The sequence below is a fragment of the Eschrichtius robustus genome, chromosome 7 (genome assembly GCF_028021215.1).
Source record: "Eschrichtius robustus isolate mEscRob2 chromosome 7, mEscRob2.pri, whole genome shotgun sequence".
NCBI classification, from domain to species: Eukaryota; Metazoa; Chordata; class Mammalia; order Artiodactyla; family Eschrichtiidae; genus Eschrichtius; species Eschrichtius robustus.
In genome coordinates, this window is record NC_090830.1 from 138,482,055 (window position 1) to 138,601,835 (window position 119,781).

Genomic DNA, 119,781 nt, shown 5'->3' on the forward strand with positions numbered 1-119,781 from the left:
CAGGCTCCCGTACTTCTTTCAACTTTCCTGTGTGTTTGGAAACTTTTGTAATACAACATCGGGGTGGAGGAAGAGTGAGGGCAAGTGCAGAATTCCTTTGAGTATTGAACTTGGCTCTAAAGGGAAAGAACAGAAGGTGCTGTGAGCATGTACAGCCGATCTGAGCTTTCTGGGGACAGAGGAACGGGGTGGGTGTGAGGGCTGCCTGGAGGGGCCAGGGGCAGCCCGCACTAAGGAGGCGCCCTGGGGCCGGCGACCGCCGTAAAGAGCCCTTTCCCGGGAAGACTCGCCTTTTCCTGGAGACGTGGGCTTGCTTAGCCACTGGCCTGACACACCTTCCTCTGCTTCAGCCACTGACTCAGGACACCTTTTGGAGGACCCACTATTTATTAGGCACCCAGCCTAGCTGAGGTCTGGCTTTGCAAAGGGCAGGATTCAAAAGTGGCTAAAACCTAGACTCTGGAGCAACTGCGGTCGTGGGGGGAGGTGGGACGGGGGACATCGCAGCACCGTGGAGGGTTGGCCGGTGTTTACATGTAGCATGTGGCATGCAGACACCGTGTGCACAGTGGGGCCTGCAGAGCCCCGGGAGGCGGCACGGAGGCTCCGTCCAGGCGTGGCCCAGCTGTGAGTGGACGCGGGTAGGGAGGCACAGGGTCGGGTGTGTCCTCGGCACACGTACGTGCACACAGGGTGGCGTGACACACGCCAGGTGCTTCGTACACGTTTCAGTGAAGGGAGCAGAGGGCATGTGTCTGTGCAGAGGCAGTGCTCGTCTGCTCGAGACATCTGCTCGGCGGCTGTACCCAATTGTCACAGGCAGGCGGCTTACACAGCAAACTTGACTTCTCACCATCTGGAGGCTGGAGGTCCAGCTGGGCTCTGGCGGGGGCCGTCTCCCAGGCTGCAGACGGCCGGGCTTCTCACTGTGTCCTCACGCGGAGGAAGGAGAGACAGGAAGCCAGCTCTCTCGTGACTCTACCGCCTAACACTGTCACCCCCAGGAGGGCTTCAACATGTGAATCTGGGGGACACAGTCAGCCCATAACCAGAGGCTAGAAGGGGAGGTTGGGACCAGTTTACTCATGTCCTCGTTTTTATGCCAATATTTTGGTGTTGCCCAGGTAACCACAAGAAGCACCAGAAGCTGTGTGGTATATCTGAGTCTTTCCATGTAGACGTTTGGTCCTCGTGACCCCATTTTACAGATGAGGAATCCAACACACAGTGGGGGTGTCTTGGTCACCAGGAGGAGGTGGCAGAGCTGGGAGTAGAGGCGGCTGGCCTGGCTCCTGAGTCTCTCAGCACTGTGGTGACCACTGCTGGGTTTAGGAGCCGGGGAGTGTGGAGCTGCTGGTCCCTGGGGCCATCAGAGAGGTGCTGGCAGGGGCAGGTCTGCACTGCTTAGCCGGCAAGGTGGCGGCTGGGAGCTCATTGACCTCTGTGGACTCTTCTGGTTACCGGACTTCCAGAGTGTGTATATATCTCCAAGAGCCTGATCCAGAGGCAGTGCCTGCATTTCTAAGAAACTGAGTGCAATTAAATGCAGCTTCATTCATTTATTCACCTGCCCATCATCCATCCCTCCATCCATCCATCCCTCCATCCTTCCTTCCCTCCGTCCATCCCTCCATCCATCCATCCATCCCTTCATCCATCCATCCATCCTTCCTTTCCTCCATCCCTCCTTCCATCCATCTATCCATCCATCTATCCAAAGTTCCCCTAGGAAGTGACATTAAGTGGAGTCATAAACATGGGAGGAAAAGTGTTCCTCTTTGAGTGAAGAACAAATTTAAAGGTCCTGAGGCTTCAAAAACTAGGAGGATTTAAGGAAAAGAGACCTGTTCACCATGGGGCAGAACGAGCAAGCAGGCTGCTGAAGAGGAGCCTGGAGCGGTAGGAAGGGGTGAGACTGTGCAGAGCCTCCAAGGCCACGTGAGGCATTTTGGACTTAACTTGAGGAAAATGCGATGCTTACGATGCTTCCTAAAGGCTACCCTAAGGTATGGGTGTGATCCGATCTACCCTAAGGTATGGGTGTGATCCGATTTGCATTTTTGGAAGATGCATATCTTCCACTAAGACGGGCCACCGAGGAAATGGAGGAACAGGATGGCAGGTGTTTGTCTCATCCTTGCATGCATTTGTCCTGCTAGAGACGGGCACTGCTCTAGGCCCTGGGGACACTGCACCAGCAGGACCAAAACAGCCTGTGCCCTCGTGAAATTTACAGTCTTGTGGGGAGAAACACGTAAAGACACATGCTCAAATGAACACATCACATCTCAGAGGCTAGACTGTGTAACAGAGAAAGACACAGTGCAGTAAGGACACAGGTGGGGATGGGGAGGGTGGCCATTTCACCCGGGCTGTGTAGGGAAGGCTGTGTGAAGGGGTGACATCTTCACAGAGATTTGAAGGAAGCAAAGGAGGGAGTCAGACAGCTGCCTTGGGGGAAAGGAGCAGCCAGTGCAGAGGTCCTGAGGGAGCCAGCGGGTGTGCTGGGTGGCCAGGCACGCTCCAGTGCGGCTGGGCAGTAGGAGTGGGGAGACTGGCCAAGCGGGAGCAGGAAGCCAGACCAGGGGGACTTTGGAGGCCAGAGGGATGCCACTGGACAGAGGCGTGGCATGAAATGCCCACATTTTAGGGGCAAGACTGGGAGTGGGCCACTTCTTAGGGGACGGCAAGCATCCAGGACAGTGGCCTGGTCCCAGGCTGGGTAGAAAGGTGGAAACCGTCAGATCTGAAGATACAGTGGTTTTAGACAGAGCCACCAGGATTCGTTGATGGATTAGGCACAGGGGTGAGAAAAGAAAGGAAGTCAGCAACACCGCAAGCTTGTAGTCTGCACAGTGGGGAGAGTTTACTGCCGTGGGAGAGACGGGAGAAGAGACAGGCTGGAGGAGCAGTGAGTCGGCCTGGGTGGGGGGTGAGGGGCAGTGGGGGTGTTGGGGTCCACACAGCTCAGGCCCTGGGTGTCCAGGCCAGGATGCAGGGACTGATGGGCTAGGAAGGGTGGAGGCGATGTGGTGACAGACCGAGCTGGGTAGAGACAGAGGAGTGATCGGGCGCACGGGCGGCCGGAGGGAAACCTCAGCGCCTTGTGGAAAACGAGAACGCGCGGACGGCCGCGCAGACAGCGCTGGTGCTGGGCTGGGAGGAGCGAAAGGCACCACATCCACTTGCAGGAGAGGAAACAGAAGCTTGGAATGGACAGAACCTGCTCTGAGACCACACGACGCGAAGCAGGAGAGCGGGGACCCATCCGGGTGTGGCTTACAGCTCTTACCCACCGTGTTCCGGCCCTGGTGGTGGTCCTGGGGTGTTTAGTCTTTGACCCCGACCGCTAAGCCTCTCCAGTGTGTGCCTTGGCTGTGCTTGCGTGTGTCAGCTTTCCTGGGCCACTGGGACTCTGTCACAACACGCAGCCGCTCTCACTCAGGTCTCTGCACTCGGTGCCCCCTGCTTGGAATGCTCTCTCTCCAGATCTCTGCATGGCTCCCTCTTCCTTCCTGCTCGCTCAGAGGTGACCTTGCCAGGTCAGCTGACCTCCTCATACGAAACAGAGAGCCCCTCTCCCTGCTGCCTTTACTGGGATTTCCTAACCTGCTTTCCCTGCATTCATTTCTCTGCAGAGCACTTATCAGCTGACGACTTAAGAACGTCTGGCCACCCAGCACACCCGGCTGGCTCCCTCAGGACCTCTGCACTGGCTGCTCTGTCCCTCCCGCTGGAGTGTAAGCCCCATGAGGACAGAGGTTGGAACCGCGCCTGACCCCTCGTCCCTCCCACACACACTTGCCGTATGTTGCAATGACCGGACAGGCAAGTGTTTTCATCCAGAAAGTGGGTCTCATGTGTGATGCGACGGTGGGGCTACCAGGACCCCCAGAGGGGCTGATCCATTTCGCACTCACCTGTGTTAATGGTAGTGAATTGCACAGGGAAATAGATCATCCAGAGCCACTGAAATTTGGTTTTGGAACAGACGGAACATGTGTGCGACTTGCCACGTCAGCCCCGGTGGGCACCTGTCGTCCTGAGCTCCCCACCGTTCTTGCCCCTCCTTTTGGTGGCCTCCTCCCGGATTTCTTCTGGAAACGCTCTCTGCTCTCGGTCTGAGCGGTTCAGCCACGTTCACAGGCGTTGTCCCAGGACCCGTGGAGAGAGGAGGAGCCTTTGTGCTGGTGTCCTGGAGTGGCGGGCGTCCAGGGGCTACAACGGCCATCGTCCTGCCACCTGGAAGAGCCCACTCGGCCAGAAGCCGGAGAGAGAGCAGAGCCGAGGGGGCGGGGGAGGGACAGCGTCCAGCGCACTTGGATTCAGCCACGGCCCGTCCTGCCGGTTCGCACACTGCCAGGCACGTTGGCTTTTTAATCGTGACGCAACTGAAAGATTCCCACAGACCCACCACGTGGCTTCTTGGTCCAGCTGTTGTATCCCAGGACCAGGAGCCCAGGGCCCTGTGGGGCCGGAGAGCCCGGGTGACCGCAGATCAGAGAGCCCTCCCCTCCCAGGCTGCATCAGCCCCGGCACCGGATCCCCAGCCCAGCGGCCCTGCAGGAGGCGCTTTTCCTGTCCCAGGCGCTGCTCCGTAGGGCGTGGTCCTCCTTGTCAAGACTGGCACTTAAGCTAATGGGTTTCAGCAAGCAAATTCTTCATAACCACAAACCAGTACTTCCTGTGTTGAAAAGACTCTGGGCTGGACGCAGAAGCGCCATGCGGGCGTGGCTGGAGGCAGGTCACCCCTCTCTGGGCCTCGGCTGGACATCTGGAAGGTGAGGGGGTGGGGCTCTTTCTACGCTTCCCTCCATTCTGGGGAGTCTTTGCTCATGTGGAAGATTCCTGGTTTTCCACTGGCATTTAAAAAAATTGGGATATTGAATGTGATACGGAAAAGTCTGTAGATCATATATGTACAGCTTAAAGAAGAATTATAAAATAAATACCCATGGGACCACCACCCAAGTCTAGAAGAGAACATGGAAGCCCTCTGTAGTCGCCCCCCTCCACCCCACAGCCCTTCCCCCAAAGGCAGCCACTATCCTGACTCCGATAGTAAACATTTCCTCACTTTCCTTTACGTTTTTATCACCTTATATACTTCACCAATGTTTAATTTGGCTTAGTTTTGAATTTTGTACCATGTGCTGTAAAAGGTGAAGGATTTATATGATCTGAAGAGAAACCAGAGTATACACAAGGTATTATATAAAAGAAATAGTTTTTTCTTTCTTTTTAAATTGGCATACATTATTACTATTATCCAGTACTATGATGTCTAGGACCCAAATACAGGTGTAGAATAGAAATTATGATTGTGGGCATGCTTGTCTTATTTCTCGTCTCACAGAAACTTTATCATTTTATTGTGATGGTCATTCCACTATGAAGATGTTTGATGTAGCTTTGTTTTTCTTTCTTCTCTTTTCTTTTCCTTCCTTCCTTCTTTCCTTCCTTCCTTCCTTCCTTTCTCTTTCTCTCTCTTTCTTTCTTTCTTTTCCGTAGATACTCCTCACCAGCTTCAAAAATTCTTTTCTATTCCAAATTTGCTTAGATTTGAAAAATTATGAATCAATGTTGAATTTCATCCAATTACTTTTCCTGCATTTATTTTCCCACTCACAGTTCCTAAGCTACTAATGTGAGTAAGATTGACCTATGACTTTCCTTCTCTCACTGTTCTTAGTAGGTTTTCCTACTGTCATGAAGTGAGTTGGAGTTGTTACCCCTTATTCTGTTATCTGGAAGAGTTTGTATAAGATTTTATCTTTTGTTCCTTACACATTTGGTGGAAACTGCCAATAAAGCCATCTGTGCTTAGAGTTTTATTTGGGGGAAGATTTTTTTCACTACTGATTCAGCGTTTTCAAGAATCCATTTTTTTCTGAGTTAATTTTGCTACCTTCCCAGGAATGTATACATTTCATTTCAAATTTTCAAACTTATTGGCATAAAATTTACATAGTTTTCTCTTTTTTTTTTTAATAGCTGAAGCATCTAAATAAATTTGTCAGGGGCTAATTAAATATCTGGGTATTTCAAAGACCCGCTTTTGGCTTAGCTTACCCTCTCTGTTGGATATTTCCCCCCTATTTCATTAAGTTTTGCTTTGTATTTATTAGGGCCTCCTTTTATTTCCTTGTGGTTTGGTTTGTTATTTTTCTAAGTTCCTGAGAAAAATGCTTAGTTCCTTACTTTTCAGCTGTTTTCCTCTGTTATATACATTCAGGCATAAAAAAAGCTAAGTATAGCTTTCACTGCATCCCACATGTTTGATATTTAGTATTTTCATCATTGCTTATTTAAAAGCAATTTCTAATTTTTATCATGATTTATCCTTTGACCACAATAAGTTATTTAGAAATGTGTTTATTAATTTCCAAACGTATGGCTATTCTCTGGTTATCTTTTTATTATCGATTGCTAGCTTAATTGCATTACGATCAGAGAATATACTCTGTATGATTTTAATTCTTTAAACGTTTTTGACACTTGCCTAGAACATGGTTGATATTTGTAAAAGTTCTGTTTGGCTTGAAAATATTGCGTGTTGTAGAATACAGTCTTCTATATAGGTCTATTAGATCGAGTTTGTTAACGAAGTTGTTCAAATCTTTATATGCTTATGCTTTAATGTTCTATTTATTCTGATAATCATTGAGGCAGGAGTGCTAATTTCTTCTGCTCTGATAACGGATTTTTTTTTTTTTTTTTTTTTTTGGCCACACCACAGGGTATGCGGGATCTTAGTCCCCCGACCAGGGATCGAACCTGCTCCCCATGCAGTGGAAGCATGGAGTCCTAACCACTGGACCGCCAGGGAAGTCCCTGGATTTTTCTATTTTACCTTATATGTCTGCCAAGTTTTGTTTTATATACATTAGAGCTATGCTATTATATGCACACACATTTAAAATTCGTATATCTTCCTGATGAATCTAACACTTTATTATAAGTGACTATCTTTATTTCTAGTAGTTCATTTTGCCATAAAGTCTATTTTATCATCTATTAATAAAGCTACACTGGCTTTGGGGGTTGGGGTGGTATTTGTGTGGTGTGCTTTTTCCTTATCTATTCACTTTCAAGCTCTCTCCATTCTTAAGTTTTAGGATGTGTCTTTGCTCCTAAATAGTTTTCCATATTCTAGGTTCAGTTATTGCTCCCCTGTGATGTCCTCCCCTGCTCTACAGCAAGTCTGCTGTCAACAGATTCTGATTTTTTTCTTCATTTGGGAGTATTTTATTTCACTTTCTGTCTTAGTCTGTTCAGGACGGTAACAGAATACCATAGGCTGGGTGGCTTATGAACAACAGAAATTTATTTCTCACAGCTCTGGAGCCTGGAAGTCCGAGATCAAGGTGCCAGCAGACTTAGGGTGTGGTAAGAGCCCCCTTCCTGGTTCACAGACTGCTGTCTTCTCCCTGTGTCCTCACGGGAGAGGGGGCAAGAGAGCTCTCTGGGGTCTCTGTTATAAGGGCACTGATCCCATTCACGGGGCCGCACCTCAGGACCTCATGACCTCACGAAGGTTCCCGCTCCAAATACCCTCACCCTGAGCATTAGGTTTCAGCATATGAATCTGGGATTCACAAACATTCAGCCTGTAGCACTTCCATTCTCTGCACATAGAATCCTGACAGTTTTCTTTCAGCATTTAAGGATCATTGTTCCGCTGCCTTCTGTCCTCCATGTTTTCTGCATTAATTCAGATTATTTCCCTACATGTAATGAGTCATTTTCCCCTGGCTGCTTTCAGGATTTTTTCCGTCTTAGTTACCAAATTTGGCAAGTTTTCTGCCATTATTTCTTCAGATATTTTTTCTTAACCACACTTTCCTCTTTTTCCAGAACTTCAATAACACAAATGTTAGATCTTCTGGTATCGTCCCACTGCTTCCTGAGTCTCTGTTCATTTGTTTTTCAATCTTTTTCCCTCTCTGTTGTATCAGCTGGATCATTTCTCTTCAGGTTCACTGCCTCTTTCCTCTGTCACCTTTATTTTACTACTGAGTCCATCTAGTGAGGTTTTAATTTTGGTTATTATATTTTTTAGTTCTAAAATTGCCATTTGAGGGAGTTCCCTGGTGGCCTACTGGTTAGGATTTCAGGCTTTCACTGCTGGGTCCCGGGTTCAGTCCCTGGTCAGGGAACTGAGATCCTGCCAGCCGTGTGGCAAGGCCAAAAAATAATAATAATAAAATAAAATTTCCATTTGATTCTTCTTTGTATTTTCTATTTCTCTGCTGAGATTTTCTATCTTTCCATTTCTTCAAGAGTGTTTACTCTTGGGGCTTCCATGGTGGCGCAGTGGTTGAGAATCTGCCTGCCAATGCAGGGGACACGGGTTCGAGCCCTGGTCTGGGAGGATCCCACATGCCGCGGAGCAACTGGGCCCGTGCGCCACAACTGCTGAGCCTGCGCGTCTGGAGCCCGTGAGCCACAACTGCTGAGCCTGCGCGTCTGGAGCCTGTGCTCCGCAACAAGAGAGGCCGCGATAGTGAGAGGCCCGCGCACCGCGATGAAGAGTGGCCCCCGCTCGCCGCAACTGGAGAAAGCCCTCGCACAGAAACGAAGACCCAACACAGCCAAAAATAAATAAATAAATAAATAAATTTATTTAAAAAAAAAAAAAAAAAAAAGAGTGTTTACTCTTATTCGCTGGAGCGTTTCTGTGACCCTTGCCTTGTCACATAGCAGTTTTGTCAGGTAACCCAACACCTCTGTCATCTTGGCATTGTTATCGTGGACTGCTCTCTCTCCACATTCCAGCTGAGATCTGATCCCTTGTTTGCTGGGTAATTTGGGATTGCGCCCTGGACATACTGAATATTATGTTATGAGACTCTAGTACTGTTTAGGTTCTATGGGGATTGTTGATATATTTCATTTTATCAGGCATTTGACGCAGGTGAGTTCAGACTGAAAGCTCCATCCAACCGTTGCAGGGCTGTTTGGCTCTGTCCCTTGTGTGCACCACCCAGTGGGATCCGGTCTAGCCCATCACGCACTCTCTAACTCTGTGGTGTGCTGTTTGGGGCCAGCGATCCCAGGCATTCACAACAACTCTCTTACGTCAATCTTCTTAGCGCCTCCCTTTCTACAGTCTCCCCAGTGCTTCCCAGCTTCCTGGAGCATCTCGTTTTGGTTATTTTGCCAGAAAGCTAGAACGTGTTTACCCTGCTTTGTGTGCACACTTCTGATTTCTGCACCTGCATCTTGGGCCACGTGGGAGGATGAGGAGGAGGACGAAAAGCAACAGCAATTGGCTCAACCCTCTTGGGAGCAGAGCCCCCCCCCCCCACCCCGGTTAGAGAGGGAGCCACTCCTCCTTAGAATCTTAGGCTCCTGGATCCCCTGGTGCGCCTGCCACCACCGTTGGATTACGAGGGGCAGGGGCAAAAGAGAATGAAGAAAAGGAAAAATTGGAGCGGGGAACGTACCCCACTCCCTCTAAGCGCCGGGAGAGCCCTTTCTTCGTCCTGGAGCCAGAACTCAGGCTTCTCCTGGAATGAGCTCCATCCGTGCTGTGCCCGCTTGCAGGTTTGGGGGTGAATTTACGCCATATGGGGAAATTTGAGAAGAAAAACAAGGTAAACTTGCACACAGTATTATAGGCACAGGACTTGTGCAAGCATTGTGAATTGGCACGATGGCACTCGGGAGCATTTGGATAACTCTAAGGGCCCTGAGCCCCCAGGCCCTACTGCATCTCCCACAACCTTATGGTTTTGTGTTTGTTTGTTTGTTTTTGTTTTTGTTTTTGGCCACATGGCATGTGGGATCCTTGTTCCCAACCAGGGATCGAACCCACACCCCCTGCATTGGAAGCGTAGAGTCTCAACCACTGGACCGCCAGGGAAGTCCCTCCCATAACCTTATGGTCTGAAGAGATTGGTCCCACTTGGTGTGAAGGCTCACTGTGACCTCACAGGAGGCAGGCACAGGTAGGTGACGGCAATGCATCCCTGATACCTTCTCCTGATTCTAGGCTGTAAGTACAGTAAGATACCTGCCTGCCAGGGACCAATGACAAAGTCTAACCTGATGGGAACGTAAGTTGGTGCAGCCACTGTGGAAAACAGTATGGAGGTTCCTCGAAAAACTAAAATTGAGTTGCCATATGATTCAGCAATCCCACTCCTGGGCATATATTCGGACAAAACTATAATTCAAAAAGATACCTGCACCCCTATGTTCATAGCTGCACTATTCACAATAGCCAAGACATGGAAACAACCTAAATACCATTGACATATGAATGGATAAAGAAGATGTGAGATATATATATATGTATCTCGACAATGGAATACTACTCAGCCATAAAAAAGAATGAAATAATACCATTTGCAGCAGCATGGATGGACCTAGAGATTATCATACTAAGTGAAGTAAGTCAGACAGAGAAAGACAAATATCATACGGTATCACTTATACGTGGAGTCTAAAATATTACACAAATGAATTTATTTATGAAACAGAAAGACTCGCAGACGTAGAGAACAGACTTGTGGTTGAGGGGAGGTGTGGGGGAGGGGTGGCATGGGAGTTTGGGGTCAGCAGATGCAAGCTATTTTATATGCAAATATATAACTGAATCACTTTGCTGTACACCAGAAACTAACACAACATTGTAAATCAGCTATACTTCAATAAAATAAATTTTAAAACCAAAAACAAAGTCAAACCTGAGAAGAGTAGATTTGCACATCAAAGGAATTGCAGAATTTGCTAATTTATTTTGGCAAAATAGTGGGGAATATGTGTGGAAGTGTGTTCTAAGGGGACTAGATCATGGCAGGAGCAATACAACTTTTAAAAAACTTTATTTATTTTTAAGATTTTGAAAGGTGTATCCTCTTAATCATTTTTTAAAATATTTATTTATTTATTTATTTATTTGGCTGCGTCGGGTCTTCGTTGCGGCACGCAGAATCTTTCGTTGGGGCACGTGGGCTCTGTAGTTGTGGCGTGCGGGCTCCAGAGCGCAGGCTCAGTAGTTGCGCCGTGCCGGCTTAGTTGCCCCGCAGCATGTGGGATCTTGGTTCTCCAGTCAGGGATCGAACCCGTGTCCCCTGCATTGGAAGGAAGATTCTTAACCATTGGACTACCAGGGAAGTCCTATTTTTTAAAATTTTTATTGGAGTATAGTTGACTTACAATATTGTGTTAGTTTCAGGTGTACATCAAAGTGCATCAGTTATACATATATATATAAACTTTTAAATTTGACAGTTTTAGACTTACTGAGAATTGCAAGAATACAAAGAACTACAAAGAACTACTTTGCAAGAATACAAAGAACTACTTTGATATTTACAAAGAATTACTGTATACCCTTCACCTAGATATCCCAAATATTAATATTTTATCACATTTGCTTTATCTCTTTCTCCATGTACGCGTATGTGTGTGCATATATATATATACATTTTTTTTTCCGAACCATTTGAGAGTAAGCTGTAAGCATGAAACCTGCCCCCACCACCCCAAATACTTTAGTGTGTATTTCCTAAAAGCAAAGACCGACTCTTACATAACCTCAGTGTAACTATCAAAGTCAGGAAATTAACGTGGAAATGTTACTTACTCATCAAATTTCCCCTCTGTCCTCACAATGCTTCTTCTAGGGAACGAAAGCCCTGGGTCCTGAGATCTTTAGTCTCCCTTATTTGGAATAGTTCCTCAGCCTTTGTTTTCCATGATAGTTTTATTGTAGGATAACAGTTATTTTTGTAGAAGGGTCCCTCAGTCTGGGTTTCTCAGATGTTTGCTCACGATTAGATTCAGGTGTGAATCTGGGCAAGCATACTGCAGAAATGAAATTGTGTTTTTCTCAGTTCTCATCGTTTGAGGCACTTGATTTTGATTTGTTCCATTGCAGACGTTAACTTTCATTTTTAGGTTCCATTGGAGTCAGCCTGGTTTCTCCACTGCAGACACACTATTTCCCCTTTGTGATTACTAAGTATCTTGGGAAGAGATACGTCGAGACTACTTATCTATCCCACAAATGCTGTTTGTCATCAGACTTTCAGCTACCAGTCCTTTTTAAAATGTGTGTTAAATTGGTCTTAATTTTTCAACATGGGTTTGCTTATCCATGAGTAAATAGAGAGTCTGGATCCACGGGGCTAGCTGGAGCAATCTGAATGGGTCTAAGTGTCCTGTCCTTTGCTTAAGCGAAACCCAAACTCAGTGTGGAATGAAATTGAGGTGCAAGCAATTCCTTTATGTGCTGGAAAGAATCTAAAGCCTTAGGGAGCCGGGCATGTTGGATGAATTTATCACGTGCATTAAGACAGACATTGGTGGGGCAAGGGCCTGATTCCTGGGGAAGCAGTGCAGTTAGTGGCTGTTCTCCGCAGGTCAGGGATAAAGGGGCTGCCGTGAACGGGCTTCCTGATTCCAGGGGAGAGTTTGTATCCTGTAGTGCAAAGGTACAGCAGCAGCTCCACTGCCAAGGGCAGAGTGGGTGCGGTTACCTCATCCGGCAGAAGAGTTGGGCGGTCATCAGAATGGCTTGACCCACAGGAATTTTGGGTGGCAGCGAACTATCACGTGGTTCCCGGGACTGAAATTGATAGGAAACCCACGAAGGGCTGACTTGATACATTTGACTGAAGCAACAAACTGGAATTTTAATGAACACAGCCAGCTGGTGAGTCACTCACTGCGCTAGAAGTCACAGCCACTTGCTCAGTGGTCAGACCTGAATCAGTTCCCAGTCCCAGAGAGTCCTTTTAATTAAGGAAAAGATGGGTGTTCATGGGGACGGATCCTGTGCTGGCACCATAGGTATTAAAACAACAATAGCAACAATTTTTCTCCTAGCCTTTCTGAGAAGGACCTGCAGCCACATTCCCCGCATGGTGCCCTGGGGAGAGAAAAATATTCAGACCTTCAGGGGATCACCGGACATTTACTCTGAGCCAACAATGATCCTCAGGAGAGAGACCCCACCAGAAACCAGCCCTGCTAGCATCTTGATCTTGGACTTGCAGCCTCCAGAACTGTGAGAAAATAGATTTCTGTTGTCTAATCCACCCACCCCCCGTCTGTGGGATTTTGCTCTGGCAGCCCCAGCAGACTAACATGAGTTTGTTCTCAAGCTCACCCTAGACACCCAGGGAAGCTGCAGGAGCAGGTAGCTTCTTCTGGAGGCGCCCTTTCCAGGTCCCTCCGCTTGCATCTCTGATTTTATGGGGAGTTCCCTAAAACGAGTTGACTGACCAATAAAAAACAGAGCCTGCTGCAGTCACGCTAAGTTGGCACTGGCTGGAAAAGGACTGATGGCATCCCAGCCCTACTGGACTGGCCCAAGTGGCCAGTGGGCCATTTTTGAGCCATAGATCTGGCTATGTTACCCGCTTTACCTGGAAGGAGAGTTGACAGAGATATTTGTCTACACTGATGATCAGGGACTGAGAAGGAATGGGTTTGGAGGGTTAGGGTTAAGGAGATCTGGGGAGGAATTGGGGGGATGGACAGACCTTTTGGAGTGGGGCCAGATGTGAGAATATTTGCGTTCCACATGCATCTCACCAGATGTTGCTGTTGTGTAGGACGCGCTGGACAGTCAGGTGGAGATGATGGCCCACTCTGCAGATGTTGGCCGGCTGCCTTGTCCAGCCATCCCAGTCTTTGCACAAAAAGCCCACGAAAGAAGTGCCAGTGGCGGCATGGCTGCAGACAACCTGTGGATTAACAACACAGGTCTCTCCCCACCGAGGCCCATCTGGCCGCCGTCCAGCGCTCAGCCTCTCAGCAGCTGAGACCGACATGGAGTGGTGATGTGGCACCACGTCCTGGGCTCCCAGCAGCCACCCGGCAGTCAGTCCATCCCATCCGACCTCGCTGAGTACGTGCTTATCCTGGGCGTGGTTTTCCTTCCCATCTGGATCCTTCCTGAGTGCCCGCTTCACTTTCACACTAACCTACCCACGATCGCCTCTGACCAAGGAACCAAGGGAGAGCCTCAAGGCCTGACACCCATGCGACCTCTGAGTCTCTCATCCAGAAGGGCCGAGAGGAGGAATGGCCCACGTAAGGTGCCCAGGGTGCCCGCTGGGAGAACAAACCTTGAAGGCTGAGTTTCTGCGCTCTCAGATGTGTTCTCAGCCAGCAATCAATAAACAGCACTGGTTTTCCTGTGGCCAGAAAGCATGGGTCCAGGGCAAAGTGGGCGAGGCCCCTGTCACTGTCACACTTAAGGGTCCCCACTTGCTGTCTGTGCTCAGAACTCTGGGATCTGCTGGTTTATTAAGTCTTGGTATCTGGCAAGGAATGTATTCCACGGGGGAAGCTTTTGCCCTGTACACAGGTTTTCCTAAACGGTATTTGCCCTTCCTTCCTGCCACATTTATAACTGTACCTCCTCCACCAGCTCTAAGAAGTGGGAGTGGGCAATCCTTCCCACTTTACAGATGAGCACGCAGACCCCCGGAGGATGCAGCAGCGGTGGCGCTGGGATCCTGGCGCCAGCAGGCCCCAGAGGCGCGTCTTAACCATGGATCTGTGGATCTGAATCCAGAGCAAGGACTAATTTGCTCCACGCAAGGCTCCCAAAAGCGCTTCTCTCTCATCAGGGCGGAGAAAGGCAGCATTTGGAGATGGGAAGCCAAGAGTTAATGGTTAAAACACACACGTGCAACAATCCCGTGCTTCCTCACGGCTGCTAATCTCCGACATGAAGTGTGGGTGAGTAATTCTCACCGGGATCGTCCCTGGTAACCGGTGGTCCCGGCGCTCGGCCGTGCGCGCTGCACGGAGGCCGGCCTCTCCCCCCGCCCCGCCCCGCGCCCTCCCGCCGCAGCCGGGTTATTTTTGGCAACACGGTTTTCTGATGTTAATAGACCGCAAACCTGCTCCTTAAAAGAATCGGATGGGCAGAAAAGGAGACGAGGAGGTGGGGTGGGGTGTCTCGGAGCCGCGCGCGGGGGCGGGGAGGGCGGGCGGGGAGGGCCGGGGTTGGGGGCGCCCCCGCCCGCGGTGACGCGCGCCCCCCGCCCTCCGCAGCGCCACTGCAATGGCTGAGCCGGGCCGTCGGACGCCGCTGCCCGGAGCCCCTGAGCCGCCCGCTCGCGGGGAGCCTCGGTGAGCAGCCGCGGCCGGGCCGGGCCTCCGCGCTGCGCCCGCGCCTGGCACCGTGCGTCCCGGGCCGGGGCGCCCTGCGCGGCAGGGTTGGCCGGAGATGGCCCGGGAGTGGCCCGGGGGTGGCCTGGAGAGGCCCGGGAGTGGCCCGTAGGTGGCTGTAAGGTGGCTCGGGGTTGGTCGGGGATGGCCCGGAGGTGGCCTTGAGCTGACCCGGAGATGGTCGGGGGTGGCCCGAAGGTGGCGGGGTGACATCCCGCAGGCCGGGGTCCCGCGCCCCCAAGGCGCCCTTGCTGGGGGCGGGAGTCCTCTCTGCCTCTCCAGGCGCCCCCGAGGGCCATGGGCCACCCCTCTGGATCGCGCTGGTTTCCCGGGACCCCGCGGGGCGCGGCGGCAGGCGCACAGGCCCTGGCTGGGCGCGCAGGTATTCGCCGGGGCGCGACTCCGGCATTTACGCGTCGCCGCCCAAGCCGCCCTCCGGAAGGCGCGGCCCTTGCGATTTTTTTTTTTTTTTTTTTTTGGTGTCCAGTTTTTAATCTCACGTGTTTGCGTTTCCGGGGGGTGGTGGCGTAGCTGTCGGATGCTGACAGAATCGGAAGCCCCAGAATAAAGGGTTTAATTGGGTGTCAGGAGTCAAAGAGGAGGCACCGGCCTCCAGTTTTCCTGGAAAAACCTGCCCCTCCCTTTGACCTTGCATCTTGGGAGAGGCGGATCCGATTCTCAGCAGTTCCCTCCCGCTCGGCGTCTTAGGTTTTGATTCATTACCCTCTCTCTGCAGCGACAGAATGCGGTAAAGCTTCTCTGTTGCATCTTGTCTGCAAATGCAAGGAACGGACCTGCGGGTCGAGGCGCTGGCTTGCAGGAGAACAGCGGGAAACCGGAACTGCCTGTCGGCCTCGGCTGCCACGCCGGGAGCCGGGCGCTGTCAGGGGCTGGGAGGACTTGCTGCCCACCTGGCCGGAGGCTCCCCTGCCCTGGGGAGGGTGGAGGGAAAAGGTACTGGGCAGGCCGTCTGCCCGGGCTCAGGGCCCTCCTAGCCCTTCGCACCTTTCTGAGAGCTGATTTGTGCCCGTGAACTAAGACTCGATCTGGCAACTACCTGCAATAGTTTCTCCCCATATTCACGGCAGATAGATCCCTCCCTACCTTCTCATAAACTTCAGTATTAAGGAGCGAAGTTCCTCCTTTAACGTGTTTCCAGGACACGTGACCAGAACGCTGCCGTGCCTTCAGAAGGGCAGCTGATGGCACCACTGTGAGCAAGTCCCGGGGTCTGGGGCTTTGGCACCACAAGTTTGCATTCACGATGCCCGCGAGATCTAGGCGACTGTGAACATGGCATAACGATAAATAAACTGTTATAGGACAGAAAAAGATGAGAAAAAGGAGAGTCATAATCAAAATGTCACCCATTCCATAGCACCTGCTATATGCCAGGCACTGTTCTGGTTTCTCTACCTGTGCTCGGGTATGTAGGTATCACCCTGCAGGAAGCCCAGGAGAGGCCCGAGGACAGAGGTGGGACTTCAGGGAACCAGGCTCGGAGCACATCCTCCAGGAGCCTGAAAGGGAGGAAGTGATGGTCTCACAGTGAATCACCCGGAAGTGAGGAGCCTGAGACCTGGGGAGGGGAAGGTCCTTGTCCCAAGTCACAGACGAGCGTTATGACCCGTGTCTCTTAGGCATAGTCAGGGGACTTAAGGGCCCTCCACTGGGGCCTGGATCCCACACCAGGCCTGCGTCCTCAGCTCTGCCCTGCCCGACCCTGGGGTCTGACAGTCCCATCTCCCAGCAGAGCTGCCTTGCCTCCACACTCACCCTGCTCCCGGGCAGGGCCCAATGCCTAGACCCTTCCTATCAGGGGTCGGTGGGCTGTGAGCCGTACCCCCGGCGACCGTGCTGTGCCATAGTCCAGTGCAAAGTTGTGAGGCCTTGTCCTTCGCACCCAGCCAGGATCTCCTGCTGAGGGTGACCTGCCTGCAGCCGACCTCAGTGAAAGGGTCAAGCCTCCCAGCCGATTTGCCCCTGGAATAGACCTCTTAAGTCAGCGTCACATCTGTGCACTCCAGGTAAGCAGCTTTGGGACCCCCGCTCCCTCCCTGGCGCTGGGCTGTCAGGCTGGCTAGGTCCCCTGCAGCAGCATCCAGCAAAGATCCTGCAGACGGGGGGCCCTTCCTTGCTGGCCTCTTCTGTGACTCTACCTCTAGCCTGTGACTCAGATGAGCACTGGGTCAGCTCAGCTCTGGCAGATCTCTGGGGTGCCTCTGCCACCACTCCAAAGGGCTGGGACCCTCTGTGCGAGTCTCACCGTGTGTGAGGGACTCACCCTCCCAAGTCTTCACCAGTACACTAGGTAAGCACATGGGCCCCTTTACCTCTGACTTTTGCCTGTTTTTCTTTTCCCCGATTATAAAGGAAATTCTAAAATTGTAGAGAAGTGCAATCAAGACAATCAATACTACCCCTAATTAACACCTGCATAGGTAACTCCTGCACATGGATAGGTGCTGCTGTGGACTGAATTATGTCCCCCAAATTCATTTGTGAAGCCTTGACCCCCAATGTGATGGCACTTGGAGGTGGGGTCTTTAGAGGTAATTAGGGTTGGATGAGGTCATGAGGGTGGGGCCCCCAGGATGGCATTAGTGCCCTTACAAGAGACATCAGAGAGCTTGCTCTGTCTCCGTCTCTGTCTCTGTCTCCCTCTGCCATGTAGGGATTCTGAGATGCATCCACATTGAGGAGTTCACCCCTTCTCTGAGGAGCCTTCCGTGATGTATGTGTTACAGATTTTTTAAATTTTTATTTATTTATTTTGGCCGTGCCATGTGGCATGTAGGATCTTAGTTCCCCAACCAGGGATCAAACCTGCTCCCCCTGCATTGGAAGCGTGGAGTCTTAACCACTGGACCACCGGGGAAGTCCCCAAACACTTTTTTAAAGTTTTACAAGCGACTAATTTTAGACTTACAGAAAAGTTGCAAAAATAGCACCAAGTTCTGTAGGTTCCCCTGGCGTTAACGTCTTCTGTGACATCTTCCTGTAGATCATGGTCAGAACCAGGACATTAATTAGCACCTCTACACTATTCACCGGATGACCGGCCTTCCTCTCACCAGTTCCCCACTGATGCCCTTTTTCTGTCCCACCAGGATCCCAGCTGTTCTGCTTCCTTGGTCTCTTCCAGTAGGTGACCCTTCCTTAGTCTTTCCTTGTCTTTTATGACATTGATACTTTTAGAAACTATGTACTGATGAGTTGTTTTGTAAAATGCCCCTCAATTTGAGTTTATCTGCTCTTTTCTCATGCTGGGAATGAGGTGATGCATTTTTGGCCAGACCCCCCCACCCCCTCTGCACCCCCCCACCCTCCCCACCACCAGCACCCATGTGCCTGTCTTCACGAACTGCGTCAGGAAGTCGCCGTGTCCACAGGGCTCATTGACAGTGATGTAGGGTTGCCTCGATGCTTTCTCCATGTGAAGTGGCCATCTTTCCTTTCCTTGAATCCTCACTCACCGGTGCCGGTGTTTCGCACATCTTGCATCTGAGTTATTACTGTGGTGTTTGCTGTCAGGCCTCCCGTGTCCTTTCCTTTCTCATTGCTGGTTGGAATTCTCCTGGAAGGGAAAGCCGTGTCCTCTCCTCATCCATTTACTTGATTATTTGTTCCTATCTGTAGGGACACATGATTGATGGCTTTGCTCCATGGGTTAGAATCCAGTGGTAACTATATTTTGTCCAGCAGATGGTTCCAGCGCTGGCTTCAGGGATAACCTGAGGCTGCTGCTGGACTCTCTCAACAAGCCCATCTTTTCTTTCTCTTAAGTTAAAATATTTTTTTTCTCATTGTCTTACTTTCTGGAACTACAAGATGTTCCAGGCTTGGCTGGTTCCAAAAATCCTTGGTTTGTGGTTTCTTTCACTGACTTTTTGTTTGTTTGTTTGTTTGTTAATGTTTTCCATCGTTTCCTTGCTTCTGTGTTGGTTTTAAACATCTGATGCTAGTCTCATTCTTTTGACTCTGTTCTTTTTGCTTGGAGGCCTTGAGGATTTTATCTTTATCTTTGGAATCTTATAGTTTTACTAGGAATGTTTCAGAGTTGATTGGCCTGGGTTTGTTTTTCTAGGTACCCAGTGGGCCTTTTGAGATGTGCAGATTCAGGTCTTTTTCTGTATATGGAAAGTTTCCATGGATTATAGCTTTAAATATTAGCTTTGTTTGTGCCATTGCTTTGTTTTTCTTCTTTAGAGATCCTGAAGATATGAATACTATCCCTCCTCTGCTTATCTTCCCTTCTTTCTCTCTGACTCTTTACTGTTTCTTTATGTCACTCCTTTCTCTTGGTCTCTCCTGGCCTGGTCTTCAATCTTCGATGCTCCTTATTAGATTTTCATTTAAGTTTATTCTTCCTTGGGCACCTTATACCCTATTTCTCATTTATGAGATGATTTTGGCTTTCTCCTTCTCCTTCTCCTTCTCCATCTCCTTCTCTTTCTCCTTCTCCTTCTCCTTCTCCTTCTTCTTCTTCTCCTTCTCCTTCTTCTTTGAATTTGATCAACTGTCTTTTCACTTTTCCCCATTTTTGGTTCTCTTTAGTGTTCAAATTTCTAATTCAGGGTGGTTTTACACACCCTCAGATGGCTGTTTGAAGATGCTTAATTCTGTATGGGTTTAGTTTTCTTCTGCTTCAGGTTGCTTTTAAACTGGGGGAAATTGTATCAATTCTTTTGTGTGAAATTTTGTTTCCTGATTTTCTCCAATTGTCTCCTGTGGACTTTCTTTTCTTTTGTTTGTATTTATGATTTGGGGGTGTTTTACAAGAGTCCTAGCTTAATGGCCCCCTTTTATGTCATCCTGGGGACGTCCAGATGTTTTAGTGAGTTGTGTGTGTGCTGTGGTGATGGGGGTCTTTGTCTTGAAGACTGCATTTCTTTTTTCTTCTTTTCTCTTTCTTTACCTGGTTACTAATAGGAGTTTCTCTCTTCCTTTTTTCCCTTTTTCTCCTCAGAAGCTCTGTGTTTGGAAAGCTGACCTTTCAAATCATGCTGTCCTTTCACATCACTCTGGCCTCTTAACTTGAACCTGTTAACTTTGAATAGCTCACTTGGCCCTTTATCTGTCTTTACATCGTATGCCTGCCCTCCCCAGCCCACCCTGACCTCCACCTTCTTTATCAAGATTAATCAGCACATAGAATTGTGTCCATGTATGATGTACAGCCTGTTGATTTGATGCATTTATAAATTGAACATGATTCCCACCATAGTATTAGCTACTATCCCCATCCTGTTATAGTTACCATTTGTTTTCTGTGGTGAGAACATGTAAGATCTGCCCTCTTAGCAATGCCGTGCCCTCTGATGGGGTCTGGGCCTTGTAGTTCTGTGAGCTCCCTTCCTGTAGTCAGGAAGGGGTTCTCGTGTTGAAAGTGGCTTTCATCTTTCCAGTGCCATCCACTAATCCACGCCAGCCCCGTCTGTCCTCTTGGCGCTGGGTGGGGTCTGGGTGGGGCTGGATGGGGGCGTGAAGGATGGTGGTCCCGGGATTTGTTGATTTTTCTCCTTTTACTCACGGTTACTTGGAGGTTCTGCTACTCTGTCTTCAAGTAATGCCAAGGGTGTAGTTTGGCAAAGAATCTTTGATGTTGTGAAATTCTTTTGTGGAATTTAGCGAGGAGATTTTTGGGGGACTTGATTCTTGTACAGCCTACGTTATCTTCCTGAGGAACATTCTTGTCCAAGTCTTTTGTGGGTGTTTGTCTTCATTTCTTATGGAAATTCCTGGGGTGAAGCTGCTAGGTCACAGAGTAGGTGTGTGTCTTGTTTTATAAGAAACTGTCAGAACTTCCCCCCAATGGCTGCACCATTTGATATGAAAATTCCAGTTGCTCCAAGTGCTTGCCAACATTTGGCGTTTGATCTTTTTAACTCTAGTCTCACTGGGGAGTGTGTGGTCGCATCTCTTTGTGGTTTTCACTTCCGTTTCCCTCGGTACTAATACATTGAGCACGTCTTTGTTGGGCGTTTGTACGTTTCCTTTTGTGAGGCGCGTGTTCAAATCTTTTGCCTATTTTTATTGGGTTGTTTGTCCTATTATGATTGAGTTGTAGGTGTTCTTTATATATCCTAGATGCCAGTTCTTTGTCAAATAGGTCTTGTGACTATTTTCTCCCCATCTGTGTCTCACTTATTCATTTACTAAAGTGGACCTTTGGATGAGCAGAAGTTTTACATTTTGAGAAAGTCTAATTGATCAGGTTTTATGTGTGTGTGTGTGTGTGTGTGTGTGTGTGTGTGTATGTGTGTGGTTATTTCTTTTTGTGTGTGTCTCGTCAGAGAAACTTTCCCTCCTCCACGTCCCAACCGTCTTCTCCTGCATATTCTCCCTGTGCCCTTCTGACAGGACCCCAGTAGTGTTGGACAGTCTCCTCGTGTTCTGGTCTGAGAGGCTCACCTGGCCCATGTCCTGCAGAGGCTGGAATCGCCACTTGCCCCGGGAGCTCCAGGTCTTTTTGGGGAAATGTTATCTGAAGACCCACACGGCTGGGTGCTAGCGGAACTCATGGCTTCTGCATTGGTCTCGACTTTGTGTATTTTCAGAGGACAACACTAGAAACAATTTTAAGAGAAAATGCGTGATGATTTTATACTGAAAATTTTAATTCAAATTTAAGACTATAGATAATTATTTCTTTATATTTCCATCTTCTTTCTCTTAGGCTGAGATTCTTGGCTCCTAGTGACATTCATAAGACTACTTCTTTGCTTTATTCTATTAGTTTCAAAATAATATCAGTGTGTTAAAAGAGTGTGGTTAGGAAAAAAAAAGTTTGCTTTCTTTGCATTTCTTTTTGTCTTTCATTCACTAAGTTCATTTGTTTCACTTTACTTTCACTTTTTAGGAATGGCTTTGCTTTTCCTTCATGTTGATTTAATTTTGTTATAGTTCTATGCTAACACATATATAGAGCTATAAACCAAAGTACTTTGAAAGCAGACCAGCTTCATCATTGTCTTTTTAACCCTCTTCTCTCTCCTCTGTTGGTAATATTTTTAAAGTAGTTTTTGATTTATGTTTCTACTTAACAGTAATATAGGCAAATGCACGTGTATTTCCACTTCCCCTGTCCCGTCTTAGGGGAAGGGTAACCTACTATGAGCCTGTTGTAGTATTCGTTGTGTTCACTTAGTACCAGGTCTCAGCATTGCTGTGCAGAGACCGCCCTCATTCTTGTCCTCAGCTGCCTAGTATTCCCTGAGGGGCTGGATCTTAACCTAGTCAACGAGCTCTCTGTCCACGAACATTTGGATTGTTTCCAGTTGAATATCCTTGTGCACGCATGGTTTTTATATATTTTCAAGTATATCTCTGACTAGGTTCTTAGAAGTGGGATTTCTAGGCCAAAAGGAAAATGACTGTGTACTTTGCTGTATATTGCCAAAATCCCCTCCCCAGGAGTTACACTATCGTATGGCATTCTACCAGCAACGCATGAGAGCCTGGTTCTCACAGCCTTGCCAACAGACAGTGTTGTCAAACTTTTGGGGGTTTGCCAGGTAGGGGAGAAACGGTAAATTCAGTGTATTTTTATTTGCATTTCTCTTACCAGGAGTGAAGTTGAGCATCTTTTCATGTATTTAAAGGCTTTTTGCATTTTGTTTTGTGTGAACTGTTTATTCATAAGTCTTGCCCATTTTTTTCTTTCTTCTCTGGGGTTGTTTGGCTTTTTTCTTCTCAATTTTCGGAAGTTAGTCATATATTAGCCTTTGACCTATGATATAAGTTACATATATTTTCTCTATTTTGTCATCTCTCATTGAACTTTGCTTATGGTAGGGTTTTCTTTTGTTGTTATTGTTTTTCCCGTGCAAAACCACGTAAGCGTTTATCCCACCAAGCCTCTGTCTCAGGGGGAACCACTCTGTTTTGAGGTGCACACTTGCTAGTGGTTTCTGAGTTCCCGGTTCTCAGAACCATCACACATCCCTTTTCCCACGCTCACCAGCTCCTGCACGGTTTCTTAGGGGGTTGGTGGTGGTGGTTTGGAAGTTGTGGCTGGCAGAGTGAAGCTGGCTGCAAAGCCCCTCCTCTGGAGTCTGGGCTCCTTTGTGGGGTTTAGTGGTCACGCTGTGAGGCCCTGGGCTGGGTGTCAGGAAGCAGTTAGCCTCTGCAGAGACCTCCTGGCAGGCTCGCTTTGGGGGTGCCCACTGTGACGGCACAGCCCCCGTAGGTAAGAGGCTGAGGGGTCCTGAGCTCCCAGCCCCCACCCGAAGCAGAACCCCCAGCACCCAGGGAGTGAGAGCAGGAGCCCAGCTTGGGTGCAGCCACTCCAGACACCACCTGGGGCAGGAACGAGCCTCCCGCTAAGCTTTGCCCACCTTTCTGACCACGCAACCCCAGTGAAGCAAGACGGTTGTTCTAAGCTGGCGAGTAGAAGTGATCGGAAGAGAGGCAGTGCTTTGTCATCTTTTTGTGGAAGGTGTTTTTAATTTGTGTTTTGTTTTACTTTTCTGGTGGCTCCATTTAGTATTGAGAGGAAATCTGGGGAGGTTCAAAAATGATGACAGCCGTTTTGCCTCCAGCTCAGAAGTGTATTTCTTAATTTCCACTTAATGGCTCCATTGGTGTATTTGGGTTGAAATCTCTTTTACTTTCTGCTTCCTATTTGTTGCACCCTTTTCTTCTTTCTTGCCTTCGTTTGCATTGACTGAGATTTTTCTCCTCTCTTCTATTTAAACACCGTATATTCTATTTTCTATCATCTTCATGACCGTCACTAAAAAACAGCAGGCAAAATTAACTTTTCAAGGCTGCAGTGAACCAAAACCCTCCTCCCAGGTAATACAAGGACTTGGGATACTCTACATCAGTTTCTCCCTCTCCTAACTTTTATGTTTTGTTGTTTGGCATTTTGTTTCTAACTTGTTTACTTTGTAACACCACTAGAAATCATTGTTAGTTCTTTATGCATTTATTTTTTATAGTTCCTCATATATTTAGCACTTTGCTGCCTTTCCGTGTTCTTCCGGCCTCTCAGAGGTCCCTTTAGAACCATTCTCCTCTGCCTGAGGCAAATCCTTTAGTTTCCTTTGTTCAGTCCTGGCATCCACTCTCTCAGTTCCTTTTTTCTTTTTTTTTTTTTTTTGGTCTGAAAATTTCTTTCTTTCAAGAATGAGGGTGAAATATATTTTTACTAGGGATTGAATTCCTCTTCGGCAGGTATTTTTTAAAGTGCATTTAATCCTTTATTCCATTGTTTTATGGCTTCTGTTGTTCTGATGAGAAGTTAGTCGTTAGTCTAACTGCCCTCCCTTTGAACATAAGCTTTTATTCCTCTGGCAGATTTTATTATTTTCTCTTTGTCTTTGTTTCTTTTTTCCTCAAGTTTCATTATGATGTGTCTAGATTTTGACTTACTTTGAATCTTTGGATGGTTGTCTTTCATCAATTTCAGAGAATTCTCAGTCACAACTGCAAATTTTGCATCCAAGTTTTTGCCCTCATTTTTCCTTCTAAGCGACCTTCTCATCCTCTCTCTCTGCCTCTCTCACCTCTCTTTTGTGTGTGCTGCCTTTTCTGTGCTCACTTCTGGGTCGTTTTTTCGATGTCATCTTCCAGTCACTAGTTCAGTCTTATGCTACCACAATGTCCATTGTGTCTTAACTCCAGTTATTATATTTGTTTTTTTAAAGTGCTCTCTGTTTTATTCAGGTTTGAGATATTATGTCTTGTTGTTTTCTACTCCTCGAAGTTGTTTTCAAGCTTCAAACTTATTTCTTTAAAAAAAAATAGAACCAGACCGTGGGGAGGGGGGAGGAGGGGTCTCTGGGGACTCTGCTCAGATGTGCTGTGAACCCAAAGCTGCCCCCAAAAGTAAAGCCTATTTAAAACATAGCAAGGCTTGCTGTTTTGTAATCGGTAGTTGTTAATTCTGTGCTGAAGTTTGTGTGGGCCTCCTTCTATTTTTTAAACTCGGTTCTTGCTCAGTTGCCGTGTCCCCTGCCTTCCCTGGTGTCATTAGCTGTCCTTGAACAACTGTCTGTGGGTTTCCCTGAGACCTCGGGTGAATATGCTTCTCTAGGAGAGGGTCACACTCACTCCTGCCGGGCAGCTGGGGCAGCTGGCTGGGAGCCACTCCAGGCCGCTTCTCTGCCCGGAGGCCCTTGTTCCCCTCTGGTCTCCGCTGTGCGAGGACCGACTGCCGTGTGCGCTTCTCAGGGCGGGGCTTCCTGCGCTGCTCCCTTCACGGCAGCTCTCTCTGCAGTCCTGTGGAATGGGGTGGCAGATGCGGTGGGGGTGAGCACAGCTGAATAGCCCCCAAGGGTTAGCCCTTTGGTCCTAGCTTAGCCCCAGGCGGGTAACTGGTGGAACTCCCCACTGGAGCAAGTACGCGCTCCCGTCTTGTCCACAGGAGGTGTTGGCTTTCGGCAAAGGCTGCCTTGGTTTTTCCATAATGTGCTATCTCTCCGTCCAGGCGGTCCCAGGACTTTGGCGTCTCAGCATCTTTCTTGCCTTTAGGTGGGAGGTGAGTGAGTGAGTTCTGACCTAACCAGCCCACCATTACCTGCAAAAGAGTTCTGAAACTCTTCTTTGCTCCCATGGAGTACTGCAGATGGTTTGGAGATGTTGCTTTCCATCCAGGGTGGGGCAGTGAGAGCAAGAAGCTGCCTTAAAGTGGGGCTGCAACCTCGAGGCCACATTGTCATGGTTTCAAGGCCACAGTTGGAATGACCACAGGTGGACCGGGGGACCTTACCCTGTGAACTTGAAAGAGGATGTGGAACGAGGTGTCCACACCCTAAAACAACTTCTCATCCAGTGCCAGCGCCAGTGCCAACCACAGCTTGGAGAAACTAGCAGGGTTTCTGGGGAGGGTTCAGTTCATGTGAGGGGCATGCCTGGGAAAGGCTGGACACCTCTCTCTCTCCTGGTCACGCTGTCCACCAAGAATCTTAGAAGTGGGGGCATGCGGGGCAAGTCACCAAGGAGCTTCCTCTGTGGACGGGCTCAGGGAATAGCTTCTGGGTTAATGTTTCTGGTGCCTCTCATCCCAGGGGCTCAGGCCAGCGCGGGAGGCCCCGCCAGCGGTTAGGGCGCTGGTGGACACAGGGCGGATGAGTTGTCGAGCTGACTGGGCCGGCGGGGCGTGGATGAGTCCAGACAGAGCCACCAGCGGGCAGCCCGATGAGTGGAGAAGCGCTGCAGAGCTGACGCCCAAAGCCGGCTGTGAGTCAGGTAGAGGCAGGGCTGGCTGCCGCATCCGCTCAGGTGGGATCAGCTCATCACTAGGCGTGGTCAGGGAGCTGCAGTCGGGGAGAGAGTTGAGAAAGGGCAGCACCCTAGACGGCACCGCGGGAAGCAGGCCGCGCCCTCTCACTCTCCGCTCCCGGGCCAGGTCCTCCGAGGGTCCTGCACCCCACGTTCCCCGGAGGAAGGCAGGCGGACCCTCGGGGTGTGTTGCAGGGCGTTGGCTGCTTTGAGGCTCGCTGGGGCAGATTTCTTGGGACTGCTGGTGTCTATTTAGTTCGTTCTGTTTCTCCTGCAGCCAGAGCGGCAGTTGTGAAGATTGGACTCTTAACTGGGAGGTTGACGCAGGTTCTTTCTTCCGCGGGAGTGGTGCACTGGTGAGCACGTCCCCAGGGTGTCATGCAGAGGTCACACAGCTGTTCCCACAGGCCACAGCGCATGGGGGTGACTCGTCTTGAGAAGCACCACTCAGAGCAGTTGGCTTGCGAAATGGCATGAATCAATTAAAATCCAACATCTTTTCTTTTTGGCAACATTTGGGAGGGAATTAAAGCAAAGCAGGCTTTGCCAAGAAGCCCATAGGCCATGATGAAGTCAAGTTTGGAAGCAGATGGAAGGAAGGGTCAGTGCACCTGCAGTCAGCAAGCTGGGGCGCCGCCGGCAGGTCCGAGCCGTGTGAACTGCCCACCTTGGTTTTAATTAATGCCTGCTCTGGCTTCACTTTTTTTTTTTTTTTTTTTTAATACCGTCTGAACTTGGGACCCCGGTCTGCAGGAGGGGAGCGAGCTGCTCCCTTGTTCTCTCCCACCAGGGTCTGAAGCCCACGTGGTCCCTCGTGCCGCCCGACACTGGGGCACTGAGGGACCCAGCAACTGGCCTTCTCCCCTTGGGGTCCCGGCCCTCAGACCCCGCCCCCTTGTCTTGTTCAAACATCCCCTGGTGGGATTGCACCTGCCTCTCTCCCTAACCCTCCATAGCACATGCTCATAATTCAACCTGAGTTTTCCGCCGGGCACCGTCAGCTGCAGCACTAGGTCGGCGGCGCCCTGGCTGATGGTCCTCGGTCAGTGTCGCCTGCTTGTTTGTGGGCAGTCAGCGCCTGTCTTTTCAAAGCCTGGCTCGAGCGCAAGCATCTGAGTCCGGTCCAGCCTCGTTCCTGGTGGCCAGGGTGGCTCCGGGCCTCTCTTCTCACCTCTGGAGCCCAGGTGTGTGCTCTGAAGAGCGGGTGCCGCTGGCCGGGCTCTCGGGGGTGACGGGGGCGACGTCCTGCTGCTCGCTGGGTCCACACTTAGTTCATTCAATCGCAGCCATGGGCAGCCCCTCCCCTGCTCCTCGTGTAGAGAACCCTCTAGAACTTAAGTGTCTGTACCCCTGCCATCCTCACGAGAGCCCTCAGAGAGCAGACTCGCAACCCGGAAGGGGGCCCGTCCCAGTGACTCTGGTTCCTGGGGAGAAGCGGGAGGGATGGGGTCTTCCTAAACTGGTGCCACCAACTGGGTTCACGCGACTCCCAGCACATGGCCGGGCTCTGCCCACGCGCATGTGCGAAGACCAGCCAGACCGTGTGCTGCCCGCACCCGTCCTTCCCTGTGATAAGGGAGAGGAGCTCGTATGAAAAAACCTTGAAAGAACAAAGGGACACTTCTTTGAAAAGCAGCCGAAAAAGGGACTTTCCTGGCCATCCAGTGGTTAGGACTCCACGCTTCCACTGCAGGGGTCACGGGTTCGATCCCTGGTTGGGGAACTAAGATCCTACAGGCCACGCAGCATGGCCAAAAAGCAAAGCAAAGAAAAAAAAGCAGCAGATAAAGTAAAAAATTAAATTCTGCTGATGGTTCTTCCCCAGGAGCCGTTCCGGACTTGCCCTGCTTCCTCTGCCACGTGCGGCTCTTGGAGGACCGAGCTCGTGGTCGGTGCCCAGCTGGGCCAGAGCCCGTTCACAGACCCCCAGGCTGGTCCCCGCCGCTCGCGACGCGAGAGCAGATGCTCCAGGTTGCTGCCCTGAAACGGGCTGACTCTCCAGGCTTGGCCGCACGGCAGCTCCTGTAGCTGAAAGCTCTCTGAGTTGGGGAGAATCCCTCCGTGCAGCGTATGTCCGACCTGGGCCTCATCCCCTGGAGCCGGGGTCCCCAGCCTGCGTGCGGTCAGGGGCTGGAAGGGGGGCAGACCCCCGAGGGCACGGGGGCTTCACAGAGCAGGTGGTGCGGGCTGGAGGCTCCCGTCTGGGAGGAGAGACTCTGGTTGAGCCTGGCAGCGTGTGGAGGGAGGCGGGCTGCTGGAGGGGGGTCCACGGGGGCGGTCACTGTCCAATGACCTATTTCCACGCCTCCTTCCGGGACACTTCCTCCAGCTTTCCACCCGACTTTGCATGAAGCTCTCAGGCTTCAGCAGGGCAGCCTGCAGACAGAAGGTTTTCCGAGCCCGGGGGGTGGGCAGGGGGGCTGATAAGACGAATGAGACTCTGGGTGGCTGCCGTGGCCCCTGGCAGGACGGGACAGAGGCCCTTCCATGCCCGAGGGCCCCAGCCTCTCCGAGGGTGTGTGACCAGGTCGCTCAGCTGCATAAACGCGAGTCAGCATTGGGCTGGTCGGTACAGTTTTCTGCGGAGTTCTTTGGCATCTGTGGAGAGGGTTTTTCACGCATTAGTCAGTCCTGTATTTTCTCGGCACTAAGTTTTGATCTATTGACGGTCTTCTCAGGGTCTCTTGATGTCGGGTTAAGGTACATGGGTGCCCCCCTTCTGCAGCAGGTTCTGTCGGATTTGGGATATCACGTTGTGTAGCAAGAAGGTGACGCCTTTAAGTGCAAACGGGATTCAGGGACGTGCAGTGAAACAGCCGTTCGCCGGCACCGGAGTAGCGGTGGGGATCCCACCCCCCTGCCCCCCGCACGCGTGTAGGATGCTGGGGCCTTCGCGGCATGTGCCGGGTCCACCAGCATGCTGCCGGCAAGACAGTGGACGTGAGCTGGTCTGAGGGCCGTCAGGAGAGGAGGTCCCAAAGTCTCCACCATGGGGAGAGCAGGAGGGCAGCCCCGCCTTGGGCGAGGCCCCGAAGGACCGCTGCTGCCCCTCCTGCAGGAGCAAACGGCATGGAGCCCCCCACGCGGTGGGGTTTAGGAAGAAGGCTCGGGCCGGGTCAGCAGCCAGGTGCCAGCTCCCGGGCCTGGCCGACTGGCAGCGAGCAGACTGCATCCAGCTCACTGCAGACCCCGCCTGGCCACGTCTGAGGTGCTCACGACCCTCAGTGTGACCGAGGGGCCGTCAAGGCGAGTCACGTGGGACAATGGGCCCATCTCTGACGCTGACTCCTCCTCTGGGTGACCATTCCGGCGGGGCTGGGGAGCGTCCCAGGCTTCTGTTTGCCCTTCCCAAATGGCGGGCTTACTCCTCCATCCAGGAACCTGACACAGAGGCTTTGTGGCTGCTGAGGGTGCCCCTCGCGGCTCTGCACTGGGGACCCAGGATGGCGTTCAGGGTCCTTTGGTGTCAGCGTCCCCTCAGACCCCATATCCGCAGCCTCCCCCAGGGGGTCACTGCGGTCGACAGCTGCAGGCCCCTGGGGAGGGACTGGGGGACATTTATTCCTGATCCTGGTGGCGATACCCCCTCATCACGTGGGCTGGGGGTCTGGGACGTGTCTTAGAGCTGGTGACCGGTGACGAGGCGAATTTCTCCCCCATGGTTTCTGGCTTCTGAGCACCAGCTCCCAGTTGTTTCAGTCGTACCCATCTTCTTGTGGCTAAGCAGTATTCCGTCACATGTGTATATATAAACCACATCTTCTTTATCTACTTGTCCCCGTCACTTCCTGTGTGCAAGGCCACCGAGCTGGCTAACTGCACAGTCCCCGCAGGGACCCTGCTGCTCCCACCTCCCACCTGCCCCTTGTCGCCATCCACCACCAATGAGGCTGCTGCATCCGAGGGCCCATGCCCACCAGCAGTGGGGCACTTACCCCGCTTGAAGTTGAACAGTCCACTTCTAGAATCCCACCCTGGGCTCCAGAAATCCATCCTGGGCATCAGAATCCCACCCTCGGTGCCAGAATCCCGCCATAGGCTCCAGAATCCCACCCCGAGCTCCAGAATCCCGCCCTGGGCTCCGGAAACCCACCCCGGGCTCCGGAATCCCCCCTGAGGCTCCAGAATCCCACCCCGAGCTCCAGAATCCCACCCCGAGCTCCAGAATCCCCCCTGAGGCTCCAGAATCCCACCCCGAGCTCCAGAATCCCACCTCGGCCTCCAGAATCCCACCCCGGGCTCCAGAATCCCACCCCGAGCTCCAGAATCCCACCCTGGGCTCCAGAATCCCACCCCGGGCCCCAGAATCCCCCTTGAGGCTCCAGAATCCCACCCTGGGCTCCAGAATCCCACCCTGAGCTTCAGAATCCCACCCTGGGTGCCAGAATCCCCCTGAGGCTGCCCTCCACGGCCACGGCTGGCACCAGCTCTCTGAGATGAGACCCTCCCAGAGTCCTCCCTCCCCAAGGCAGCCCCGGGACAAGGCCCGTGTGTGGGGCGTGTATTTTAGGAAGGGACCCCAGGGAACAGGAACGGGGCCGGGAAGGACAGCCAGGGAAGGGGTGTGCGGGAGGCACCACATGGGGGCTGTTGGCAGCTGGTCACTGCTGTGCACACTTCTGGGTGGACCCCACAGAGCTGAGCTGCAGGAGGATGGACAGAGGGACGTGCGGCAGGACGCCCGCGGCGCCCGGTCGCTGCCTCGCTGGCTTGTCTCTGGACAGAGGGGACAAAGCACAGCGCTCGCACCCCCGCTGGCACGGTGAGCTGGCAGTCACCCTCCCAGCCGTTGCGTGTGTCCCTCCTGGCCTGTCTGTGGCCTCACACGAGGCCATCTCTCCCTCTTCCTCACGCGGCCGGCTGTGGGCCCTGGGGCTGGGCACCCGTGGCGGGAACAAGGGCAGCTGTGTCCTGTGTTTTTAACCCCCATGAAAGGGGCGTTCTGTGCAGTTCCAGCCTGGGACAACCGCCCACCTCACTGACCCGGCGTGAACGCGCCCATTCTTTCCTGTGGCTTCGGACAAACGCGCCCATTAGCGCCGAGCACAGTGGTGCTGTGTTTGCAGCGCACGGGTTGGTGGGGGGCCTGCAGCACAGGGAGGGGGTCGAGTGACACCCCAGCAGGAGGACCGCGCTGCGGGCCGCTCTGGGCCAGGGAGGGGCTCTGCCAGCTCCATCCTAGCGCCTGCGTGTAAGCCCCGCCTCCACCCTTCCCACGGTTATTGATTGAGGGCCCAACGCAGGTGCCTTGGGGCTGCGTGATGGTGAGTGTGCGTCATCGTCCGCGGACGATGGGATTCGGACTCTCGTGAGAGCAGCAGGCAGGTGGGCGTGGTCAGGGCCTGGGCTGCAGATTGGGAATGATTTCAGGTGCAAGGCTGCTTCCACCTGGTGAAGGATCTGCTTAGCATCTGTGGGTGGAAATGCAAACTGGGGGCCGAGGAGTTAATGTCTGATGTTGTGCCTGACAGGGGCTCTGGAACTAGTTAACGCCCGGGGTTGTGTTACCTACAGAGAGGGCACAGGTGTGCCGGGGCCCCAGGTGCGCGGCGTGCGTGGCCTCGTGAGGGCGGGGGGCGGGGAGGCTCAGGTCAGCCCCGGGGAGGGGGGCGCCCCACACGTGCTCAGAGACGCTGGATCCACCAGGTGAAGCCGCAGAGGTGCTCCCTGCCATCCTCCTCACGTGTTCCACGTGTCACACGGGCTTTTATGTGGATGCGTGTGTGGAGAGGCTCATAAAACCAGCCACGCGAAGCAGTGGGGCGGGGACACACAGGCTGCTGGAAAGACACGTTTGGTCCCGATGGGAGGAGCGCTTGGAAACCGAACTTCGGCCCTGAATTCCACCGATGAGCCGCCGGTCCAGCTCCAGACGACCCAGCTTCTGTCTCGTGTTGTGGTTCAGCTGCGGTGCCCGTGCTAGAACATTCTTTGGTTTTGCTGGACTTCCCCGCAGGAGGGGGCAGAGCCCTTCTTTCCCAGCCAGCTTTCCTCCGGAGGCGTCTGGTGCTGCCGGGCCCGGCAAGCAGAGAGGTCGGTATCCCAGGAGCGGGTCGGGCGGTGGCCTGGGTGAAGCGTCCGCTGGCTCACCCTGGGCCCGCGGAGGGTGTGTCTCGCCTCTGATGTGAGCTGAGATTGGCCAAGTCTTCCTCCTTCCTGGAGGGAGGTTTACTGAGGATGAAGGTGTGAATGATCACTTGTCCAAGTCAGGAGGGACCTTGAAAACACCAATGTTCAAGTACTTTGAAGGAAAGCCTGTGTTGTACGTGGTAACTACAGCCACACGCGGGTGATCAAGCTGTCCTGGGGAGGAAGCCAGGGCCTCTGGCGTCCGCGTCTGTCCCTCCCAGTGGCTCTGCGCTGTCCCCTCCCCGGGCCTGGAGGGCAGCCCCTCGGGGGGTCTGACCTCAAGGATGGCACCGGAGCTGCCCGGTCTCCAGGAAGCTGCAAGAGGGGCCTCAGGACGGGCGTGGCGGCCGCAAGTTTGCCGCAGGGCAGAGGCAGGTGGGCAGTCGGAGCTGCGGCTCGGAGCAGGGGCCCGGCCGGGGCTGCCCGTCCATCCGCTCTTCCTGCCGGGCTCACCCACGGGGCTCAGATTCCAGGAGAAAGCTGAATTTACCTGCAGAACCAGAGGGTATTGGGAAGTGGACATTTTTTTAAAGCTTTTTGTGTCAGGGTAGAGCTGCTGCTTAAGAAGTAAATGGAGTTGCTGGCGAGACAGCCAACAAAGATAGAGACTCTCTCCTTCCCACATGCCCTAGAACGCAGGATGGAAGTAACCGGAATTCTCCCCGGCTCATTTTACAGGGGAGGGTGGGAGGGAGGGAGAGGGAGAGAAAGAAAGGAGGGAGGGAGAATGGATCTGGGAGTCAGAAGGGAAAGCTGCCCCCTGCCCCCTCCCGCTCCCCCCGTCGAGCTGGGAGCCAGGGGCTGTGGCTACTGGTGGGATGGGGGCTGCTGTCCCAGGGCCAGGGGACCGCACCTTCATGCCCACGTGGGAGAGGAAAGAAGAGGCAAGACTTTGCTGGAGGAACTGGGACTCGGCCCTCGCGCAGTGCTCAGACCCCGCCTGAGCGTGGACTGCCGTACCCACCGGCACCAAGAGGGGACCGGGGACCTTGTCTCGCTCTGCTCCCTCCGGCTGGGGAAGCATTTTAGGGAGAGTTTGAAGAGCCAGGTCTGTGCCTCTCCCTCGTTTGAGGCTTGAAATGATGTGATCCCAACTCCCAGTCAGGAGGAATGGAAAGAAGGGTCCAGGCAGGTGATCCTGGGGTGGGGTGGGACGGAAGCAGACACAGGCCAGCTCCGGAAGGACAGGGAGAAAACAGTGCGATTATTCGAACAGATGCAGGAAAAGCGTTTGATAAATTGCAATACCCATTCACAATTTTTAAAAAAACTGTGCACTTAGCAAATTTGGAATACAGATACATTCTTTAACCTGATAAAAGGAACCTACCAAAATCCTGCAGCGAATGTGGTACGTAATGGGGGACCAAGCATTTCTCTTCAAGAAAGAACACAAGAGAAAGATGCAAATATCATTACTTCTCCTTAACAGTGTATGGAAGTCTTACGCAGCACAAGAACATGGGAGAAACAATGTGAAAGTATGAAGATTGGAAAGGAAGAGACGAAACTGCCCTTCTCAAGAGAATGTAGAAGTGAACAACTGTTGGAACAAATGAAATTTCAGCATGTTGCTGGCACAAGGTCAATATAAAAGAATCAGTAGTGTTCCTATCAGCCCTCTTCCTGCTGGTTAAGTGAGGACAGTGGCAATAACACACACAAATGCCTGTCATGACAGGAGCGCCGAAGGGATAAGTATGTCAAAAGTTGTGCAAAACCTTTTGGAGAAAATGATACAACTTCTTTGAAAGACACTTTAAAAAGTCCTAAGTAAGTAGAGGACTGTACTATGTCCACAAACAAAAAGACTGCACCATTTTACATTCCTGCCATGAGGGCCCAAGGGTTCTAGTTTCTCCACATCCTCACCAACACTTGTTGTTTTCTGCTTTATGTTTTTTAGTAGGCATCCTAATGGACGTGAGGGTGATATCTGATTGCAGTTTTGATGTGCATTTCCCTGATGATTAGTGATGTTGAGCATCTTTTCACGTGCTTATTGGCTTTTTGTCTGTCTTCTTTGAAGAAATGTCTATGCAAGTCCTTTGCCCATTTTTTAATCTAGTTGTGTTTTTGTTGTTGAGTTTTAGGAGTTCTCTCTATATTCTAGATACTAATCCCTTATCAGATATATGATTTGCAAATATGTTCTCCCATTCTGTGAGTTGCCTTTCTACTCTGTGGATAGTGTCTTTTGATGCACAAAATTTTTTAAATTTTCATGAAGTTCTATTTGTCTATTTTTTTCTTTTGTTACCTGTGCCTTTGGTGTCATATCCAAGAAATCATGTTAAAGTCCAATGTCGTGAAGCTTTTGTCCTATATTTTCTTCTAAAAGTTTTATTGTTTTAGGTCTTAGATTTAGGTCCTTGATCCGTTTTGAGTTAATTTTTGTATATAGTGCGAAGTAAGGTCCAACTTCATCCTTTTGCAAGTGGATACCCAGTTTTCCCAGCACTCTTTGTTGAAAAGACTATCCTTTCTCTAATGAATGGTCTTGGCACCCTTGTCAAAAATGATTTGACCGCGTATGCGAGCTCTCTATTCTATTTCTGGGCTCTCTATTCTAGTCCATTGGTCTATGTGTCTGTCTTTAATTCACACGCTTACTTTTAAAAATAGAAATGAAGTCAAACCATACACATTTTACAGCTGGCTTTTAAAAACCTTAACAATATGTTGTTTACATGTCTCCGTGTCAGTACATACACTCATGCCACGTTAAAGAGTGCCGTTGTGTTGGGGTACACGTGCGTCCCTTGTTTATGTAAATTACCTGTTGGACATTTAGGAGGCTTCCAGTTGTTCACTGGTGTGTTATGGGCAACGTTGTCATAATTATCCTTCATTGAGTTTTATTTAAGGTGCTCAGAGCAGTGCCTGGCACAGGCTAAGTGCTATAAAAGTATCTGCTAAATAAAACCTGTACAAACGCCATTACGATATCACTTCCTCAGGATACATTCTTAGAAGTCACGTTTCCGGGTTAAAGCACACGCACTTTCAAAGGGTCACCACCTGCTGTCTCCCTCTCACCTGCATGGAGCCGCCCTGAGATGGGGCCAGGCGCAGGGCGTGAGCAGATCACACAGGGTGGGGGCGCTCTTGCGTCAGGGCCCAGGCGTGCCCCTCGCAGGGTTTGGATCTTGGTCTCCAGAGCCACGCCCCTCTCCCCATCCCCAGTTTGGATCCTGGCTCCAGCCCCTGCCAGTGGGGTGATCGTGGGCAAATGTCCCGATCTCGTGTGCCCTCCCTGCACTCCCGTGCGGCCGCAGCGTCTGTCCTGCAGGGCAGTGTGTGCAAGGCCCCCGCACCCCAGTCCTGTCTCCTTGACCAGTCAGAGCAGCTGGGCTCTGAGTGCCCTGCAGCCTGGAAGCCACGGAGAACCTGCCTTTTCGAGAGCACCGGCGAGGTTGCACTTTGCTTCTCCCGAGCAGGGTCATTACGGAATATGGCTGGAATGACGGAGGGCGAGCTCGTGTGCCCATCCATCACGCTTGTGCTGGCCGTATTGGATTCATTTCTGTTTTCATTCTTCAGAGTTTAATGGATACTGATGGCTTCTATCACCTCACCATTAAAACAAAAATACCCTTGAAGTGGAAGTTCATATTGCTGACTTTATGGCTACATGGAATCCAGAGGGGATTCTCTAAGGGAAAGGGACCGGAGTGCTGTCCCGCAGTGCCGGACACGGAGGGGAGCACGGTGGCAGGAGCCGTCAGCATCACCTGTCCGTCCTTCACTTGCCTTTTCCTGGAGGATGTGGCCAGACCAGCCGAGTCCAGGTTCCCCTCCTGTGTGAGCACAGAGAAAAGCCGCTTTCAGAGTCCCATCTACATGGCATCACTTCCCCCCGGCCCGCCCGCGCCATCCCCGCAGCCTCTGAATGGAGCTCGCCCTATGTGCGTGTAGCATGTCCAGCTCCGGAGGGCTTAGCGGTCCTGCTTAGAAACGGCCGGGAGCTAGTCCCTCCCCCTGGATGTAGTCACCATGTGGTAAATTCCATCTGAAAAGAGGAGCTGAGCGCTTTGCTGAGTCACAGAACCCTCCGAGCTGATTGCACAAGCCGGGCTGAGCACAGACAGCTGAGAGCTCTTCCCAGGGTCAGATGAACGCGGAGGAGAGGCGCAGGGACTGAGGAGCTCCGGGTGTAAGTGCTTCGCTTTTGGACGCTGCAGGGGCTCTGCTGTGTTCAGCTGGGGCTGAGGTCTTTTTTGCAGGGGTTTATCCCATTTGAATTGGCTTCTGCATTTAGCGTGCACACGGATGTAGCCGGAAAGTTCACGGGGGCGGGGGAGGGGATACGTTATCTTACCTGTGCAGAGGGCATCACGGAAGAAAGTGTTCGATCTGCCTTTTGTACGTTTGTGCTCCCGAGTGCTTCTGGGGGAGGGCTGGGCCTGCTCCCTCCGGGCACTAGGCTTCTCTTCTTAAACACGGGGTTTATTTGATCCGCGCTCAGAGCTGGAGCCTGTCCTCACGGCAGCTGTGGGGTGGAGGGATGCTGGCTGTGCCCGCCCTTCCTGCTGGGTGTGGTGAGCACCCCGGGCACAGCCGGGAGGCCCCGCCGGCTCCCTCATCCTGGCTGGGGTGGGGTGAAGGGGGCTCCTGGGCCCTGTTTTCTTTTTTAATAACAGGTGTGTTCATGGCTCCCCCCTGCCCTTTGGAGGGATGCTGTCTTCTCTTTAAAACTTAATCAAGAAACACAATCTGTCCGTTGACATTGCTTCTCATGCCAGGAACTCAGGTGTTACAGCTTATTACCTGATTTCCAACATTTTTCCTTGAAAGAAGCGGGTGTTATTACATTGTGCCTCAGTCTCTCCAGTTCAGAGAAAGTCAGAGGTTGATTGGGGCTGGCAGGGTTTGGTGGAAAGAACATCACAGGTAATTTGGTCAAACATAAACTGTTTTGATATGTACTGAGTTGTGAATGAGGCTCACTGTGAAGCTGTGTAAGTGGGCTACAGCTGTAAATACTGTTGCCTTTGATTCTGCTATTTGTTCAAAACCTGGATCCAAGTTGTAGATTTGAGGATATTCTCAGCAGATCTAAGCCTTTGAGCAGATCAGTTGTAAATTCTACCCTAGTTCCCGAGGAGAGCAGCACAACAGAAAAGGAAAGCTGGCCGTGGCGTGACTTCGGTTTATCTCTACAGCATTGCCAGCAGAAGGCCAGCCTTCATCTGAGCTGCTCTGGGGATTTCAGAAAGTAGATAAATGCATATCTTGTAGAGGATGGTGCATTCATTCCTAAGGCCGAGGGCCATGCGCATCTGTATCTAAGCCTTCTTTCCTTGGTTCTGGGATGCTTTGAGGGCTCCCCTATTAAATCCAAGCACCACATGCACCTGACTCGGTCCTGTTACCCGGCAGACGACCCTGGGAAGACCCACCACCTTGAGATCCTACCTGACAATATGGGGCCAACCGGGTGGCAGTCCCGTAGCCAGGGAGCTGGGGAAGAAGGAAGAGTTCCTCGTCAGCCCCCAGATCGTGGAGCTCACTGCCGCGAGAGAAGCGTGGGCACCCTGCTGGCGTTCTTGGAGGCTGACCTGGACCGTGGGCTCCTGTGAACTGGGGATCCCATTCAGAGCAGATGCCACATCTTTTTGGTTTTCCCTGCTCCTTAGTTTCCAGACAGTCAAACCAGATGTGAAGTGGGTGGCTATGTTAAGTTTGCACTCGGACCCCGAAACAGCCCTCTTCAGTACAGGGACTGGGAAAGTCCAGGACTCGGCCACAGCGACAGTACCTCTTTTTGAGGCTGTCATCCCCAGTCTTCCTCCTTCGAGCAGGTGCATTTTCCGCCTCAGAAGCACTGGCTGTGGGTCCCGCACCCCGTGGCCAGCTGTGCTTCAGAGCCCCAGGCCCACGTGCTGCCCGCCCTGCTCCCACCCTCCATAGGACTGCCCTGTCGGGTGCTCGCGAGGCCCTCGGGCGCTGGGCTGGCGCTTGCCACCCCTTAGACACTTCAGGAGGCCACCTCAGAACAGACCCGTGGTCGTCGCTTTCCAAGCGGCACAGCTGACAGGTGGTGGACGGGGGGAGTCGTGGGAAACCACATCAGAGACGCAGAGGATGGGGTCGAGGGCAGCCTGGCCTCAAAGCGAAGCCCAATCCTGGCGGAGGGAAGGCGTTCTGCACTGGGGATTCTGTCCCACTCAGGATGGAGGCTGGGACTCGACAGGGAGGTCCGGAAGGTTCAAGGCCGAGAGACCTTGTGGATTCAGGTAACCTTCATGCAGTGTGGGCTGGTGATTTTGAGGTTGGAGCCGCACCCGTCAGCAGCTCCCCTGCTAGGTGAGCGTTATCCCATCCCGAGTGGCGTTTTCCGTGCCCCGTGAGCTGACATACAGTCTCTCTGAGCCGCTGCCTTTCCTAGAACTCTGCCTCCCTGGTGGTTGGTTGACCCAGTATGACTTTGGCTTTGAAGAACCACCCGGGCCTTCCTGCCTGGGAGAACTCTGTGTGTGCGTCTGCCGGTGGTGGGCAGTGGGCATTGGGGCAGGGGCACAAGGCCAGGAAGGAGGCTGGTGGTCTGGAGGGGCATGTGTCTGCGTCATGCTGCTGGATGTCACCTGAGCTCCGGCACTCCCTCTGGATGATGGGGGTGGGTCGGAACAGGATGGGCGTTGGAACCCGTCACATTCATGCCGAGGTCCCCCCAGACAGACCTTTCTGTAGGTCGTTTGTCTTCTGGAGATGGACTCCGTTCAGGAAGAGTTGGACTATTCCTAAAGCACAGAGGGGCGTTGCCACAGTTTTGCACGTTTAGTCTGAGGTTCATCTGAGGGCAGGCCCCCTGGTATTGTAGCTGATGCATGCATTTCAGAGTTTTATTAAAAAGCAGAATTGGCTTGTACTGTGCTCTGATCTCAGGACAGAAAAGGCAAAACCCAAGGCCAGAAGGACCTTCTGGCGGCATTTACCAGACAGAGAGGCAGGGACTCTGGGTGGTTCACCAAGCCCGTTGCTGCCGCTTCTCCACGTGGGCCTCTGTGGGATCAGGCCCCACGGGACACGGGGGTGGGGGGACAGTCTCAGGCAGTTGGAGTCTGACCCAACTGGAGAGTCCACAGCCTGCCCAGCGCCCCAGAGAGGGACCTGGCAAGCCGCCGACGGCCCACTGATGTGGTGCCATGGCAGTGTGTTCCCCCGCCCCCCGTGGGCGTATCCACCCAGCATCGCCGGTCTAAACAGGGCTGTGGTCCTCTGAAAGTGCGTCTTACGGCCCTACTGCTTTTCAGACTCTTTCGACCATTGATTCCCGTGCATCGCCTCTGCTCTGTGAAGCAGAGCTGCCTAGCCTGGAAGACCTTCCATTGACTTTCATTCCTTCATTCATTTATTGTTATTTTCCTGTTCGTCCAAAGGAGGGGGAACCCAGCTCTGAAACTGGCCTTAGCACCTACCCTTTCACATTTTCAGGGATGTTAGTTTAATTTAAGAAGAGCCCCAGAGCCCCACGTGGGCATCCTCGTCGTGGTGGTGTCATGGCACCAGGTTGGGGCAGTTGTAATATTTGCTGGAGAAAACCTGGAGAAGACAGAGGAGGCGGCTTCTTCGGTGACAGGCAAGGCTCAGAAACACAGGCACCAGGTCCACACCTTCCACTGACGAGGGAGGAGTGGTTTCCTCCCCATCCGGGGAACCCCCAGGCCACCCAGCATCTGCCCCGTTACAAGCCCGAGCCACCCGCTCAGGGCCCTGGTGGGACAGTGATGGCTTCTGAGCTCCAAAAGGCCGTCAGCTGTGTTTTCTTTATGAAATAGGCTTTGTGGTTTTGTTTTTTAATATTTATTTATTTATTTGGTTGTACCGGGTCTTAGTTGCAGCAGGCAGGCTCCTTAGTTATGGCTCTCCTGCTCCTTAGTTGCAGCACGTGGGCTCCTTAGTTGTGGCATGCATGTGGGATCTAGTACCCCGACCAGGATCGAGCCCAGGCCCCCTGCATGGGGAACTTGGAGTCATATCCACTGTGCCACCAATGGATAAGTCCCTATGAAACAGTTTTGTTTTGTTTTGTTTTAATTTCATAAAACAAATACATTCTCATTATGGGAACTTTAAAAATATCTAGAAAAGAAAAAAGATAGAAAATAATCACATTCTTCCAAGGTAAATTATTACCCACAAGACAAATTATTAAAATTTTGGAATATCTTCCTTTTCCTTTTTTCTGTTTTTTTTACATTGTTATGATCATCCTATCAATTACAGTTTTGTCTTCTGTCTCTTCCCCTTACATGAGATACTCATTTTCCCTTTTAGAACAATTCTTATTAAGCATAATATTTCCTTGTGCAGCAACTTAATTCATAAGTATTGAGGTTGTTTTCACTATTATAAATAACATAGCGTTGAACATTTCTGAGCATAAAGTTTTCTCTGTATTTAGAATGACCTCTTTGGGATAGAATCCGAGATATGAAATTCCTAGGTTAAAAGTTAGCAGCACTTTTAAGATTTAAAATTTCATATCATCATATTGCTTTCCAAAAGAACCATACCAGTTAACCTGTCTCATCAGTAATACCAAAACCACCAATTAGCCTATTATGTATGGCTTTGAAACTTCTTTTTTTAATGGTTAAATAGGATAAGTTTTGACATGTATACGCCTGCCAAGCCGTCTCCACAGTCAAGATGGTGAACCTGACCATCACAGCTGAAGTTTTCTTTCGTCTTTGCATCCCTTCCTCCCTATTCCCCCTGACAACGCACCATGTCGCCAGGCAACCACTGATCTGCTTCTGTCATTATAGACCAGTTTATATTTTCTAGAATTGCATTTAAATGCAGTCATATAGTATGTTTCTGTTTAGATCTAACCTTTTCTGCTCCGCATAATTGTTTTGAGATCTATTGTTGCATGTATCAATATTTTATTATTATTATTATTTTTGCTGAGCAGTATTCCATTGTATGGATGTACCCTAGTTGGGCGCCTGGATTTTGGGTTGCTTCCACGTTTTTCTATTACAAAGGAAGCTACTAGGAGCATTCCTGTGCAAATCTCTGTACAGACACATGCTTCCACTCCCCTTGGGCAGACACCCAGGCTGGATGATATTGTAGGTGTGTGTTTAACTTTTTAAGAAACTACCAAAGTGTTTTCCAAAGGGGTTGAACCATTTGCATTCCCGCCAGCACGTCTGAGAGGTCCCGGTCTCCCTCACCCTCGCTAGCACTTGGTGTGGGCAGGCTCCTTGTTTTAGCCATTCCAATAGGTGAGCAGTGGTCTTCTCTCTGTCTCTCTTTTTCTCCTGATCAGTCTTCGCAGAGATTGGTCAGTATTATTATTTTCAAAAAACCTTTCATTAATTTCTTCTCTTGTGTATCTGTCTTCAAATTATTGATTTCTACTAACATCCTTATTATTTCTATTCTGCTTACTTTGCATTTACTTTATTGTAATTTTTCTATGTTTTTAAAATGGAAGTTTATACTAGGATTAGATTATGATTGGAGATAGTTATTATTTTCTAATACAAGCATTTATTGTCATAATTTTTCTCTCTTACCACTTTAGTTGTGTCCAAAATGTTTTGATATATCATGTTTTTATTTTCATTCAGTTCAAAATATTTTTCTAATTTCTTCTTTCACCTATGGGTTATTTAGAAATGTGTTTTTAAAATTTCCAAGTATTTAAATTTTTCCTTGATATCTTTGTATTATATATTTCTAGTTCAATTTCTTTGGGGCTGGAGAACCTACTTTGAATCATTTCAATTATTTTAGCTTTGTTGAGATTTGTTTTATTGCCCCGTATATAGTTTGTCTGGATGAATACTTTATGTACACTTGAAAGCACTACATGTTCTGCTGTTGGTGGGTAGTGTATCCTACTGTGTGAGGAACTGCCAGACTCTTTGCCAAAGCAGCTGAACTATTTTACATTCCCACCAGCAGTACACAAGGGCTCCGATTTATCCACATCTTCACCAGCACTTATTATTTTCTGTTTTGTGTTGTTTGCTTTTGGGTTTTTTTGGGTTTTTTAAAAATTTATTTATTTTATTTTTGACTGCACTGGGTCTTCGTTGCTGCGTGCAGGCTTTCTCTAGTTGCGGCGAGCGGGGGCTACTCTTCGTTGCGGTGTGCGGGCTTCTCATTGCTGTGGCTTCTCTTGCTGTGAAGCATTGGCTCTAGGTGCGCAGGCTCAGTAGTTGTGGCTCGTGGGCTCAGTATTTGTGGCTTGTGGGCTCTAGAGTGCAGGCTCAGTAGTTGTGACGCACGGGCTTAGTTGCTCCGTGGCACGTGGGATCTTCCCGGACCAGGGCTCGAACCTGTATCCCCTGCATTGGCAGACAGATTCTTAACCAACGCGCCACCAGGAAAGTCCCATGTTTTATTAATTTTGAACAATCCTCTGTCATTTTGTTTCTTTATACATTTTTTTCACCTGTTCTCTGTCCCTGTTTACTCTGTGACCCCACCTGTACGTATGTTAGGCTGCTTGATATTGCCTGACGGTTTTAGAGACTGTTTTGTTTTATTTTTTCTTTTTGTGTTTCATACTGGATACTTTCCATTGGCCTATCTTCGTGTTCACTGAGTCTTTTCCTCAGTGCTGTCAATTCCACTGATGGGCCAGTCAAAGAATTCTTCACCTCCGAAAGCATGTTTGTTATTACTCATGTTTCCATTGGAGCCTTTCTTATAGTTTCCGTTTCTCTGCCGTAATTCTCCATCTTTTCATCCACGTTGTCCACCTTTTCCACTAGATGCTTCAACATAAGAATTGGAGTTACTTAAATTTTCTGTCTGGTCGTTGCAACAACTTAGCATCTCTGAATCTAGTTCTATTGAGTGCTTTATTTGTTGACAGTGGGTGGTTTTCCTTGCTTTTTTCTGAGTCTCATAATTTTTGATTGAATGTCAGACATTGTCTGTGGAAGAACAGTGGGGGCTGAGGGAAAAAATATCATGCCCAGAAACGGGCACGTCTCTTCTTGGGTTAGGGTGTGGGTTTGAGGCAAGCCAGGCAGGAGCAGTGTGGGTCGGGGTGTGTTGTTTCTGTTGTTACCGTCCAGCAGTGGCGGCCTCGTGCTGTGTGCGGTGTGGTGCCCGGGGGTTGGAGGGGTTATTCTATGTTCCCACTCCACGCTTAGCTTTTGACGCTCTGCACACCTGCACCACGGAAGGGTCTCTTTCTGCACCCTGGCCCCTCCCCCAGCACTGGCCTGCTGTTGCTTGTACCCAGTGCAAGCTTGTTTGGGGGAAGGGGGTCTTCATTCTTCTGGTCCAGCCTTAGAGGAATCAAGGCCCATGTGCCTGAACTTGAGGGGGGTCTTCTCAGCCTTCCCACCCCTTCCCCCAGCCGCCGAGCTCTGCTTTGTGTCACTGCAGGATCCTGAACCCCAGGGCCTCCCTCTCCCTCCCCAGGAGCAGGTGTTTTTGGCTTCCACTCTTACCCTAGAGGCAGGGGTCTTCTCCTAGTTCCCGGGCAGAAGGGAAAGAGGGGCTTTCCTTTCACCCTCTCCCCGTGACCCTGAGGACAAGCGGGTTTGCTGCTCTCCTCCTAGTGGCTTAAGGCTTCTGCTCTGCGTGGAAGAGGGGCCTGGAATTGGGGAGTGTCTGGTTCCCTCCCAGCGGCAGCTGCCTGCTCCTGCATCCTGCACCACGGGGTCAGGGTACGGGGGGAGCGGAACCCCTCCAGCCTCTGTCCTGCCCTCAGCCTTCCTCAAATTTGGGCTCCAGCAATTCCAGACTGATGTGCCAACCCACATTCAGCCCTTGGAAACGTGTTGAAATTGGAGCTGATTTCTTCTTCCCCCTGATCTCTGCCAGAGGTGAACCAGCTCAGGTGCCTCTGTTCCCTTGGAAGGGCTTGTCACCGTCTGGTTCTCTTGGGACCTAAATTTTTCTGGGCCCAAAGAAAGATATGATTTGGTAGATTATGTGGTGGCTCTTTCTCATTTTCAGGATGGGAGGAACATTCTCTTGTGATTTTCTACATCTTAAGCAGAGGAAGTTTTCTCATATGTTTTAAAAATCACTTTTCTTTCCTTTTTTGCAAATTATGTCTTTTGATAGTTACCTATTTATCTTGTGACTTAATGTTACTATTGAGTTTCACAATCTTCTAATATAGTAAAGACACTAACTTTTTTGTTGTATTCACTGCAAATAGTGTTTCAACTTCTTTTTAGCTTCTTGACTGCATCACACTGGTAAGAAAGAGATGTGAAATTTTAATGCAGTGGAGTCTATTGATCTTTCCTTGTGTGAATTCCTTTCATCTTCTTTAAGCCTAGAAAATCCTCTCTCCAGAGATTTGAGAAATGCTCATTTCTACTCTCCTCACTAGTTTTAATGATTTGATTTTTCACCCTTAATTCTCTTAATCCATTTAGAATTTCATGTTAGAAAGTCAGTATTCCGTAGATTTATTTCCCTTTCAGCTAATCATCTCGGTACTTATGAATGATATTCTTGCCCTTGCCGTTGAATATAATGTATTAGATTCTTGCATGTAACATAGGGCCTATTTCTGAACCATGAAGTCTTTTTCGGTCACCTGGCTATTCATGAGATCGGGTTTTTTTCTTCTTAGTAAAATTACATGTTTAGACTAAAGAAATTATTTTTCTGTTAGAAAAACATTTGCCGTGTTTCTCCCAGGCCCATTTCAAACTGCTCTCAGGGCAGCTCGGTGAGAAGCCTCGGAGTGTGGTGGAGGGGACTCGGTCCCCTCCCTGCTGGGACTGTGCAGCCCGCTGCCGGGCCTCAGTGGAGACTGACACGTAACATGGCCATCGAGTTGCCGTGGGGCCGGAGCTGCCCATCGTGAGCTGGGGGTCATCCAGCCCTCCAGGCCGTCAGGTTAGGCGTGCACAGCCGTGCTCAGTCCTCACGGGGACATTGGCCCGAGGGGCCCGGGATGCAGGGGAATTGCAGGAGGACGTGGCCCGAATGCCCGCGGCCTCACCCGGCCACACCGCCTGCTCCCGCCCTGCTCACATGGTGGCCTCGGGGGACTTCCTTGTGACCAGGGGACAGAGGAAGAGAGGGCGTGGGCCTGGTGCACCGTTGGTTCTGCCCACACGCGGGCACCGCTGCAGCCCTTCGGCCCCTTGGGGACTAGTATGTGTTGATTTTCTGTTGCCCCCCAAACAGATGCCACAAACCAGGCGAGGGAAGCAGCACAAACTTGCTGCGTTATCTGGGTCAGAGTCCTCGGCGCGGGGAGGGGCGGCAGGGCGTTAAGCCGGAGTGCGGCCGGTGGCTCCCCTGGGTCCTGGGCCGCTTCCCTGCTCACTCGGTTTGTTGGCAGAATTCACTTCCTTGTCGTCCTGCGACCCACATCCCTGTCCTCTTGTGCTGTGTGGCCTGAGGCCATTCTGAGCTCCTGGAGGCCGTGTCCATCCTGGTTGGGGCTGCTTTCTCCACCTCAGGGCCAGCAGCGTGGTCTAGTCTTCCTCAGGTCGGTCTCCTGACCTCGGCTGGGAAAGGCTCTCTGCTTTTAGGACTCATGTGCTTACATGCGGCCACAGGGATGATCAGGGTAATCTCCTCATCTCAGAGTCCTTAACCTTCACCACGCTGGCGAGACCCCTTTGGCCGTGGAAGGTGATGTGTTCACGGGGTCCGGGATTAGGACGTGGACAGCGTCGGGACGTTGTCTGCCTCTCACACTGGGTGCCCACAGCTTAACCACGGACCCTCTTCCCCAAATGAATGCAGTCTGTTTTGCTGGGACGAATAGTCATGTTTCTAAGAAATCTTATATTTAAGAAACAAAAGTAAGCAAATAAATAGTTTTCATGGATAAAATGTCAGGGAGCTGAAACTTTCAGGTTTACAATAACAATGTCAGTTTTCTACAAAAATCTCACTAATGACTGCACTTTGTAACTGTAAGTGTATTTTTTTACTGATACACAGTATATACTGGTTAATCAAGAGAGACGAAACCAAACCTGAATTTCTGGAGCAGATGCTAAGCAAGGCAGTTTGTGTCCGTAGCACGGGGTTCCGGGACCTTCTGGGTAAATTGCAGTTGGCTCGACAGCTGCCGGAGTGAACGAAGCAGCAGCGCCTCCTGAGGGCTGGGCGGGCCGTGGGACGCCAGGGCTGCGTGCAATGCTGGTTCCCAGGCAGCCTGCCCGCCGCACACCCCTCAGCTTCCTATTTTCAAACTCCTGCTGTCGGAGAGAGCACATCATTAATTGGGTGTTTTAGACGCTATTCTGAGCAAGTTTCCTTTTTTTCCCCTAAAGAGCTATTTTAGGAGTAAAACGCCTCTGGTTCGGGGCAGAACTGTCCTCTCTCTGCACTGACACGGCGGGTCCCCCTGGGCTGCCGTCAGGACCGCCCCGGCCCATTGCTCAGTGTCACACCCACCCCCCATGCATCTACGGACACACGTACATCTTTCTCGTACCTCTGACAGAGAACACTCCTTACCAACCACCGTAGCTTTTCCCCTAAATTATATTGCAGAACACTAGTTCTGAGCCGTGTTCCATGAACAAAGGGTTTCCTGAACTCCTCTTCTGGCAGCTATAGAGTAACCGGTAGTCAACTTGTTCTACTACCAGAAAATAGCTCTAAACCGCACGGGAGAGTGAGCCAGGCGTTAACCTGTGGCCAGAGCAGAACTTGGGGGCCCAAAGAGGGGAAGACACGGGGCGCTCCGGGTGACGCCCCGTCCTCTGACTGGCGCTTTCCCACGGAGGGAACGGGAGTCTGGGTGAGGGAGAGGACTCACCATGTCCCCGTCTCACTGTGACCACGAGGCCAAGCCCGTCGTCCTGTCCACGGCCTCTGGGCGTCCTCGGTGTGAGGTGCTCGTTCACATCTCTGCCCGCTTCCCACCGGGTGGTCCGTCTTTGTCTAGTTGGTTTGTCAGAATTCTTCCCGCGCTCTGGACAGTCCTCGGTGAGCGGGTGTTGAGACGTCTTCTCTGAGCCTGTGGTTTGCCTTTTCACTCTCCTTTGTCCTTGATACAGTCCCATCTACCCAGTTTTCCTTTATGGGCAGTGCTGTTTGTGTCCCGATAAGAAATCTGTGCACTTCCAAGGTCATGAAGCCCCACTAGGTTTTCCTCTAGAGGATGATTGTTTCACCTCTCATGTTTGTTTCTGCAGCCCGTGGGAAAGTGCTATTTTGTCTGCAGTGTGAGGTAGGGGCTGCGTAGACCCCCTGTGGGCGCCCAGGCAGCAGAAAGGCCATCCTCCCCCAGCCATCGTGGTGTCCCTTCATCACACGGGTGACGGTACCCGTGTTGGTCCGCCCAGCCTGCCCCTTTGACCACAGTCTGTTCTTGTCCCAGTGCCACCCCCCCGTCTTTATTCAGACCCTCAGAAGGTCCAGTCCTGGTAATGTGTGTCCTCCAGGTCTGCCTCCATCTCCAGCTGCCTCGGTGGCCCTTGACCCTGCCGTTCCACACAGCATAGGACCAGCTGGGGCAGGGCACGTGGGTCAGCAAGGCCTTCTGTGCGACTCACAACCCTGGGAGCTGGCCGCTAGCTTGTGGAGGCATCTCAGTGGTGACGAGACCCTTCCCCTCCAGGCAGGGGGACCACGTGTCTCTCAGGCAGATACATGGCAGGCCGTACCCCGGTTGTGCGCGAAACGGCATGCCTGATGTTGATTTGTCAGTAAAAAGACACTTCTTTTAGAACAGATAGTCCCTCAGCCAGACCTTGGTTGAACTTCAGGAGAAATAGGAAGAGCGTCTTCAGGAAGGAGGACAAAGGAGGCTGCTTTGGTCCATCATTCTGTCTGTCTGTCTGCTCACTCACTCTATGTATCTATCTACCTATCTATCTATCTATCCATCTATCATCTATCTATCCTTCCTATCATCTATCTGTGTATCTATCATCTATCTATCTATCCTTCCTATCTATCATCTATCTATCTATCCTTCCTATCTATCATCTATCTATCTATCCTTCCTATCTATCATCTATCTATCCATCTATCATCTATCTATCTATCACTTATTTAGATTAGCTGTTTTCCATTCATCTCGGCCACGTATGTGAGCAGAAATGACCCTGTATGTCACCAGTCTCCAGGGCTGTGTCTATGATTGAGGCTCTGCCCTGTCTGGGTCCTTCCAGTCCTGGTCTCAAGCCGGGACGCAGGCTCAGAGGCTGGGTCCCATCCTCAGCCAAGGCTTCCTGAGGGGTCCCGAGCTGAGCGGCAACCCCAGACCCAGCCACTCTTCTCAGTTGGTCCCAGGCATTAACACGCTTGCGGAAACACACCCCAGATACCACATTTTGAGCCCTGCGTCTCGGTTCAGTGGCTGGCAGGTTTCAGAGCCAAAGAAGCTGTACATGAGTACAAAGATGGAAAAAATTAAAGTGTTTCATTTAAACCCTTTCTGTATTTGAGGCAATGAATGCAGTGAGCCAGTGTGGTGAGAACCAGATGGCACTGTGCCAGTGGGAGGTGACGTCCCCCGGCCCAGGTTTCCGGGTGAGCCGGACTGGGGGGGAAATGCGAGGTTCAGGCCGCGAGGTGCAGCGAGAGGCTCCGGGGTGCCTTCTGTCTTGCCGGCTGCCTCCCAGGCCCACCAGGCCCTCCAGGAGTGGACATCATTCACCAACGAGCCCCTGCCCTCTCCAAGGCCAGTTCTGCCATCCGTCGTGTGCACTCCCAGTGCCAGGAGGGATTCTGCAGAAGCTTCCCGAGAACCTCCTTTGCTTCCTTGCAGCCCTGACGCCCCTTGCGGGGACCTGGCCTTCCCCTCGTGCGCAGCCCATCCTGGGCTTTCAGAAGCTCCTGGGACCCTTTCTGGGACTGTCCAGGATCAGCCCCCGGGGCGGTGTGAGAACGTGAGGCACCAGGCAGGCCCCGAGCACCTGCATCCTGGGCCTTTTATGCAGCACCTTGGATGCACAAAGGCCCGTTGGTTTGGTTGTGCAGTGGTGGGGACAGTGGTCTTCAAGCAGCAAGACGCGCACCCACTGTGCGCGCTTAGAGGGCTTTCGAGGGGGAGTGGGCTGCCTGCAGCTTCCTCTTCATCTCCCCCCGCCCCCCACCGGCTCTACAAAGCCAGGCAGACGCTCCCCTCCCCAGGTGGACAGCTGTTGGGCACCAAACGCGGGGAGAAAGGAAAGCTTTAACTGAAGTTCTCAGACCACCAGCCCCCTCCAGCTTATTCAGAGATGCGTTTCTAACACAATTTTACTTCTTGCATTTAATAATTTATCAGAATTTGTAATATATTTGTGCTATTTGAACCAGTTATACAGCCATAATGATTGCAATGATAACTCAACCTGAAAGACGTTTTTATAACCTCAGTGCTGAAGGTCACAGTAAAAAATCTAAATTTCCATTTATATGCATTTTCTTGTGCTGTAAAGATGTGATAGGGTGAAAGTCCTTCAATCAAAAAAAAGTATGCCATTGGGGGCAATATATAACCTTACTCTGTGAGGTTGGTAGAATTTCAAAAAAGAAGAGGAATAATGTAAAGATTCTACTAAAGAAGAGGTTGTTGACATATTTTTTAAATCGATGACAGTAGGTTTCCAATCACTGTTCTAGTTTAGACAACTTTCATTGCTCTCTTTCAAGTTCACGAACCTTTTCTTTTGCGATATATAATTCTAATGTTAATACCATCCAGTGTATTTCTTGTCTCAGACATGGTATTTTGATCTCCGTATTATTGATTTGGATCTTTAAAATTTATTCCATGTCTCTTCTTAACCTGCTGCTGTTTCCTCTGCCTTCTGAAGCTTGTGGTTTTATCAATACTGGCTGTTTTAACATCCTGGTCTACTAATTCTCACATCTGCCTCATGTCTGCATTTCTTTCTGTTAGTTTTTTTTCCCCCCCCCCTCTCATTAGGTCCTATTCCCCTACTTCTTTGCATGCCTGGTAATTTTTGATTGAATGCCGGACATTGTGATTTTATATTGTTGGTGCTGAATTCTTTGTATTCCTTTAAATATCTGAGCATTGTTCTGGGGCGCAGGGTGAGCCACTTGGGAAGAGTTTGTTGCTTTTGAGGCTTTCCTTTCAGCTTTCTGAGTCAGAAACGGATCAGCTTTCAGTCTCGGCTAATTTGGCTCACTCTTGAGATCACCCTTCTGGGGTCTCTCCCTGCTGTCTCAGGATCACAAGGCCTTGAGGGGAACCCACCAGGCCACGCTGTGCCATGTGTTGTGGGGAGAGCAGGCCTGGACCAGGTGCTCCTTGGGAGACATGCTCCCTCTGAACCCCAGTTTCCTCATCTGAAGAACCAGGTTTTGGCTGGTGATCCTGAGAGTCTTTCCTGGAAATCTGGTGGTTACACGTCTCCATTTTTATTTTATTTTTTTAAATTTTATTTTAATTTTAAAATTTATTTATTTTATTTATTTATTATTTTTGGCTGTGTTGGGTCTTTGTTGCTGCGCGTGGGCTTTCTCTAGTTGTGGCGAGCGGGGGCTACTCTTCGTTGCGTTGCGTGGGCTTCTCATTGCGGTGGCTTCTCTTGTTGCGGAGCACAGCTGTAGGCGCGCAGGCTTCAGTAGTTGTGGCACGCGGGCTCTAGAGCACAGGCTCAGTAGTTGTGGCGCACGGGCTTAGTTGCTCCGTGGCATGTGGGATCTTCCCGGACCAGGGCTCGGACCTGTGCCCCCTGCGTTGGCAGGTGGATTCCTAACCACTGCGCCACCAGGGAAGCCCACACATCTCCATTTTTAAACGTGATTGGGCAGGTGATGGGTTTGGTAGAAGCAAAGCTGTGTATAAACCCGGTTCTGTTATTTTCAAAACTCTTGTGCTGCCACCTGGAAGACATTTACAGCGCTCAGTGGTTCACTTTATAAAGTCATAGCTGCTGCTAGTTCTTGTGTCTCAGGAGGGACATCCAGGGGTTAATGTCAGGTAAGCCTTCCTCCCTGGACCGAATTTAAGCGCCTTATACAACACGTGTCTTCCCCCAAGAGCCGTTCACTCAAGTGCGGGGGTGATGACCCTTTCCTCAAACAGGTGGGTGGTTTCTACAATCATTTAATATCATGTCTGTCTTCGATCCTGAGACCTGAGGTGGAAAATTTCAAATAGTGCTTGTGATTTAAATTAGAACTGAAATAGTCGTAAATACAAGTCCAAGATTTCCTTCTCTGCTCACAAAGTTGCGGCAGGCCTTCTGCCTCCAGGAAGACAGAGCAGACATGCCTCTCCTGCTCCTCCTGTCAAGACAATAAAAACTCTTTAGACATTGGGTCTAAAACAAACATAAGGAGACTCTGAAAGGGGGCGTGAAGGAGGCATCGGGCTAGGGACCTCAAGATCCAAGAAGATACAGCGCGGTGAGCTCCCTGGGTTTCCCTGGCCTCGTACATTGCGGGGTTGGAGTTGAAGAAGCCAGCAAGTCAGACATACCAACAGGCACAGACAGAAACAGCCCCAAGAAAAGCCTGCTCTGTCTGGCCAAAGGGCCAGCAGCAGAACAGCCGAGAACAGCCTAGCAACAGACGTCTTACTGAAGAGGATGTACAGATGGCAGATGAGAACGTGAAAAGACGTTACCAATAGCGGTTAGGGAGATGCCAATTAAAACCACCGTAAGACATAAATCGTACCAATGTTTTCTTAGGTCAATCTCCCAAGGCCGTAGAAATAAAAACAAAAATAAGCAAATGGGACCTCATCAAACTTACAAACTTTTGCACAGGAAAGGAAACCATAAGCAAAAGGAAAAGACAACCTATGGAACGGGAGAAAATGTTTGCAAATGACATGACCGACAAGGGCTTAATTTCCAAAATATACAAACAGCACATACAACTCAATAGCAAACAAACAAACAACCCAATCGAAAAATGGGCAAAACGCATCTCCTGATACCTGGCAAACAAATGCAGTATTGCCTCACTAATTGGTTGCTTCTCTGAGGTACCTACAGTGTATTTGGGGAGAAGCTTCGAGAACAAGTTCAGGAGTGGCTGTCCTTCTATGAGACTGGAGAGATTCCACGAAAGAATCTGGACATCATGAAGGAGGCAATGGTTCAGGCAGAGGAAGCGGCTGCTGAGATTACTAGAAAGCTGGAGAAACAGGAGAAGAAACGCTTGAAGAAGGAAAATGAAAGGCTGGCTGCGATTGCCCTGGCGTCTTCAGAAAGCATCAGTAGTACCCCAGAGGAATGTGAGGAGACAAGTGAAAGACCCAAAAAGAAGAAAAAGCAAAAGCCCCAGGAGCCTCCTCAGGAGAATGGAATGGAAGACCCATCTGTCTCCTCCAAACCCAAAAAGAAGAAATCTGTTTCCAAGGAGGATCTGGTTAGTAGTGATCCTGAAGAGACAGCTGGCAGTGGAAGTCTCACCAAAAGGAGGAAATCTTTCCCCAAAGAGGAACCAGCTAGGGACCCTGAAGAGTCAGGAAACAAGAGGGTCCCCAAGAAAAAGAGGAAATCCTACTCCAAGGAGGAGCCACTCAGCAGTGGACCTGAAGAGGCTGCTGCCAGCGAGAGCGGCAGCTCCAAGAAAAAGAAGCAGCTCCGAAAGCTCTCCCAGGAGAATCAGAATGGACATTTCCCTAGTGGGGCATGACTTGCAGGGATATTTCCCAACCCATCCCCTATCGCCCAATAAAAATTAAAATTAAAATTTAAAAAAAAGAAAGAAAAATGGGCAAAAGACCTGAATAGACATTCCTCCAACGAAGACATACAGATGGCCAGTAGGTACACGAAAAGCTGCTCAGCATCGCTAATTATTAGAGAAATGCAAATCAAAACTACAAAGAGACACCACCTCACACGGGTCAGAATGGCCATCATTAAAAAGTCTACAAATAGCAAATGCTGGAGAGTGTGTGCAGAAAAAAGGAACCCTCCTACGCTGTTGGTGGGAATGTAAATTGGTTGCAGCCACTATGGAAAACAGTATGGAGGTTCCTCAGAAAACTAAAAACAGAACTACCATATGATCCAGCAATCCCACTCCTGGGCATATATCGGGACAAAACTATAATTCAAAAAGATACCTGCACCTCTATGTTCATAGCAGCACTATTCACAGTAGCCAAGACATGGAAACAACCTAAATGTCCATCAGCAGATGAATGGATAAAGAAGATGGGGTACGTATATATAATGGAATACTACTCAGCCATAAAAAAGAACAAAATAATGCCATTTGCAGCAACATGGATGCAACTAGAGATTATCATATTAAGTGAAGTAAGTCAGAAGGAGAAAGACAAATACCATATGATATTACTTACAGGTGGAATCTAAAATATGACACAAATGAACCTATCTATGAAACAGAAACAGACTCACAGACGTAGAAAGCAGACTTGTGGTTGCCAAAGGGGAAGTGGGTGGGAGAGGGATGGATTGGGAGTTAGGGATTAGCAGATGTAAACTGTTATATATAGAATGGATAAACAGAAAAGTCCTACTATATAGCACAGGGAACTGTATTCAATATCTTTGGATAAACCATAATGAAAAAGAATATAAAAAAAGAATGTACATATATATATGTATAACTGAGTCACTTTGCTGTACAGCAGAAATTAACACAACATTGTAAATCAACTATACCTCATTAAAAAAATAAAACCACAATGAGATACCACCTATCGGAATGGCTAAAATCAAAAATAGCAGCAACACCAAATGCTGGCAAGGATGCAGAGAAACGAGATCCCTCGCATGTTGGTGGCAGGAATGTCAGATGGTGCAGCCCCTCTGGAAGGAAGTTTGCAGTTTCTTAAGTGACGAAACGTTCAACTGTGTATGATCCAGCAATTGTACTTCTAGGCATTTGTATCAGAGAAATGAAGACTTATGTTCACACAACCGTCTGCACATGAATGTTTATGCCAGCATTATCCGTAATAACCCAAAACTGGAAACAGCCCGGGTGTCCTTCAGTGGGTGAGTGGATAATGTGACCGCACTATGAGTGCTACGTACACAGCAGTAAACACGAATGAACATGAACTCTACACACACAACTTGGATGGATCTCCAGAATTATGCTGAGTGAAAAAAGGTGATTCCAAAAGGTCACATACTCTACGATTTCATTTCTATAACATTCTTGAAATGACAAAATTATAGAAATGGAGAGCAGATTTGTGGTTGCCAGGGGCTAAGGAGGGGATAAAGGTTGGGTTTAAAAGGCAACAGGAGGGATCCTTGTGGAGAGAGGGTGTTCCGTAACCTGACATTTCCAAAGTCAGCGTCCTGGTCATGATTCTTAGTTTCTCAAGATGCTTCCATGGTGGGAACTGCACTGAGGGCACATGGGATCTCTCTGTATTAGTTCATATGGCTGCATCTGAATCTACAGTCATCTCGAAGCTTATTTAAGAATAAGTCATGGCACCTCTAGGAAAGTTCAGTGTTTTAACTCATTCACAGGTGAGTCAGAACTGCAGCCTTGCATCACACACATCTCCTTCCAACAAAAAGGGAAATGCATTGGATTCAGTTCTGTAAACTAGAAATGATGACTCACCATCAAATTTATAGCTAAAAATACGAGTGTGTTGAAGTCAAAGGCAAAGATCTTGCGGCTGAGAACCACGGGCCTTGTGAGAAGAGCGGGCATCTTCTCCACTGGAGGATCTTATCGTCTGTTGTGATGGTCACCGTGGTGGGAGCACAGATGTCCCACGGGCCCTGTAGAAACCCCCCCCCGCCAATGCATCCAGTAGGATGCATGTCAGGTGGGTCGGCCATCTCACCAGGCATGGGTAGCTGCCCGCCTGGAGCCCCGTCTGGCTCTTCCTCTCCTATGGCCTGTCTTCACAGTAACCTCCTGCCACACCAGGGACGCTTGGGTGAGGAAGGGACTCCTTACCCAGACGCTTCTCTCCCAGAGCTGGATTTCCTACACCTGATAGTGACCAGGAACAGGGTCTCTGCCCACCACATGGACTCCTGGGCACTTCTTCCTCCCGGAGAGCCTGGACCATATTTAATAGGCTTTCTTAGGAGAGTCTCATGCTTTTGGGGGCTTGAGAATCATTTTCTAAAATATCTCTGGGAGGTCATGTGCCTGGCAGCAGGACAGAGTGGGCAGGGAAAAGGGACCACCCTGGTCCGTTCAGCCCTAACTTCCCGGCCAGGTGGGCCATGCCTAGTTCCTAGCGTTCTTCACAGCAGTTCCCACCAGAACCCGGAGGGAGGGTATTGGAAAGTTTCCTTTCCTTCCCTTCGTCCTTTTAGCAAACGCCACCACCCTATTTTCTGCAAACTCCGTTTCCAGTCAGGGTTTGTGCAAGATCAACACACATTTGACTTCTTGGAGAATGTTGCAGTTAGAAATAAAGGTTATAACCCAAACCCTCAATAATTCTAATCTCTCTTAGGAGACACATTAAAAACACCGTGCATGTTTCTAAGGGTCGCTGTCGGTTTAGCACGAGACGAGCCCTTTCTTCACACGTCTGATTTGATTAGCAGCAAAAGTCTTGCTGTTACAAGCGCGGGGCATTGCGGCAGAAGTCCACCAATCCCTGCCGATTTCCGGGCCGTGTCCAGTAGGATGCATGTCATTCCTGGGAGGAAATGAAGCCAGTCAGATGCTCCTTCCTGTGAATTTGCTGAAAGCCGTCCCAAAACTGGGATGTGTCTGAAGTCGGTGCAGGAAGGGGAGTTGTTTCTGAGCGCAGCGCTGGGCGCACGCTGTGTGGGGTGTGACACCCAGCCTTCCCGGTCAGAGAAGCACACCCGGAGTCCCCCTCAGCTGCCCCCAGGCCTGTCGCCGGGCCCGGCCGTTTCTCTCCTCCTTGTACCCTCGGGCGGGACGCCTCTGCCTCGGGGACCCGGTGGCCTGACTTGAAGGTTTGCCAGAAAAGCCACTTGGATGGGGTGCTGTGCGCGGCCGCCTCTCTGGGCCTTTTGCTGAGCCGAGAAACCCTGTGCTGGGCAGCCGTGTCCCCCTCGGGGCCAGAGCAGGACGGCAGAGGCCTCCTCGCTGGGCGGGGGAGGAGAGGGGCCGCTGCCCTGTTTGCTCAGAGCTGTTCCGACCTCAGGACTAGAGATAGCGCGTGGGTGGGGGCTCAGGGTGCAGGAACTTGGGGCGCTCGACCGAAGGCTGGCGTGACTCGGCTCCCCGGGTCGTGGCCTGCAGGCACAGGCACTATGGCTGGCGTGGCTGCACTGGGGCTGCTCCGGTCCCTGGTCCCCACGAAGCTTCACGCCGTAGCCTCGTGCGCGCCCCTCGGACTCCTGACCTCTGCCTCTGGCCCCTAGAAAAGTCGATTCAGCCTCAGCCCCTTTGTCCCGATAGCCCTTCGGAGGACCGTCTCCCGTCCTTTGGAGGTCCCTGTGGGACGTGACAGGTGCCTCTGACCCTCCCGCACCTTGGGTTTCCGTGGAATTGACAAGCTCAGAAGCATCAAGTGCATCCTTTCTTCTCCGTAGATAAACCGCTTAACCCAGAAAGAGTCCATGTAAATACGACCAGCTTTGCAAGGTCAAGACCCCTTTATGACCCCGGCCGCTCACCCATTGCTGGGGCGCCACCCTGGCTGCGGTCTGCTTGTTGGCGGTTTCCTTCTACCTGCATGTCGGGGGCAGCGCGCCAGCCCGGAGTCTCCACATGGAGAGATGCTGGATGGAGGCCGGCAGGACAGGTGGGGGCCAGGCATACGGACCGGCTTCCCGTGGCGACTGTTGCGTGCTACAAACACGCTCTTGGATCGCGGGCTTGGTCTCCTCTCTCAACCCTCCCAACACAAAATGACTTATTCAGAGAGATCAGAGCAGACCTCTTCTGCTTGTTTTATTACCTCCTTGGAGACCCCGAGACAGAGGTGGACAGACTGCGCTATGGATCCGATAACTTAACAACTTCTGACCAGAGCGCGGCAAACGCGGTTGGTCTGGGTCTCAAGTGGGCGCTGGGTTGGTGCAGGGAGTGCGAGAGGACTTGGTGAAATCCCTCCCCCTCTCCTGCACCCCTGGGCTTCCCACGTAGGGCACACGACACTCATATTTGGGAGGGTCTGATCCAACGGCAAAGATTTAAGGCGCCCAGCACTGCGACGCAGACTCCGATTACGGGAGCAGTGTGATCTGAGGATGCTTAAGTGAGTCTTTATCAGGCGGGCTACAGCCTGGTCACCGGCCCACGCGTGGCCGGTCGGACATCGCCCCTCCCCTTCCCACCAGCACCGCAGCGGGCGGGAGGCCCGAGGCCTGACCCTGAGTCTGGGGGCAGTTCCACATCTGAGGTTCAGACAGCATGGGCTGTGGCTCCACGTGGAGGGGACAGCTCCGGCCCACCCGAGACCTGGTGGTAGCGCTGGCTCAGCACTGCTCCGACCCCACCCCCCCAGAGGGCAGTGACGCTTCCTGGCAGGAGTGCCCACCCAGCGGCAGAGCATTCAGCAGAGCCCGAGGGCCTTCCGTGCGCTGGGCCCCGAGGCCACAGAGGGCTCCATGGAGGTTAGTGAGTGGCTACCCGGGGCTGTCAGAGCTGGGGAGGTGTGTGCAGGGCTGGCTGGGGCTCAGGGCTGGGGTTGCCTGGCTGGAAAGGAGAGCAGGTGCTGGGAGGGTGGGTCCTAGCGTGGGCGCCCCATCACAGGGAAGTGGCCGAGAGGAAGGGGGGCAGGCAGTGGAGCCCCTGCGGATGTGTCTGCACTTAGCAAGCTGCTCCAGTTTCCCCAAGGGAGGGACAGGCATGCCCCCCAGTCCCCACCCTGACCACCCAGCATCCAGGCTCCGTGCAGGCGGCCCCGCCTGCTGTGACCTGTGACCCCCATCCCTGCAGGATCCGTGCTCGGCCCTTGGCCCGTCAGCTGCTGTGAGGGCCCACCCTGGGTGGGCAGCTTGGGCTTCACGGGCGGGCCCGAGGGTCTCAGCCAGGGAGGGAGAGCCCTTGGCAGAGAGCGGTGGGGCTGAGCCCTGGTGAATGCAGCCCCCGTGCTGATCCAGGCCCACGCTGGGCAGACGGGGTGGTCACAAGGGCCCTGTCCAGTGGGTGCCCGTGGTGTCCTTCTCAGACGGCCCCGCTGCAGCCCCTCAGGCCTGCGCTCCCACTGGCCAGTCACGGGCCTCCTCGGACGAGAGCACAGCCCTGGCACGAGCCAGCTGGAGCCCCCGGCGTCCCCGAGGTGGAGGGCTCCACAGTGCTGGCCGAGACCTCACCACTCCCAAGGCCTCTGTCTCCCCTCCGTCCGCCCTTTCTGTCTCCCAGGGTGGCAGGAAGGACCTGGAAGCATGTGTTACGTACACAGCATCCGTGAAGCTGTATGTAATCATTGCAGCTGGTGCTTTGTGGGTGTGGGTGTGTGTGCGGCGAAGCCACGGGGTGCAGAGAAGCACGTAACAGGGACCAGGGGACCCCGGAGCCGCCCAGGCCCGCGTGGCCTCCAGGTCACGGGAGCCCCGTCTCCCCCTGCTGTGGACGGTGGTGCCCGTGGGGAGGTGTGGTGGCTCCGTCTACCGAAGTGCTCGCTATCCGAAGGCTCAAAGCGGGTGCGTTCAGTACAAATAGGATGCGGGCGAGAGGGGGAGACCCCCGTGCTGCTCCCCGGGAGTCGCCCTGAAAAGCGCCCCCGGAGGACGAGCATGGCCCGGGCAGGAGGAGGGGCCCTGGACGCCCTGCCCCGGCCGCGGGCGAGTGGGACCCCTCACGTGCTCCCAGCGGGCTCTGGGGAGATTTACTTTGTCCACACTCATCTCCATAAATAATGAGGTCAGGACACTCACCGTCTTTGTGCCCAAATGGATGTTGGAGGAAACTGTGAACCTGCCTTTAGGGAGCTGCCAGGCTGGGGCTGAAGATCCCTCGCTGCCTCGAAAGCTCTCGGTGCTGGGAGGCCAGGGCCGGGGCAGGGGCCGCTCAGCCCCTGGGGGTCTGAGCCAGCCAGAGCTGACGCCGTCTGCTTCCAGCCCTCGGGAGGAAATGAAGGCGGCCTGTGCTCTGGCCCAGCCAGAGGCTGGGTGGGCGGTGCAGGGGCCTGGCTGGGGGGCGGGGCGCGGAGGGCCCCTCTGCTGCCGTCCCGTGGGGCGCCCCAGCTCCGGCGTCTCCCTCAATATTAGCCTGCCCTCGGTGACCTGTTAGACGGCTGCGGTTGCTGCCTCTCTATCCAGGAAAGGCCTGCAGAGTTTCATTTAAAAATAAGTAAAGAATGACAAGCCCACTTTCAGAAAACATCGAGTAAATAGCAGCTGGGGAGGAACGCAGCCAGTGAATCGCACAGGCGCTGGGAATTCACTGCGATCTGTGGCAGGACACGGGGAGGCGGGCGGGTAGGGCCGGGGGGTGGGTCCTGGCACAGTTGCTCGTGAGACGGCGTGGAGAACAGGCTGGAGAGGGTCACGGGGCGGGGGGGACGTAGGGAGGGTGGGGCTTGGTCCAGGGGAGACGCTGTGAAACTGGGCCTGGGGACACTGCAGGGCAGCCATGGGGCCAGGTCCCTACTCACAGAAGGCTGAGGGCTGGCTGACGGCACAGCCCCCCACCCAGAGCTCCTGGCCAGCGGGTCCCAGTGGTCCCCCAGGACCTCCCAGACCAGGCCTTGAAGAGCCTCACCAGGTGGACGGGACCCCCTGTGCACCTCAGCACGGGTGTCTAAAGCACAGGATGGAGGCCTTGGGGGACACTGGGGACACTCTTGTATCTCTCTGTGCAGGTGAGGAAACTGAGGCACGGGGTGTCGCAGGGAATGAGTGCAGAGCAGGACTCAGCCTGCCTCTGCTTTTTCATCCAGGCAAAGTTGGTGGAGGCACCCATTTCCCACACTTGCGCTGGCGCTAGGACACAGGAGGAGGGAGGGGCAGCCCCAGGCCTGGGGGCAGCGGATTCGGGCATGGGGCTGGGTGATGGATGAGCCGGCCCGGGGCGGGGCGCTGGCTCCCAGGGTGGTCCAGGGCACGTGCTCACCCGCTGAGGTGGCTCGAGCACCTGGGCTGAGGGTGTGACCCCTTCCGAGGTGAAGTTTATAGGCCCCGTGGAGGGGCCCAGGGGTCCCAGCCGCCACTCCCTTTGGTGTTTCTAACCCACTGTTACCGTCAGGCTGCCACACACCCTTGTGTGAAAGGCGGGCCTTAACTTTGGGTCCCCGGTGTCTTATTCCAAAGGGGCAAAGAGCAAACATTTATTAAGCGCTGGTTACATGTGAGGCGGGGGACTTGCTCCTGTTTTGGGGGAGGTCCCCGTCAGGGGTGCTGTGCAGAGCGCAGAAGGCCCCTGCGGTCCGGGGCTGTGACCTGGCGGGCAGTCAGGCCAGCACCCTCAGGGCAGCGCGGGGCCAGCCATGACCCTGCCAACCCTGCCCACCCTGCCCACCCTGCCCGCGGCCCCGCGCTCAGGCCGGCCACAGCCTGCTCACCAGGTGTGCTTTCTCTCCAGGTGAGTGAGAAAATGTAGCGGAGCCCCAGCTCGGCGCGCACAGCCCAGCCCGGACGAGCGTCCCGCCCCGAGCGCCCCTCGGGCCAGCCTCACCATGTCCAAGAAGGGCGCGGGCGGCCGAAGCAAGGGGGACAAGGCAGAGGTCCTCGCAGCGCTGCAGGCCGCCAACGAGGAGCTGCGGGCCAAGCTCACCGACATCCAGATCGAGCTGCAGCAGGAGAAGAGCAAGGTGGGCCCCCCGTGCCCCCCACCGCCTCTCCACGCCTTCCCGGGCCCCCAGGGTCTGCCCAGAGCGGGGTGGAGCCAGGTCTCTGCAGATGTGCCAGCCCAGGGGGTCCCCGGGTCCCAGCGGCTCTCAAGGCAGCTCAGGAGCACAGACAGCTCTGGGGAGGGGGCTCCAGACCCACAGGGGAGCGTGCGGACATGGGCCTGACCCCGTGGGAGCAGCCCTGGTCCTCAGCGTGTGGGCCAAGGGGACTTGTCCAACCGCACCATCCCTGGAACGGTGCTGCTTCCCCCTGAACTGTGCACAGTGGAATTTAACCCAAATATAACAGCCCCAAAGCAAACAGCCAGGCCCAGGGCTCAAGGCTTCCAGGTGTTGGGAGACAGCTCTCCTAACCGACCCACTAGGAAACGTGGGTCGCAGACCCCAGCAGGCCCTACCTGGGCAGCCCTGTGATGACCCCCTGCCCCGGCACCCAGCCCTCGGGGGTCCTTGCAGCCTGCAGGGAAGGCTGGGCTTGTGCTGCGGCTGAGGGGTCCTGGTCAGAGGATGCCCTCCCCGCTCAGTGCCAGGCCAGGCCCGGGGGGCCGTCCCCTGACCCACACTTCCCTCCCTGTCTGTCACCTCTGTTCTCTCCTCGCTCCCCACCCAGGAGCCACTAGGAAGTACATGGGCTTTTGGGAAGGAGATGCAAAGAAGAGAAAATCTGGGGAGAGGGAGGCGTGGGGAGGGGAGAACGCCAGCGCAGGCTTCTCCCCCGGAGGGTTTGAAAGGTCCCTGGCTGTGGTCTGGCCGGCATAATGGCCCCCCAGCCTTGCCCTCCTGGGAGGCGCGGTCGGGGAGGGAGTCACGGGAGGTGGGGGCCAGCTGCTTCGCAACCTGCTGGTTAAATCACAAGAGTAATGGTATTTTGTGACATGTGATGATTATATGGAACTCAGATTTCACTGTCAGTAGATAAGTCGTTAGGACCCAGCCCCGCCTGTTCATTTACACATCGGTCTGCAGCTTAGTAACAGCAGGGCCAGCTGAGCCACAAGGCCTGAAATACTTAGCGTGTGGCCCTTTACAGAAAAAGCGTGCCGGCCGGTCCTGGTCACCTCCCTCCCTCCTAGGTCCCCTGCTCTGTGAAAGGGGACAGAGACAGCTCCGGGCACAGGGCCTCCAGCATGGACACTAGAAGGCGGCTGTCACAGTGACCACGTGGCCGCTCCCGTGGCCAGGCCACCTCGCGGGGCCTGCAGGAGAGTCAGAGCCTGCTGAGCACCCACGGTGAGGACCCAGGGAGTTGGGGAGCATCAGTGCAGCACCTGCTCTGTGCCAGGTGGTCGCAGAGCCAGCAAGGACAGCCCAAGGGGCCCCGGCACGCTGCCTGGCTGGAGCACGGGGCAAAGGCACGAACAGCAGTGGCCTGGGACGGAGAGTTGTCCCCGGACGCAGAGAGCATCTGTTCCGTGCCCTAGAGGCACGTGGGCGCTCCGAGCGTCTTGTCCTGACCAGACTGTAGGGGCTGCGAGGCCACGCCTCGGGCATCACTCTGGCCCTCCCCCTCCCCCGTTTGCAGATGAAAGAGAAGAGGGGCCGACTTGTTAGGAACCTAATGATAATGAAACCCTTTGTTTTATTGGGTAAAAATATAATAGCAATTGTCTTTTCAATGCAAAGAAATGCCATGTGATAGAAATCACTAAGTAATAGTACTTTTGCCCGAATCTCCAGATTCTGTCTACCATTTACAGCAGCAACATACATATTCCATGTGCAGCTTTATCAAAACCCATCCATCCTGCGGCGGCCCAAGGGGGCATGTGCCGGCCCCTGGCTGGCCAACAGGCCGAGTCTGGCCGGGTCGGAGCTCGCAGCTCTCCCTGGTGGCAGACAAGAGCCCTGGGCCTGGCATCAGAGGCCCTGTTATTTATACAAGGTGTACTTACTGTCTTTTGAGAAGATGATATAACCTCTTGGTTCAAAACTCCAAAGGAAGAGAAGAAAAGGCCCAGCATCAGGGAGGCTCTCTTCTTCGAGTCCACGCCCAGGTCACCTCCCAGAGGGGTTCAAGTTACAGTTTCTTGAACGCACCTGTGTGTCTCTTTTTAAAGCATAAATGACACACGCTTCTGAGTCCCTTTTTCTTCTCCCCTTCACCATGTGTCTGGGAGGCTGGAGCTCTCGAGGGTTCCTTCATCCCACTCACATGGTCCAGCACATGTGGCAGCCCTGTGGTGAACACCCCTGTCTGCGTGTCCTGGACCACACGTGCAAGAGCATGTGTGCTTGCACTGTGACAGTGACCACAGCAGGGCCCATGAGAATGCAGAGGGCCCTTTGGGGAGGTGGACGCAGTTGGAAGCTCCAGGACTCAGATCCACGTCGAATCCACGCTGGGCTGGGTTTGCTGCCCGAATGCAGGCTGCTCTGGCCGCACCAGCCTGTCAGCGTTCCTTCCTACAGGCACCCTCGTTGCCCCAGCTAGAAAAGGACTCTTATCTTTTTTACCTCTGCCTGTGGTTCTTTCTAGTTAAGGCCCCTTAGACTGTGGTTTCCAGACTTCACTGTGCATCAGAGTTTCCTGTGACTCTTGTTGAAAACACAAGACCCTAAAAGACAACCTCCTAAATGGGAGAAAATATTTGCAAATGTTATGAGTGATAAGGGGTTAATACCCAAAATATATAAACAGCTCGTACAACTCAACATCAAAAAAACACACAACGTGATTTTAAAATGTGCAGAAGAACTGAATAGACGTTTTTCTAAACAGGAAGTGCAGATGGCCAGCAAGCATATGAAAAGATGCTCAACATCACTAATCCTAAGGGAATCAAATCAAAACCACAGTGAGATATCACCTTAGGCCTGTCAGAATGGCCATCATCAAAAAGAACACAAATAACAAATGTTGGTGAGGATGTGGAGAAAAGGGAGCCCTTGTGCACTGTTGGTACGAAAGCAAATTGGTGCAGCCACTACGGAAAACAGTATTGATGTTTCTCAAAAAACTAGAAATAGAACTACCATATGACCCAGCAATTCCACTCCTGGGTATATATCTGAAAAAAAAAACAAACCAAAAACACTAATTTGAAAAGACACATGCACCCCAATGTTCACAGCAGCATTATTTACAATTTCCAAGGTATGGAAGAAACCTAAGTGTCCGTCAACAGACGAATGAATAAAGAAGATGTGGTACATATATGCACAATGGAATATTACTCAGCCATAAAAAAGAATGAAATTTTTCCATTTGCAGCAACATGGATACACTTGGAAGGCATTATGCTAAGTGAAATAAGCCAGACAGAGAAAGACAAATACCATTTGACATTGCTTGTATGTGAAGTCTAAAAAATACAACAAACTAGTGAATATAATGAAAAAGAAGCAGACTTTCAGATGAAGATAACAAACTAGTGGTTACCAGTAGGGAGAGGGCCAAGGGGAGGGTCAAGATAGGGGTAGGAGATTAAGAAGTACAAACTATTATGTATAACATAAATAAACTGCAAGGATATATTGTACAACACAGGGAATGTAGTCAATATTTTATAACTATAAATGGAATATAACCTTTAAAAATTGCAAATCACCGTATTGTACCCCTGTAACTTAGATAATATTGTACAGCAACCATACTTCAATTAAAAAAGGAGAAGAGAGGAAAAGCCCCATAGGCCCACGGCCTCACCTTCTGCAGAACTGAGCTCTCCGAGCCCCAGCTGCTCTGAAGCCTCCGCTTTGGGCTTCGCTGCTGAGAGCTATGTCCCTGCAGGTGTGGCCATCAGTCCACCGGGTCCTGCTGCCACCCCTCTCCTCTCCCCGCCCTTCTGCCCCCCCTCCCCCGCCTCCTGGCTGAGCTGGAGTGTGGGGTGGAGGGAACAGTGCCCCAGGGGCTGAGGGGGGACGTGCCATCCCAGGGAGCGCTGGCTTTCCTGCAGGAAGACACACCCAGGTGGTGTAGTAGGTGATGACCCCTCATTTCTTTGCTCAGCCTCCAGGGCCTGTGGCTGGCCCAGAGCAGGTGTGGGGGGCAGTGGAAAGGAGTAGGAGGGGTACAGGTAGACCAGGAACGCAGGCCCGGCCACGAGACCTGAGGACATTCTCTGAGCCCTGCGTCATTACCTGCCCCCGCCCGGCCTCCCGGCTCCTGCTGGTGCCTCCCAGCCAGACCTGCACGTTCCCAGCCAAACAGCATTTAGAACATTCTAGATTTTTTTAAAATTGTATTTATTTATTTATTTTTGGCTGCGTTGGGTCTTCGCTGCTGCGTGCAGGCTTCTCATTGCAGTGGCTTCTCTTGTTGCGGAGCACGGGCTCTATGCACGCGGGCTTCAGTAGTTGTGACTCACAGGCTTCAGTAGTTGTGGCTCGTGGGCTCTAGAGCGCGGGCTCAGCAGTTGTGGCACACGGGTTTAGTTGGTCTGCGGCATGTGGGATCTTCCCGGACCAGGGCTCGAACCCGTGTCCCCTGTGTTGGCAGGCGGATTCTTAACCACTGCGCCACCAGGCGAGTCCCAACATTCTAGATTTTTAAAAGTGTGTGTGTGTGCGTGCGCGTGTGTGTACAGGTACCTGCCACCCGGCATTAGCACGTGCTGTCATTTTGGATTTGAAGATGAATGAGCCGGAAGCTGGCAGACCCGCTGCCCGCCCTTATTTCCCCCGCACGGTCCTGGGTCTGAGCCCAGCCTCGCCCCACACCCACCAGGAGGCCTGGGCCTCCCTGAGACCGAGAGCAGTAGCGCTGGTCCCACGGGGCAGCCATCATGAGGATGTGGGCTCAGACATGGGCTCAGCTCACGTGAGGTGTTCAGTGGCCCCTGACGCGGTACCCAGGGTGGGGGTCCTCGGTTTCCATCACTCCATCCCCCCGGTGGGCGGTGAGCTGGGAGCAGCTCCTGATTTCCTTCCCAGAGCAGGGTGTACATGCCGTGGGAACTGCCTGCCGTGTTTCCTCTTCGGTACTTACCTGCGTTTCCCTCCTCTCCCTGCCGTCAGTCCAGTAAATAGAAGATGCGTCTGTGTTATCCTTGGAGTCTCTCCCGGGAGGGAGTCTCTCCCGGGAGGGCGTCTCCTGCTGTGGCCGCGAGCAGGGCTGCACCAGGACCACAGGCAGCTCCCGGGGAATCTCCTCGGTTCTGTCTGCTCAGCCTAGAGACGGACGCTTTACCCCAAACACGCGTTGGGTGGTTGGTGCCTACACCCTGGCCAAGTGGGGAATAAGATGCGAATTCGATCTTTACGGCAAATGCTAACGACGTCCGCCCTCGCCATCCTTCTGAAGTCTTCGCATGTGTTAACGTCATTGTTATAACCGCAGGACAAATGTGTGCGGCCAGCTCCGTGGACTTGGAGCCTTCCGTCCAGTTTCCAACACATTCCAGATGCTCCTGCAGCACCCAAGAAGGAGGGCCTGGCTCTGGACCTCATGATGGAAGTGGGTGGACAGCCGGAGGGACCCTTCCCCGGCCCCCAAGGGCCTGGACAGAACAGGGGTGGAGGTTCTCATGCCCCAGGGGTGGTGAAGGCAGCCTCAGAACCGGGCGCCAGCTCCCTCCTCTTCCTTATTAGGGACTCAACACCTCGTCTTGCAGGTTGCGGTTTCCAGGGTCAAGAATGTCTCTGTGGAGCACGGAGAGACGCCAATGTACGTGGCAGCCGCGGGCTAAGCGTTGAGGATTTCAGGCCCATGGTTAGTTCATCACCAAGGAGGACGTGCAGGAATTGAGACTCGACAGCAAAGAATGAAATTATTTAAATAAAAACAGGCCTCTCCTGTTGCCAGGGTGCTGGAGATAAGTGGGACCAACTCGGATGGAGACCCTTCTGAAAAGAGGGAAGAGCTTAGCAGGGAGAAGCTCCGAGGGAAAGGCCTCTCGGAAGCCCCATCCAAGTTAACTCCACGTTGTCCTAAAGAGGGGGAAGTACTGGGATCCTTGAAGCGGAAAGAAGAAAGAATCATAGCGACACGACGCCCCCGTGTCTCCGTCACCGGCTCAAGGAGGCTCCGGCTCTAGGCTGGGCACAGAGCAGCCCCTGCTGCCTGCACCCCTGGGTCCCTCCTACAAGCCATGCCCCCAGCTTGGCCTGGAACCGTGTGTGAGGAACAGAGCAGACACACCCAAGCGTTACACCTGCTGTTACGAAACACACTAGTCCTAACTGGGAGGAGGGGACCCCATGGGGGGAACCCTGTGCTGAAGTCCAGCCACCCCCCAGGCCATGGACGGCCACTCAGGAAGGACTTACCGAGCACCCTGCCCCCTGGACAACGTCCAGGTGGAGGAAGACATGTAAGAAACAGGAACTGGGCAGCCGGGCAGGGTACAGCCTACAAGCTGACATGCTGGGCGGTGGTGTGGTCACTCTGCTCAGCAATCAGGGAGGGCTTCCTGGAAGAGGTGGCCTTAAACCAGCCGGGACAGGGAAAGTGAGGAAGCGAAGGTGGGAATGAGGGGGGCTCCCATAATGCAGCCGGCGGCCAGGAAGGGCAGCAGGAGAGGTGGCCCAGGGGTCAGGCCACGGAGGGCCATGCAGGTGGGAAGGGCCTAAAAATGTACCGTCTGGACCAGGACATTGGAGAGAGACCGAGACCCACAGGGCACCATGAACTTGGTTGACAGCTGCCTTCAGACTAGGTATGTCCTGGTCACCAGGTCAGCATGTTTGTTACCGTTAAGTCATGCGAAAAAAGCGTGAAGGTCATTGTCTTTCCAAAGCTAGGTGGGTGATGTAGATGCCAGCGTGTTGCCTGTTTCACAATGAGGAGGGGTACAGCGGGGAAGCCGAGAGGGGGAGACGGAGAGCAGGGAGAGGATTCCACGCCGGCAGTGGGAGACCATGTGCACGCGGGGCTGGGGCCCGAGGCCGCTGGGACGTCTGCCCTGTCCCTGGAGAGGAGTGGGTGGGACAACACGGGAGTGATCTCCAAATCGGCAAATCCCAGTTATGCCCCAAACTCCTGTGGGAAACCCCTTCCCCCCACACCCACACGGGAATGCTACGTCCTCGCAACAGCTCCAGGGGGCACGCCGCAGACTTAGACTTCTCGTCTCGGTGGACAGAGCCACTTGGGACCTTGTAGACAAAAACACTGCAGAAAAGAACACACTGAAAAAAATAATGAGCCAGAGGAAGAATGCGTCCCCCTCCAGCTGATAACCTGGGAGACCAAGAAGCAGGACCAAGTGTCCAGGAACCTGGCCCGACATACGGAAGACCACAGGCGACTCACAGCGCCAGGGTGCATGAGGCTCGTGGGGAGTCAGGGGTCGCATCCATTTATTCAGAGGGAAGCTCTGTTACACGTGAATCAGGAGTGGGACTGCACCCTTGTCCCGTCTGTACGCGCACCTGGGCCGGGGCACCTGGCCAGGGAGGGGGAGGGGCAACACCAAGCAGACCATCCGACGTGGCGGGGCTGTGGATTCTGCTCTAGTGTCTGTTCCTGAAATGGACCCCGACTGTAGAGCCGTCGTTGTTGGAGGTTGGCAGGAGATAATGTTTCTAGAAGTAAGACCACAGAGGAAAACATCCTTTTTTTTTTTTTTTTTGGATTTTTATTTTTATTTATTTATTTTATTTATTTTTTTATACAGCAGGTTTTTATTAGTCATCCATTTTATACATATTAGTGTATACATGTCAATCCCAATCTCCCAATTCATCCCACCACCACCACCCCCTGCCCCCCACCACTTTCCCCCCTTGGCGTCCATAGGTTTGTTCTCTACATCTGTGTCTCTATTTCTGCCCTGCTACCGGTTCATCTGTACCATTTTTCTAGGTTCCACATATATGCGTTAGTATACGATATTTGTGTTTCTCTTTCTGACTTACTTCAATCTGTATGACAGTCTCTAGATCCATCCACATCTCTACAAATGACCCAATTTCATTCCTTTTTATGGCTGAGTAATATTCCATTGTGTATATGTACCACATCTTCTTTATCCATTCGTCTGTCGATGGGCATTTAGGTTGCTTCCATTGCCTGGCTTTGTAAATAGTGCTGCAATGAACATTGGGGTGCATGTGTCTCTTTGAATTACGGTTTTCTCTGGGTATATGCCCAGTAGTGGGATTGCTGGGTCATATGGTAATTCTATTTTTAGTATTTTAAGGAAGGAAAACATCCTTGCTGGTAGAAAAGTGATGTGTCTAAAAGTCGCTTGTGAGCAATGAAGTAGGATCCCTCCCAGGGGCACTGTTTTATCCATTCAGCTTAAACCTCTGTAGGCCCCTGAGCTGTCTCCAGGGCCCTGCACGTTTGTTAACTGGCCTTTTTTTTTTTTTTAAAGTATTTATTTATTTATTTATGGCTGTGTTGGGTCTTCGTTTCTGTGCAAGGGCTTTCTCTAGTTGTGGCAAGCGGGGGCCACTCTTCATCGCGGTGCGCGGGCCTCTCACCATCGCGGCCTCTCTTGTTGCGGAGCACAGGCTCCAGACGCGCAGGCTCAGTAGTTGTGGCGCACGGGCCCAGTTGCTCCGCGGCATGTGGGATCCTCCCAGACCAGGGCTCGAACCCGTGTCCCCTGCATTGGCAGGCAGATTCTCAACCACTGCGCCACCAGGAAAGCCCTGTTAACTGGCCTTTGAGAGCTCCAAATGTTTGCGGCATTACAAGTGGTGGCCGTTTCCACCCAGAAACGGGTGTTGCATGGACCGCGCCAGAGCCCTGGGACCACGAGGCACGAAGCTCTTGGCCGCAGTGCCCAGCGCACCCTGCTGCCCGGCACTGAGCGTGGAGTGCAGGGCGCACCTGTGGCCGGTCCAACGCTGCCATTAAAGAGATGCACCTTCTTTCTGCAACTTAAATCAGCAACAGCACAATCTCAGCTTTTAAACGTAATTTGATTCTGATACCTTTTCTTCTCATGAATAACATCTGACAAACTTGACAAACAGCATCTCCATTCTGTTCAGCAGTTTGTCGGTGGAGGACCGTGTCCCCAGGCTCTGTCTTTCCGGCATAACGACTGCCCGTCACTCGCAGGGACGTCCCGGTCAGGACCGTGCGTGTGGCCGCCCTGTCCTGTGACGCCTGCTCTGTGCCACGTCTGTGCTGGTCACGAGCCGGGCGTGGTCCATCCTCGTGGGGCTGTGGTCTGGCCTGAGCACTGAAGCCGGTCTTGACCAAGGACGGTAGCACGGTGGTGTCCACCGCTGCTGAAACGGCCGACCTGCGAGCTGCCTGAGCCATTTGGCTAGTCGGCTGGGTGGGGTCCCGCCGTGCCGGCGCCCCACCCGCTGGGAAAAGGCTGCCTCAGCCCCATGTGGGACTCGCTAGTGTCCCCCCATCTCCAGCCCCAAGGTTCTTGTTCTTGTCCAGTTTCCAGGTCTGCCCTAATGCTGTCTGGAGTCCCCTCCTCGGCCCCTGAAGAGTCCCAGGCCCGTGGTGGCCTGCTGGGCCCTGGTCCAGCCCCCATCACTCCCACTTCGCACGGGGCCGCAGCACCAGGGCTCCCACCACGGGCTGACCCCGAGGTCCCGTGAGGGGAAGGTAGGAACATCCATCAGAAGCACATCCGGACGTCCAGCCATTCCGTACGGTCGGGCTGCCGTCTGTTTCCACCTGGCAGAGGGGCTCGCTGGGCCTCACGGGATGGGACCCGATTCCGGGCAGACGTGAGTGGGAGGAGGGCATCCTCAACCCTTTTATTGGATGCTGAGGAACAACTGGTTTTAACTGTCCTTCTCACACATTTCACAGCCCCAGAGAGCACACCACAGCTAGGGTTCCACAACCCGTGTGTGCGCGTGAATGTACACGCATCTGTGTGTGTACACACGTGTACGTGTGTGAGGACAGGTGTACGTGTGTGTGTGTGTGTGTGTGTGTGTGTATTGGGGCCTGTCTGGAGTGATCGGCAGAACTAACAGGTCTGGCCCCGCGTTCCCGCAGCCCTCCCAGCTCTCCCCAGACTTCCGGTTAGACCCCAGGGGTGGAGCCACGACAACTCTCCTCCTTGGCCTCACCTCAGACTCACCTGGACAGGAAATTTAGAAGGAGTCCCAAGGCCCAGGCCACCCCTTGCCCCACGACAATATGTCATCATGTTGGGGTGTGAGATGCAGGCGCCCGTGTTTTTTAAAGCTTCCCTGGTGCTGCCGTGCAGTCAAGGTGAGACCCACTTGCCTGAAGGGTCTTTGCCCAGAAAAATTCTTCTCTGCATCGGAGACTGTGGGTTAATTTCCAGAACTTCAATGAGAACTTTGGAGTTTGGAGGAGAAGCTGTTTATTCACATGCAGGTTTGTGGAGCAGACAGGGTTCCACAGGGAGGAGGAATCCTGACGACAAACCCACCCTCCCTCCATCCTCCCCCTCCCCCTCCTCCTCCTTTCCCCCGCCCCCTCCCTCCATCCTCCTCCCTCCCCCCTCCCTCCCTCTTCCCTCCGACTCCCCTGCCCCCTCCCCTTACCCAAGTGAACTTCTCTCTGAAAGGGAAAAGAGACAGGCCAGTCTGTGAACAAGGCAGCGAGGGGGAAACGTGCTGAAAGATAATGATAAAAACGGGTGCTTATTTGCAGGAGTTTATGGTCTGCAAGCATGTTCCTGTGCTTTTCTTACTTCCAGCCTCTGAGGAGGGTACAGTGAGGCCGAGGTTATCACAGAGCTGCTGGGAGCTCCTAAAAAGTTCTGCATCATGGACAGCTGTTTGAGCTCAGGGAGCCGGGTCATGTCGATTGATCTTCAATTTTCAGTGCTATTTGGGGCCAGGAGCCTTTGACCCCCTCCTCCCCAGCACACTGTGTCCTGTGACCTCTGCTCACTGCCTCTACTCTGCCCCTTTCCCCCTCCACCCGCTGGAGCCGCACACCTGCGCACACCCTGCGTGCCCGCCATCAGCCGGTCTTCGTGGCCAGGGGAGCTTGTCGGTTCGGCTCAGACACTAAGGGAAGGAATTCACGGCCCCTTAGTGGACGGAGCCTCAGAGAGGAGAGACGCAGTGAGCGCGTGGCAGAGGCAAGTACCGGTGCACTCACGGGCGCCTCCTGGCCGGGTCCCAGGAAGCCACCGGACTGGTCCTCATGGTCGGTGCCTTTGCTCAGAACTGCATGTGAGTGAGCCCAGCTGAGCACCAATTCCCAGCCACAGAAGCGTCTCCCGGGACCCTCACTCGTTCTGCTTGTTCTTCTCTCCTTCAGCTGCCAGAGCCCTTCCTCTCCAGCTTCCGGTAACCACGGTGGCCGTCGTGGAGGCAGGGGTTCCAAAGGGAGCCCAGCCGTGCTGTTGGCTCTATCAGAGCCAATTGCTCCAGCAGCACTGGGGCTGCTGCGGGGACGGGCACGGAGGCCGGGAGACCGGGAGGCTGGGAGGCTGGGAGGCCGGCCCCGTGTCGGCTCGCCAGGCCTTTCGTGCAAGTGTGATGTGGGCTCTGGCAGACACCTATTCCACAACAGGGTCACGGGCACTGGACCGAAGGATAACCGCAGGCGGGCGTGGTCTCCATTTTCACTCCACACGGCTTAGCTCAGAGTCAGGGTTAAACCCCGTCTAACCCTGAACCGTTCTGCTGACACTTCTCTCTCCTCCACTCTCTCTCTCTCTCTGCTCCAGACAAAACAAAAATCAAAACACACCTCTATGCTATGATACATGCTACGTCATTTTTCTTTTCTCTGCTGGTTCCCATCCAAGAGGGTGTCCTGAAGGTGGGTGTTACGTCATCCATCAAGGGGAGAGGAGCTGGGCTCTGGATCTCAGATGCGGGTGGCGCTTCTGGCTCCACCACGTCCAGCTTCAGGACCCACTCTGCCAACCCTCCGCACCCCACCCGCCGTAGGGACGGCAGTACCTCCCGCCCTGAGTGGGTTCTGAAATGGCACCAGGGGCTCCCCTAGAGAGTCACCACCCCACACGACTGAGACATACCCCCCCTCCAAATCTTGCTTTTCTGGGTGCCTTGAACTCAATTTAAACTGGACAAAAGGGAGATTCACTTAAATGGAAGATGAATAAATGTCTGTCTGCTCGAGGCTTTCAGCAATAGCCCAGCTCTCCAGGCAGAAACCCAAACAGCTGGGCCGGGCTCACTCTGCCCCGTGTGCCGCTGGGGCTTGTCAGGGGCCCCGGTTATTAGAGTTTCTGCAAGCATTGCAGGGTCTGAGCCATCCTAAGGGAGGCTCGGGACCGAACCCCACTGGACAATAGGACTGCCCGTCGGGGTGCACCAGCTGAAGGAGTCAGCGTCCCAGGTCTGCCCTAAAGGGGGAAATAACAGAGGACAAGGTGGCCACGGCCCCCACCTGCTCCCGGGGAAGCCGGCCCTGGCAGGGGAGGCAGACAACTCAGCCGCAGAGAGAGAGAAATAAGGCGCTTTCGGGAGTGACGACTGCTGTGAAGAAAGTGACACAAAGTAATGGGGTCGGTGCAGTGGGCCTGGGAGCTCCTGACCCCGCGAGTCTGCAGAGGCTGCCGGCCGAGCCCGCGGGAGACCACTCGGGGCTGAAGCTGGGCCGGGCTGGGCAGAGCAAGCCAGGAGGGTGGCAGCAGGCGCACGTCCAGGGGTCGTGGGGTCAGAGCCTACACGGCTCTGCGGGGAAAGAACACAAAGCACAGGGCATGGGGCCTCATGGAGCAGGGCTGCGGCCCATACCTCGTTCTCCCACAAGGATGCACCCCGTGGGTGGCACGGGGTCTTGAAGATGGCGCCCTCTTTCCTGGGGCTGGGAGATGGTGCTGCTTTTATTCTAAATGCACCGGGAGACGGACGGAGAAGAGGGTCACACGGGGACCAGAGTGGTGAGCTGCGTGCTTCCTGAGCTCTCTCCGTGGAGAGTGGGTGGTGGGGAAGGGCGGTAGGAGGCGGCGGAGGCCTGGGGGCCATGGGGGGGGCCGGGGAGGTGACAGACACGCGGTGCACCCCTGCAGGTGGTGGTGGCAGGACTCGCTGACGGGTCTGGGGTGACGTGAGCCGAGGACGACAGCCCCACTCGAGGGGCACGGACTGAGAACACATCTCTGAGGCTGGTGGGGGGAGCGAAGCGGCCCTTTGGACACGCTGAATGTGAGGAGTCCGTAGGGGGCTGCGCTTCTCAGGGTTCTGGCAGGAAGCGGGGGGCACCCTTGGTGTGTCTGGGGAGGGGTGGCAGGGCTGTGAGCTCAGGCATGCCTCCAGTGGGCTCTTCCTGATTGTCTGCCCCTCGCCCCCCATGTAGACCCGGGGCAAATCCGGATCCCAGCCATTCTTTCATCCCCTAAATAGATTTTGAGCGCCGGCTTCATGCCACATGGTGTGTCGTGGGGTCATTCAGCCAAGGTCAGAGCTTTCGGATGGAAATAAACCATTCAGTAAAAAAACCTGAGTGTCCCCCAAAATCTAGACATCAGACATCATGTAGACAGACAGTACAGCTGCCTAGATCGGTTTCTCCATTTGCCAAGAGTGTCGCAGAAGGTAAGCGAGACGTCCCTTTGTTTGGGCTGAAGGGGGAGGGGCTGACGCCATCTGGAGGGCAGGAGCCCGCACCCCCCTGCTCCCCACGGGCTGTGCCCATTCCTCGGCAGATTCATTTGAGGTGAGGGTTTCACCCTCCCACGCACCGCAGATTTCCGGGGGCCCGTGTGTCTGCGATTTTACTTTCCAGGCTAGCGGGGCTTCCGGGCTTGACGCCTCTGGGTACGTGTTCACGCTGTCCACGAACAAGGCTGGATTCTGTTGTCGAGGCGTGTTTTAATGAGCCATCCTCGAATAGACGGTCGCTCCCACGTTTGCAAGAAAGACCACCTTTCCAAAACTTGCCCTTGGGTTTCAGCAAACGCGGAGCTTGGCTCCCAGACAATGGGCGTTGCAGAGCTTGGCTCACAGGCGTTGCTCTGGTGTTGCAGGTCAGCCGGGTGGAGAGGGAGAAGAACCAGGAGCTCAGGCAGGTGCGCGAGCACGAGCAGCACAAGAGCGCCGTCCTGCTCACCGAGCTCAAGAGCAAGCTGCACGAGGAGAAGATGAAGGAGCTGCAGGCCGTGCGGGAGACGCTGCTGCGGCAGCACGAGGCCGAGCTGCTGCGGGTCATCAAGGTCAAGGACGGCGAGAACCAGCGGCTTCAGGCACTGCTGCACGCCCTGCGTGACGGCGCCCCCGACAAGGTGCGCACCGTGCTGCTGTCCGAGGCCAAGGAGGAGGCCAGGAAGGGCTTCGAGGTGGAGAAGGTGCGGATGCAGCAGGAGATCTCCGAGCTGAAGGGGGCCAAGAGGCAGGTGGAGGAGGCGCTGACGATGGTCGTCCAGGCCGACAAGGTCAAGGCCGCAGAGATCAGGAGCGTGTACCACCTGCACCAGGAGGAGATCTGCCGCATCAAGAAGGAGTGTGAGCGGGAGGTCCGCCGGCTGGTATGTGCGGGCGGGGCGCGGGGCTGGGGAGGGGCGCGGGGGGCGCGGGGCGCGGGCAGCAGGGGCAAGGGGCGGGCCTGCTTCGGCCTCGCTCTCGGGCAGGGTCCCCTGCACGGCGCACCTCACACCCCTACGGTTGGTTTGCAGACTCCAGAGAGGCCAGGCTGCTAAAAACAGCGGGATGCGTTTCAGAACTCACCACAGTCAGCGCCCCCCCAGGGCCTGGGAGGCTGCAGTCCTCTCCCCTCCGCCCACCCAGCTTTCCTTCCCAATTCCAGCGTGGCCACAACACGGCACCTACAAAGGAACCCCCCTGTTTCCTGGAAAGGGTTTCTGAAAGGTTCCCCTTCTCACAGCCCCAAGTTAAGCTCAAGCCAGGCAGGGGCTAGTGTTTGATGGCATGAGTCCCACACTCCATAACTAGCAGGTTCTGCGGTCTGTGAGCTCACTGGACCCAGAGAGGCGAGACCAGAGGCCCACGGCTGAGGGTCATGGGCCCCAGGCCCTCCTGACCTTCCCAAGCTGTGCACTGTCTGGGAAAGCGGCGCCCTTTGCAGGTCAGGAACTTCATCGGGTGCAGCCTCCTGGCTCCAGAGACCAGGTGCCCAATATATGCGTGTATATATATATGTGTATATATGTCTCTGTGTGTATATTTCACATATATATATCTTTCAGATGTATATCATTGAAGACATACATGCCTGATAGCAAGAAGACTAATACTTCCCTTTTGAGACCCCCCCCTCCCCACAAGAGTCCCACAGCTCCGTGTCCGTCTCACTTAGCCCAGTGGGGAGGGAATGGGCGGTGGGGTCACATTCCACCCACCGCATCTCCCGCCCCTTCCACCAGGTGTCGCTGTTGGAAGCCGGTCCACAAGGTGCCGCCCCGCCAGCATCAGGACCCAGCGCCCCTCCATCCACCTCAGCTACTCTTCCCAGAGCCCAACCATATTACAGAATATACAAAATAATTGTTTCCAGTTTTTATGGGCTATAATGCACATACATCACTGTCTAGGTTTAAAGTGTACAACACGGTGGTTTGACTTACGTTTATGTGTGAAATGATTACTCCCAGGAGCTTAGCATCCATCAGTTCATGGAGACACAATAAAAAGAAAAACCAAAAGAAAATTAAAAAATTTTTTTCCTTGTGATAAGAACTCTTAGGATCTACTGTATTAACAGCTTCCATATATTTCAATACATATCAAAGTTCTGTTTTTGTGCAATTTAAAGCAAATAATGAAAAACACACACGAAGTCTCAGCGGCGTGCCCAGCACACAGGAGGTGTTCCCAGAGCGAGGGCCACAGTGAGCGCCCGTTGCCGCCACCCGCGAGCCCAGCATCATGGCACAAGCCTCCCTGCCAGGGCCCTTTCTCCATTGCGGCGCTGCCCCCATGGTGCCCCCTTGCTTAACTGAGGCCCAGCATCTCCTCGACCTTCTCGTTTAGGCTCTAGCTGGTGAGAGCATCCTGGCCCCTAGACCCGGCTGTGGATTCAGGGGTAGCACCCGGCCCAGCTGTGCAGACACGTCTGAAGTGACCATGACTGAGGCCAAGAGTGATGCCCCAGCCCGGGGGGATGGGCGGCCTTGGCTGGGAATGGGGGCTCCGGGGCATTTTCAGAGAAGGCGGGGTTGGAAAGAGGGGGAGTGGGAGCAGGGCTGGAGGGTGGAAGATGTGGTCCAGAGGCGGCCCCACCTAGGGGCCTGGGGCCAGGTCTGAGGAAGGGACCTGGTTTGGAGGGGAGGCGGGCTGGGGGCTGTCCAGAGGCAGGGCCTGGCCCCGAGCCACAGTGCAGGGCCAGCAGTGGTCAGGGTGCTGCGGGCCAGAGGAGGGACGTGGTCCCGGGTCCCAGCACAGCCACGGTGCAGCGAGGTTCACTGACGCGGCCCCAGGGATGACCGTGCTGACGGCCGTCGGGGGTCTCAGGGCTCCCGCACAGAGAGACCCCGTCTACAGTTACCTTGGAAAATATTTGGCAATCCCAGTTTCTTACAAACGTCAGGCAAAGAGTTGCTGTTTCCCCAGCCGTGGCACTGGCCCATCCCGGGGTGTGGTGACGATTTCCCTGGGTCTGGGAGGGAGGCACATGGTTCCGGAAGGTCAGAGGTCCACCAGTGCTCAGGGAAGCACTGGCCTGGGGGAGACGCGGCCTCCCCTTCCCTGTGCGCCACCCAGCGCTGGACGCCGAACCAGGGCATGTGTGACCGCAGGAGTGGCCGTGCAGCAGCCAGTGCCAGACAGGGTTGCAGCCGAGTGAGGGCCAGCCCGGGGGCCCTACTGCAGCCCAGGCACAAGGCCGGAGCGCGGTGGCCGTGGGCAGCCTGACCGGGAAGCCAGGAGCGTGCAGGGAGGTCCGCGCCCCCGCGTCCACGTGTGGCCGGCGCCCCGTGCAAAGAGTGCTGCTTGTAGCAAACCTGGGGCCCGAATTCCCTGCACCCTGGGGGACGGGAGCCCCGCCTGTAGATGGGTCTCGCTGGCAGCCTGGCCCAGGGAGGAAGGGAGGGGACCTCAACAAGCGGCGGCCGCTTTGCAGAGAACACGACCACTCCCAAGTGGCCAAAAGCAGGAGACTCCCCTGCAGCACCTGGGTCAGTCTGGTTGGAGTTTCGGGGCCTGGCCCCTGCCCGCTTGCCCCGGCTCTTCCGGCCCTTGTTCTGTGGCTCCAGCCAGTTTGGGGTCCTCTGGGTGTGGCTCACAGGGTCTGAAGGGGAGGCTGTAGCCATCTGTAGCCATGTCAGAGAGGCCGGCAGGCAGCGGGCTGGCCCTGGTGAGGCGTGAGGCTGAGGGCCCCCGCAGGGCCAGGCGTGGGCAGGAGCGGGATGGCTGGGCTGGGCCAGCGGTGAAGGGCCGGGGAGCTGTGGAGAGTTAGGTCCCTGCTTTGACCCCGGGACCCTGGGTGCTGGCCGGAGGTGTGGCACCCCGTGAGAGCACAGAGCTCTCAAGGAGAAGCTTCCTGGAGGGTGGGGACGCGGCGGCCGGCAGGCACGCCCAGACAGAGCCAGGGAGGCCCGGAGCCGGGTGGGCTGCAGGGCTGCAGGAAGGACTCGGGGCTCAGAGGTGCTTCTCACCGGCGGGGCTCGCCTCCGAGTGCCCGGGGGGATTCAAGAGGTGACTGCAGGATTAGGGCCTCCCTGCAGAGGCCCAGGCCTGTTGTTTTTAGGGCTTCCTGGATCTTACAGAAGGGAAGCCTGGAGCCCCAGGAGGCTCTGGGGCCACCTCGTCAGCCGTGCCCGGCTGCACAGTGACCCTGGAGAGACTCGGTCCCGGGGTGGGGACGGGGGGGCTCCTGACCAAACTTTCACCCTGTCAGAGTGGAAGGGAAGGAGGTGGTTCGCTCCGACTTCCTCCGTGAGCTCAGGTGCGTCCCCATCGTCCCAGCAGGCGGGGAGGGGGTGTGACTCTGGGCCCCAGGCGCAGCTTCGGGCACATTCATGCTGTGCTGTTATGGAATCGGGGGATGTCTGTAGAGCATTCGCTAAAATACCAGCTCAGATGGTTATTAAAAATTCTATAAAACCAAAGAAGTACAGGCAACACCAACTTCAGCTTTCTCATAAAAACCTCTGGTGTGTGATGCTACCTCCTCCCCAGCTGTCTGGGCAGCTAGTTAGCGTGGTTAAGCCCGTACAGAGACTGCTGTGAGGGGGCGTGGATCCTCTGCAGGTCAGGAGAACAGCCCAGCTTTCCCGCGGCCGCCCGCCGAGGCTTCCCTGGCCATCCCGTTACCCGGGTTTGAATGTGCTCCCCGAGCTGAAAGCAGCCCCCTGAGTGAGGTGGGGGCCCCAAGCATCCGCCAGAGCGTGTCTCTCCTCGGCTGGGTGTGCCCGTGGTGCACACGCGCCTCCTTCACGGACGGGCCTCTGTGTCTAAAGCAGCAGGACCGGGAGATGTAGGAATGTGCCCTTGGCTGAGACCCTTGGCATCTCGGGCGCAACGAGGCCCCCTGGGATCTTAGAGGAGTTTCCATCTTCAGAAATCAAATCCCCCCCTCGGTGGGGTGGAAGCAGCCGCACACATTTCCTTGGTGGGCAGATCTCAGAGCTTCACCTCGGGGTGGACCGGCTAACTTGGCCACGTTACGTGGCACGTACAGTGACTTCCCTGGGAGGTTGGCTTCCTGGTCCAAACCATCTGTTTAAATAGCTGATTTAAGTGAGAGAGTGGAGACTTGTTTTCACGTTTCCTGATGAAGGAAAAATGATGTGTCTAAAGTGTCTGTGTATGACTGTAAATGTGAGACCAGAGAATATAGCTGCTTCTTAATATGACTTTATTTTCACCGGCCTCTTTGCTTCCACTAACTGAATGGGTTGCCTCTTTCCACTTTGCTGTGTGCTCCAGGCGATGGGAGTTTAGCAATTAAGGATTTCTTTTCTTCTGTTCAGTGCGACGCTTGCCTGTGAATTCTGTGATCTGGGCTAATTAGACATCTCTACTCTTTGTTCCAAGCTGACTTCGGCAGATGGCTGATTTATTAAGTTACTCAAACCTTAAACAGCAAGCAAAGCAGCAGGATATCCTACCCTGCTCTGCTGTTTGAAATACGTTTTAAACCGGGTCTTCTTGTCAATCTGGTGCCATTTGTAATGACACCCCCAGCCCCCGAGCCTGTCTGTCTAAAGAATGGGCCACACGGGGCCCGTTCCGCCTGGCCCTCCCCCCAGGGCAGTGGGCTGCGCTTTGGTCAGGGCCGCCCCTGTGGCAGCCGGGAGGGGCCAGAGGCCAGGCGCAGCTGTGTCTGGAAGGGCTGGCGGCTATCAGGAGGTTGACACTTTAGGGAGAGGGGGCCGGGCTGCAGACCCCTCACAGCCACCAGACGCCGTGGGCACCCTGTCCTCCCGTCTGGAGCCTGCTTGTCCAGGGACCCCCCCCCGCCCCAAGCCTCAGCTCAGAGGAAGCTGAATTAAAAATGTGGCTTTGCCTGCGAGCAGTCGGGCAGCGCCCCTGCTTTCTACCCGCACCTTGGAGCCAGGGGAGGACACGTGTGTTGGGCCTACACACCGTCCAGCCTTCCCAAGCCAGGCGCCCGCAGAGCAGTGGGAAAGAGGCCGAAAGGGCTTTCGGGCCCCCGGCTCCTACTTCTCTGTGTTCACAGCCCGCCTGTTTTAACACAAACCTTGCTCATCCTACTGACGGGGTACAGGAAACTCGGGGCGCCCCTATTCTGCCTGACGTGCAGCAGAAGGCGGAGGGTAGAGGTGGCCTCTCCGGACCCTGCCGGGCAAGGGGTCCCCGCAGGCCAGACTGGGAGAGGGGAGTCCCGCCAGGACCCCGGGGAGGCTGGGGAGGGGTGTGTGGTGGAGACGTCCAGGGAGGCGTCCTGGGCTCCCCCAGCCTGGTCTGAGCCGGGGAGTCACGTGAGGCCTGGGTGGCGGGGCACGGCTCTCGGTCCAGGGCCACTTGCTTTGCTTCGGGTCTCAGAGCCCGAGATGCCGGCAGGGCTGCTGCTGCGGGGGCCCCTCCTGACGCTGGTACGAGAGTCACTCCACCTGTTTCTGTGGTAACTGCAGATCTGTACCCTGCCTTCGTGTGTGATTGTGTTCTGTTCTCCTTGTAGATGGAGGAGATAAAATTTAAAGACAGAGCAGTCTTCGTGCTGGAGAGAGAGTTAGGGGTTCAAGCCGGGCATGCTCAGAGACTGCAGCTCCAAAAAGAGGCTCTAGATGAGCAGCTGTCCCAGGTCAAAGAGACCGATCGGCACCTGGGCAGCCCCAGACGGGAACTTCCTCACGCAAGCGGTGCAGGAGACGCCTCAGACCACTCGGGAAGCCCTGTAAGCACCGCCCATGCTTGGCCCGGCGACCCAGAGTCACAGACGGTGCTGCCCGTGGCTCATGGCCCCGCGGGCAGCTCCCTGGGGAGTCCAGAGCCCAAGCCCTCCTGCCCTGGCGACACCGACCGTGTCTGCAGCCCGCAAGCCAGAGGGACCCTCAGCTTCTCTGGCTTGGCTGAGAGGGCCCAGAGACTTCCGTCTCTTCCCTTCCTTGTGATGTAGCACAGCACAAGCCCTCCTCTGTCCCCTTCCATGGGCCCTGCCCGAAGCGTCAGGCTTCTAGCTGCACCCACCTCAGCTGCCGGGCCCCAGGCTGCGAAGGGTCCCTGCCCTCGCTGGTGGGAGTTGCCGCTGGGCTGCTCCATCGCCGCACGCACGTGGGCTTTGCCTCGCGGCCCAGGGCGACCCCCTGCTCGCCCGCCTCTGGCTTTGACCCTCCCGCAGTGGTTTCTGCCGCTCACGTCACCAGTTGCCCACCCACCGCTTTCCGCATGCCCATGCCGCTTTCCGCTCCTCGGGCTGCATGACAGCGCAGGGGCTGTGGCACCATCCACTTCCTCACGGCCGCTCCTGATTCAGAGCCCCCTGAGGGGTTCCGGGAATCCGGGAGGGAGTCTAAATTCCACGGACCCTCGACGCGGTCCTTCCAGGTCTGCCCCCTCGCCTCTCCTGCACCTGCTGAATGAGGAACCGTTCCTCGGTCCTTCCTGGACACGTGTCTGTTTGCTTTGAGGACAGAACCGCATTTGAGCCGAGCCAGCCCTAGGACAGTGACATTTCAAGAATAGAGCATGACATTTTATAATCTTATTATAAATGGCTTCACTGGACCAAAGCCAGCTCCTGCTCTGGCATTCGATAGATTCCGTGAACTCCAGAGAAATTCGGAAGCCAGATCAAAAGGTTTTCTCTGATTTTTCAATCAAGCTCTAGCGGTTCCCGAAGTGACCTTTTAGAAACTAAATTTGAGGGACCACTTTTCTCGGGAAACCCACTTTTGAAATTCTAAGTTGAACACCTTTTCCTGGGCTCACGTTATAACACGAGGAAAATTATGCCCCGACTGCAGTGCAGGGCAGGCCCCCCTCCTGAGAGCTGCAGCCGGCAGTGGCCACATGAAGCATGGTGCTGGTTTCCGGGGTTTTCTCGGCGTCACGCAAACCTGCGGCACCTGCATCGGCACGCCCTCGCCCCCGTATCTGCATGCCCTCGCCCCCCACATCTGGATACTTCTGGACATTTCTGCCCCTTCATCCTGTCCCCAGCGTACAGTTCGCAGTGCCCACGGCGCTCGAAGCAGCAGTTGCCGGCCCCCAGGAGGGTCCACACCCACCCCCAGCTGTTCGGAATCACGGGCGATCATGACGCAGAAGTGCTTTGGTTTCCGTGGTGTGTTGAGATTTGCAGTGGTTTTTGTGTCTGTGTCTAGGAACAGTTATTTGCAGTTGATTTTTGTTTTAGGAACAGCAGTTGGATGAAAAGGATGCTCGGCGTTTCCAACTTAAGATTGCGGAGCTGAGCGCGATCATCCGGAAACTCGAGGACCGCAATGCCCTGCTGTCGGAGGAGAGGAACGAGCTGGTGCGTGGCAGCGGGGCCTCTGGATTCTGTGGGCTTGTAGCTGCTGTGCAGGGGGAGCTGGGGCACCCTCTTGCAAACTTCCCTGTGGAAAGGGGGAATGAGGGGGAACAGGGGTGGGCCTTGCGTCCAGGCTCCTTGGCTGTTTCAATAAAACTTTATTAACAAAATCAGGTGGGGGGCCAGATGCGGGCCTCAGGAGCTGGCTGGCTGACCCCTGCCCTGCGTCACCGAGGCACAAGTACCCTCAGTTCTGTGTGTGATCGGGAACATGTGAGGCCCTCGGCCTTCAGCGGCGCCCTCGCCATTGGTCCTTATGGCCACGGAGATTCCCCGGTGACCTGCGCTGCCGGGTTGGGAGCTCCCCCAGGGGCCCCGAAGGGTCGCGAGCCGGGCTGTTTCCCACAGCTCCTATGGGCTGAATAGAGCGCGGGCCCTAGGCTGCTGCCCTCTGTGGAGCCTGAGGCTTATTCCTCTCACTTTACCGCCTCTGTTTGGAGACTGCTGGTTCTCTGCACGCTTTTCAAAATCACTCTGTGTAATTCATTTTGTCTTTCAGTTAAAGCGTTTAAGGGAAGCTGAAAGTCAGTACAAGCCATTGCTGGATAGAAACAAACGCCTTACTCGGAAAAACGAAGATCTGTCCCACACTTTACGTCGGATGGAAAACAAGTTAAAATTTATCACCCAGGAGAACATAGAGATGGTAAGGGGCCTCGCTCTCGGGTAACCAGCCTCTCCTACGCGAGGCTTGGTAGCAAGATCGAGCCTTTGGTCTCACGGGCGTCTCTGGGGCCAGGAGCTCGCCGGCAAGGAGGCCGTCCACCCACGGCCCAGGGTTGGCTGGTGACAGGGCTGCTGGGACGCAGCAGGCGCGCTTCACCAGTCGGGCCCCTCAGCCCACATGTCGCGTCGTGTGGTCTGGTTGGTTTTTCAGAGACAGAGAGCTGGCATCCTAAGGAGACCCAGTTCCTTAAACGACCTGGACCAGAGCCAGGACGAAAGAGACGTTGACTTCCTGAAGCTGCAGATCCTGGAACAACAGCACCTCATAGACGAGCTCTCCAAGGTGACCGCGGGGCGTCACCCCCCCGCCCGCCCGCCCGCCCGCCACGCTCCTGTCCCCTCCCATCCCCGCTCCGCTGCCCACAGGGCGCCCTGCGCCCGGGCTGGGCGGGGCCTGCCGGAGACGGGGCACACCCTCCCCCAGGGTCGGCTCCAGGCGCCCCCCCCACCCCCGAAGCCCGCTGCTGTCCCCCCGCTCAGGACTGCGACCTCAAGAGCAGCAGCAGGGCCTGCGTGGCCCCGGGGCTCTCACAGCGCTGCGGGTGGGATCCACAGTCAGGGCGCCGCAGGGCCGCGCTCCCGCAGCCGGTGCTGGGGAGGACGGGTCTTTGGCCGCCGGCCGCATCCCTCTGGCCTCAGCTGTCTTCCTGGGGCCTCTCCCCTCTTCTCTGGACACCTACCCACCCTAATCCAAGGTGGTCTCCTCTCAAGATCCATGACGTAATCACACTGCAAAGACCCTGTTTCCAAATAAGGCCACAGTCCCAGGCCTGGGGCTTGGGGTGTGGGGCTATCTCTCCAGGGGGCCCCACCCTCCATCTGTGTAGCCCTCCCCCTGCGGCCCCAGCCCCGGCACAGCTTTTCCAGTAGTCCTTCCATGGACCCTCCTGCAGTTACCCTCATCAGGGCATCTTCTGCATCTTTTTAGGACCCTGACTGACTCCACGGTCAGATCAGTTCAGAACAAGCTGCTTTGATCCTTCTGTGCCCTGGGTGGGGGCGGGGGGCAGGAAAGCAGAGGGGACAGTGGTGCTCTCTGTCCTGTCGCGGGCGTGGCGCAGGGCCAGGGAGCGCTGGTCTGTCTTGTCTCCGTGGCTGAAATCACCTCCGAAGTAACTGAGACGGGTTGGGGCATCTTCCTACCCCGTGGGCAAGAGGGGGTCTCAGCACCCAGCCTTCCCTGACAGGGCCTGAGGTCAGAGCTCTCGTCCCTTCAGTGGCCAGTGAGTGTCCGTCCCCACAATAAGAATGCACGAGGGCAAGAGGACAGACACAGCATCCTGACCAGCTGCAGATGTGCACTCACCCTGAGCCTCTGCAGGCTCCCGGGTGCCCTTGGGGGCCTCGGCTTAGGGAGGGAGGAAGGACCAGGGCCAAGTAAGAGCCTCCCTCTCAGGGCAGGGGGTGGGCGAGAGCAACGGGATCCTGCGTCAGGAAGCAGAGGCTGGGGGCCTGCGGGGCTCGGGGGCTCCCACGGGGCAAGGTCTGTGCCCCCAACTCTCCGCGTGCCTTCTCTCTTCCAGACTCTGGAGACTGCCGGCTACGTGAAGAGCATGTTAGTAAGTGCCAGCCAGCATCCTCTGCTGCATCTCCTCCCACGTCCCGGGGCCTTTGTCCCCAAAGCCCTCCTGCGCCAGTGGTTCCTCCCCATCCAGACTGGAGCATCCAGCCCCGCCCTGGGTGGGTTTTATGATCACAGGGCTGCTGGCCCAGAGGCTTTGCCGTGGTGACTGAGAACGCCCACCCGCGAGGGTCACGCAGGGAAACGGCCAACACCCCGGTTGGCTTTTGGCAACGCCTGATTCAGAGCTGGCTCCCCCTCCCACCCTGGGACACTCACCCCCACCACGGGTTTCTCCAGCCCCGCATGGACCCCGGTCTGGGCCTGGCTGGCTTCCTCACGGCCCCATAAATGCAGCCTAGCTCCCTGGAGAGAACAGGGTCACTGGTCTCACGTGTTTGCGAGGTCTGTCTCCACCGTGCGAATGCCACCCTGTGGACATCTGCCCTGGGAGAGCGGAGAAGGGCTGGGCCCTCCGTCCTTCTCGAATTTCCATTTAGGTGTGTGCCGCTCTAACCCCTGCCCCGCAGGGCCCCAACCCCAGACAGCGGAGGAAGCTCCAGACGTGCGCTCAGAGACACCCAAACCTGCCGTTCCTATTCCAGCCCGAGCTGGAAAGATGGTCCATCCAAACCCTCAGGGCAAACTGCCCTGAGCAGGCCTCACTGCAGTGTCTTTGGGGTAATGCAGGCAATGGACCAGTCTCAAGGTCACCGTCGGTCCATTCAGATGACGACTCGGAAATATTAACCTGTGTATTTAAAACTGACAGAGCTGTTCAGCTACTCAAAAAAATCTCAATTGGTTTTTTGCAGGAGCGTGATAAGCTTTTAAGATATCGGAAACAAAGAAAGAAGATGGCAAAACTCCCCAAGGTAAACGAGTACATGAAACGTGTATTTTAAAAAGCCACTTAACAGGAATGAACCTCTTCCTTTAGATGTGAAAAGAAAATGGTTTTCTTATTTCTAAAAATTGTTCTTATCAAATAACCAAAACAGGACCCAAAGTAAGTATTCTCTTTATATTGTAAATTAAAAAACCCAACCTTGTTTCCTTTAAATTTCCAAGAGGAGATGTGAATTCACCACAGTAATGAGGAGGAGGAGAAGGTAGCTGCGACTCGCTCCCCGCCTCGGGCCAGGACGCGGGCGGCAGCGCCGGGGTCTCTCCCGGGCAGACCTGCGCCCCTGCGCCCCTAGGGAATTGGGAGGCCTGGGATAGTTTCTTTCCTGGACAATCCTTTTTGATAAACCTGTGATTTTTATTAAAGGAGATTTGGGAGACATTCCCAAAGGACCTAACTTGTATCCTGCTTTTTACAAAATGTGTGGGGTTTTTTTGGTTTGGTTTTGGAACAACCAACGGTGATCCCCATACAGGCTGTTAGAGATTCCTTAGGCACAAATATGGGCTTGTCTGGCCCCCAGAAAGGCCGCTAGGAGGGCCATCTCCCACTCTGCTGTCCGCCAGCCCAGATGGTGGCCCCCTTGGCCCGAGGTTGGGCGGCCCGAGCAGTGCAGGGTGTGGGCGGTCCAGGGTGGAGGCCGGAGTGCGCTTGGGGGCGGCCGGGCAGCTGGTCTGGGTTTGGATTAACACCGTCCCTTTTGGTCACCAGCCGGTTGTCGTGGAGACCTTCTTTGGATACGACGAAGAGGCTTCCCTGGAATCTGACGGTTCTTCCATCTCTTATCAAACGGACAGGACAGACCAGACCCCGTGCACCCCAGACGACGACCTGGAGGAGGTACCCTCCCACGGCGGCTTCTGGACGGGCCCAGCGGGCGGCACAGAGGCAGGCGGGGTCGGGGTCAGGAGGCCTGCTCCCCGGAGGGGGCCCTCACCGGCTGTAACCCTCAGTAACCCACGATTTTGTACAGTGGGAAACACCTCCCGCTGCTGGCTTCCTGGCTGTCCCCGCCCCCCCTTCCTTCGCACGCACGCCCCGTCTGCTTCACCCGCGTCATTGCGCCAGGGCCCCCTCTGCAGAGCGGTGCAGAGAGCTCCTGCCCTCTCAGGGTGATGGGGGTGGGGGGTCTGGGCCACCCAGCAGGGGTCAGCACCAACGCCACGGAGGCAGCCGACTCGTGCATCAGGGTGGAGAGGTGATGAGGACAAGCTCTGTCTCTGAATAAACACAGCCGAGGTGTCCCACCCTCCTCGCGCCCCCTTCCAGGAAAACACTGGCCCAGCCCTGTGGGTGCGGGATGAGGAGGGGCCAGTGGTCCGTGGCCCTGACCAGGCACAGCGGGCACTGAGGCCGCGGATCGCACCTCCCCTGGCAGATCCTGGCGGATGGCCCCACGACCATGAACCCGCTTAGAGATCCGGGACAGGGTAGCACAGCTGCCGCCAGTGAGGACGGGCCTGGGGGAGCTTGGGCCCATTAGGGTTCCCGTCCGGTCACTCCTGGACATGGCTTGTTCTCCTCTGAAGGCCAGCAGCCCCCTGCCTTCTCCCTGGGGCAGCAAGTGACATCCCAGCCAGGGGGAGGCAGCAGGGGTGACTGTGCAGGAAGGGAGCCTGGAAGGTGAGACCTCAGCTTTAAGCCTTTCACAAGGCCCAGGTCCCTTCCCGACACAGTCCGGCAGAGCGGAGCCTCAGGGGAGCCTGGTCAGGAATGCAGGGTCCCCGGGTCAGGACAGCCTGGCTGGCAGGTGGGCCCCCACCGAGCCCTGACCTCGCAGCAGCCAGCTCGGCCTTTCATCCCAGGGCTCAGGGCGTGCCTCTCGGGTCCCCAGTAGAGGCCCGGCTAACGCTGTGTCTCCGTGCGCCCCTCCAGGGCATGGCCAAGGAGGAGACGGAGCTGCGGTTCCGGCAGCTGACTATGGAGTACCAGGCCCTGCAGCGGGCCTATGCGCTGCTGCAGGAGCAGGTCGGAGGGACGCTGGACGCAGAGCGAGAAGTTAAGGTCTAACTGACGTCCACGCCACCACGTTCCGGCTCCCACTGGGCTCCCCCGCTTGACCCCCGGCCTTGGCAGGGACCCTCGCACCTTCCAGACCCGGCCCTTCTCTCCCACGGTCACGGTCGGGCCTGGTGATGTTCACCCAGGAGACCGACACGCGGTTGTTTGGGAAGCAGCTCTGGCGGTCGCTCAGCGGCGGGTGGGCCCGGGCCAGGGCGGGCTACCCCGCCCTCCCGAGTGGAGTGGAGGCACCCTCGCACCCTGTGTCCCGATGGCCCAAACGCTGTCATCCGTTTGCCCTGGAAGCTGTTCCCCGGGCAGCCGGGCACCCATCACGATAAAGTGCCCTGCGGCCTGGACCCTGTGAGAGCAGATTAACTCGAGGGAAGGGGGCTCAGACCCCCTAGAAGCCAGCTGGTGCTGGGTGGTGGGCTTTCACGCAGCAGGGCGCCGGGGGCTGGTCTTCTAGAGGAGGTCGGGCTCTGGGGAAGAAAGTGAAAGCGAAGTGCGGAAAAGGAGGTGAGCCCAGGCGGGCAGAGGCGCGGGGAGGGGAGGGAAGGTGCCCGGGGGCTGTGCCTGGCACATCGCTCAGCAGCCCCTCTGCGTGTGTCCTGGTCATTATCGTCCAATGGCTAAAGCAGACCCTTCCGGCCCGCACCCAGCAGCGCAATCCTCTTTCATCCCGTAAACGAGGATTCTCCCTAATAATCCCTCCAAATGAATCTATAGATCATCCCCCGTAATCTCAGCGAGGTCGCGTGCTTCCGCTAGGCCTCCAAGTTTCCCCTTTACTCCAGAGCGGTCCTTGCCAAGGGGCTACTCTCCACTGGCTGGACCAAAAGGCAGACAGTCCCCTTAAAGTCCCGTCCAAGTGGGCGCATCTGGCTTTTAGAGAAAATTTGATGTATGTCTCCTCCCATCCTACAGACCCGTGAGCAGCTACAGGCGGACGTGCAGAGGGCGCAGACGCGGATCGAAGACCTGGAGAAGGCGCTGGCGGAGCAGGGGCAGGTGAGCACAGGGGCCTGGGTCCCCGGGAAGCTGGGGTGGTGGCCTGGTCCCCGGGCTGCAGTGCCCCCCCGATGAGGGTGACGGTCTGTGGGTGTGTACGTCGGCGAGAACTATTCATCTGCACACTGAAGACTGGCACCCCAGCTCCCTTTACTGTGTATGCATCACACCTCAGTAAAAGATTTAAAAGCGGAAGGAATGCATATATAAAGGAATTACACAGCAAGCCCCAAACAAGGCAGGAACCGTCCGTACACGCCTCTCTGGGCTTGATTAGAGATCCTGTCCGTCTCTTAGCTCAAGGCCTGGATTTCAGGTCCCAGGGGTCTGTCGGTCACTCCCCTCAGCCCCCCTCACCTCTGGGCTCTTCAAACCCCGGGGGGAGGGCATCCATCCCACGGGGCCTGAGCCTCCCCCTGACCTGCTGGATGGTGCAGCTCCAGGTGGACCTCCAGGGCTGGCTGGAGGACGTCCAGTGGGGTTGGGAGGGTCTGGGTGGGAGAGGGCCGAGCGTAGTGCAGACCCACGGAGGGCCTGATGTGTTAACTGCTGGGACGACGGCTGGACAGACGGACAGGGCAAGGACGTGAGCCACTGCCCGGCCACATTGCCACATCCTCACCTGAGCGCATGAGGCCCCGAATCCAGTGCTGAGGCACCTGAATCACACAGGACCGGCCCACATCCCCACTCCTCGGCCCCTGCGCCCCCGGGCTGCGCTCGGCCTGAGGGAGCTGCACTCTGGAGCTGTGCACACAGCTCCAGGACCCAGACCCGGAGGCGTCATTCCTGGGCCCCGTCTGATGTGGCCGCCGAGCCGCTTGCGCCCGAGAAGAACAGTAGCCGAGGGGCTGGGAAGCGAGAAGGAGGAGGAGGTGGAGGAAGCCGGTCCTTTCGTTGCAGAAACGAGTCCTTCAAACTTGAAAAGAACTTCACAGAGGACTCTGCTGAGAAGAAATTTGGGGTCGAGTTCAGTGTCTGGACACCTCACTTTGTGACCAAATGCCGGTGGTGGAGGTTCCTCCAGGGCATGGAGCTGGAACTGGGGGTCGAGGACACCGGGCCTCCCCCAAGGCCTGACCCAGGGCAGCCCAGCGGGCATCCACACAGGTCCCACCAGAGCTCAGAGCCTGCCTCGGGCCCCGTGTCCCCAGGTGTGAAGTGGGAGGGACCCCCCACCCTGGCACCTGCCCTCTCCCCACCGGCCCAAGCCCCCTGGCTCCCGCTGGCTGTGTGTCTGGGTCCCCCGGACCTGCGACGTCCACGTGGGCGCCTGGCCTGGGCTAGCACGAGCCTGGGTGCCGTCCACTTCTAGCCAGGACCCTCCAAGGAAACGGGTGAAACCCTGGGTTTCCATCAGCTGTGGGGCAGAAAGCTACCACTCCCTGGTTACTTCGGAAGCTGGGTGTTGAGTCTTTTCGTCACATCCTCTGTCTGCTGAATCGTGATTTCAATCGTGGTTCCACCCTGCGGTGTATTTATTTCTCCACTTCGATTCCCTTTCCAAGGACACGAAGTGGATTGAAGAGAAGCAAGCGCTGTATCGGAGAAATCAAGAGCTCATAGAAAAGGTACGCGCCTGCCAGGCCGCGTCTGAGCGTCTGGCTGCCTCCTGAAGAAAGCAGGGATTCCCTTGCGCTCAGGGGTTTGCGGGGTCCCTGCGGTGCTGGGCAGTGGGGAGAGGGCGGAGGTTCCCCAGCGGAGCCCCAGCCGGGCCTTCTGTGCTTCTCACTCCCGTGGGGCTGCCCCCCCGACCCACCCCCGCCGTCTCCTGGGACAGGCGGCCTGGAAGGAGGCACCTGGGGTCCCGCCAGCCCCGTGTCTATAGCGGCTTCTCGTTTCTTGTTTTCTTGCCTGATGGGTTCTGTGGTTGGTGACGGTTAGACAACCTCTGTGGGCGGTTCATGGCTGTCCCCGGAGGAGTGGGCCCAGGACGGCTGGAGCCAGTCACGTGGAACGAGGAGGGAGGGGGCAGTGGCTGCATGACCAGAGGCAGGAGGGCCAGTGGGGTCTCACAGCTCGCTCTGGCGGTCCCCTCATCACCCTGTCCTGGTGAGGGTGCTCTTGGTAACCCGTCCCCACCAGCAGCTGGCCTTGTCCACAGGCAGAGGGCGGTGGGGGGCAGCACCTTCTACGGCAGGCACAGCCCTTCTAGAAAAGGGCCAGGCCGGCCACAGCTCGCGTGCCTGAGGGCGCCGATCCAGGCCCACGGGCAGAGGCCGGTCCTGCCCCACCCGAAGCCATCAGGCCCAGACGGGGCAGTGCTTTGGGTGCCATTCATGCCTTAAATGCTGAGCGACACCTACCTGCTGGTCGTGGACCCTCTGCACGCGTCTTAAGTCAGCACAGCTGTTTCCGTGGTGCTCTCATGCTCACATAAACACTCTGTGCACGTAAGTGCTCGTGTGTACACAGAACGGCCGCATACTTAAATGCGCACGCACACATGTAAATGCTTGTGTGTACACAGAATGGCCGCATACTTAAATGCGCACGCACACGTGTAAATGCTTGTGCGCACATATCAATGTGCACGTGCACACGTAATAGCTTGTGTGCACTCAGACACACATGTGCACCCTTAAACACTCGTGTGCACATCCACACCTGCATATACACTTGAACACAAGCACACTCAAATGTTCACGAGTGCGCACACACTTAAACACTCGTGGGCGCTTAATTGTCACCCGTACACGTAACACCCACATGCACACATAAACCCTCATTTGCACACTTGAACACTCATGTGTGCACTTAAAACCTGTGCGTTTGTCTGGCACGGTGCCCATGGGGTCACACTCCTGGCCCGTGGGTGCATCCCAGCCGTCCCAGCCGTGCACAGTGCAGTGGGAAGACCCAGCCCCCGAGGGCGCCGGCTAGCTCAGAGGGCACTGGTGCTCCTGGATCCATCTGGACCCATTCGAGCCGCAGAGCAGGCCCCTCGGCCCCCAAGTTCAACTCGGGGGGACGGACCGAGTTGACGGTGCCCATGGTGGACACAAGACCACTGAGGACATGTGCTACGGGCTGCACTGTGCTTACCCCTTGGGAGGCGCGGGCCTCACACACGTCAGTTCTGGAGGGTGGCCAGGCAGCCACGGCACACCCGCCATCAGACAGCAGTGTTCCTGAGACCCTGGGCCAGCCTCGGCTCCAAGGGGCGCCGTCCTGGCCGTGGTGAGGCGCGGGCAGCTTGGCGACAGCTTACGCCTCTGCCCGCGGCGGCCCTTCTCTTCCTCATCTCTGCTCAGATGGCCCCCCGCCCAGTGCAGCCGGCCCTGCGTCCCCCGCCCACCCGCTGCCGGTTTAGCCCAGGAGGGGACACACCTAGTCTCACCAGGGCGGCCCCCCGCGGACTGAGGCTGGAGTGAGGGCTCTGGGCCGAGGACCTGGGCCAGGCGGCCGTCCCGTGACGCCAGCAGCCGTCAGGGAAGCCGAGAGCTGGCCTCACGTGAGACTCCAGGGCCTCACCCGTCTTTTATTTTACAGATTAAACAAATGGAGACAGAAGAGGCTCGGTTAAAGCATGAGGTCCAGGATGCGAAGGACCAAAACGAGCTGCTGGAGTTCCGGATCCTGGAGCTAGAGGTGCGGGGCCGGGGTGGGGTCAGAGAGCTGCCACCCTGAGCTGGTGCCATCGAGGGCTGCGAGCCCAGCCCTGTCACTCAGAGGAAACAGATGCAAAACGGAACACATTGTCCGCACACAGCTCTGGGGCCTCCCTCGCCCCCGGTCCCTCGTGACCCTGGCTGGCGGGCATGACCACCCTCTCCTACGACGCCACCACCCAGCTTCGCTTGGTGCGTCTCTGCACCGGCATTTCCGCCTGTCTGGTTTCCTGGCGTCCACGCACACCTGCAGCGTGGGGAGTGGGCCCCCATGAGTCCAGAGGGAGCCGCCCCTCAGTCCTCCCGCCCGCCTCCCGGGGGGCAGGAGGGCTGTGTGGCCACTCCGTGTGTGTCGCCCCGTGGCCCCAGGGCTCCTGCGTGTGGTCCTGGATGAGGACGGTGGCGGCACTTCCAGCCACTGTCCTCTGTCCTCAGGGTCACTGAGGCCAGGCCCGTGGGGGACACTGCTCCCGGTCCCCTGGGACTCATATCAGCTCGTCGGCCCCGGGGGTGGGACTGCCCGGCCCCTCAGAAGGCGGGGGGCAGGCGGGGGCCGCTCCCAAGGGCCTCCCCGTGGGTGGCTGGGAGGTCCCTGCCCCCGTCAGTGCCCACACAGGGCCGTCCCCTGCGCAGGAGGAGGGTTTGGCCTCTGCTGCGGCAGCCGGGGCTTCGTTTTCACAAGGACCACGCTGACCGTGTTGGGTGGACTTGGTGTGTCTTCACCGTGTCCCCGGGCGGCCCAGCACTGCCCTCCAGGAGGGAGGGGACACCGTGCCCAGACTTCCGCTCTCTGTCTAGGAGAGGGAGAGGAAGTCGCCGGCCATCAACTTCCACCACACCCACTTCGCGGGCGGGAAGAGCCCCCTGCAGGCGTACTGCGAGGCCGAAGGCGTGATGGTAACGCCCCGCCCCTCGCCCCCCCGCCCGCACACCCCTCGGCCCACACCCCTCGCCCCCGACCGCGCACCCCCCCGCCCCCGCGGCCGCCTGGCCCGCACTCCCTCCCAGCAGCCTGTCCCCCTGCCTCTAGGACATCCTGGTCTCGGAGCTGATGAAGAAGCTGGACCTCCTGGGGGACAACGCCGTAAGTGTAGGTCGCTCTCCTGACTTGTGCATGCCTCCCCGTGCCGACCACCCTGCACGGTCCAGGGGCCCCTGTGAGTCCCGCTGTGGCCCTACCGCAGCCCACACCCTCCCACTGCCAGAGCTGCCTGGGATGGGCCCTCTGGCATTTAGGAGAAATTTCGTTCTTTCTGACGCTGTTCCCACACGGGAGTTCGGGGCCTCTGCTCTCACCCTTGATTCTTCCAGCAGAGGTGCTTCTGGCCCCGTGTTCTCAGTTTCTGGAACCCCTCTCAGTCTCTAAGCTCTTCCATGTCCTTGGTGGGGATGGGGGCTGTGGGTGCCTTAGACACCTCAAACTCAGGGCTTCCCGCTTACTTAGTTTGGGAGGAGGGGCAGAGCCTATATAAATAATCCCCGAATCTCACTTAGGGCAGAGTTCCAATTTCTACAGCAAACTCCTCAAAAGAATACTAATTGCTGAATGGGCAGAGTGACTGCATCCCTTCACGCCACCCTCCATCCACCCATCCTCCGTCCTTCATCCTCTGTCCGTCCATCCACCTTCCATCCATTCTCCATTCACCCTCCATCCAGCATCCTGTGCTTGTTGAGCCCCTGCCCAACGCGGGGTGGGGGGATCAGCTGTGCCGGAAGAGGGCCCCAGTCCACACCCCAGAACGTTTCCGCCACAGGGTATCCTAAAAAGTATACAGTCTACAGCTGGTCCTAAGGCACCTTGGGCTCCACATCCTGGTGACTGCTCTCAAGGAAGATCAAGGCACTAAGTCAAATTGGTGCACTCCGTGCAGTAGATGGAGGAAAAAAACACACGCAAACACACACACACACACACACACCACACACACTTCTCACACGCATACCAAAACCCAGGCGCTCATGCACATCCTTGGGGCCACTTCTTCCCAGCAGCTTCGAGGTGTTCAGGGCCCTGTGTTGACAGGAATCCCTCCTCTCCCCACCTGCCCTTTACTTGGGAAGCAGTGAGGGTGGGGAGCGGGGGGGAAAGCAGCTCCCAGCGGGGAGGCTCTCCTGGCTGTATTGCCCACCCCCGACCCTGCCACCAGTCAGACCCCTTGCTCCACGTCGGCTGCAGGTAGCGGAGGTGCTGGTCCACAGCAGGGATGGCCATTGTCACAATGTGCTCCGGGGTTCAGCCTGAGTATCAGCCCCCATCACGGGCTCTTGGGAACCTTTCAGTTCACAGCTGGAGAGACTGAAGCCCCAGAGGGCACCCACCCAGGTCACAGAGCTGCGGTACTGGCCAGCTAGGACGAGCCCAGGTCTGCCTAGTTCTGTTCGGGGCCCCTCCCAGCCCTGTAGCTGCCCGCCCCAGAGCACCAGTGCACATGACGGCCCTGGAGCCGTCACACGGCCTCAGAGACGGGGGCAGAGGACACACTGCCGGTTTTACGTGCAGGTGACCTCTAGAGACCCTTGGCAGTTTCTGAAGGACCATGGGGGCGACCCTTAGGTCTGTCGTGTGCACATGGACACACTTCAGGTAGGTGACAGGGATAGCCTGGCCCTATCCCCTTCTCAGCCAGGGCACGCTGAGGCTGTGGCCACTGTCTCCAGCTGCTTCCCAGAAGGCTGCAGCCTCCCAGCTGGCCACGGGGCACCTGGGCCCCGGACCTCGGCTTCCTCAGGAGTCAGGGTCCTTGGAGTGGAGCAGAGGGGCCGGTGGGGGGCGGGGCAGAATGGACCCCTGTCCTCCCTGGTGGGCCGTCTGCTCACTGCTGCTGCACCTGGGCTGCAGCGGGGACAGGTCACCCAGGGAGGGCTGCGAGGGTGGAGGAGACACACATTGCCAAGGCCATGGTCACCTCCAGGAGGGAGCAGGAGGGGCCCAGCCAGGCTGCCCACCAAGTGGGGCATCGCGGGCCCTTCAGCCTGGGCTGACCACATCCAGGTAGCTTCCCTCAGTTACCCCGAAGGCCCCCCTCAGCCTCCCACACTCCCATCCCGCCCATCAGGCCCAGCCCCGCTTTGGGAGGAGGGAGGGGACAGCCTGGCTCGTGTCCCCGGAAGCCAGAGGGATGAGGGGTGCCTGGCCCCGGCACCACACCGAGTCGGGGCGCAGCGTGCCTGAGGACGGCGCCTGCCTCTGTGTCCCAGCACCCGGCCGCCGACCCCCACCTGTGCCTACTGCTGCCGGGGTGGGGGTGGTGAGAGACCCCTGCCCCTGGGGAGCTCACGCTGCGGGGGGAGAAAGGCAGGAGGACTTTCGGAGCGGGTGGCCCCGAATCAGGGAAGTTCTGGGGTGGGGGGCCGCCCCCAGCTCAGCGACCCCAGGGGGCTCCTCCCTGCCTGTCTCTGCTCCCCGTGACCCCTGTTGGCTGTCCCACCGGTGGGCCCAGCAGTGGGGACAGCCCAGCTCCCTCCACCCTGGTGCTGACGCAGGTGGCACATCCTCTGAGGATGCCCACCGGCCCCAAAGCCAGAGTCACCCTGCCCAGAAGGACCACCTAGGCGGGCCCTTTGGGACGAGGCACGAATAAAACATGCAGAAAAAGGGCAAAACGGCAGGGATGGGAACCATTTCATAGCCATGAATGTTTGATCTTTGCTTCACATTCCTAAGTGGCGCTTTAATAATTCAGGCCGCCTATGCAGAGAGCTGGCTTTAAATAAAAATCCAGCAGAGAACCGGGAAGGCTGGCTGCTCGTCCTGCCGCCCATTGTCCCGTTCTGCCTCGCTGGCTACCCTAGACGTGGTCACCAGCAGTGAGAGGACCAGAGGGGGCAAGGCGGAGAGTCACCCCAGAGCTGGCAGGACCAAGAGGAAAGAGGATCACAGACTCCCGGGAGGGCCTTTAGTGAAAGCGACATTTAGCTGTGAACCCAGCTCGCCTGCGCCCGTCCCATCAGCACCACCAAGCTCCCGTCACTCAGCCCGGCCACCCCAGGAGGCACTTCCCCTGACCATACGTGAATTCTGCTTTTGGGTGCAGAATCTGACCAATGAGGAGCAAGTGGTCGTCATACAAGCCAGGACAGTCCTGACCTTGGCCGAAAAGGTAACAGTGACTGTGGACGTTGTCGGGACAGGGCCGGGCTTCCCGAAGCCTCCCTTTCTGGCTCAGCGCAGAGAAGACGCTCACCCTGGGAGGAGGGCTACCGGGAGGTGGGGTTGGGGTCCACGCATCCTGTTTGCCTCGGGAGGTCTGGCATACGCACAGGTCAGCCAGCACCGCCACGCGTGTTTGCAAATGACAGATTCAGCCAGACCTCTCCCCAAGGCCACTCTGCCTCCGCCTCCCCCCAGAGGCCGGGAGGTATGGTGGGTCTGTAAACCGGCAGCATCTGTCTCACCTGCCGGGACCCTCCTCCGGGGGTCGCCCAGCCCACCCAGGCTCCCCACCCTCCAGCCTCTCTGCTCCCAAGGGCCGCCAGCCTGCTCCCGGTCCCACCCCCGGAGCCAGAACCCGCTTGGTAGGCCTGCTGGCAGCGCCCCCTCCCAGCGGCCCCCAGCAGGGCGGGGAGGGGTGTCCAGCAAATAGGAGCTCAGGGGCCAGCACCTCGGGAGAACGGGCCGCCTAACATCCCTCCTCTCCTGGGGATGGGGGGGCAGACTCCCTGGACACGAGGCGGGGCTGCGGGGGGCGACCCGGGCCTGGCCCGCACACCGGGCACATGGAGCCCATGGTGCCAGCCCAGCCTGACTCCCACGAGGGCTGAGCCCTCCCCTCCTGGAGGAAGAGTGGGAAGGGCAGGGAGGGCCAGGCCCCCCAGGCTGTCTCCCCGGGGCTCGGGGAGGTGGACTTTGACGCCTGAGTACCCTCCGTTGTGTCCAGTGGCTCCAGCAGATCGAAGAGACGGAGTCGGCCCTGCAGCGGAAGATGGTGGACCTGGAGAGCGAGAAGGTCGGTGTGCATCTGGCCACGCGGGCCCGCGGCCCCGCGCACCGGGTCGGCTGCGCGAGGCCCAGACGCGGGTCCTCTTGCGTTTCAGGAGCTGTTCAGTAAGCAGAAGGGCTACCTGGACGAGGAGCTGGACTTCAGGAAGCAGTCCTTGGACCAGGCTCACAAGGTAAGAGAAGCGCGGCCGCCGGAACGCCCAGCGGTGGCGGATTCGGGGTAGAAACGGGAAGGCTGTTCCCACGGCCAGCATGGTGTCTCGGGGGCCACGTGGCCTCGGACCTGCCTGGGAAAATCCTGCGCCCAGTGTGACCAGCGTGGGGTCACTCTTTGCATTTCTCCTGCCGGACACCCCTCGCCCAGCGAGTTCCGAGGACGCCTTACTGCTCCGTCAGCAGCCCTTGACCCCAGGAGTGCAGGCACACGAGCAGAAGTCAAGTGGGTATTTGAAATGAGCTGAGAAAATAGAATTCATTGAAACAATGCATTTACAAATGAGATGAACACAGCTGAATGTCTGTCAGTCCATCATCCCGCCCGGGACCCCTGCTTCTGTCCATCTGCACCAACCGGTGCGCACGTGCCCTCTGTGCGTGCCTGCCCCGTGGGAAGTCATTTCCCCCCAAGAAACCTGAAGGGACGTCCCCGTGTGCAGTTAACCCCGACAACGGTGCCGAAAAGATGGGTCCTGGAGATGACATCAGGGAGACGGCTTTATGACACACGGACGCACAAACACACACGCACCCGCATGCCACAGAAAACGTCGCCCTGGGACTGTGGATGGGGGCTCCTGCACACAGCGCCGAGGGATGCTGTCAGGGCCCCCGGTGATGCTGGGTCCGCTCCCGGTCTGATGACTGTCAGGGCCGCTCCCTGCGTGATACTGTTTGGGGGCCCCCTTCCTCCAATTCCGGCAGGAAGGCTGCACGTTTTGCTCTCCCTGGTTTCCTTGACTCCACGGTTAGGCCTGCACTTCCTGCTGGATAATTAGCCATTTTATCTGCCATTCACAAAGCCCTGTGCAGGAGGGAGGCACCTACCGCCTTGGGATGCCCTGGGGTGGCACACAGGCCTGTGGGAACCTGCTGGGTCTCACACCCTCCCTGCTCTGTGAGCACAGGAGCCACAGCTGGGTTTCGAAGGGGAAGGGTGGTCCCTGCCTGGCCGAGGGCCGTCTAGGGCAGCTGGGAGCAGAGGCCTGGCCATTCACAGACGAGGGCGAGCGCCGGGGCGAGGCTGTGCACACAGAGCCGGCGTGCGGGTGGCCCGTCGCTCAAGGTCATGCACGTAGGGAAGGTCAGGACATCTCCATCTCCTGCCAGTCTTGGGGTGAAGCCACGGTGATGTTAATTCTAAGCCCCACGCTCAGCTGCCTTTATTTTAAAGCTGGAGCGTATCTTAAACACACTAAGCTCTTTGGCTCTAGGAAGTGGCAGCTGATGGGTGTGTGAGCTGGCAGTGACAGCTGGGGAGAGTTTATCTTGTGGCTTAAAGAACAATAACATGTAAGCGAGGAACAAAGGTTTCTCCCCGCCCCCCCCCCCCCCATTTCCTAAAATGTCTACTCAGCCAAAAGGGCTTTCCATAGTCATTTTTCCTGAAGAAGAAGAAACATTCATTTCTGAAGAGGTTACATTTTTGGTGGAAGATGGGAAGAATTTGGCTTTTTCAAAGATTGTGTCTATGAAATTTCCTGAGGAACCAGCTTTGAAAATGCTCCAGATCAAAGTGCCAAGTCACTAGGAGTTTATAACAAGGTCTGTATTTTGGCGGCTGGGTGGCAGCAAAGGGATGACACAGCATGTGTGTCTGGGGACCAGCAGCGTGGCCAGCTCTCCACGTCGGAGCCCTGGCGGGGCAACGCGAGGGCCCTGGGCTGGAGGCCCCCTGGAGTCTGAACCCTGCTCCCCACCAGCAGGGCCCTGTGCAGGTCGTCCAGCCCGGCAGTCTCATCAGCCTGCCTCAGTGTCCTCACCCGTGAGCCGGGCCTAAAAAGAGCACCTGCTTCCTGGAAGGGGCGGGACTGAAGGGCTTCATGGAGGGGAAGCCCTGAGCCGGTGCAGGCACACAGAGGCACCCACGGGCGTGGGCATCCTTAGGGTTATCATTTGGGACAGAGGAGGTGAGGGGCTGGGAGGCGGGCGGAGGCTGGACACGCGGGGCCTCATGTGCAGGCAGCAGGGAGGGAGGCAGGCAGACAGACAGACAGGGAGAGAGAAGGGGAGGAGAGGTGGGGCAGGTGTATGTCTCACAGTCTGGAGGCCAGAAGCCTGACACCAAGGTGCTGGCGGGGCCACGTCCGTCTGAAGCTCCAGGGGAGGCCCTCCTGCCTCTTCCAGCTCCTGGGGGCCCAGGCGTTCCCGGGCTTGTGGCTGAGTTGCCCCAATCTCTGCCCTGTCGTCACATGGCTTCCCCGCATCTTCCGTGACTGTCTCCAAGTTCCCCTCTTCTTCCAAGGCCGTGAGCCAGTGGATTGAGGCCCCCTAATCCAATCTGACCTCACCTGCACTGGGTGACATCTGCCTGTTTCCAAGTGATCCGCATTTCACAGGTTCTGGGGGTTAGGACTTGATGTTTCTTTGGGGACACGAGTCACCCCACAGGCAGCACTGGGGACCGCAGAGCTGACGGCCTGGCGCCTCTGCACTACTGCAGACAGACCCTGTGAGCACCGCCCTTCTTCCTTCTTAGCGACTCAGAAGCCCAGGGTTTGGCGAAGGTTGAGAGCAAAGGAAGAAGCCTGTGTTGTTCTTTCCTCAAGGGACACCCGCCCGGCCCACTGCCCCTCTGGCCCTCATCCGACTCTGGCCTCAAATTCTGCTGACCTCGATGTCCCTAATGTTTCACTGCACGTTAAACATCGCGTGGAAGGGATGCTCTTGAAATAATTACTCCCGGACTGTTTCCACCCTCCAGAACCTCATTTAACCGGCCCAGGCGGAAGCAGTCCCCTCTGTGGGCTGGCCTGGAGGCGTCGTGACCCCAGGGCGGGGTGCCCCAGTCCCCCAGGCCGGCCCCCGGGGAGGCGGCGAGGACTGACGTGCCCCCTCCCGCCCCCAGCACATCCTGGAGCTGGAAGCCATGCTGTACGACGTCCTGCAGCAGGAAGCCGGGGCCAAAGTGGCGGACACGCTGTCGGAGGAGGAGCGCGAGAAGCTCAGGGTGGCGGTGGAGCAGTGGAAGCGCCAGGTCATGAGCGAGCTGCGCGAGCGGGACGCCCAGATCCTGCGGGAGCGCATGGAGCTGCTGCAGCTGGCGCAGCAGGTGCGCGGCAGGGGCGCCGCGGGCGCGCCACCTCCGGGCGGAGCGGGGCTTCCCAGGCCTGGCCCCCTGATGGCCACACCTCCAATGACAGTACCCTCCCGTGGCCATGCCCCCAAAGGTCATGCCCTCCAGTGGCCACGCCCCCAAAGGTCATGCCCTCTCGTGGCCACACCCCCATATCCCTGCCCTCCAATGATCATGCCCCCAAGGCCAGGGCCTTCCACTGGCCGTGCCCCCCGATGGCCATGCTCTCCAGTGGCCGTGCCCATGGGGGGGTCCCTCCTGCCGGACTGCCTGTCCCTCCAGACCAGCCTCCTGGGCCGTCCCGCCCAGGCCTCTGGGTGACACAGCCCCCCTCCTGGGTCCCCCCAACTCTGGGTCTCTTCTGTGGTTCCTCCCTCAGTGGCAAGATCCCAGTGAAGGTGTCATCTGGGGAGCAGAGGCTCATGGGCTAGGGACTTGGGGACCTTCTCTTGGCCTACAGGCACTTGGGGCCCTCAGGCCAGTCTGGCCAGTTCATTTCTAACTGGGAGTGAGGGATCCTGGCAGACTAGACAGGCTTGGTGTGTAAGACATGCCTCCGCTCCCCTGTGTGTGCTGGCGTGGCCTTTGTGGCTGTGTTCCGTGTTCAGATACACTAGTGAATCCAGGTTTACTGTGAATGTCAGAGGGCTAATGTCTGAGCAGAGGATTGGTCAGCTACCAGGACCCTCGCTGCCAGATTCAGGGTGGTCAGTGTGAGGACTGCCACCTGCAGCCCCTCACTCCCATCAGACGGGCTGTGATCAGAGCTCAGCTGCTTCCAGGGTCCAGGCCAGGCATCCAGGTCCGGCGTGGGCACACACATGTCCATCTGCCTGGCAGTGTGCACCAAAGTGAAGACTAGCGTTTCCAAACGTGAGGTCAGCCTTGCCAGAAAAGTCCTCCCCAAAGTGACTGGCTTTGTGACCCTTCTGGCTGCTCCTCTCACTGCTGGAACGGCGTTTGGGAAGGACTGTGAATTGGGCCCTTACCATTTCCTTGGGCTTCGAGCATCATGGTTTATGATCTGGAGATGTAGGAGGTGGGAGGGTGTCATTCCCGGCACAGGGAGCGTGGCCGAGGGGAAAGCTGTCCTCCTCTCTCTTGCTGTTGCAAAGAGCAGACGGAGGGAGGCTCTGTCCGTAACGGAACCTGAGGCAGGCACACTGGCTCTCCTCCCGAAGCCAAGCCTCCTCAGAGTCGGCGGGGAGGGCAGCCCGAGGCCGCTGGCCCCCTCGCCGTGGCCAGCATGGCAGCTGCTCTGTGACGACTGGTCCACCAAGTACCTGTGCGAAAATCCTGAAAGGCTTTTGCCCACTTGGTTTCCCGAATATTCTGATTATTGAGGATTTTCCTTCTTTTAACATTGCAGAGAATTAAAGAATTAGAAGAAAGAATAGAAGCTCAGAAGAGACAAATAAAGGAACTGGAGGAAAAGGTAAGACAAATACGAATCTGGGGGCTTGCTTTGTTGCCGGAGCTCACACAAAGAGGGAAGAACAGGTAACTCAGGATGCCATGTAGCACTAGGTCTGAGGTTGGGGTATTTTTGGACAGAAAGAGGCTTCAGGGACGTGTCTGCTCGGGACAAGGAGGCGGAGCCCAGGGTCTGGGAACACCCCGTCCGTGACAACCCAGCCGTGCCACCCCGAGGGCCGTGCCTCTCACGGCCTCAGTTTCCCTTGCCGTCGGGGTGGCTGCAGACCGGCGACCAGCTGTCCCTTTAGTGTGATTCCTTGACTGTGGCTCCCCAGTTTGGAAACGGCAGGTGCTGGGGTGCAGCTGGTTGGGGGCCGTGTGGCTTGGAGTCGGGGAGGACTGTCCAGCTCTTCTCCCGACGGCTGGCTCTGCAACTCCCAAATCAGGGTGCACAGAGCACGCTCAGAGGGAAGCCTGCAGGGTGTGCTTCGTTCTAGGACAGTCGGGCTCTTTTGGTCTGTGATTTAGGTTGTTTCGATGGCTTCTAGCAGGCAGACTGCTTGTTCGCGTCTTGTGACCGGTCTTGCCTGTGGGGTGGATCTCACCAAAGGCCGGCTCCCCTCTGAGCCTCCCTGGCTTGTCCCTGCCGGAGAGAACGGGAGGCTGGGGTCTGGACAGGACCCGCCACCCTCAGTGGGCCACACGTCCTCAGCCCTGCCTGGGAAGAGCCAGCAGAGGGTCTGTGCTCGCGGGGCACGGGGACCCCTCCCCACGGCAGCCCCTGCAGCTGGTCCTCCCCCTGCCCTGCCCACCCCTCCTCCAGATGAACCCGGCCCCTTCCCTGGGCACTTTACTGCCATCTGCCGAGCGGTCTCGGTGGTAACTTGCAAATCCAGAGCTGGTGACAGGCCCCTAGAACCGTGCAGGGCACGACCCGCAAAGCAGAGAGGCAGCTGGGGAGCAAGTACGTGCCTGCCCATGGGCGCCAGACCGTGGGCGACACACACCTGGCTCGCCTGGGGAGGCCGGCGGGACGCGCAACCTCGAAGCGGTGCAGTCTCTCCCCCAAAATGAACCTCTCTTTCCTTTTGCATCTTAAAGCGAGAGCATTTGTTTGTACTAAATACTAGAATTTTAAAAATTGGGTGTTTATTCTTTCAACCTAGCTGAAGGAGCTCTGCTTTTCCAAGCAATTGTACCACCGTCAGATTTTCTCTCGTGTCTGAATTGGCTGGACACCTCCCCCGACCCAAAATGAGGCTCCAAGTGTGAAATGTATTCAGCAAGTTGGCCGTGCTTTATCATTTATAATGGGACTGAGACCAAAATATTGTCACGGGGTGTGGTGTTTGCCTGGCACTTGGATCGTCTTTCCGTAAGACTCCTGTCGTCATTATAGCCACTTAGCGCCCTCACCATCAGCCCTGGTGACGGGTCCAGATGGCAGGTCCCCGCCACTCCCCCAGAGGCGAAGTGACCAGCAGAGCCTCCCTCCTGACTGTCACCCGCAGCCTGGCCTCTGGACGGCGCGAGGTCCCTGGGGAGGGGACAGCGCCGTCACTTCAGGCCCCTGGCAGCGCAACCCTTAAACCACTGGACACCAGTGCGCCAGGATCTGCTCCTGACCCCCAGCTGGCATCTCCACGTCGCTGTCTGTGATCACGTTATTTCTTGCCAAAAGCTCTACAAACTCTTCTTTCTCTTTCTTTCCTTCCATGTCTCCACCCTCCCCTTTCCTTTTTAGTTTCTATTTTTGTTCTTATTTTTCTCCTTAGCTTTCATTCTGTGGTCATAGCTCTCCTGGGCACCCTGGCGTGGTGAGTATTTTGTCTGCATCATAAGGACCGGCACGGCCCCCGCTGTTCTGTAAGCAGGAGGTGCTTCCGGAAGGGGACAGCCAGGGGTCCCCCAGGTCCTAGAGGGGAGGGGTCTGCCATCGTCAGAGGGGAAGGGACGCTTGCCTTCCTTGAGAAGGAAGGAACGCAGAGGACCCCCTCCCACGGGACCTCCCCGGGGAAGAGATGTGCACACAAAACCACTCCCTGTTCTCTGCTCCGGGCAACTCGGCAGGGAGCGGTGCTGGTGGTTTCGTGCCTTTTTGCCTTTTCCGTGTATCAAGTACAAGCTTGGGTGACTCTGGAGATTCAGCCAGAGATGCCCACTTTCCCCGACAAGCTGGGCTCGTTCACGACGTCACAGTCGTGCTGAGCTGTGGCATCGTGCCCGCGGCTTTCAGGCCGAGGCCGCATGTGGAAGTTTGACCACCGCTTCCTTCCCAAACAAGATGAGAGGACAAGTAGGGCGTGGCCTCACCATCCCATCTCCGTCTGTGGCCCCCGCCCTCAGAGGGCCTCCCCTTGGGAGCAGGGCCACCCTTCCTCATAGCCCCATCCCTCCAGCCCTTCCCTCTCGCCCTGCAGCCTCCCTGAGCTCTGTCCTGCGTCTCTTTTCTTCCAGCCCTCCGAGGAGCCAGACCCCTTTCCTCCAGCTGGACCAGAGAACAGCAGGTGCCCCAGTGGCAGAGGGAGACGCCGCATCTCATTCCTGAAGACTCAAGAGGATCTGGGCTCTGCATATCCCCTCCCGTCGAGGAAGAGGGAGAAAGGGGGTCTTTGAGCACCTCTGCGGGGGACTGTCCATTTTGATGAGCCAGAATTAGAACTAGTTCTCTGACTGGGGCTCCTCTGAAGAGACCTTGTCTTGGCTGTGGACCCTGGGCTCCTTCCTCGGGACGCAGCCTCCCAATCCTAGTTACAGGGACGCGCGAGCCCCCTGCTGCACAGGTGTGAGAGCTGCTTCTGTGCAGGAGCCCCAGACTCCCACCTCCCTGTGTTCCCTTGATGACAAAAGGTGTCTCAAAGGAAGATTCCCAGAAACAACGCAGGCGCCCTGCAAAAAGCCGCAATGAAGCTGCCGCCACGGTGGTGACCTTCGTTCAGGGAAATGGGGACGGTTCACAGAGCATCTCAAGGACCGTTGCCCCGCGTCTTCCAGGACGGACGGGCTATGAAGACGCTGCGACTCACTGGCTGGGGTCCTCAGCGCTTACTGACCGACACATCCCGCCACCCTGCCTCGTTGTTGACGCTGCCACTCGCGGGAACAGAACTGTGGCTGCAGCTTCCCGCCCTGAGCTGCGCCGAGGGACTGACCGCAGGGGTGACTGGGGAGCCTGGTAGTGGGAGCTGGGACCCGAGCAGTGGACCGACTGGGAAGGGGCCTGACCTCGTCGGAGACGCAGGGGCCAGAGGACACCTCGGGCTGTGCAGCACCGCAGAGGCCCTCAGGCTGCAGGCGAGGCCGGAGCCACCCCGTCCAGAGCTCCAGCCTGCACGCTCGAGGGGCAGTGCCCGGCGAGGGTGACAGAGCCCCGGGGTTCTGCGGACGTGAGAAGGGGGCCCGACGCCCAGGTGGCCAGCAGGTGAGGCTCAGCCGTCATCCCTGGGACACGGCGTCTTCCTTCCCGCCCTTTGTGGGCCCTGTGGGCGCCAGCACACCTCCTTCTGGTCTGTGGGATCCCACCTCCTCTGCGGCGAGGTTGGCCCCGTTTGAGATGTAGGTTCAATTTGCTGGGACGCTGGCCTTGCAGCAGGAGCCCTGGGGTCTATACAGGTGGTCGGGGGCAGGTTGAGGGCGGCTCACCTCCCTCCATGGCCTCTGGACCGGAGTCTGCTCCCTGGGGGCATCTGGCGTGGGCTTCTCCCTGGTCTGAGGCGCCGAACCCATTACAGGTCTTCTCCGCCCAGACCCAGGACACCCCCCGCCAAGGCCAGCCAAGGCCTCCAGAGGTGCCCAATGGTGGGTCCCAGGGCACATCCCTGAGCTACAAGGGCAGCCTCTCTCAGCTCCTGGCAGAGAAGAACTCCTCAAGGGTGCCCGGCCACTTCTGCCGACTCGGGCCCTGGCCCTGCACCCCGAGTTCTGCTGGCCTGCCCCGCCCACCCCCGTCTTGCTGCTCCCAGAAACTCCAAAACGAGAGAGCGTCCCACTTTTTCTTGTGGAGCCATCCCTCCCGCTGACCCTGACTCCCAGCTCAGTGGGCCCCCCTGTGTCCCCAGGCCGTCACCTCCTCTCCCTGCCCCCAGGGCTCGGAGGCACCCCTGGGGCGGCCGGGTGGGTCATCCCCACGGCAGGGACGGAGGATCTGGACGGGACATCACGCTCCGCTAGTGAGCTTTCCTTTCCAGGCAGAATCTCCTCGGCAAGCGTGTTTCTGGTGGGACGTGGTGAGGCTCTGGTGGGAATGCAGTTCTGTATCCGACGGCAGGGACGGAGGATCTGGACGGGACATCACGCTCCGCTAGTGAGCTTTCCTTTCCAGGCAGAATCTCCTCGGCAAGCGTGTTTCTGTGGGACGTGGTGAGGCTCTGGTGGGAATGCAGTTCTGTATCCGAGTCTGCAGGGTGTGATGTGGGGTGCCGTGTCCCCCACCCCTCCCCATCACAGAGCCACCTGAACCTCTAACAGTGGGGCTGCAGGGGCCCCAGGAGATGCGCCACTGGGCAGAGAAGGGAGTGAGGCAGAGCAGATGCAGAGGCAGAGGCCAGAGTGAGACCACCACCCGCTCACTCAAAGGGGCCTCGGGACACTTTGCTCTTTCACGCGACACGTCTGGGCATGTGTTCCTCTAAAGGGGCTCATCTCCGGAAACCGCATGCGGTTAGCCTGGTGCAGGGCCCGGGCACGGCAGTATCTGCTCCCGCGTCCCCAGGGGTGCAGGGCACAGCCTCAGGCTAGAAAGATCACTCTGGAGGCTGGTTCTGGAGTGGAGCCTGGTCCCCGGCCCGGTCCACACGTGGGCCCTCAAATCCGAACACGCCTGGTCCCCGGAGCTCGGGGTCCCTGGAGTTCAGGGTCTCCTCTTAGAACTTGCGCTGAGGTCCTTGGGCTGCGCCGTATCGTGTGGAGGAAAGTACCATACGCACCAGCACTGCGTTTCCGATTGCTTGGCGAGGACAGTCCACTGTCACGGCCTGACCTCAAAGGTCACCTGTAGCCGGTGAAGGACAATGAACAACGCACATGGCCACGGCAACACCTGTGTCACAACGCACCGCCCAGAGTCCCCGGAGGGGCCGCACGGGAGGCAGGGTCGCCTCTGCCCCATCGGGATCATCCCCGCAGCCTTCCCCCTGCTGAGCCAGCCTGGCTCTGGGGTCTGCCTTGCCATGTGCCCAGCACGGGGGACCTGCCAGGGCTTGGAAGGCTGCTCCGTGCCGCAGAGCCGTGAGCAGGTCTCACCTGTGGAGGAGCCAGAGCCAGATAAGGATGGCTGAGAGCGTGAGAACAGGTCCAGAGGCAGGGGGCTCCGGGCAGGCATGGGCTACCTGGGGGCCAGGAGACCTCCAGGACCTGGACATTGATGGGGCCCCCCCCTTGGACAGAGCTATTTTGTGGGTCTGGGGACCCAGAGGTGGCTCAGACCAACCCCCGGGTGCTCACGTTGGGGTAGCCTGTGGGGGGGGCCGTGGGCGTCACAGTTTGGGGACAGAGCTGTGCTGCACGTCTCGGCTCGGCACACTGTACAGCAGCCTTGGGGCCAGACGTGCATCTGGTGCAGTGCATGCAGCACGAGACGTTAACAGCTTCCTAAGCAACCATCTCCTTTCTCCCATCAGCTTTTTTTTTAAGATTTTTTTTTGATGTGGACCATTTTTAAAGTCTTTATTGAATTTGTTACAATATCGCTTCTGTTTTATGTTTTGGTTTTTTGGCCGAGAGGCATGTGGGATCTTAGCTCCCCGAGCAGGGGTCGAGCCCGCACCCCCTGCAATGGAAGGTGAAGTCTTAACCACTGGACCTCCAGGAAGACCCCATCAGCTTTTTTAAAACCTTTTATTATAAAATAGTTACAGGGCTTCCCTGGTGGCACAGTGGTTGAGAATCCGCCTGCCAATGCAGGGGACACGGGTTCGAGCCCTGGTCTGGGAAGATCCCACATGCCGCGTAGCAACTAGGCCCGTGAGCCACAATTGCTGAGCCTGCGCGTCTGGAGCCTGTGCTCCGCAACAAGAGAGGCCACGATGGTGAGAGGCCCGCGCACCGCGATGAAGAGTGGCCCCCGCTTGCTGCAAACAGAGAAAGCCCTCGCACAGAAACGAAGACCCAACACAGCCAAAAATGGATAAATAAATAAATTTAAAAATGGTCCACGTCAAAAAAAATCTTAAAATAATAAAATAAAATAAAATAGTTACAGAATTAAAGAAAAGTTGCAAAAATATTATAGTATAAAGTTCCTGTACACCCTTCACCCAGCTTCCCCGTTGTTCACATCTCATGTAATCACAGCGCACTTTCCAAGCCTAGTTGGTCCACCCACTCAGTTCAGACAAGTGTTTCTGCTCCAGGACCCCATACTCTGTTGAATCGTTCTCCTGGTCCCTCCCAGTGGGCGACAGTTTTCTTAGCTTTTCCTCGTCATCCTTGACCTTGGCACCCTAATAGGAGCTAGTGGGTTATTTCGTGGATTGTCCTCCAGTTTGATTTGTCTGATGTGTCTGAATGATTGGACTGAGGTTATGCATTCTTGGCGAGACTGAGCCCAGGTGACCCCTTCTGAGTGTGTTTGATCAGGGCGGCATGACGTCCATACACTGTATCCCTCTGATGTGAACCTTGATCAAGGTTCTGCCAGGTTATCCACTGAAAAGGTATCATTTGTAACTATAAATAGATGGGGAGAGACACTTTGAGACTAAGCAAGTACCCTGAGCCTCTTCAAACTTTTGCCCAATAAGTGTAGTGGACATGAGTGGGTCTTTCCTGCCACAGTGACTACTGCCTGTTCTCGTGGTTTTCTATCCCTACGTTCCTTCTATTTTGTTAGAATTTTTCTCTGGAGAAGACCTGTCCCCCTTCTCTCATTTCTTTCTTTATCCAATTATTTATAGCAGTATGGGCTCATGGGTATTTAATTTATTCTATGGGTTATAATCCAACACCATCTTTACTTATTTTCTTGCTCAGATTGTTCCAACTTAAGCCACTGAGCTTTCCAGCAGGTTGATGCCTCTGTCCTTTGAGTTCCCTTCTGTGTCTTGAGCCCTTTCTTACTTTCTGTCCCCTCAGGATGCTCAAGCTCATCTGTATTTTCCCTGCCCCAAGCCTGAAAGCAACCACTTCTCCAAGGAGCTCTGATTCCTTCTGTTGGAGAATGGTGTTTAGGAACTGACAACTCTGGGCTGGGTGTGTTTGCTACTCCTGGGTTGATAGTATTTCTAGGCCCTCTCAGGGGCAGAGCTTGGAAACAGACATCTGTGTGCTAATGCATGCATACCCCCCCTCTTTGTTTATTTCTGCTTCTATCTATTATCTATCGTCTGTCATCTATCTATCATCTATCTATCTACTATGTATCTATGTATTTATATAGCTATTATCTCTCATCTATTATTTATCTGTCATCTGTCATCTATCTATCATCTATGTATATATCATCTATAATTTATCATCTATCATTTATCTATCATCTATCTGTCATCTATCATCTATCTATCTATCCATCTATCATCTGTGGGTCTATTATAAAACCACCAGTTCATACTGACACTTGGAATTCGAGACCAACCATTCAAGACTCATTCCTGCCCCCCCTTTCCTTATCTGTAACTACTTTCTTTGGAGATGTGGCTCTCTCCATATAAACTGTGCTACTTATTTGCCCCACCCTAGTATCCACACAAAGACATTTCAGAATTGCTAACCCATATCCCCTGTGAGGAACAAGTTTACCAGCGAGGAGACATTTGAGTGCAGTCCCTTTTATCTTTAGCCTTATAGTCTCCAGACAGAATATTGTTTTCCGGAATGACGTAGTCTGGTTCTTTTCCTCTAGTACATTGTCCATTTGTGGCCATTTAGGTTTGTTTGTTATATCTTGGATTCCATTGGAGTTTCCTTCACAGAGTGATTTCTTAAAAATTTACACAGCACAGTTCCTGTTTGTACTGTGTAGTCTCTGGGTCTTGACACAGATGGGCACAGAGTCACGATACACAATACAGCACCATCGCCCCAGCTCCCTCTGCTTCCTGCCACAGTCACCCCATCCATCCCCAACTCCACCCTTGGCAACAATGGGCTATGTTCCCTTCCATTTTTGCCACTTACAGGTCTTATAAGTGGAAAATATGATATGTGCATTCAACATGTAGCTTTGGGGTCTGGCTTTGTTCACTTAGGAACATGCATGGAGGATTCCCCTATGTTTTTGTAGTTCATTCCTTTTTATGCTGAGTCATTTCTGTCACATGGATGTGCCACACTTGTCCACATCTATCTGCTTGTTTCCTGTTTAGGGCAACTGTGAATCAAACTGTTACAAACATTCATGCACAAGTTTTTGTGTAAATACAGGTGTTCATTTCTCAGGTAAATACCTAGGATTGCTAAATGTGTGCTCAGTTTTATAAGAAACTGTTGTCCAAGGTGGCTGTACGTGTTGCAGTCCCACCAGCGAAGTATGTGGGAAGACTGCTGCTCCGCATCTTTTCCAACACCTGATATGCTCAGTCTTTCTTGGGGGAGGAGGTCCATTCTAATAAGGGCATAGATGTTATTTTAGTTTTAATTTGCATTTATCTAATGACTAATGACGTTGGGCATCTTTTTTTTATGTGTTGATTTTCCATCCGTGTATCTTCTTCGGTAAAGCGTCTGTTGAAATCGTTTGCCCATTTTTTAAATTTGATTTTTGCTTTCTTATTATTGAGTTTTAAGACTCCTTTATACATTCCAGACATACACCTTTGTTGGTGCAAAAGTATTTTCTCTTTTATCTTTTTGTTCTCTTAAGAGTATCTTTTGAAGATAAGTTCTTAAATTTTGATAAAATCTAACTTATCAACTTAAAAAGAAATAGGTTGTATGGTATTGGACCTAAGAAAACTTTGCCTGATTCAAAGTCACAAATATCCTCTCCCATGTTTCCCTCTGGAATTGTGTGGCTTCATGTCTTCCATTTATATTCATCATCCATTTTTAGTTCATTTTTGCATTCGGTGCACAGTTTTGGTGGAAGCACGCTTTTTTTGCATGTGGTTGTCCAGCCCTTGTCTCCTCCCACCCCCTTTGTAAAGAAGTCTTCCTCTTTTTGATTAAAATGCCTTCTGCTTGGCTGGATCAAGTCCCCGCTCTGTGGTCAGCCTTATCCTGACTGGAGTGTCCTCCCGGACTCTGAGTCACCGCATACCAGGAGGCAGGGGGACGGAGCTGCTGTTTGCTGGCGTCCTCCACACACGGCACGCCTGGTCCCCACTGGGTCCTGGGGGTGGGGCTGGGTCTCCCGGGACCTCGCCTGCCTAGCTCGGGGCCTGGAAGCCCAAGATGTGTGAGACTAACTGTCAGCGGCTCAGATTTACAGCTCTCGGCGGAGCAGGCGCTGAATCCCGATGAGCCCCCTCTCCTCTGAGCCTGGTCTCAGATTACTCACGCTGTGCCGAGGCCAGGCGGCCAGAAATGACGGCTGCTGCCGTTTTGAGGTTCAGGGACGAGCTGCTTGCTCAGAACACGTCCACAGTTAACGAGCATTGTGCACACGTGGAAGGGGAACCTTCGTTAAAAAAATATCCGTAATATTTTCCATCATAACCTAATGAAATTGTCTTTTTAATTTGTGTGTGTTGTTTTATGTTTAAGCAAAGGAATAAAAGGCAAGGTGTTTTTGGTCCTCGTAGAAGGCTCACCCAAGTGTGAACAGCAGCTCTCGAGGCCGTTCGTGCTGGTGGGTGGGGGGCTGTGGGGGACGAGCGCTGCCTTTCCATCTCGGGAGGAGGGACGGGTGGTGGAGCCCCCAGACCCAGACACTGAGGGGCCCTGTCAGGGCGGCTTCGTCAGCCTGGGCTCCAGCCCCAAGCGGGATGAGGGGGGCTCGGGGCTGAGGTCAGACACATGCTCGTCTGATGGCAGGTGACAAGCCCGTGCACAGAGCATGGTGGCCATGCTGCCTGAAGGGCCACTGCTGGGCGCGTGGTGATTCGCATCCCTGCCTGCCCCTCGCAGCCCCTCATCACAGGGCTTTCTTCCTCTTGGCTTCTTGGTGCACAGAATTGCATTCATCCTGACACTGGCTCATTCCTGCCACTGGTCTGGCAATGGCCCACGTGCTCATCTTGTTTCTTGGCTACACTGACTTCTAACCCTATGACCCCGTACCGTCACCTGCCCCTCCTCCAGGAGGTAGCTGCCTTCTGGACCCCGGGGCAACTGCCCTGTGCAGAGCTTTGTGGCAGACGCGTATGTTTCTAGGAGGTACAATTGTCACTGTGTTTTAAGTCCTCGTAAGAGGTGTCACGCTGTCCGTGTCTTTTGGACGCACTGTGCACTTAATATCACTGTGCTTAGACTCGCCCGTCCTGTGACCTGTGTGTCCCCTCACCCCTGTCTGGAGCTCCCTCATGGAACTTCACCACACCTCTAATGGACGTTTGCGTTTTGCTGTTGTGAACGATGCTTCATGAACATTCTCGTAAGGTCTGTGGATGTGCTGGTGCAGGAGTTTCCTCTGGGTGTCCGCCTAGGGGTCATCAGGGGTCATCCAAATACAAGCGCTCGACCTCAGGGGATACTGACTAACTCCTCCAGCTCATGTTGGCTTTGGAGCTTTTTTTTTTTTTTTTGCTCTTTGTTTAGAATTCTGTGTTTACCTTGTGGCAAAAGCTGTTCTCTGACGTTACTGAGAGGTTTGCACACGGTCTCAGACAGAAGTGGGATAACTGCCTGGAGGCCGACGGTTTCCCCTCCCCCGGTTTGTGCCTGTCTAATCTGTTCTGTCCAGGAACAGCTCGTGGCCTGCGGCCAGCTGTCTAGCGCTCTGTAATGTCACCATCTTGGTTAAAGCAATGATGCGTCTTTTCACTAGCATGACCACGAGGACATTAATAAGAGATGCCGTTATTAGAGAAGTCGGTGCCGCAAAAGAGAGCTGGACGCCCCCTTGTAGGGCTGTGAGAGCAGCTCCTAGAGACCCAGGCAGGAAACAAAACAAGAACCAGCGGAAAGAAGACAGAAACGGTGTGCTCCCACCCACATGCGGGTCTGCGCGTGTGGTGGGCACGTGTGGTCAGGTGGAGGCCTGGGAGCCTGGGCAGCGGGTTCTGCGCCCACACCAGCCACGAGACGGGTGTGCACACAGCACGTGAACAAGGGCAAGTCCCCCTTCTCTCCAGGAGGGAGGGGCTGAGCTGGCTTCTGTGTACCTTTCTGACCATTACCCGGGGGCCGCGCCCTGGCCCTTGTAACCTGGGCTGATGCAGGCTAGGTGGAGCCCTGTGTGCTCAGGCGGTTGGAAGACGGGGAGCCCAGTGCCTGCCTCGGCCGGTCCTGCACCGCGAACACAGCACCAGACGCTTCCCTCCTGGCCCCGCTGGAATTCCTCCCCCACCCCGCCCCGACCCCCTCACCGGAGCGGTCCTCCTGGTTCCCAAGGGCAGGGGCGTGTGAGGCCACGGGAGTGGAGGGCAGGCCCCTCAGCAGGCTGAGCAGCCGCGAACAGGGGAGCCCAGCCCCGGGGCTTTGATGCGCGAGGCCCGTCACCCTGCGCTCGGCGCCCCCCTGCCCTCCGGAGCCCCAGGGCCGCCGCCTCGTGCGCCACTAGGAGCCCAGTGGTGCGCCCGCCACCTGGCCAGCCGGGGCCCAGCCTGTGGTGGTGCCTGGCCGCCACCCCCTGTCCACGCTCTGGGCCGCGGGCCATCACCCATCCTCAGCGCAGCCCAATGTAAAATCACGTAACCTCTCCCTCCAGAAGGAAGGTAAGGGTGCGGTCCTCGGTGCCCACCGTTATCGAGACATCACCCCTCCCCTCACCAGGCAGTAGTCCACCAGACTCTGCCCCCCTGGGCTGGGAGCGCCACCACGTGCCATGGTTCCCTCCACGCCCTGCGTCCCTCCTCCCACACAGCGTTCATCCTCGTCTCCATCAGTGCCCTGTCCTCCCGCCTCTCCGTGAAACGCTGCACACGCAGGGACGTGCCCAGCTCGCTCACTGTGGAATCCTCTGTGTGGACCCCGGTACACACTCAGGTCGTGCCTGGCCACTAATACACAGTCAAATAAATGACGACCCGGTAAGTGGAGCGACGCGCTCACGAAGGCCAAAGGCCATGTCTTCTCCATCTGCAGCCTCACGGCCTCCTGAGGGTCCAGAAAACAGTGGAAGTGGGTGCTCCCCAGTTCCCAAGACCACCCGCAGGCTCAGTGGCCCACCAGGATTCTCAGGACTCAGTACAGAGTGGTGCCGCGGCTCAGATCTATTGCAGTGATGTCATCAAGCTAGGCAGCTGGCTCTGCAAGGGCAGAAGACACAGGAGGAGGCTGGAGGGACCCAGGAGCAGATTCCCTACACTCTCTCCCGCCTGCGGAGGCCACACGGAGCACACCCTCCCCAGCCTGAAAACGCGGCTGTGTGTGCGCGCTGTCTCTGCCGGGGAGCCGGGAGTGTCCACTGGAGACTCGGAGCTCAGGGTTGCTACTGGGGCTACTCATTTGGGCACCGCCTGCCCGTTAGAATGCCGGCCCTCAGAAGGAGGCAGGTGTTTGCCATAAATCACATCATTTGTACCAACAGTCTAGGCCAGCCCACGAGCACAACCTCTTCTCTCCGGGAGAGTTTCAAAGGCCAGGTTTCCAGATGCCAATCAAGGGCCAACCTGGCAGGCAGGCCCCTGTGCAGACTGCAGCTCAGCTTCTGCCCAAAGAGGCGCTCTTGAATGAGGAGCCCCCCAGGGCCAGGGGACCAAGGGCAGACCCACCAGGTGACCACACCCTCGCCTGTCCTGGGTCTCGCACGGCTTCAACGTGGTGAGAGCTCAGGCTGACTGGGGGGATGGTCAGGAAGTTGGGCCAGCGGCCGAAAAGGGAGGGGTGGAGGACACCATATCAGAGGGCATGGGACTGAAGGGTCTGTAGGGACTTGGGAGGTCTGGAAGCCTGGAAGCAGAAGCATGCCTCTGTGCGTGTGTGCGTGTGTGTGTGTGTGTGCGTGTAAGTGTGCGTGTGTAGTGCTGCGGTCCCAGAGAAAGGCAGAAAGCCACCCGTCCTGGACACAGTGTTGGTGAACATTAGCAAAGTAGGGTAGGACTGGCTCAAGAGAGGATCAAGTGACCTCAGGCAGCCAAATGTCATCGTCTTGTCCCTTCAAACTGGGGAGTGACTGTTTAGAATTCTTCACGTTATTTTCACCAAAATTCTTGTTCTGTGTTTGCGTGTGTGCAGCTCGTACCCCAGACAGTTATCGTCTTAGTTCAGGAAGGCAGTGACACGCGTGGAGGGCGGTGAGCACGTGGTCAGGGCCCTGGCTCTGGCCAGCCTAGAACCGCGAGCTCGGGAAACGCCTTTTAATCGCCAGGCTTCAGCTTTTCCATCTGCAAAATGAGAGGGTCCTTTCTAACACGCCAGAAGGGGATGAATTGACTAGAACCTATTTAGAGATGGATCAGATTACAGGCATAAGGAACAATGTGAGTTTAACGCAGCAGATTTCAACCATGATGTGTGCGATACTCGGTGAAGTAAGCACACGTGCGATTCTAACGCGTTTAGCGTTCATTCTACCTGGTGGAATGTCCTCTGACTGAGAAGTTCGTTTTAAAGTTAAAAACCAAAAAAACTCTGTGGAGTGTCTAATGCCTGTGACCCCGGGTGGTGTGCCCCACCACCCCCCCTCCCCCTCCCCTCCCCTTCCCCCTCCCCTCCCCCTCCCCTCTCACCCACCTATGCTGCTGCCCCAGTGGCTGCTCCAGGGTCCGCCCTCCATGTTAGAAAGAGCCTGGGAAGCTCCCTCTTAACTTCTTCTAGATATTAAAGATGTAAAAGGTTAAAAGGAAGACTTAGTACCTAACAGAGGCCCACTTTCTAAGTACTGGGAAGAAATGAAAACTGGGCGGAAATGTGAGCAGTCTCCCACATGTGGGAGGGAGCACTGAGGCCACTTCTGCACATGGTCTCATGGGGCACGGGGACTCGTCTTTGTGGCCTCGCGTCCCCTGGGAAGAGCCGTTTGCATCTCCCAGACAGAGGCTCAAGTGTGGCGCCATGCCTGGGCCGGAGCCGCCATAACCGGATGTCCACCTACAGAGCCAGCGCCTGGTCATTTCTCCAGACCTTCCCCACCGGGAGTCCCCGCCGGTGGCTCAGATGTGTCACACTAACAGAGAGCATCTGTCTTCGCTCTTTTTCAGAGAAGAAGCAGCACGTCGCCGAAGCCTACTTAGAGCGTGATTTCCATTCCGCCAAGCGTCGTGGTCCACGGCCCGGGGGGGTCTTCCCGCATCTGGACACAGCCCGACTCACGGCTCGGAGGTGGCTCGTCTGTGGACCTCGCACCCTTGGGGGCCTAAGGTTGTGCTGTCAGTGCTGAATTTGCAAGGGGTACGCGTGCATGTGTGTGTGCATGCATGAGTCTGTGTGTGCACACACGTGTGCTCTATCAGAAGACAAAGCACAGGACTGGGCTTTCTGAGGCACCTAGAAGCTGACGTGCTGCGCAATGAGAGTGCAGCCCGATGAGAATGTAATGGACAACATTGTATACAAGAAACACAAACTGCATTGCCCAGTGGCTGGAGGGAGGTACGCCTGTGTTGTCTGGAAGTGTTAGGTTCACTTTATATTTGTGTCAGAAGAAATGTTTAACTACAGTGCGGATGACAGTGGCAGCCAGACCAGGATGAATTGGGAGAAAGCTTATAGGATCAGACAGACGTGCTTTTTTCTCTAGAGGGTGCGGGTTTTCCGCTGGGCAATGCGTTGTTAATCAACACTTGTCCAAGGAGGACACATCCTTTCCATTGTCATTAAAGCCACAGGCACTTAGTCACTTGAACAAAAAACAGGGCCAGTTCACTGCTTCTCCAGCTGAGCTTGAAGTCAGGGTTTGTATCTCAAGTCCGAAATCTGGCTGAGTCCTTCCTGCAAACTTTAGTCTTGGTCTCATGACGGCATCGTCTTGGCACATTTGTCATACTCAGAACCAAACAGCAGACAATAGTCTTGTGTGAACAAAAGCCACCGTGGAGCTATGGACGCACTCCCAGATGGAAGCCTGATGGACTGTGGGATGGAAGCATGCAGAAGCACTCCGCAGCTCCAAGCACTCCCTGTGGGCCTGCCCGCCCCATGTGTACCTGCGCGGGGACAGCAGCAATGCAGGTTGGCCATTTCAGATCCCAGAACGTGCGTGTGAAACGCAGATTCACACCCCTCGAGTTTATTTGGGTCATCATGATTTTGCGTGTCGTACATATGTCTGGAGTTCTTCATATGCAACCCCACACCCTGGACACTCTTAAGCACAGCTTTGTAATTTTTAAAAGAAGGCAAACTCTACAGGAAAGAGAAGCGTGTAAATATGTACCAATGCTTATGAAGTCGTTATTGTCTGTATGTAAAAAAGGATGTGCACTGGAAAGGGAAAATGGCTCAATGAATGTTTTAAATGATACTTCACGTACCAAATTGCATTTGGTACATTCAGGAAAGCACACATTTAGTTGCAATGCCAATTCTTCTCTGCAGATATTGGTCTTATTCATGTATCATAAGCACCTTCTTTTCATCTGATTACAAAATCCAGCATTTCAGGATTGGGCTTTTGCAAAACCAAAAAGAAGAAGAAGAAGAAAAGAAAAGAGAGAGAGAGAGAGAAAGGGGCAAATAATGAGCATTTGTCACTGATTCCTGCTGGTCCGGTGAGCATCTGAAGAATTCAAGTATTTTATAATAACATGCGCTTTCTAAATTCTAGAGTGTACCTTGTTTCAAAACCAGTGGGCTGGACTGAATTCCCTGCGAGTATCTGGGCTGTCTTACTGCTAGCTCTTCAAACAGGGGAAGCGTGTGTGTAAGTGTGTCACTCCCTAATGGAGCAAGAGGAGGGACCCTGAAAGGTTGAAACACAGAAGTGTTTACTGTGTAACCGGGACGTGGACACGTATACAGCATAACAGTTATCACCATAATCACTGTGTGCACAGCACCCAGAAAAACACAAATGTGTTCATTTGTCTAAACTACAAATCCATGTAAATTTCAGCTTCCTTGCTGACACGGATGTGTGTACCTCGCTTCCATGGTCTAGAGCTCCAGTCGCTGAAGGACCCTGGCTCTTCCTTAAAGGGCTCTGCCCTCGAGGAACCTGTAGCCTTCAGGAGGCCCTGAGTGCCTTACAGGGCTGTGGACACCAACTCTGGCAGTCAGGAAGGAGGGTGTGCCGGGAGTGGGTTTGGAGGCGCTGTGACATTAATCTACACTGACCATTACTGCATCATTGACCTTAAGATGGATTGTGTGTTTTAACACAGTAATGGATTTACGTTTAGGCTCAGGAAAATCAAGCTGTAACTTATGTATCAAATCATATATTTGTTTACTGTATATTTTTTAAAAGCTTTATTGTAAATTTATGCAAAAACGAATGAGGACTTGTTTTCTCACAGCAATGCGCCAGGCGGTATTTGTGTTCCGTGAAGCAATTCCTTAATAACCACACTCTAAACACCTGATAACTCTGTTCAGTGCTAAACAGTATTCAGAGGCCTAACATAGGTTTGTATGGTGATCAACTACAAAATTTTACACATATTTTTGTATTGTGATTCCTATGATATATACCAGAGAATTTTTACTCATTTGTAAATTATTGTACAGTTTTTAATAAAAGGTTGTTTTAAGGCTTAGAATATCAAAGTTGTCCTCCTCACGAAGTGTTAAAGTTTGGACGTATCGGCTATGTTAGCCACTGCTGTGTTCCGTGTCCACTCTCTGAACGACAATGCCTCTTTCCACACCAAAAAGGGAACTTGGGCCTTCCGCTCGCTGGGGAGGGGCTGCCGGGGGTCTCACATACAGCCTCATCCTAAGTCGTGGGGAGTCTTCTGGAGGACAGGCTCTGAAGTCAGAGGTGCTGGCAGCCCCTGGCTGAGGTCATCCACCAGGGAGGACTGCTCCTGTAGCTGTTTGTCAGATGAGAGCCAGAAAAGAAAAGTCAGACCATTGAGAATGGCGAAAGAATTTCTGTGAATGAACAAGAACATGTTTTAGTCACAGTGATCCCACACAGGTGATTAAAGCCTGTTTGATCTCTTTGGGGGAGTGGAAAACCAAGGTGGGACTGGGACGAGGGGATGGGAAAGTGCTGATTTAGCTCTGCAGGGGTTCTCACGCCAGCCAGTACTGGAGTGTCCTCGCACTGACTCTCACTGTCGCAACTTACGCTTTGAAATTCCGGCTGCACTAACAGAAAGGAGAGGCTGGGATGTCTTTTCCTTAAAAAACAGTCCCTGCAGGGCTCGACTGAGTGACAGCATCGCCCTACGACTCTGGGTGGGCTGAGAGTCCTCCTACCACGTCTCACCCCAAACCTTGAACTTTTTTAAAAAAATTAATTAATTTTATTTTTGGCTGCATTGGGTCTTCTTTGCTGCACGCGGGTTTTCTCTAGTTGCGGCGAGTGGGGTCTACTCTTCGTTGCGGTGCGTGGGCTTCTCATTGTGGTGGCTTGTCATGTTGCGGAGCACGGGCTCTAGGTGCGCGGGCT

General features: G+C 54.8%; 1 protein-coding gene and 1 long non-coding RNA gene across 23 annotated transcripts; one reads left to right on the forward strand and one right to left on the reverse strand.

Moving 5' to 3' along the window:
- Positions 1-10,722: 10,722 nt before the first annotated feature.
- LOC137767555 (uncharacterized) lies at positions 10,723-14,781 on the reverse strand. Of its 2 annotated transcripts, XR_011074542.1 has the most exons (4): positions 14,088-14,781; positions 13,552-13,703; positions 11,597-12,883; positions 10,723-11,081 (listed from the first exon to the last, which is right to left on the reverse strand). It is a non-coding gene; the product is annotated as an uncharacterized lncRNA (long non-coding RNA). The 2 variants fall into 2 exon arrangements; XR_011074541.1 differs by having other exon boundaries at positions 13,552-14,781.
- On the forward strand, positions 14,679-118,884 carry JAKMIP3 (Janus kinase and microtubule interacting protein 3). Of its 21 annotated transcripts, XM_068548775.1 has the most exons (26): positions 14,894-14,914; positions 15,025-15,102; positions 17,053-17,168; positions 60,799-61,027; positions 74,857-75,354; positions 80,928-81,143; positions 82,605-82,724; positions 83,281-83,427; positions 83,659-83,790; positions 85,031-85,066; positions 85,884-85,943; positions 86,687-86,815; positions 87,851-87,979; positions 88,904-88,987; positions 90,496-90,558; positions 92,480-92,578; positions 93,397-93,495; positions 93,629-93,688; positions 96,636-96,701; positions 97,479-97,547; positions 97,636-97,713; positions 100,605-100,808; positions 102,202-102,267; positions 104,024-104,065; positions 104,706-105,669; positions 116,426-118,884. In XM_068548775.1, exons 4-25 carry the CDS (start codon positions 60,893-60,895, stop codon positions 104,862-104,864), a joined length of 2,691 nt encoding a protein of 896 aa, XP_068404876.1. In that variant the 5' UTR covers positions 14,894-14,914; positions 15,025-15,102; positions 17,053-17,168; positions 60,799-60,892; the 3' UTR covers positions 104,865-105,669; positions 116,426-118,884. The 21 variants fall into 21 exon arrangements, with proteins under 21 accessions (XP_068404877.1, XP_068404875.1, XP_068404880.1 ...); XM_068548776.1 differs by lacking the exons at positions 14,894-14,914; positions 15,025-15,102 and adding an exon at positions 14,679-14,706 and having other exon boundaries at positions 17,049-17,168; XM_068548774.1 differs by lacking the exon at positions 15,025-15,102 and having other exon boundaries at positions 14,820-14,914; positions 17,049-17,168.
- The last annotated feature ends 897 nt before the right edge of the window (positions 118,885-119,781 follow it).

What these genes read in the sequence shown, in the direction of transcription:
- JAKMIP3 (XM_068548776.1), top strand. Translation starts at nt 60,893, where the DNA reads ATGTCCAAGAAGGGCGCGGGCGGCCGAAGCAAGGGGGACAAGGCAGAG. An exon ending in ATCAAGAGCTCATAGAAAAG is followed by an intron (nt 90,559 to 92,479) that starts GTACGCGCCTGC and finishes TTTATTTTACAG; the next exon opens with ATTAAACAAATGGAGACAGA. An exon ending in CCTTGGACCAGGCTCACAAG is followed by an intron (nt 97,714 to 100,604) that starts GTAAGAGAAGCG and finishes TCCCGCCCCCAG; the next exon opens with CACATCCTGGAGCTGGAAGC.